The sequence below is a fragment of the Staurois parvus genome, unplaced genomic scaffold, assembly GCF_062004578.1.
Source record: "Staurois parvus isolate SC_StPar_1 unplaced genomic scaffold, SC_StPar_1.0 ptg000244l, whole genome shotgun sequence".
NCBI lineage: Eukaryota > Metazoa > Chordata > Amphibia > Anura > Ranidae > Staurois > Staurois parvus.
In genome coordinates, this window is record NW_028318040.1 from 10,264,417 (window position 1) to 10,408,595 (window position 144,179).

General features: G+C 40.8%; 2 protein-coding genes across 3 annotated transcripts; both read left to right on the top strand.

Annotated features, from left to right (window-relative positions):
* The first annotated feature begins 22,993 nt into the window (after positions 1-22,993).
* On the top strand, positions 22,994-52,454 carry LOC149459880 (NADP-dependent alcohol dehydrogenase). 2 transcript variants are annotated; one of them, XM_089680573.1, is made up of 10 exons: positions 23,015-23,098; positions 23,359-23,454; positions 29,056-29,157; positions 37,532-37,670; positions 40,033-40,120; positions 43,136-43,352; positions 46,532-46,792; positions 48,813-48,948; positions 50,049-50,184; positions 51,325-52,454. In XM_089680573.1, exons 2-10 carry the CDS (start codon positions 23,449-23,451, stop codon positions 51,347-51,349), a joined length of 1,110 nt encoding a protein of 369 aa, XP_089536699.1. In that variant the 5' UTR covers positions 23,015-23,098; positions 23,359-23,448; the 3' UTR covers positions 51,350-52,454. The 2 variants fall into 2 exon arrangements, with proteins under 2 accessions (XP_089536698.1, XP_089536699.1); XM_089680572.1 differs by lacking the exon at positions 23,359-23,454 and having other exon boundaries at positions 22,994-23,098.
* Positions 52,455-60,615: 8,161 nt separating this feature from the next.
* On the top strand, positions 60,616-106,005 carry LOC149459881 (NADP-dependent alcohol dehydrogenase-like). Its single transcript, XM_089680574.1, has 8 exons — positions 60,616-60,811; positions 63,504-63,605; positions 74,074-74,212; positions 81,065-81,152; positions 81,439-81,655; positions 84,936-85,196; positions 98,198-98,333; positions 103,532-106,005. Exons 1-8 carry the CDS (start codon positions 60,794-60,796, stop codon positions 103,669-103,671), a joined length of 1,101 nt encoding a protein of 366 aa, XP_089536700.1. The 5' UTR covers positions 60,616-60,793; the 3' UTR covers positions 103,672-106,005.
* Positions 106,006-144,179: the final 38,174 nt, after the last annotated feature.

The window sequence follows — 144,179 nt, forward strand, 5'->3', positions numbered from 1 at the left end:
TTGATAGGAGATTCAATACAATCTAATGCAGTTTCATTCATGCAAACTACACACAAAGAGTTCTTGATCCTGTAGTGTCCCAGGGGCACACATATAAATGTGAGTGGAAGATTTTAGAGTTTTATTAAAAGTTGATATTGGTTTGATATACTTTACCATCTGGAGCATTTTTTCCATTTCTGTGGTGCGTTTTGGAGTTTGGAGGTGCATGAGGAGTTGGAAATATTACACACCAGCGAACCCACCTGGGTTAAAGGGAAAGGCGTGCTTTTGACCTGAGGTTTCGGGTCAACTTCCAAGAAGTGTGTTTTGGAGTGTGGAGGTGCAGGAGGAGTTGGAGAGTGATACATCAGCATACCCGCCTGGGTTAAAGGGAAAGGCGCAGATTGACCTGATGTTTCAGGTCAATGCACAAGGTGAGCGCATAAGTGTGTCGGAGGATATAAAACTGGGGGTCACAAGAAATCACCGGATGTATATATATTGAGGAGAGCACATTATTACCTGGAGTCTTAAAGGGATGGTTGATTAAGAAGTATTCATTTATATTGGGACATTATTAATATATAAACACACAGTGAATATGTTTCAGAAAACGCATGGTTAATATGGACATTATTATGGGATGGAGCACGTTTAGATGTTTATTATAAGGTGATATGATTTAGCACCTATACAGTATTTAAATAATTGTCAGGGAGCAAGATTTATGTATATTTATTATTTGATTATTTAGTATTGCGCTGTATTTTTTTTATATTTATTTCTGTATGTGGGAACACTTTATATGTTAGCTGCAATATTTGTATATATTGATTTGGATAGGCATATTGTGCTGTATGTTTTTCACATAATATTAAATCAAATATCAAATGTCTTGATGGATGTTATAGGTATATTGCGTTTGCATGCTCACTGCCCTAGGTAAGCCATAGGAAAGGCAAACAAGTGATGCCAAGTCTTCATTATTGAAATCACTGAAAACAATGGATGAAAGTGGTGGGCTATGGATAGTGAGACTGGGGGAGCTGAAAGGGCTAGTTGATGCTGGACTGCCCCCAACCAGAAAATGACTTGCTGCGACTTCTATGTATACTGTAAGGATCATACAGTGTGCAGTGAACTATCCCATAAACTAAGCCTTTAAATTCATTCTCTAACTCATTATCTAATTAAAAGTCAACCCATATACAGTAAGTTAACCTCATGCTAACATGTAATATATTTTTACCATTTCAATATGAAGCCTTAACTGCTGAGCCTTAGTTTTACTAATAATGCACACTTGAGCTCAAAAACACTTGTTTTTTTTATAGGTGTTTGACTTTTTTTCTTACCTCTAAATGCCCCTCCATGTTAGCCCATGTGTACATGCACATATAGGTGTTTACAGGAGCTTAGAGGCAGAAAAAAAACATCGCTTGTGCGCTCAAGAGAGGAGTGTTTTGGATAAAAAAAAATGCAAAAACACGCCTAAATGTTTGTAAACGCACTTACGCACTAGTGCTTGAGCATTTTGTTTTCCATTTCATGGGCCAGAATAGATTAATATTCTGTCCAATTAAATAAATAAACACCCAAGTGTTTGACGTGCCTACACATGATTAATTTCATTTGCATAAATACAGCTTAGGCACGTTTCTGAAACTTCTTTTCTTCTGCCAGGAGAAAAGCGTTTACAAAAAGGCCCAGTGTGCTTAAAGTCCATAAAGTGGTTCTAAAAGCAGAAGGTTTTTTGTCTTAATCCATTCTCTGCATTAAGGTAAAAAAAACCCTTATGCTTACCCGAGCTTCTCTCAAACCAGTGTTGTGCCCAAGTGCAGCAGTTCTCTCCGCTCTCTCTCTCCTCACTGGACATAGAGGCAGCAATGGGAGGCATTGGCTCCTGCTGTTATCAATCATAGCCTGTGAGGAGAGAGCTGGGGTGGGGCCAAGTCATGTTGTATGTATCAATGGATGCACGCAACCTGTCTTGGGAACAAGCCCGCACATAGCAAGTGGTTTTCTGGGGGGCACTCAGAAGGGGAGAAGAGCAAGGAGCACCGGTGGGGGTCCCAAGAAGAGCTGCTCTGAAAAACCACTGCAGAGAGCAGGTAAGTATACTAATATACTAATGGTCACACTAGCTGTGCCCAAGCACTTGTGCCAACAGTTATTGGTCCTACTTTAAGGGATGACTTTGCACTTTTCTGTTGGAGAAAGCATCCTTACCATTATTATGTATTTCCTTTTTTTTTGTCATCAGTTCAGTTTCCAGTGTCAACATCACAATATGCTGATGCTGCTAGAAAAATAAGGTTGTATGTTTCACTGATGTCTCCTCTGTCCACTTGCTCTCCCCAAAAAAAGTATTTTTTCATTGTCAAAGCCCTTATTACTATCCTCTCTCAGCCAACTGAAGAAACAAATTGTCAGTAGTAGTTCCAATAATAATTCAGCAACCCCTACAGGAAATCCTTTCCATATATATATATATATATATATATATATATACACAATTTAATTCATTCTGCAGGACTTTTAAGATTGCAAAAAATTTGTTAACCTGAAATGTGGTTTCCCATAGGAATGCATTGAAAGCCAATTAATCTGTTCCGGAGGTCAGAAAAAAGTAAAAAAAAAGTATTTTATCTGTTCAAAACGCTTTATAAAGTGCATAAATATGGTACAGGGACATGATTAAAAATGAATTCGTAAATGCATTGAAAACCAATGAATCCTTTCCAGAGGTCAGAAAAAAGTCAAAACAAGTTTTATCTGTTCAGGACTCTTTATAAAGTGCACTTTAAAGGCATAAATGGACATGATTAGAAAAAAATTTGTAAATGCATTGAAAACCAATTAATTCATTCCGGAGGTCAGAAAAAAGTAAAAAAAAGTATTTTATCTGTTCAAAACTCTTTATAAAATGCACTTTAAAGGCATAAATACTGTACAGGGACATGACTAAAAATTAATTTGTAAATGCATTGAAAACCAATGAATCCGTACTGGAGGTCAGAAAAAAGTAAAAAAAAAGTTTTATCTGTTCAGAACTCTTTATATAGTGCACTTTAAAGGCATAAAGGGACATTATTAGAAAAAAAAATTGTAAATGCATTGAAAACCAATTAATCCGTTCCAGAGGTCAGAAAAAAGTAAAAAATGTTTTATCTGTTCAAAACTCTTCATAAAGTGCACTTTTAAGGCATAGTAGTGTACAGGGACATGATTAAAAAAAATTTGTAAAATGCATTGAAAACTAATTAATCCGTTCTTATTGCAAAAAAAAAATTGTAAATTGAGCCATTATTTTCAATGCATTTTCATTCGTAAACCGAAAATTATGTTAACCGAGGCGTTCGTAAACCGAGGTACGCCTGTATACATATATAAATATATATATATATTTTTTTTTCACTTACACCTTTCTAGATTATAGTTCTTTAGTTTTTTGTTAAAGAGGTGTGAGACATGTAACAGTTAGTGCCCGTTCACACTGTACCCACAGTAGAATCCCACAGGATTGCGCTGTGCGTTTCCATCTGCATGCAAACGCACTGCTTTTGCGATATGCCACGAGTGTCAATAAAATGTTAACGACATCCCAAATGCAGGTCACAAACGCAGTTCGTTTGCCTACACCTGCTCACACCGGATGGTGCTCCTGTACCATGCAATCCAGTTCTAAAAAGTAGTTCATGTACTACTTTTTGTGCTTTGCGATTTGAACCCATTCACCTCACAGAGCTGCATGTGAATCGCAAAGGAAAGCAGAGTAAGTTCCTGTGCGATTTAGCACCGGGCATGGTGTGAACTGGCCCGTAAACTGATTAAAACTCCATCTTGGTAGAATCCATGCTAGTGGGGTAGATTTTTGTACCCCCGCACTTCAATGAGTATTATGTTTTCTTACTTTTGATTTTATTCCTTTATCAACTTAAATAGAACTAAACAGTTTTAGAAACTGCACCTAGAAGTCTAAAAAAAATAGATATATAGCCAGAGTGTGGACTTGGGTACCCATTAAACCAACTAATCTCAGTCAAAAATTAACTGACTAGTCTAATCTATTTTGGCAAAATGTCAGATTCACACCCAAAGTCAAGACTAAAACAAGAAAGCTTTGTGGTTGGAATTTGTCGGTTTGTGTGTACTGAAACACCCTTAATAACCAACAATGCTAAGCTACCAGTGACTATTATTTGTGATAATTAATGTTTGGCTACTTAAATAACAATAAAGGAAAAAAATATTACCGTAATAATAAAAATACAAGTATACTGCCATAGCCATTTTTGCATTCTTTGCATAAATGTTTAAAAAATCTTTTACAGTGTTTCTAGACCCAGGACCCTACATTCACTATATCTGTTCTCCCACAGTACACAGAACATGGAAGTGTAATTATTGTAGAAAATATAAACTGCTAAATACCTTTTTTCATCAGCAGTTAGAGCAGTCTTGTGACTTCTATCAATGTCCAGCAGAGCATATGTTAAAGCTTGTAGAAGGAGTTTACATTTTGCTCTAGGAGGATGCAGAACCCCTGAGCTCTGTCTGGACAGTGCTGATTGGCCCTATGCTGATCACGTGCACTCTGCCAAGAAAAAAAAGAAACCTCTCTAGCAATACACTCCAAACTGAGCATGTGCAGAGTGACTCCACACTATATGTCCTATCAGGAGATAATAGGGGGGCACTGGAAAAGGGGGAGGATCAGAGAAGTCAGAGTCAAGGTGCATTTTTACACAATGCAGAGGATTAACCCCTTAGGTTCCACAGTGAGTATAACAAGCATGCTTTACTGCATATACAGACTGATTTTACTATTGTGGGTTTAGTAACACTTTAATGCCTAAAGATTATGTATAACCCTCAAATAGCTTATATTGTCTGAAATCAGACACCCTAGAGAATAAAATAGTGGTAGTTACAATTTTTTTTATGTCATACAATATTAGCCTAACGGTTTATAATATGCATTTCAGCAATAAATACTCCAAAGTTAACATAAACGCAATATATTACCCATATTTTTGGTAAAGTACTAAAAAAAAAGTTGTGCTTAGTAAATAGATAACCAGCATATGAAGGTTAAAATTTGCGTGCGCATGTGAAACAGTGAAAAACGTTGATAGATCATAAGTTTAGAGTTAGTCGTGAAAAAATGGGCCTAAAATTATTGCTTCAGTATATGCGGCAATAATTAACATGTGTAATGCAATCTACATTTTGATGTGTAGGTGCCCCCGACGTGTGCATTTACATTCGAACATTCATGTATGTGGGGGTGCTCAAAAAATATTTATAGAGGAAGGGGAATTTTAAGTCCTTGGATGTAACTTTACATTTTTACACTTTTTTACATTTTTTAATTTTACTATTTTTTTCATCACATAGGGGACAAAAACTCCTCTGTGATGCTTTGCTTGGTGACAGGTTTGCTTTAAATTAAACTCCCGATGTCTCACCTGGCCTCCAATTAAGCTAATGGAGCACAGATCGCACACCATCAGATTCTTCCCCAGCCATACTGGGTACGCAGAGTCTGGTATACATAGCAGGGGCATGCGTGCGGAGGGGGACAACACATACAGGGGTGTGTGGAAGCAATCCAGTGTCTGCACAGCTGCCTGATCACTTCCATATGACAGCCAACAGATTGCTTGTCAGATATATAGTACAAATTAATACATATGCTTGTACATTATATCATTTTTTTATTTTTTCATTTTAATTAATTGATTCAGTATTGTAATCATTATCAATTATCAACACAAGGTCCTCAGAGGTAGGGTTGACATGGCCTTAATGGGTATTTGTCAGTATCCCATTAATTCCCAAATGCCAAACCTCACCAGGCCAATGTGATAGGGATACGACACCTAATATTGTTTTTGGAAGCTCCTAAATTCTTAGAGTATACAAAGTAAATAACAACTCTATCAACTGTATAAACTGACTATATCTGTTTGTAATAATGAAACAACATCTTATCTTTTCAGGACATCCCAGAGAAGTTCCAAATATGGTATACAGTAACATCTTTATTAAATGACCGCAATAAAAGATATTGTCCTGTAGGAATACTATGATATCCATTTTGAAATGGGCTGTTATGCTGAACTAAACAACTGAAAAGATGGATATACACTAGTAAAATTTTATTCAAAATGTTTTCATTATAAGAATTGTGATTCAATTTTTGAATAATTAGTAGGGCAAATCTGGGTTTGTATTCAACTGCAGCAACAAGAAAATTCAAAGGAGCTGGATGTAAAATTTTTTCTTTAAAGAATGAATTTCTAAAAATATATGAGATTTTCATTTAGGAAAATACATTCATTCCATAACTGAATATTAAAAGCAAATGACATTTTACAGTACTTTCAAACGACATTTGTCCTGTCATTAAATGTGCAAAGAATTTTCATACAAACATTCATGCGGAAATCTGCTTGAGTATAGTTACTGTAGCTTAGGAGAGATTTAATTTATCAGGTACTTTTTTTGTACAACCAGCAGTAAACAAGAAATATATTTAATTTTACATCATACATCAAACAAATCAAACCTTGACGATACTACACAAAATAGAAAGGATGGCTACTTCAGAATGTTTGAGACGTCATCAGCCACATGCAAAATGTATGTACATGAACAGCAATAGTTCAGTTGTTGATTTCTGCATTCAGTTCTGTTTCCTCCCAAACGTATTGGGACAGAAAATTCCCCCTTTTCCAGCATCCTGCCTTTCCATATTTTTAAAGCAGTTCACCTTAGAATTGCTATATTAACTTTACAAAACCATATAACACATGTACCCTAATAAATGCATAGAACCATGCTTCAGCTGTCCAGTAGTTAGCACTGAAACTGCCAGCTATTTACCAGTAAAAACCATGCAGCTGTGGGAGAAGCACCAGACCAAATGATAAAAGGGTCCAGATTTGTGTTTGGTTTTTTTAGTGCCAACCAATAAATTTGGACTCTTTTATCATTTGGTCTGATGTTTCTTCCATTGGTGCATGTTAGGATTTTCCTTAGAAAGGTGCTATTCCTTGCTTTAAAAGCTATATCTTTGAAATGGATGAATCCAAATTGTACAATTTGAATAAATGATATACAAAAATCAAAAATGTCACACTAAATAAATAATGTAAAGATCAATCCAATAATACAAGTATTATTTTAGACACATTTTTAACTGAAAGGTTCTGGGTGCCTTTAACTGGGTCAAAGGTGTCTTCAGCTTATAGGGGTCTGTCTCTGTCTGAGGTATAACAGGATGATTTGGTTTATGTGTATATATTGATATAATATACACTGCTGAAAAAAATTATAGGAACAATTTTTAATGATGTTATAAGATTCTGTTCAAATATCTGCATATATATGAAGGACACTTTTTTCATAGGTTATGTCTTGAAATATAAATTAGAGTATGTTATCTGACAGTCAATAGCCATAAATATTTTATAGTGGCTGTACAGTAAGTAAACAGTTTGATTAAGCTGAAATATAAGAGAGAGAGAGAAGGCAGGTTTTCTATTTATCCACTTGTTTACTAGTGCCTGATGACATTCACAACCCACCAAAGATTCTGACCCCTGTACAAATGTCCCCATCATGTGTCCCTGGCTCCATTTCCCCACCTGCAGATCTAAGACTAGTACAGCCGGTGCCTGCAGGTGGAATGGAGGAAGACCAGTGAATACCCAATAGTTGATTTTCCCCTCCAGCAAATGAACATGGAACAGTGTGTACTACATAACTTCTAGATTGGGCTTTCACTTTTCATGGCTGCAGTGGCTAGGGAAGAAGCTAATGAAGAAAATTCTATGCTCCATTAGCTTTAATGAACGGCAGTTGAGACAAAAGGGATCTAATAGGGCCCCAGATGTCTTAGTAAAGCAGTAAGAGCTTGTCACAACAAACTGATATCACATAGGGGGCTATTGTAAAATAGATAAAAACAATTAATAAAGTTTTTAAAAAAGTAACATATAAAAAAAATCCCCTGCCGTCAGTTACACACACTCATAAAAACAAAAAAGCATGTGGTGAGTGCCACAGTGTTGAAACACAATGATTGTGCTACATATGTTATTATTACTGCAGAGATTGGAGTGAAAGTAATAATTATAGAGCCATCAGTCATAGTTTATTATAAACTGATAACCTCCATTCACCAGCCACTTTATTAGGTATACCTATTCAGTTGCTTGGTAACACAAATTGCTAATCAGCTAATCAAATGGCAGGAACTCAATGCATTTAGGCATGTAGATGTGGTGAAGATGACTTACTGAAGTTCAAACCGAGTATCAGAATAGGGAAGATAGGGGATTTAAGTGACTTTGAATGTGGAATGGTTGTTGGTGCTAGACAAGCTGGTCTGAGTATTTCAAAACTGCTGAGGATTTTCCTGCACAATCACCTCTATGGTTTACAGAGAATGGTCCAGAAAAGAGAAAATATCTAGTTAGTGGCAGTTGTGTGGATGGAAATGCCTTGTGGATATCAGAGAACAGAGGATAATGGTCAGACTGGTTCAAGATGATAGAAAGGCAACAGTAAGGTCAGAATTTGGCGTAAACAATATGAAAGCTTGGATCCACCCTGTCTTGTGACAATGGTTCAGGCTTGTGGTGTAATGCTGTGTGGGAACTTTTTCTGGCACTAACAAGGTGCACCTAATAAAATGGCCAGTGAGTGTATGAAGCCTTTTAAAATTAGGCCTATGGACAAATTTGAGTACAAAAGTTTGTAACAGTTTTACTGGCATGCTCAGTTTGAAGGCTTACAAAGTTGAATATCTATTTATTCATCACAACCTCATCTGTGTTTGATACACATGTGCACTAATATTACATGACATGAAAATTGAAGCTACTATCTTTTTATTCTCCAGGGTCTTTGCTTTCAGACAATATATACTAGGCAGTTTAACTCATTTTCAGGCCTAAAATGTGCATTTTAACATATGTGAAAAAATGGCTCTGGTAGACAATAGACAATTTTACATAGAAAATAGAGTGTATTGTCTGAGAGACAATAGCCACAAATATTGTATAGTGGCTGGATAGTCAAGCAGAGGAAGGAGGTGCACCAGCCTAGTGTATTGTCGTGAGCCTCTATTGGATATAAAATAAATGCCAATATACTCACAAATGGAGTTAAGGATAAGTGCATAAACCAGTCCTCATCAAAACCAGTCCTCATTAAAACCATGGGACACATGTCCACCAGCTAGGGTGCAGCTTACGCATTTCAAGGGCAATGCTCTGTTCCTTAGAGCTCAGTGGCTGGATAGTATGTAAACAGCTTGGTTAAGTCATAAATATGAGGGAAAGGTGAGGCAGATTTTAACTTGAAATACAACTTAAAGTGTATTACCTGAGATACAATAGCCACAAATATTGCACAGTGTCTATACAGTATTTAAGTAGCTTGGCTAGGCCATAATATAAGAGGCATAGACAAGGCAGATATTATCTTGAAATACAAATTAGAGTGTATTAGAGAGCATGAGGGATAGTTATATGGTTAACAGATATTTGGAATTTGTAAGAGACCTAAATATAATATACCATGTGGCCTACTCCATCGTGGCAGAAAAGGAAAGCTAGTTATGATTAAGCACGAGATCGTGTGAAACGCGTTAACAAGTCCTGTATTCATGTCCTGGTGTTTTGTGTGTCCTATGGATTAATAAATTCACACTATATTCATCTATCCTCCGGTGTGCGGCTGACCCTTCTTCCTATTGCATTAGATAGTATTTCTGCCATTCCTTTAGCGCCAATCCACCCTGGCCCCAGGGCTCCTGAATTACCTTTAGACCTATCCATGGAGGGGAGGGGGACCACAGGAATGAGCTAATGTAGCTATCTAGTTTCCTGAAATACGATTTAGGAACCCACGTGGAAGCCTGACATAGAAAATATAGGATAACAGGGAGTATTTTCATCTTGTTGAGGTTAATTTTGCCAATTAAAAACAAGGGAAGATTTTTCACCGCCTGTAGGGATGGTCCTGGATCTTGGAGGAAGAGGATCAAGTTATCTGCGTACAATGCAAGGCATTCTTCAATGGTGCCCAACCTTAGGGCCCTCACCTCTCAAATCTATAGCCAGTGGCTCCATCATTATCGCTAACAAAAAAGGCGAACGTGGACAGCCTTGCCTTGTGCCCCTACCTATGGGGAAGAAGAGGGAAACCGAAAGTTCAAGCCTGATCACCACCTGGGAAGCACAATATAACATTGATATCCACTGGCAGAAAAGTAGTCCAAAGCCCATAATTTCCAACAACATAGACATGAAGCCCCAGTCGACAGAGTTGAATGCTTTCTCTATGTCAATAGATAGTAAAACCCTAGTAGACTGACCTTCCTGGGGAAGTTGGAGGTGAGTGAAAACCCTTCAAAGATTGGTGTTGGTCGAATTACCAGGCATAAAAGCCAGTTTTGTTGACGTCTATTAAGGATTGAATAACTGTTGCCAATCTGGTAGCTAGGACTTGGGTCAACATTTTAAATCAGTATTTAACAGCTATAGGCCTATATGATGCACATTCTGTGAAATCCTTCCCTGGTTTGGGCAAGAGGACCATATGCACCTCTAGCATTGAAGGAGACAGAGTTTGGGGGCTAGTAAGTCAGGGTAAGTCTTGAATATATCTACTGGGAAGCTATTTGGGCCTGTCTGACTCTGAAAGTGCTGGGAGATTCAGAGCGGCAAGATAATGTCGTAGGGAAACAGCATCATATCATTGTATATAGGGCAGAGAAATAATGCACAAACTCTTCCATAATCTGCAATAAATCACTGGTCATGTTCTCCCCCAGCCATCTTCATAGTCGGTATGGAGGAGTTGACCCTCTGAGCAGTCACAAGCAAGGCCAGAAGCCTAGCTACAAATATTTTACAGTGGCTTGCAATTATGTAAACATGAACTAAAGAAAGTAAGATCCTGTGATAACCTCCATGAAGGCTCCTTCTCCCAACATTAATCAGGCATTATAGCCTCAAAGTGTGCTGCTTATTTTAAAAAAGTGATTTTTATTTAGTAATGACCTCAGCACCCTGCTGTTTGTTTTCTTCTGCATTGAGGTGATCTTACCCAGATCTTCTGTCGGTGCTGCAGAGGTTCCAGTCTCGGTCAGTTTTCCTACTCAGCCATCTATCCATCCATCCATTCATCAATTACTCACTCATCCATCCAGTTGCTTCAGCCTTTCCTCCACCCTGTTGATGGTTTACAGATACAGATGGAGGTTTTAATGGACTACGTGACTTGACTCTACACTTCCCCTAGGAGTGCCGTATGTACTGTGTACTTGTACACTTTTTGGATTTGCTTTACTGCTGTTTCGGGGACTTCCATTTAGCTGAACCTGGGCAGTACTTTAGTCTGTGTCTCACCTGATGCCTATTTTGATTTTTTGTTTAATTAATGATGATCTTCTGTGGAGCTGCAGAGGTTTCTTGCCTGTTCCAGTCTCAGTCCCCTCTCTTGCTCAGCTATCTATCCATCAATCCATTGAGTACTCTCTCATCCATCCATTCAGATGCCTCATCTTTTTTCACTACCCTGAGCGCCTTATGTACTTTGTACTTGTTTGGATTTGTAAGATATAATGCAGGGAATATAACAGGTAATCATCAAGATCACAAATGAACACAACCTGAGAACACACAGGTGTGTGGGTAGGCCAACACTAATTAGTAAAATCCTGATCTAATTGAGCATGGAATGCTGCCAGGCAAACTCCACCTAATACAAAAATGGAGAGAAAAGAGAGTGCAAAACCTGCACAGTGTAGTAAGTCAAATCCAGAAAATGCAATAAAAAAATTAGAAATGCACTCACAGGGATTGCAGTAACAGATGGATGGTGGATTAATGCAGGGTTATTGCAGTGAGGAAGCCAGCAATCTCTGACAGGGACGCCTGTGTCTCAGCTGAAAGCATACATGTTTCAGTAATAACAGAACACCAGTGCCACTGCAAGTTTGATAGGACTGCTAACAGGCCAGGAGATGTGGCCACAAGACCTGGATCCACCCCCCTTTGACATAATCCTTGGACATGTGCTGTAGGACACATTTAAAGGTATCTCACCTCTTCATCAGCCTCAGGCTGAGCAATGACCTAGCATTAACCATTCATTTGTTTACTGTAACCCCTGTGGGTCATTTCTTACATTGTTAAATACATTTTTGGGATTTGACTTTGCGCTATGTTTTTTTTTGACATATTGTGAAAACCTTTGTTGGGCCACAATATAAGAGAGAGAAAGATTATTCAGATTTTATCATTAAACACAACATAGTGTATTACTTTAGAGAAAATAGCCAGAAATATTGCTTAGTGGATGTACAGTATGTAATCAGCTTGGTTAGGCTGCACTAAAAAGGGAGAGATGAGGTAGGTTTTATCTTAAAATACATATTAGAGTATATTATCTGAAAGACAATAGCCACAAAAACTTTTATAGTGGCTGAACATTATGTAAGCAGCTTGATTATGTTTCAAATAAAAAGGGAGATATGAGATAGGTATTATCTTGAAATAAACATTACAGTGTATTAGGTGCGAGACAATAGCCACAAATATTGCACAGTGGCTGGACAATATGTAAGCAGCTCAGTTAAGCTACTATATAACCGGGAGAGTTGAGGCAAGTTTTATCTTAAAAGACAAATTAGAGTGTATTATATGAGGGACAATAACCATAAATAGTTTATAGTAGTTGGACAATAAGTAAGTTTGGTTAAGTCACAGTCAGGTGCGGACTGACCATTCGAGCACTCAGGCACTGCCCGAGGGCCCGGGGTCAGTAGGGGGCCCCATGAGATGCCTCTGGTACCTTTTTGATAGGCTTTTTTGAGTGTGGGCAAGGACACAGGGGCCCCATGATCCCCTATTGCCTGGGGGCCCCATGAGTTGTCAGTCCGCCCCTGGTCACAGTTTAAGAAGGAGAAGCAAGACGGGTTTTATCTTAAAATAAATATTACAGTATAAATTCTAAAATACCATAGCCACAAATATTTAACAGCAGCTGTGAAATATGTTAGCAGTTTGGTTAGGTCACAATTTAAAAAGGGTAGATGTGGTAGATTTTATCTTGAAGTAGAAATTAGAGTGTAATAAAGTGACAATAGTCAAAAATATTTTTGAGAAAAAGGACTAGAACCAGATCAACAGGCTGGAATAGGCACTTTGCTACACACTGCTGGAGTCAACCTGCACCAAACGTAGAAATTTGTAGCTGAAGTCAAGCTATGTAAATGTTGCGTGGCACCTTTACAGTGCCTGAGCACCAGAAGAGGCCTCACACTTTGACATGTAATGCAAGATTACATATCAAAAACATTAAAAATTGTGAAGCTGAGGGCAAGCTATGGAAACATTTTGTGGCACCTTTACAGTGCCTGAGCACTGGAAAAGGCCAAAGGAATGCCAGGAGCTGGTAATGGTGGCAGGTGAATTTTTTAAGCTAATACTAAGCAAAAATGCAGTCTGTAGCAGCAGCAGAAGTTTTGTAGTTAATGGTAGTCCATGACTAGCTCATTTAAATGAAAGTGAGTGGGTCCACACTGTCAGGGGACAGATGGATTTGCTTCACCATAACCAAACCTCCTGCTGCACTGCAGGATTTCTCAGACAACACATTGACTGCAGGGCAAGTCATACTATACTATACTATACTATACTATACTATACTATACCCAGCCTGGACACCCTGTAGTTTACGGGGACCTCCCTTCTCAAAATGTGTGCATCAGCCCTGGAACCAATGTAGTCAGAAATCATGTGGTTCAAGTGCTGCCTGTAATTACTTCCTGCACCTAGGCCTAGTTCCTATGATTTAAAAAAAAACTCAGAAAAGTGGCATTGAAGCAGCTCTAATTTCTGTTCCTCCTTTCAGGGGTCAGAAGAGCAGAGGCAAGTTGGTCATCAGAGGAGATCCTCCCACCATCACAAAATGCAGCAAATTGATTCTTATACAGCATCTCCTCAAAGTGTCGCATTTTGGGCTCCCTCTGGGATGGTGGTAGATTGGTCATTTTACCCTTGTGTCAGGGATTCTCTGATGATACCTCTTTTTGATGACTCAAACCTTGAGGTCTTTGCATTTGAGAAAAAAGACTCCATTCATCACAAACTATCTGCAGCAGAGTCCTTGGTGTTGTTGAGAACAACCCTAACCTCAACCTCAACAATCTCTGCCCACCCATGTACAACATCTGTTATTTGGGAAGGGTGAAACATTCCCCTTGAAGCCTGCCCCTCACATCTCGTATTCCTCCTAGGTCTCCTGCTGCATCTGCCTTACAGTGGAAGAGGTAGAAGACAAATATTTGTGTTGGCTCTGGGACAGTAGCAAGTCCTGCTGCTGTGTTATCAGTGCTTGGTCTATGACACCACACAGTGTGTGCTCCAGAAGAAACACAATAGGGATTGTGTTGCTAATCTCTGCTTTGTTGCAGCTCGCAATTTTTGTTGCCTACTCAAAAGGTGCCAATATGCTCCAAGCGGCCTGAATGATGACCCACTGAAGCAGTGAAAATACCTTCATGAACATTATGGTCAACACATACAAGTCAGTCACCTTTAGTGTTTCCTTTCCACGCAGAGACTGGCAACACTTGTCTAGTATCTTCTCTTACCAATTGGCCGCCAAAGCCTTCCAATACTTAGAAGTCCAAATACCAACAGACCTATATCACCTATACAATAAGTCGTCTCATGGTACATGCTGTACACTGGATTCAGTATTTCATTGGCGAGGACAACCATGGGACTCTGTAAGTATCCGTATCCCATTTTACTCACACCTCTCTCCTGTGTGTACTAGCTTCAGGATGGCCCCATGCCTACGCCAGGGCCAAATCTAGCCTGTTTGCTCTTGGGGTGCAGTTAAAAAAAAAACCTTTCTGAACTAAAAAAAAATAGAAATACAGAAATAAAAGAGTGATGGCAGAAAAAAGACCAAAAGGTCCATCATGTCTGCCTCATGTTTTTATTTATATACAGTATATAGTAAAGATTTGGTAGGCATGTTTGAAACAATTTATTTTTGAATGACTCCCTTCCTCTGCTGGAAATCTATTCCAAGCATCAACTGATTTTTTGGTAAAATAAAACTTTCTAAGACTAGATTTGAACTTTCCTCCTGCTAGTTTGAGGTAATTCCTCCATGTTCTTGATATTGACTTTATATTGAAAATATTGCCCTCCTGAACCTTATCAACCCTATCGGACACCATTGTCTCATCAGCAAAAAGACATACCTCACCCACCAAACCTTTAGTTATATCACTTAAATATAGTTTAAATAGAACACAACCTAGTACAGAGCTTTGGGGTACGCCACTAGTGACTGGTCTCTGCTCTAAATGAATCCCATTACAGCCATACTCTAGTACCTATCATTTAGCCAACTGCATATCCACTAAACCACACAAGGGTTAAGTCCTAGCTTGTTCAACTTCTTTATTAGATCATTATGTGGAACTGTATCAAATTATTTTGCTATTTTGCCACCCTGGTCCAAAACATTAGTGAAAAAATCCAGTCAGATTAGTCAGACTTGATCTGCCCTCAGTAAAACCATGCTGTTTTGGGTCCAGCAAATTGCGTGTTTTTATATGATCAATAATCCTTCTTTGTAAGAATGATTCTGCTTACTTGAGTACAACAGATGTTAAACTCACCGGCCTGTGATTGCCAGCTTCTACCTTGCCACCCTTCTTGTGGGTAGGTACAATGTTAGCTGTCCGCCAGTCAATGGGAACATCTGTTAGAAGAAATTGATTAAAAGATCAGTTACTGGTCCAACAACTATACTTTGAAGTTCTCTTAGAACTCTTGGATGAATACCATCAGGACCCGTTGCTTTATTTAGCTTTAACTGAGCCAGTCCCTCTTCTAACTCTGTCTCTAGAAGCTTAGCCTAAAAATTAACTGTCGTTACTAGAACCAATATGATCCCCCAACTTGTTATTGTTAATGCAGTATATGTATGAGAAGACTAAACAGAAGTAATTGTCTAAATGGTTTGTCACATTAAGGTCTCCCTCAACATAAGTGTTGTGTCGGGTTTACATTTTCGCAATTCCATTGTATTTTTTCCTTTCCTCACTGTTGTACATAGAAAAAAAAAAAAGTTTTGTCTCCTTTCTTAAGTGACTTAGCCAATTAACTGATAATGTAATTTGAAAAAGACAAAGAACTAGGTAACTTCAGCCAAATGAAGTACACAGGCACACTGGACCACACAGACGTTACCGCACGCCACACCACAGATAAAGCAGATAGAACTACTGAGGTCACCCCTCTTCCTAAGCTAACACTTTGTATAAAGCAACCCATAGATTATGCAATTTTCTTTATTTCCACCAGAGGTGGAAGGAAAAAATGTTTCTTGATTCCCCTATCAACACAGTGTTAATGGGGGAATCCCTCCCACTGTGCCATTTTGTTCTTCTGGCAGGGAGCCTACAAGGCTGACAGGTCACAATCACTGCTAGCGGCAGTAATTACATGTATAAAAGCCGACGTGCTGGTTGTACCCAAGTTGATCAATGGATAGACTTGAATACAACCAGGGGTGGACTGACAACTCATGGGGCCCCCGGGCAATAGGGGATCATGAGGCCCCTGTGTCCTTGCCCAAACTCAAAAAAGCCTATGAAAAAGGTACCAGGGGCATCTCATGGGGCCCCCTACTGACCTCGGGCCCTCGGGCAGTGCCCGAGTTTCCAAATGGTCAGTCTGCCCCTGGGTACCACTAGCCTGCCTATAGATGTATCAAATCTCAGCTGGTCCTTGCTAAACCAGCCGAGATTCGATCCTTCTATGGTTGACTTAAAGTAGTAGTAAACTCGCTATACCAACTTGTACCTACAGGTAAGCTTACTATCAGGCTTACATGTAGATACAGTAAATATCTCCTAAATGTGCACCGTTTAGGAGATATTCACAATTATGTCACCCACGCAGTGATGCTCTGCATTCAGGGCACACAGTAAGCTGCATGCATGTGCAGGAGTGACATCATTCAAACGGCCGGAGCCTGCAAACCCTGAGAGAAAACTGGCTGAAAACGAAAGCCCTGTCAGTGCTAACAGTACGCCACTCATTTTAAAGGTAAGTATGTCATAATGTGCTAGTGTGCAGTGCATGCTAGCATATCACGGGATAAACCTTCAGGGGCCCCAATTTTTTTTCCTTTTGCCTGTTTACTACCACTTTGAGCCTACCTTAAAGAAGAACTTCATTAAAACAGTCAGAGACTACTTAAAATCCAGCAGCTGTAGAGAAAATGAACGCTTTGGTCAGAAGTTTGTACAGTAATTACAAAGTAGCATATAGAGTGTAGAGTATAGGGGTCAGGGGTTTATAATGTACAGAGTGCAGTGTTCACAAGTACATCATTTACAGCTCAGCATGCAGAGTGCAGTGGTCAGGGGTATGTAAGGTACAATTTAGAGAACAGCCTGCAGCAGTCGTAAGTTTTTGAGATACAACAGTAAGGGTATGCATTACACAGCACAGCATGTAGTATGCACTGTACAATACATAATTTGTTGCAATCAGTATGCTGTTTTGTATGTTGCATTCTCCTTACCACTACCCCACTTACCCCTATTGAGCTACACATTATATGGAATTTACATTACATAATCATTATATAATCCTTAACTCTACTCTAGTTACACTAGGCCATGTGTTACATTCTCCTGACCATTACACTCTGTAAGTTGTGCTGTACATTGCCTGCTTCTGACTACAAGACTCTGTATATTGTAGTTTACTTTGCACACACCAGTTTGTTGCAGTTCAAACATATAGAGTGGCGAGGATTATATAATGTATAGCCATGTGCATAGAGCAAAGTGGTCAGAGTATATAATATCCATCCTAGCATGCAGAATGCAATGGCCAAGAGTATATAAAATGCAGCACAGCAAAGTATAGAGGTCAAGAATATGTAATGTACAACCAATTGTACTGAGCGTATCAGTCATGAGTACAGTCCAGGGGCCAATAATATTAAATACTTCCTTCCTTAAGCAATATCCACTGCTCACTTCTATGTCCCACTGCTCATCTCTGTACCCCCTCTACACAGCTCACCTCTGCACCCAAGTCTACAGCTCTCCTCTGCCCCCCCCACCTACATACAGTATCTCCTTTGTGTCCTTATCCACAGCTCACACCTGTGTCCCTATCCACAGCCCACCCCGAGATCCCCATCCAAAGCTCGCCTCTGCACTCCCTGATCACAGTTCACTTCTGCATTCCTGTTACCTTTGTGTCCCCATCTACACTCATTTTTGCATCCACAGCTCACCTTTGCTCCCCTTTCCACAGCTCACCTTTGCATCCCTGTCAACAACTCGCCTTTGTGTTCCTGTCTACAGCTCAACTTTGTGTCTCCATCAACAGCTCACCTTTGTGTCCCCATCCACAGTTCACCTTTGCATGCCCCATCAACAGCTCACCTCTGCACCCCTCACCTCTCTCCATCTCATTTCTGCAATCCCTGTCTACAGCTCTCCCCCATCCACAGCTCTCACTTTTGCACCCTGGCTCCATCCACGTCTCTCACCTTGGCATCCAGCCCCCACCTATTCATAGCTCTTACCTCTTCACCTAACACCTTCACCTTCAACTATAGCTCCCACCTCTGCACCTAGCACCACCCCCAATCCAAAGCTCTCACCTCTGTACTCAGCCCTCACCCATCTACAGCTGTCACCTCTGCACCCAGTCTCCAGCCATCTAAAGCTTTCAACTCGGCACCCAGCCATCCACAGCTCTCAGCTTGGCTTCCAACCCCCACCTATCCAGAGCTCTTACCTCTTCACCTAACACCCCCAACTTCATCCACAGCTCCCACCTCTTTGCCTAGCACCACCCCCAATCCACAGCTCTCATCTCTGCACTCAGCCCTCACCCATCTACAGTTCTTACCTCTTCACCCAGCCTCCACCCATCTAGAGTTCTCACCTCTTCACCCAGCAGTCCCCCCCCCACCTCCTATCCACAGCTTTCCCTCCTGCACCCATCACCCCTCTATCCACAGCTTTCACCTTCAGTGCTGCACACTCCAAACCCCTTCCCTGGTTTACCATTGGTCCTCCTTACAGCAATTGCCAGCACAGGCTTTTCTTGCATAGAAGAAGTGTGCAAGTAAACATGGCCAGGATGGTGATGTCAACACCCAGGGCATCTGTTGAAAGATAAAGGGCATGTGTCCTGAGTCACAGGGGAACTCTTCAGTGAGATGATCCAGCAGCACAGCCTCCAGCCTCCAGAGCAGCAATAACTGGGAGTACCTTGGCCCAATGAACCCCATTTTAAGGAGCCTAATATTCCCTGCAAGAACAGCTTGTCCTCACTTCCTGACCTGGACCTTTGTCATGAGATATGAATGCATTGCACAACGGTCATCTACATCCTTTTACTACTCTCACCTTTGATGTACCGTCCCTTCGGGAGAATTGGCTACAATACCTAGAGCTCCAAGGGTTTATTAACCCACTCCAAAAACACTCCATAGAGACCTAAACCCAATTTAAAGCCTTCAGACCTATTTTACTGTATCTCACTGCTTTGTTCAATTATTTTCATCCAAGCATTCCACCTGTACTCTCTATTATGTTTCCTCATGGAAAAAAGCCTCTTTGGAGATTTTACTTATTTATTTATTACAGGTACTTATATAGTGCTGTCAATTTACGCAGCACTTTACATATATACAGGTATATTGTACATTCACATCAGTCTCTAACCCTCAAGGTGCCTACACTTTAAGGCCCTAAGTCAAATTCATACATGCACATACTAGGGCCAATTTAAACAGGATCCAAGTAACATACCAGCATGTCTTTGGGGTTAAATGTGCAAAGCGTTCACCTTAACACACAAAACCAGTGTAGCATCTGCAGCCCAGGAGAAAAACTAAAAATTAAAACTCAATAGTACAGATGCCCTCATACATACATAGGATCTTCCCTTCTGCCCCATTATATAGGTGGGGAGTGGGGAGAACGTTTATAAATGGCCACCCGCTCCTGCAATGTTAAGTAACCCACAATTTAAAGCCATCTCATGAAACAGCCAGCTATTCAGCAAATATAGGAGAGAGCAGCACCTTCCTGAATCGGACACCCAACACTTTTTTTCTTTAAACCTCTCTCTTCCTTTGACTTCTGTAGCTTTTCCAATTTTTTTTCATTTTCTTATCTCTGTTATATTCTATCACTTTCTTTTGCATGACCACACACCTGGAGTAGGCATGTGCATGGCCAAAATTTTTGTTTTTGTATCTCTTCATTTTCGCCTTATTCGTTAATTGGAGAATTTAATTTATTTTTGTTTTGTTTCATTTCTTCTAATATTTGTTATGTTGAATAGATTCATTTTTAGGATTCCTTTGGTATCTTCAGCATTAATTTTATCTGATCCTAATTCATTGTGAAGAATAGCTAGCTGTTAAGGAGCCGATGGCCTGCCAGCTGCTGCTTCTTTAACAACCATGACTCATCTGTTTTTTGTGGGATTCCCCATGCCATTTTTTTTTTTAAATGGCATGGGGTCTTTGCCAAAATCCATACCAGACCCTTATTCGAGCATGCAGCCCAGCAGGCCAGGAAAGGTTGATGGGGACAAGGGCCTCTTCCCCATAACCCTGGGCATTGGTTGTGGGGGTCTACAGGCAGGGGGCTTATTGGAATCTGGAAGCACCCTTTAACAACATGGGCTCCAGATCCTGCCCCCCTTGTGAATGAGTAAGTGGTATACAGTATACCTACTCATTCATCTAAAAAGGTCAAAAGTAAAAATAAACACATGCGGTTTTTGATAAGTCATTTATTAAACCCCTCCCCCCCAAAAAAAAATGTCCCCCGAAGTAGATCCAACATCAATCAGAATGAACGCTGGTTGCTGGCCTGCAGAAAAAAATTCTCCCACTGTTCAATGAACACGTCTACTCCCATGTCAGTTCATATGCAGAATGACAGGTAAACATGAGGGTGGGGTCATCCAGTGGCATTACCAGATGACCATGCTCCCATGTTTACCTGTCATTTGGGCATGAGTCCCCCAAAATCCATACCAGACCCTTATCTGAGCATGAAAAGGAAGGGGGCGAGCAAGCACTCCCCCTGAACCATACCAGACCACATGCCCTCACCACCTTTGTGGGAGCACATTCATTTTTGGCATGGGGTTCCTCTCAAAATTCATACCAGGTCCAAAGGACCCACATGCTGTTTTTTTTTTCACCAGCACTTCTTTTGTTTACTTTCTACTGTCAATGGGAAATTCCGTTAACAGCAGATGAGTCATGGTTGTTAAGGACACGGCAGCCTGAAGGCCGCCCGCTCCGTAACAACCAGATATTTTGGATGCTTCAAACATGCAAATGAAACAAATGAAGTTCATTGTTTTGTTATAATTAATTTTAGACCAGTTGAAATTCGTTACTGTTGTTATTTGGAGATTTGAAAATTTAGTCTAAATTTAGAATGTCTAACCTGGAGTGAGGGTTTCCACTAACTTTCACAGAACTAGTATGTGCCCACTTGTTTTGCAAGCACATCAGAGTCAACTTCAACAAGCATCCTGATTTGAATACCTCTGGTGTGTTGGTTTATGGATTTCTTTTCTAGAAATATTTTTTAAAGTAAAGCAAATTTTAATCTGGAAAAAAAGTCTCCTGTGCAATGCTAAGTTGGTAACCTAAAACACTTTTAGTCTGATGTAGCACCCTCCTAGATAGGCTGCTAATTAGGTTAGGTGAAGTTTGTTCTTTTGGCTCTCCTGTAATCAGTGGAGCAGCCTGTGATTAGTTTGGGCTGTTCTGGGTTTCACTTGTTGTGGGTTTGACTGCTTCTCCCTGCCTTCTGGAGAATTCTGGAATGTATTGGGCTGGGTGAGTCAAATCTACACCCTGACTATTTGATGTATGGTGTATATGTGATCCCAGCTAATACCTAAGGGAGAATGCCTACATGGTGGCTGGGGAGTGTATAAACAGTTTAAGGCCTGGGGCAGAGGGGTTCTTGTTCAAGAGGTGAAGAGCATTGAGATCCCAGCCATGCTAAAGCTAGGAGGCCTGTTATAGTGTTCATTGAAGTCCCAGCTGTGTTAGAGCTAGGGGCTTATTCTACTGGAATTTTCTTGAATTGATAGAGAGATTTCACTGGGGATCTGGTCTGCAGAGTTCACGGAAGTAATGTCTGGCTGATATTAGAAGCAGGCATCCGGGGACATTTGTAAGTACAAACCTGTGTGTACTACCCTAGCAACTGTGTGATTCCACTACTGCTTGTGCATCAGTGCTAGTTCTTGCTCAAATTCAGACATTTTCTGTGGTGTCCTAGCTCAGCTCTGCCCCTTAGTTGCTACTACAAGGACTGTTCTAAGAAGCTTTGAGAAAGTGTGAAGTGTCCTAGGATTACTACATTGTGGTTTTGGAGTATGCCATAGTTTCCCTACATCCTATCCAAGTTTATTTCTTCAATATATGCATAAAAAGGATACCCCTAAACTGTTCAGAAGCGTGACTGATTGTGCCTGACTGCTGATACACTGGTTTGGGAAAGAACCTTGGGACTACTTAGCAGACCCTTTTGGGTTACCTTTACTTTACAGAGCTATCTGCGCAATGTGCCTGATTAAAATTTGCAATACTAGCAATTGCAAAGTTCTCAGCCTTGCAGGAAGTTAAAACTTAATTGTAATGAAGTATGTCTCACATTGAAGTTGGATCTATAGAAATCTTCACTGCAGTGATGCCCTGTCCTCTTCCTTTCTCTGAAACAGATTTGAAAGAAATATACACCAATCTGAAAGAAAAGCACACCAAGATACATGTCAGAATACACATGACTAGGATATTGAGGCAATATTTGCTTTATCCTGTAGTTCAGCTTTAAAAGGCTGGTCAAGACAGACTGAGACTATGTAAAAGGGAGTGGCACATCTCACAAGCTCCTCTGTCAGCAAAGGGAAGCTTAGAGGAAAGACAGTGCCTAAAGCAAGGAAGAAATACGTCTTTTTCCACCAACATGTGCACTGCAGGAAAAGTACTGTAATTTGTATATAATTCTTTTGTGCTTTTTCTTTGTTCTGAATAGTGTTGCAGACTTCATTTAGGTTTATTGCTGTATCAGTGTTAGATCTCCTTCTTATACCTTCTTAATAGATAATGTAGAGTATTTAGAGTATTGTCATGTTCTCATTTTAAAAATTATTTATATGTGTAGGTTCCTTAGTTTACTGAATATGTTTGCATTTAAAGTATAACTAAAGGTAAACTTTTTTTTTGTTTTTTGGATTTGGATAGAATGTTGAAACCACTGTCAGGTTTTTATTACTGTCTGTATCCCCTTTGATGACACTCTCTTCAATTGTCTGATTACGGATGTCAGTGTGAATGACAGTGAGTATGAATCAAAATTTTTATTCACCACAAGAACGGGAATAGAGAGGAAATCTTTCAATAGGGACACTTGATCCTGTGACAGCTGTCTAGAAGGGAATTTCTTTCACTTTGGAAAGATATCCTCTCAGTTCTTTTTAAGTCTACATAACAGAAAGTGAAGGGAAATCTCCATAGTGAGAAAAAGACAGTAAAAAAAACTGTCCCTACTCTGTCCAAAATTAAAAAAAAAAGTTTTGGATTTAGATATACCTTAAGTAATGCTTTCACTTATTTATAGGGTAAATGTTATTCTAGGAATTTAAAGGAATTATCAAAAACTATTAAATATAGAGAACAGTAAAGCTATTTCTTTATATACATGCCACAGGTTGCTTTAATATAGCGTTGTGCTCTTCCTATATGTTGTATTTTATATCTGTGTGATTTGCTTCAGTTGTTATAACAAAATTCAAAACTAAATATTACATTTATGCATAGATGTAATATATGTGTTCCTAAAATACACAACGTCTTCCATCTAAAGATTGAAACTCATAACTGACATGGAAGAAGAAGTAGTCATATATGGGACGTTGCCATTAATTGAAGCACAATAATTATTATCATTGTTTATTATTAGTAATAGTAGTAATAATAGTAGTAGTATTAGTAGTAGTATTGTTATTGTATTACATTACTGATGTACATAAAGGGGTAGACATACTAAACCTGGTGCACACAGAATATGGTGCAGCTGTGCATGGTAGTCAATCCGCTTCTAACTTCAGTTTGTTCATTTAAGCTTTGACAATAAAACCTGGAAGCTGATTGGATTCTATGCACAGCTGTACCAGATTTTGCACCATGCAGTTTTAGTAAATAACCCCAAAGTGTCTTTGAGACGCTTTTTTCCCTCTGTTTGTTACTATGCTAATATAAATTGAGCTGCTGATTAGTGTTATTTTGGTAGGCTGGTTTCCACAGAGTTTTTCAGTATTTGTATGAGCGTTCCTTTTATGCACATCTTGATTGTTATACAATTTTACCTATTTTTACAAACTCATTTACAGTTTTATAGCACATATCATTTTAGCCTTTGAATATATATATATATATATATATATATATATATATATATATATATATATATATACATACACAGTATATATAGAGAGAATATACAATATATATTAATGTAAGGAGATAATTGGATAATTGAAGTAAATTGTTTTGTCATTGGATGATGTTGTTTGTATAGTAGCAATTTTTGCAAACTAGAGAACTCCGGACACGGACTTGAGGAATACAAATGATTTATTAAAATCAGCACTGTTTTGACTCAACAGATGGCTTATGCTCTCATCTGCTAAGTGAGTTAAAGAAAACTTCTTACAAGCGTATATACCAGTGATTACAGCACAAGGCATACATTTCTTCTTTCACTTTCTACTACTATCAGAAGGCTTCCTAAACTCTCCAGAATAACCTTGGACAGCAGCTACAGATAAAAATACCACCTATGAACCAGAACACATTATTCACAGGAAATAAGGGAGGGGGAAAGATGATCCACAAAATTTGCAAGCAGATACTGTTAGAAATGTTACAGTTTAAAGGGGAACTTTGCCATATCTGGGTGCTACCACATTTGTTTTATAGATTGTGAAGTATAGTCATATGTAGGGATGAGCCAAGGGTTCCATAATTCTATCACTGTCATTGGTTCCTAAAGAAGCTATGGACTGCACAAGGAATCCTTTCCCCTTTTAAGCACACTCACTCCCCCCCCCCCCCACACCAATTCCTGCCAAAACAGGCTGCATGTTTAGATTAAGGGACTGGTATGGATTTTTAGGGGGATTTTGTGCCTTTTTTGTGTTAGGTGCACCCTTAAAATCCATACCAAACTCAAAGGGTCTGTTATGTATTTTGCAGGGTATTCTACATATTTTTTCCATTTTTGCTGTAGGATGTAAAATGGCATTTATAAGGAAAAAAATGATACAGTTTAAGGCCTCATGCACACTGCATGTTTTTACAGCTGCTTTTCCAGCCTCTAAACTCCCCTGCATGTTAGCCTATGTGTCCAGGCACACATAAACTTTTAGTGGCAGGAGAACTTAGAGGCAGAAAAAAAGCCCACTGCCAGTGTGTCCAGCAGCAGAGCGATGGTAGAAAAACACTTGATGCTTCTAAACACGTGTAAATGCACAATAACGCTAGGCGTGTTTAGCGCTTGAGTGTTAATTTATTTAAAAGTGCAGAATAAATTATTTATTCTGGCCAATGAAATAAATTAACACCCAAATGCTTGATGAGGCTAAACGCATCTAAACGTTTTACACAGTTTTACAAAAATCAGGGTTTTTTTTTTTTTTTTGCAAAAACGTTGCTGCTAGGAGGAAAGGCTTCTAGAAGAGTTACGAAAATGTTCTGTGTGCATGAGACCTAAATATTTACATTGTCAGCAAACGACACTCATTGCCGGGTTTTGAAAATAAAACCAAAAAAAAACCACATGGGCCCCTCCAAATGCCTGCCAAAATACATAGCAGACCCTTGCAGGGGTTTGTGTGCTTTCTTTTTTTAGAAAACAAGATGTTAATGGCATGTCATTTGCCAGCAATTTTAAAACATTTTTCCTTTTGAGAAAGAAATCACAAAGTTATATCTGAATAAAAAATATAAATTGTACCTTTGCTCATTATGTCTATGTAATGTCCAGAGTGTCTTGTCAGCTGAAACTGTAATTTTTAGAAAAATCAACACAGTATGTTTGTCATGTCAACTCGTGCTGAAATGTCAAGGTGCACAATTTGTTTTTGGAAATAACCTTATAGTTTATGTTAAATTAGAACTAAAGGCAAAACTTTGCTTTCATTGTGGATACAGTATGGAAGGGTTATAACCTCTGTTAGCTTTTGTTTCCATCTGTGTCCCATTGGGGAGATTTCCCTTCACTTCCTGTCCTATAGCCAAAACAGGAAGTGAGAGGAAATCCCTCCAAAGTAAGGGAATCCCTGGTTGTCACCAGGGTCACCAGAACTTGTGCCCTCATCAGGAGATTTCCACTCTATTACTGTTCTGGGGACAACCCAACATTTGGGATTTTCTTTGGCTTTTGCTTTTGATGATAATGGTAAACATGACAAGTAGAGAGGGAAAATCTCCTTAACAGAGTCATAGACTTCAACAAAACCTGGACAGGTGTTCTAATTCCTCTCCATTCTAACCAAAACTAAAAAAAAGTTATACTTTAATTGATTGTTTTTCCTAAATGTGTACCTATAATTCTTGTAGTATATATCAGGCATCATTAAATAGCAGACCATGGTTCGGACACGGACCGAATGACAGTCCTATCTGGACTGTGGCTCCACAGCAGCCTGGGTGTCCTCCCCCGTGTGATATCCTCCTTCCCCTGCTGCTGGCACAGAATTCATCCTTTCCAGCAAGTAGAAGGCAGAAGACACGGCATGTCCAGGCAGAGGACGGGAGCTGCCCAACTTTTCTAGTTAACAAGCCAGTAATCTGGTGCTAGGATTTGGGGCGGTCCTAGCAACCAATCACCTGCCTGTTAACATGAAAAGTTGGGCAGCTCCCACCTCAATCTGCAGCAGAAGGTTCTCACTTCTCCTCCTCTTCGTTTCTCACTTTCCACCTCTCCCCTCACTCCATAAGATTCTCCAACTGCATCTTCTGCAACATCTTTACATGGGTGGTATATAATCATTGAGCAACACTGAGGACTCTATAGTGAATTGGCTCATTCATGCTGAAAAGGCCATAATGGGGAGGGACTATTACTGAGTATCCATCTGTTTGGATCCCTGATACAAGGGAAATATGGCAGAAATCATGCCATCATACTAGAGGGAGCAAAAAAATGTAAAAGAAAAGTTTCTGTGGAAGAACTTCTTGGCCGTATTCCCACATAGTAGCAGATTCCTCTCATGTCCAGCATGTCCCCAATTCCCAGATCACAGAAAGGAGGAGAATATGTGGTGGTGGCTGCCTCAGCGATGCTTTTAAGTCATTTTTCCAACCAATGCTGACAGGCCTGGCTGCAGGCAGCAGTCACAGGCAGTGCCTAATTCATATGTTTGCAAACCACTTGGGGTCCAGGGCTTATCCAAGCCCTCTTCAAGGTGAGGTCCTAGGTACTATTGGGTGTCCATACTAGACCACAGGCCTGTACAGTGTGGGCTGGAGCTTCTGGATTGCCAAGGTGTGCTGTCTGAGAGGGGGGAGCAGAAAGTTTTGTGATAGTCTGAGTGACTAATATTAATGTCCCCAAAACTGTGGACCAACTCACCTTCATGAAAATGAACAAGTCCTGGATCAGCAAAAATTATCAAACCCTGCAGCTGATGTTACTGACAATTTTTTTCAAGTAATCCACCACCCTCTAACAAAAAAAAAAAGATACCTTACACTATTACCAATGTCTGCCACCTACTGTATAACAGCAGTGCCACTAGCTTGTTTAGACCGCAGGCAAAGCAGCCATACAGAGCCGTGGAAGGCTCCTCCTAAGAATCTTCTTGGCTTTGTCATATGGCACTTCTGAGGACTTCCTCCTCACTGTGTCCTGCCTCTGTATTTGAGGCCTGGGAAGTAGATTTTGAGGGGGGGGATGAGTAAGATCTGTACTGGGGAGGTATGTGCTCTGTCTCTACTGGCCGGGGAGGCGTGTACTGGGACAGAAAAGTCTACCGTTTGTTCAGGGGAGGAAACGTCCCTACTGGGCAAGAAGAAATCTGTACTGGGGGTTATTTGTACTGGCAGGAAGAGGTCATTTTTCAGTTCTACTGTGTACACTGGTCTGTACGTTACATATTCTTGACCCCTACACAATGTGCTTCACACTCCTAATCCCTGCAATCCATGCATTACAAACTTGTGTTTCCTGCACTCTGTTACATACTCCTGAGCCTTGTACATTGTGCATTACACACTCCTAACCCCTGCACTCTGTGCATTACACACCCCAGATCCTGGACTCTGTGTGTAACATTCTCCTAGTCCCCGCACTCTGCAGCATGCCCTCCTTTCCCTTGTGCTTTATGCCTTACACACTTCTGACCCCTACAGTATGTGCGTTACACACTCTTAGCCTATGGCAGAGTAAGAGATTTAACTTGCCATACTCTTTTAAGACACTGTACTTACCATAATTGGGCCACAACCACAGTTCTTTGTGGCACACTACGTCTGTATCGTATCTCTACACATAGTGCTTAAGGCATTTTGTCTTTCTACTTTCAATGTCAGCCTCATTTTCTAAAAGTCTATGACCAATTGTTTTAGAGCATGCTAAAAATGGGGGCATAAACATACAAATTTTCTGCTAATTCTGTTTTTATTATGACTGACATCCTTACTGAGGTAACCAAACAGATACTTGGTATTTGGAGCTCACAAGTCTTCTCAATTCGCTCATGCCTACATTATGTGCTGATCTAGTATTAATGATATCTGATAAGCTGTATATTTGCTCCCAATAGGAGAAATTGTTGTACTCCAAATAAAAAGGTTGAAATATAAAAATGGGAGCATACATTCATTATATTTTAATTGTATGAATGGCAGTCTAATATTATATGCTCTTCTTCTCAGGATATTACATGTAAGGCAGCTGTTGCCTGGGAGCTGCATAAACCTCTATCCATTGAAACTATTACTGTGGCTCCACCAAAAGCCCATGAAGTTAGAATTAAGGTAAGTCTTTGATGAAACAGTTGCTCAACATGTATCATTAAATATTAAACTTGAAATTATGAACTTTGCTATGCACATTCATAAACCCTAGACATGTTCGTGAAAAATAGACTATACCTTTAAAATATTTATGTCTTCATACTGCTCCAGTCAAATATCCACTGAGGCTGAAGCAAATGGTGCTGGGATAATTATTATTATTAGAAATGAGACAATTGTGTCCAAGTCATTTCTTGCAGATAGTTTACTTCTCATCAGGATATGTGAATAAGGAATGTTCCATTTGTAGGCGGGTAGTGTTTATTAACAAGGCACTTTCCAATAGTAATATAACATGCGCTTCTAGACCACAGAATGCATAAGGAATGCTTCCCGTGCAGAGACAATGGTATTACGGATTCACACTGCAATTCCCCAAATTCCTTGCAGATATCCGACCGCTGGTGTGTTTTGCTTTTTCTTTTAAGGTTCTTTGCGGTAAAAGCAAGGAAGCATAAAAACCTCTGTAGTGTATTAATGCTTTACTAAACAAAAAATGCTGCACATGCAATTGTAGGAAAATCAATTGAAGACATAGGAAGTATTACAAATGTAGCACTACCTCAATAGGAGTTACTTAAGATTTGGGTCCCCTTATAGTCCTGCACAGCCAGGCAACATACATTTCCCACAGACTTGCATTCAGAGTCAGTAAACAGTCCTTGAGCTTGGTTTTTTGTTTTATTAAGGGGTGTTAAACTTGGATGGGGTAAGGGGGTATAGGTTGCCCAATGGAACTGCAAACCAAGGACAAACTCCTTAGCAACTATGTACAAGTCTTTACACAACATAAACTCTCCAGCCTCTCCTGGTGTACCTCTCCAGACCCCAGATAATCATCTTCTTATCCTGCTGCATGAAGGCATCACTGCCTGCCACTTTAAATGAAACAGGGTAAGGAGCTAATCAGGTTTCCCACCAGAGTCCTCTTTTCCCTTAACTGGTCCAGAGGGTGTAGGACTACTCATAGAAGAATGATTGGTCATTCCAGAGAACACGTCTCCTTAGAGTCCAGTGGTGGCGTGCTTTACACCACTGCATCCTATGCTTTGCATTGCACTTGGTGATATAAGGCTTGGATGCAGCTGCTCAGCAATGGAAACCCATTCCATGAAGCTCTCTGCACACTGTTGTTGTGCTAATATGAAGGTCACATGACATTTGGAGGTCTTTAGCTATTGACTGTGCAGACAGTTTGCGACTTCTGCGCACTGTGCACTTCAGCATGCGCTGACCCCACTCTTTCATTTTTTTGTGGCCTACCACTTCCTTGCTGAGTTGCTGTTGTTCCCAGTTGCTTCCACTTTATCATAATACTACTAACAGTTGACCATGGAATATTTAGTAGCAAAGAAATTTCACGGATGGACATATTGCACAGGTGGCAACCTATCACAGTTCCATACTTGAACTCACTGAGCTCCCGAGAGCAACCCATTCTTTCACAAATGTTTGTAGAAGCAGTCTGCATGCCTAAGTGCTTGATTTTATACACCTGTGGCCATGGAGGTGATTAGAACACCTGAATCCAATCATTTGGATGGGTGTCCCAATACTTTTGGTAATATAGTGTACAGTATATGTTTATTAATATCTATACACACATTTTGCCTTTCATTTTAAACTGAATTGGATGTTTTATAAAGTGAGGGTTTACAATCACTTTAAGGACTTCTTTGTCAAGATGGCTGCCCAAATCCTGTGGGATTTCGGCATTCAAGAAAATATGCCTTCCTCCCCAAGAAGGTTGCCTGGAGACCATAGCAGGGGACCAATAAGTCATCCTCCGTGGTCTCCTGCCAGCCTGGAGAAGTGCCACCTTCATTCCAGCAGATATACTGCAGCCCAACATTGGCCTACACATGGTACCACAATTTGTGGCATTTTTATCGCATTAGGAGTATAAGATGAAGAGTTGGCAACTCATTCTCCAGATAAAAGTACTTTATTTATAAAGGGCATGGTGTGCAAGTTACAGCAGCTTACACCTGCTGTGATGGAAATCAATCCACAAACAAGAGTGTCAATGTGTCCTCCATCAAAAATATATGGCCTCTTACCAGATGAGATCAGTATGCGCTTGTGTGTGTGTGTACCCCAACACAATGGATAATAGTTCTCTTGCTGGCACGTTGAAATGTCCCTCCAAAAAGAACCAAGGGAGCCACAGTTTGATACCATTAAGATATTGCATATTAAAAATGGACATGTACTTACAGGATCAGAGAGAAACTTGAGCATAAAAACAGACAAGCCACAATGCTGTTCACAGCATATAATTAACATCACCGGAGGGGTCTAGCTGGTGATGTTAATTGTATGCCATGAACAACATTTCAGCTTGTCTGTTTTTTGCATTTTTTTCATATGCTGCTTTTAGCGCTACACCCCTTGAGATCCGCTGGCTTTATGTCCCCCTTATTTCCTGCACAGCTAGGCAACACGCATACATAAGAAACAGTCCATGGGCTTGGTTTTTAGGATTTAGTAGGGAATTCAACTTGGACAGAGTAAAGGGGGTTATGGGATGCCCAATTTGATTGAAGAATAAAAAAAATAAGAACAGTTTGCTTCTCTAGCACACTGCAAAATGTCAGATATTAGAAGGTGTTCCAGCCAGAACCACAATAGTCTTTAGGAAAGTAATCCCAATACGGTGTCCCCTGAGTGCATTTTCAGCAAAGCAACAACTTGTAGGAGCTCATGGTCCCCTTAGTAAACTAAATACCAGTAACGGATTACAGGACAATGGGTAAGCATTAGACTCTCTCCTGAAGACTTGCCAAGAAATTACATCTAGCAGATTTCTCCTGTACAGGCCCTGGGGGTGTAGAAGTACTCACACTCTCCTTGTCCTGCAGCTGTGGATAGAACTGCTTTCAGGCATTGCGTTGGGCTGGTTCTTTTCAAGACATTGCAGGGTGTACTTCCTGGGTGGACTGCAGGGCAGTGGAGCTCCCTCTTTCAGCTTTCCTCCTTCCAACCTCCAGCCTGGAGGCAGAACTCCCCTTCTCAGGGGCCCCCTCCAGGCTACACAGCAGCATCTCAGCCATCCATCTTCCACCCGACTCGCATGCTGACCAGGCTCTTTCATATTTATGGCCCAGTCTGTCACACTGCCAGGCCTCCTGCCTGGGAGTGGTCATACTCCCATAAATATACAGATCAGCTCCTCCTAGCTTCTGCCTACTGACTTCTAGAAGCTTCTCCAAGCTTCTAGAGCAGAGGGGAGAACCAGAGGACTGACCTGTAGAGCCCTCCAGGATGACCTGAAGTAAAATCTCTGACTCACAGTTTCTAGCAAGCCTCTAACTGCACTAAATAAACTATCTACACTAGAGGGTGCTACATCCACGCTAAGGCTAGGTTTATACACGAGGTTGCATTGTGAATCTCTTTTCAGAGGGTGCCAGAATGGTGGCTTCCTAGCATTCAGGAAGTGACACTGTTTTTTTTTTTTCTTTCATGGTTGGGGCACAGTGCCACCTGTCATGTTGACAAGCCTTGTTAAATTTGCCACAGCTTGTATACTATACCCTCAGGCTCCCTTGGTAGGCTTTTGGTTGGCAGTCATTGGTGTGGTAAAAAGACAACAGAACTGCTTGTTCTTACTGACTGTCTATATGTGGTCCGTTGTCAAGCCCAGTATTATAGTTGTGAGCAAGTCACCTGATGTAGCCTCATGGCTACTGCAGTTAGCAAGGCCAGACAACTCAAGTGCAGATATCTAGATGTCTTGAGTATGTAAGAAAAAAAAATAAATAAAAGTATGTAAGATTAAAAATGTATATTGACATACAAATATAACTTTGCCACACCTGTAACTACACATAGTGCCAAATGTCAGTGTGCCAAGCAAGATGCATGATCCTGTTATGCAGTTACCTGCAGAAACCTGCACATGATGGCATTCTGGCTGGTCAGTGTAATGTATGGGTGTGTCATTATGCTATTTTAAAGAATTCTTATTCTTTAGAGCTTTAGGTTATGACAAGGGTGTGTAGACATTCCATATTATTACTTCTTTTGTTCCCAATGTATTACATGTCCTCAGAATTGTTATGTATAGTAAAAGGACTGCCACTGACTGTTAGTTGGCAGATGTCTCACATAAACTGATTCAGTGGGATAGCTTGCTATCAAAGTAAAGGCTGTTTACTTAGCAAAGATTATGCCTCCTCTGCTAATAATTCCCTAAAGTTTGAGTAGTAAGGGTGGTAGATATTACGCTATATGAGCCCTTTAAAGCAAAAGTAAACCACATCCAAAAAGAAAAAAAAAACCTGCAAGGTAAAGGCATAATGTGCTAGTATGCATTATATACTAACACATTATGAAGGGCTTACCTTGAAACAAAGCCCTCCAGCCAGGGCTTCCATCTTCACCAGGTCTTCCTTCCAGGCTCACAAGCTCTGGCAGGCTGACTGGCCGAGCCATGATGATGTCACTCCTGAGCATGTGCGCGGGAGTCCTGGGCCATGGCACAGTGCTCTGAAGGAGCTTGCGCCAGCTATCAAAAAGGGCTAATATCTCCTAAATGGTTCACATTTAGGTGATAGATTTATTATAAGCTTACCTGTAGGTAAAATTATTAAAGAAGAGTTTAATACTACTACCACTTGAAAAAGCAACCTTGTGTCACGTACCTGATTAAAGACTGAAATGACGAGGTCAGCCTCACTTGTTTCACTAGCCCTGACCCCACTGGAAGTGGAACAGAGGGTGTCTAGGGACCAGGGGGACAAGAGCGCCAGCAGATGTTGTTTGCAGCTCTTGCAGTTGGAGACTTTGGAAGACTGATGAACCTCCGATTCAGGATCAGTAGTGATATGCAGAGCTGGTATGATAGGTCACCAGGTGTGCACCAGAGTAATACAGGAAGCTGGGATGGGAGATAGGGGCAATGTCATAGGAATAGCCGAGGTCATCAACAGGCAGAGAGCGAGGTACCAAATCAGAAGCAAGCCAAAGTCAGGAGCAGAGCCGAAGTCAGGAACCAGTATCAAGCAGGAGAGTAATCAGAGTCAGGTCAGGAACAAGCCGGGTCAGCAACAAGGAAATCACACAGGAACGAGCAGAAAATGGGGAACAGCTGAAGACCAGTCAGCACTCAGCACAGGCAGAGGCACCTTTTAAATAGTCCGTCTGGCGCCAATCTTCACCGTGCATGTGCGTGATCGTGCATTTCTGTGCACATGCGCACGTCTATTCAGCAGCCATCTCACGGGAATTCCCTTACACCTTGGCTTCAGCAATTAATAGCTTTGATGAGCAGCATGACACCACTCTTGGCAGCTTTGGCATCCTTGCCCATGGGCTACATAGCCTATGGAGAAAATCTGGCCCTGTCAGTGGTTCCTTCTGCCAGTGCCTATGCCACTTTTGTGTCCTGGAGTGGTGACATAGGGGTTCAGTGGTGGGAATTATTGAGTTCAATACAGGATACAGGAGATTGACACTCCTGGAAGTGTTGGTATTTGAAGGGACTTCAGCTAGCAATCCCTCTTTAGTACAGCACTGTTCTGTGCCACAGGCCTCTTTCCAGGTACATTGGTTATTCAGATTTAAATTTTTATGTGAGAGTTGTTTTAAACTGTGTCCATGCATTCACCAATTTGTCAAAACGACATACATCATAGCTACCAGCTTAATGTGACACTTTTTACTGGGCACAATGGATGCTTCAACAGCCTGAACAACACATAAACAACGTTTATTGTTTTGCTATCCTGCTAGTCCATATCAAATCTGTTCTGAATTCAGAAAAGGGTCATAATTTAAGGAAGGATAAATAAACCCGTGTAGTGACATATATCTTGTTCTTCAGAGTAAGTGGGAACATGTGATTCTCCATATCATATCACTTAAGCAAAAATCTAACCATTGGTGCTGTGCACTGCACAGCTAAACACATTTCTAAAAACTAATGTACCTCACCTCACTCTGTTGAAGGTTTTCCGTAACTGGCCTTTAAGCCCCATACACACAGGCCAAATATTGACCGAAATCAGCCAGTACAGTAAATACTATGCAACATCTGGCCCGTGTGTGCAGGTCCTTGTTTGACAGAAGCCGAACTCACGACACGCTTCTGTCGAACGAGCATGCTGGAAAACTAGCAGCCAATTGGCATCTGATTAGCACTCTCAGCCACTTTCTGTAGGCATGGACTCAATTTAGCATTGGCTGCACATCATTGCTCTAATCTAGTGTTTCTCAACCTTTTCTTCAGTCAAGGCACCCTTTAAAATTCTGCACAATCTCAAGGCATCCAATTATAAAATGTAAAAAATTAAGCTAATAGTTTTACATAATGCATCAACATCTACACACATAGAACACCCAACGTTAGAGGTGATTTATTCTACCAAAACAAACACCTTTGCACGCTTGTACTGACTAGTATTTCAGCATTTCTCTTTTTGACCCCAGTGCTGACAGAGAGGGCAGAGGAGGGGCAAACAGGGATGCTGTGCAAGCGCCTGACATCCTTTTTGTCAGCCAATGACATCTTTGGTTGTTAGAATGCCGGCGGCTAGAAGGTTGTAATGATGTGTAGCACCCTCCTAGCATAGGATGCTAGGCAAGTTTAGTTTCCGGCTGCTTCGGTAGTCAAGGGAACAGTGATTGTTTGTTCTGGTCTGTTCGGGGTTTGACAGGCTGGAATTTTGATTGTTTCCCCCTATCTCTGGAAGAAGCTTTCAGAGCATAGGGAGGGAGATGCAAATGACCAGCCTGAAAATTTTAAGGTTCCGTAGCCAATCCCTGGAGAGGAGTGTCCCGAAGGTGGCTGGGAAAGTGTAAAATAGTCTGAAGCCCTGGATAGATTGTACCTCCTCACCCTGAGGGCCTATCTTGATCTTCTGAGGAGGTGGCTGTAGGATTTCACCAAAAAGGATCTGGTCTGGAGAAGGTTTGTCTCTCTTACTAGTCCATATCCAGAGGAAGCTGAAAGGTAGCAGCTGTCTTGAGAACTTGTGAGTAAATTGATTCCTGGTGACTCTGCTTTTGAGAAATATACATCTCAGGAGTAGCTTTGGACTGAGACTGTTCTCATAGGGTCTCAGAGTACTGGCCATTCCCCTTTCCTCAACAGAATCCTGAAGTGGGAGCCTAGAGAAAAGTGTCCACCCCTTACTGTGCAGCATTCTGGAAATCACGTTAGGTACTAATAGTTGTGCACTGGTGCAAGAAAACCAGATGTCAAAGAGAATTGCCTTATGGTCTACAGCTGTGAGACCTTCATCAATGAGATCATCTCATTTCGATTGCTTATTGCTCTTTGAGGTATCCCATGCCCTAATCCCCCTCCTATTTAAAGTTCTTCAAGCAATAAATTTCAAGACACCCCTAGACTGAGTTAATGGAACCTGTGTGTATGGACTGGTGTTTGCAATGGTGGACAGCGTCTATACTATTGGTGAAGAACCAGAGAGAAACAAGGGAGAAGATTGGCACCTATTTTTATTGCTGATTGCTCCTTGGAGTATCCCATGCCCTAACCCCTCTCCTATTTAAAGTTCTTCAAGCAATAAATTTCAAAAAGACACCCCCTAGACCGAGTTAATGAAACTAGTGTGTGGACTGGTGTTTGCAATGGTGGACAGCATCTATACTATTGGAGAAGAACCAGCTATTATCAGCAGCTCCTACAGGTGTAGTGCTACAGGTGTAAAAATGAAAAACTGTGGCATTGCGTAACTAAAAGGTAGTCTTAATCAGTCTACTGACTTGTATACAATCTTTGAGCAATTTTTAGACATTTTGCCTAGGCATCCCTCAAGAAACCTGAAGGCACTCCAAAGTGCCTGGGCACCCTGGTTGAAAAGGGCCTCTAAACGATCTTTCTGATAAATGTGATAAATGTGGACAATGCGTGCTCAATGTGTTGGAACTGCTGCTTTTAGTAGTGCTTCAGGAGTGCTTATGACAGGGTGCCAATACAGGAGCACAATTAGGTGACAGCTGGTAGACATCAAGAAGTGGCTAAACAAAGGACCTTCATGGCTAGATCATTAGGTATTATTTAAAAACAACTTTTGAAATTATATTAACGTTATGTGAGATATTAGTGACTGAGTTTCTAGATTTATTTTTAGTACGCACAGAATTATTTCTGGAATCTTTAGCCATTGTGTGCATACAAACCACCTAAAGTAGCTGTATAATCAGACATCCAATTATTTTTTTTTTTTTTGCTGAGCTCTGAACAAGGCCAATTCTCGCTCCCCACCCCCCCAATACTTACAATATCCCCATACCGGGATCATTACAACCTTAAATGATGTCATGCCTATTATATGCTAACTTTGTTTCTATTTACCTATTTTTCCAGATTCTTGCTTCTGGTATTTGTGGATCAGACAGCAGTGTACTGAAAGGAATTATTCCTTCCAAATTTCCAGTAATTTTGGGCCATGAAGCAGTTGGAGTTGTTGAAAGTATAGGGTCGGGAGTGACTTGTGTAAAACCAGGTGAGCTTAAAAATACCCAGTCACTTTAAGAATTCTAAAAGATCCTAGAATATATGAAGTAAAGACACTCAGTGGCACTTGCCTATACCTGCAACAGAACTGAATGCTGGGAAGTCCTTGTTAGAGAAAGCTCCAATACTTTCACGTAGTCTCCAAAATAATAGTGCAGCGCTAATTTTGGAGATTGCAATTCTGGGACTGTTACCTATACCCTGAGTGCTAGCTGCTATACTTTTACTCATATAGATATATAGATATATATATATTTATTTTTTAATATTGTATAATTGCATTTAGTGCTCGATCTATTATCTTTTTGAATACTTTCATGTAGAAATACAATATCTACTGGTTGGGTAGGATCAAAGCAGTGAAGATGACACTATTGTCAAAAATGTTAGTTTTTGCTTCTTGGGTTTTACCTGTCCCTACCCCACCTCATCAACTTAATGCCAAGCAGAGAAGTATTTTCCACAATCGTTGGAAAGGTACTTTTACTCGAGTGGCTAAAACTATCTTGCATAGATCTAAGCTTCATGGTGGCCCAGACCTTTCTGTATTACAGCAGTATTACCAAGTGGCTCAACTTACACAGATGGCACCTTGTCAGTCCCCTAAATTAGTTGCCCTGTGGATCTTTCTGAGAGCCTATCTCTGTCATCTCAATAAATAATCTTCTTTGGCTGAACTGTAAGGAAAGGGGACTGATCTACTGCCCAATTATGAAGCATTCTTTGAGGGAGTGGAATAACTTTAAAATTTTTGCATAAAGTGGTCTCACCATATCCATACTGGGCAAACCCCTTGTAACACCAAGTTTTTCCTCCTCTTCTCTGTTTCATAAGTGGCTTTGGGGAAGATTATATTTAATCATCCATTTTTAAATGCTTCGTGTATCCTACCATTTAAGACTCTTAAGGAATAATCTAGCCTCAAAGCTAGAGACATGTTTCAGTACCTGCAAATTAAAAATTTTCTGCAAACCTGAACCCGAAAAATTGCTGATCTCCATCTCACACAGCTTTTGAGAATGAATTGTATGCAGGCCTGGTGGCCAAGGTGTAAACACTGCTTTCCTCTTCAGAAGTGTCTTTCTGCCCTTCCTGTGTGGCTAAGTGGAATGGTGAGACCATGCCCCAGAGGAGAGCTGTGGGTGAATGCGGCCAAAAGTTCCACTTATGTGTTAGCTCTAGAGGGGAATTATAAGGTTCTCCTCCAACGGCACCTTGTCCCTTTGCATATTTGACAGACAATCTCAACCCAATCCCATAAGTGCTTTCGAAGTTGCCGAGCAGATGGTTCTTTCAAATACATTTGGTGGTATTGCCCTAAAATATGACAATTTTGGATCAGAGTTTATGAGATGCTCTACAGGGTTATGGGTAAATCCTTCAATCCCTATGATGCTGTATTGGCCAAACAACCTGAGGAATGTTCTAATAATACTCAATTCAGATTTATCACTTATATTCTCATGACAGCAAAGAGGGTTATTGTGAAGACATGGGAACCCCAAATGTCCCATTGGCTGTAGTCAAGCACCAGGTTTCACAAATATTAGTCTTTGAGAAAATGACTGCCACACAGACAGATAAGATGACAAAATATGGGAACCATTGATTGAATTCTACATACTGCCCTCTTTTAATACCAAGTCATTGCTTTTGTCCAGAGGTGGTAAGCTCATGAGCCCTAAGAGAACACCCTCCTTCTTTTCCCTTCTTTCTCACTGGATCTGGAATTAAGGTTTATAATCTGAGCTCCCCTCTTCTGTAAAACTACAAAATATATTTTGCTCATTGCTTCCCTGTTTGGGGGGAACACCTGTATCTTAAATGTTATTTCTTGTCATGTTCGTTTTAATCTAAGCCCAGATCTACTTGTGTGTACACTGTGATATTATTATTATACAGTATTTAGAAAGCGCCAACAGATCGCTCAGCGCTGTACATTACAATGGGAGACAATACATGAGACAGTACAATAATAATACAATGCGATACATGAGGGGATCGAGGACCCTGCTCCTTGGAGCTTACAATCTAGGTGATATGTTTTACTGTACTGTTTCTTGCCACAAAAAGTGATCTTTTTGTACAAGTTATTTTTCCATTTCTGTAACTGTACTGTTTGCTCAAAATTTGAAAATCAATAAAAGCTTGCTGAATGACAAAAAGATAAATGTTGTTAATAAAAAATGCACGAGCAGGAATACCATATTCCCATGCTTTTTTAAACAACATTGACAAGAAAAGTATTTTACAGCATATTGCATAGTAAACCTGTTTGTTATTGTGTTTTTTGTACCTCATTTTCTTTATATAGATAAAATGTCTTCTAATTCCTCTTTTTCTGTTCACAGGTGACAAAGTAATCCCACTTTTTGTACCACAATGTGGATCTTGCAGAGCCTGTAAAAGTTCAAATAGCAACTTCTGTGATAAAAATGAGTAAGACTGTATTTTGCCTATCATACCTATTCTACCTGAAAGCTATATGAGAAAACAAAGCATATTTTATATCTTTACTTGTGGAAGTATAGTTTTATCTTGAATTGTTCTAATATTATCATGTCTGTCTCTATATAATAACAATGCTTGACTTCTACTTAGGGTGAACTAAACTCTAAAAGTGAACAGGCGCAAATTCATGGATGGTCCACAACTGATCAAAATGTATTAGAATATGCACAGAAATCTAAAGCTGGCTATGCCCTTTTAGTTTTTTTTCTTTCGGCCAGTGGGTAGCAGCTCACTGCCCTACAGAAAAATCTTGGCTGTTTAAATAAGGGTTTATTTATAGCAGTCTGTTGCATTTTGGCTAATAGGACTATGCATGGAACTGTGTATGTTTACACTTGAAATTCAGGTCCTTTTCAACTAGATCAAAGGACTTTTGGTATATATTAGTATTCAGAATAGAAAAAAATGTGCATTTATTTCAGAACTCATGAGAGTAAAAGTGTGGGTAAGTAAAACAACTTGTTTCTTGTTAAATTCAGTGAATATAGAATGGAAAGAATTAAAAATTGCCATGCGATAGGAACCACACTGGTGTTTGGGTAGCTTGACTTCCAGATTTAGCAAAACATGATCAAGACATATGGCACCCATGGCAGACCTTTTGATTGTAAAGGGAGGAGCTGAAATGGATGCTTGTTGGCCATCCTGGAGAATGTTCATGCTCCTGTTTCTAGCCTTCCAAACATTCCACACTTTAAATACTGTAAAGTAACTTTGTGAGGGTTATATATTCTGCAGACGGATGTCTCACCCAGGGTAAATACAGGGTAAAGCTTAGCTTAACCAGTTCCAACCCTAGATAGGGTTTTGTTCTCTAGACGTCCTAGACTAAAGAACACTGAAAACCTTTTGAAAACTTTTAACCCTTTACTAATAACTAATAATTGACAGAGGTGTGGTTTTTATTAATGGTCCAAAGAATCCTTTTATCTGTCAGAGCAGGGGAGAGCATGTTTCCTGCCTCACACGGACTAATTTGTCCATATTTTGGTAGAAAAGACTGTTTTAGCTGTCTGCTAGCATTCTCTTTTGTACACTGCCTCTGGCATTTGTGCAATGAAGTGTACACTCCTGGCACAATTCCAACATGTAAACACTGTAAAATGCCAAAAATGGATTCAGCTTTCAGGACAATGTAATTTTAGGAAGCGTGGACAGATGGCGCTGCATTTCAGGGGCCAAAGCATCCCCCTTCATCAGGGCTATAATACAAATATATATGAATAGTAAAAAGTGTATAAATCATATACAAAAACACAAAGAAGTAATTATTCAAATGGATAAGCATACTATTTCCTATCATTCAAATGTAGAATCAATACGTTCATCCTAAATCACATGCTCTGCATTCTAAAATCAATATGATTATAAAAATATACAAACAATCCATATATAAAAATTCCATTTAAAAAGACTATAATATAAATATAGAGAGAAAGGGATAAATAGCAAGATCAATCATAATACACATGATTAGATTTGAAAGCCGATCTCACTCTCAAACATAATGAAGAGTTTCCTGCCCTTCTTTGTGTATTTATATATGATTTATACAGTTTTTAATATATAGATAGATAGATAGATAGATAGATAGATAGATAGATAGATAGATAGATAGATTTGTATTATAGCCCTGATGATGGGGGATGCTTTGGCCCCCGAATGTGTTGGTTATTCCTTTTCTACTAGTTGGGACTTTGCTATAAAGAATAAAAGATAATATGGACCATTATTTGGCACTTGCTGCATTCTACTTACCTAGTAACATTAGGGTGTCTATAGTGTTTGCTCCTGGTTGCACCCACAGCCAATGCTGTTCATGATCCATACATTCAACAGACTCCCATATGTCATTCTATAAAACACTACTAAAGCAAACCCAAAAGATGTGATTTCCAAATGCCACAGCTGATTCATCTAGCTAAAATGAATGTACAAATATAAAGTTGTCAGCCATCTAAAATGCTGTAGCTGCCTAATTTGCTTGACAATTCATCATCAACAATTTACATTTGTCAACTACAAATGTGCTTATTCAAAAAATATATCCATTAGGTACAAAACAATATATTTATTTATCCAATTAACCTACCAGTATGTCTTTGGAGTGTGGAAGGAAACCGGAGTACTCGGAGGAAACCTCGGAGGCAGGTGGTGCCATCGTTCGGATTAGAACTAATGACCCTTGTACTGCCAGGAGAAAGTGCTAACCATTTGGCCACTGTGCTGCCCAATTTAGCTAGAAATCTGCCAATGATTTTTAACATACCATTTTTTCTTAGCCAGTTAATAATTATTCTAGTTCTGTTTACTGATTATACTTAAAATATTGACTGCATCCTAAGAGTTGGCTTCTATTATCTTTAAAGCCCCAATGTTTTAAAGCTCTTGTCATTTTAGGCCCCTTACACAGGGCGGACTGCGTTCCGATCAGCAGGGGATTCTCTTACAGATCCCTTGCTGATCAGAGCAGAGTGGGCAGATAGCAAGTCCATATCTGCTCAGTTTATACAGAGTGGACCTGAAAGTTTAGCTCTGCTCTATAGGCTGTCAGATGTAAACGAACTCTGCTGTCTGTTTACACCTGACTACCTCTGATCAGAGCAGCCTTACAAGAAGGAGAACAGATCCCCACCATTTTCTTTTCTACTAGACCGGGCAGGATTGGAGGTAGGCGGGTGTAAACAGCCCATAGGAATGAATAGACCATCTGATCAGGTCCACTTGAAAAATTGACAAGCAGACCTGCGCAGAACGGTTGTGTGAAAGGGGCCTTAATAGTTTAATTTTGTTTTAGACCTCCACCTATAACTATGATATGAGTTAATTGGAAAAAGCTTTAGCATCCATGTCTTTTTTAAGTTGAACAAAATCTGTAATTGCATTGCACTAATGTTTTAAATTGCTTACATCTTATTATTCTAATATTGTTTTATTGAACAGCATGGGTACAAAAACAGGGCTGATGCTGGACATGACCAGCCGATTTACATGCAAAGGCAAACCAATTTACAACTTAATGGGTACAAGCACTTTCACTGAATACACTGTTGTGGCTGACATAGCAGTTGCCAAAATAAATCCTCAAGCCCCTCTTGAAAGTTGCCTTATAGGATGTGGATTTGCCACTGGATATGGTGCAGCTGTAAACACTGCTAAGGTAATTATCTCTTTCATTTTATTATTGAAAGCATAGGCAATAATGTGAGCATGTATTATCTGATACTTTGTTTTGCATAAATGGGGTTCGGAATTGATATAGCTCATATTTGCAAGCCCATCCTAAAACCATCTGCATTCAGATTTTAAATCCTTTTTCTTTAGCCTGTATGCTTTATCTTGACTTCTCTATCTCTTGCCCTTTTGTGAATGGCTGTTATCTTAAAGCCACAATAGATTATGTATTAAAAGAAAGAAGATGTGGAGTACTAATAGAACAACATGGTAAAAGCTGTCAAGGATGGTTTGCTTCAACAGATATGTGAGCTGGGGCTACAGCAAGCACTATCTGGACAGGAAAACCCTGAGCACTAGATCTTTTAAAACAGACCTACTGCACATAGTGTCATATATATTTTATTGTGTTAGGTGCATACATTCTAAATAATACTTAGGGTAGCACCAGAATTTATCACCTCTAAAAGGGATCAAGGGACTCCTCCTGACATGGCCTTCATTTTTGGCCAATTTTTGATAAGGCATCATCCAAGGTCAGAATCTAAGATACTGTACCAAGGATAATGCAAACATATAGATCCTGTGATGTAGCATTTATATTCTTTGCTGTGTGTATGCAGATTCTCTGACACAGCTCAGCAACTGATGTTGCTTCTCTTTCTGTAATCTCCTAAAAAATTACCATGTACAGTCTGAGTATATGATCACTGGATTAGGGACACTGAGGAAATTAATTCCTCATATTTGCAGCAGATTGATGACATCTCAGGAGGCAATCTCAATGGTCCTTTAAGTGTAGCCTAAAAACAGTCACTTGAGTGGAGCTCATGGCCAGCTTTTGAATAAAAAAAAAAAAAGTTAAATATACTGTATAACACCCTATGCTGTACGTAGTTGGATATATTTTTAATCAGACTTGAAAAGATAATAATAGGTCTAAGTTAAGAAATATGTAAACCATAAAGGCAATGCAATTCACATAGCTTGAATCAATTGTTTTGAACCAATATCCCAAAGATGAGCAACTAATTCATCATTTGCTTTTTATCATTTTGTGAATAAAAAAAAAAGTTAAATATACTGTATGTTATTGGATATCAGATTTTTTTAATCAGACTTGAAAAGATAATAATAGGTCTAAGTTAAGAAATATGTAAACCATAAAGGCAATGCAATTCACATAGCTTGAATCAATTGTTTTGAACCAATATCCCAAAGATGAGCAACTAGTTTATCATTTGCTTTTTATCACTTTGTGATAAGGTCATGTATGAATGATGTTTTAAAACATAACATTGCTAGGAATGTAACTTTGTTGCTGGCTATAATGATACTAATACACAATAAAGCCTGATGTTTTAATGTAATGTATGCAAAATAGAACTGCCCATGCTCTCCCAAGCAAGAAAGCACTGATATTAATATTAAGTTGCTTTAGTAACTTTAAGGCTGGGTTCACATTGATGCGGTTTGGAATTTGCAGTTTTCTGTGTGAATTCCGCACCGCATCAGAATCACACCCTGTTCTTGTGAACCGATGTGGGTGTGCTTGTTAAATTAACAACACCCTTAAATCATTCCACAAACCACGGTGCGATGTGCAGAATTGGATTGCATAGGTGTGAATTCCCATGCGATCCAATTCTAGTGTGGACCCAAAAAATGGTCCTGCACCTTTTTGGTGCAGGTGCGGTGCGATTGGGGCCATACAAAATGTATGGCTCCAATCACACCGCACACAAATCGCATGTGATTTGCACAGGAATGCGGTGCGGTTCCTGTGCAAATCATATGCAATCTACCGTACTGCATTAATGTGAACCTAGCCTAAAGCTGAGTGTAGCTAAGATTTAAAAAAAAGCACAAGAGACATATCTTACAGCCAGTAGGATGTGTTCCTTGTGATGATTCCTCTTCTATTAGTAGAAATATTCCCCCATTCATGACTCCAACCCTCAAGTTAATACAACTAACAGGCTGTTGTATTAACTCTGGCCACACAGGAAGGTTATGAAGGCAGGGGATGGGGGTGGGGGACATGAAGCACAAAGATTTTAACTAATGGAAGAGGAATCAGCACAAGGGTAATCCTACTGACTGTAAGGCTACTTCCACACTGATCCACTGCCATGCTTTCGGTGCATTTTTAAAATGGCAACCCATATGGAAGAAAAATATATTTGAACTATATTTAAAAAATATTCTTCCCAAATATATTGACATATATTTGAAATACTAAAATTTTGGCCATATTCAATATATTTCAAAATATATTTCAATAAATATATATATATATATATATATATATATATATATATGTATATATATATATACACACACTGTATGTTGAAATGCGTTTTTATTACAAAATATATGAAAAATATTTTTAAAAATACATTTCAAATATACTGTATGTCTTTAAAAATACAAATCTACATTTTTGGAATGCATTTACAAATATATGTAAAAATATATGTTAAAATTACTTTTTTATGTTAAAAAAAATCTGAAGAATATATTTAAAAATATATATTTTTAAACATATTTTTCATATATGTTGTAATATATAAAAAACGCATTGAAACATGAAGTATATATATATATATATATATATATATATACTGCATGTTGAAATGCGGTTTTTATATATCATATATAAATATATCTATATTTATTGAAATATATTTTGAAATATATTGAATATGGCTAAAATTGTAGTATTTCAAATATATGTCAATATATTTAGGAAGAATATTTTAAAAATATATTTCAAATATATTTTTCTTCAGTGTGGGAAGTGACTTTAAAATTGCACCAAAAACTCTTCTCGGGTGCATTTTTGAGACGTTTTTGAAGAGTTTTCAATTGATTTCAATAGGAAGAGGTGTTTTTGGTGTGGTTTATTTAACTGAACAAACATGCACAAAAAATGCTGCCAGAAGGATTTTTTACACTGTAACGGAAGCGCAACACACCAGTGTGAAAACATACATAGACATACATAGGGAAGCATTTTTTATGAGCTTTTCTTGCACTTTATTTTTAACACAAAAGCGCTTCAAAAACTCCTCAGTGTGAAAGCAACTTTAGTTTTGTCCCCTGTGCTGACTTTCTGCTTTTTTTTAAGTTACATTTAGGCTTTAAGCATTTCTTTTCCTTCAGGTAACTCCAGGTTCTACCTGTGCTGTTTTTGGATTGGGAGGTGTTGGCTTCTCAGCCATAGCTGGATGCAAAGCTGCTGGAGCTTCACGTATTATTGGGGTTGGAACTCACAAAGAAAAATTTCCAAAAGCCATTGAATTGGGAGCCACAGAATGCCTAAACCCTAAAGATTTTGATAAACCAATTTATGAGGTTATTTGTGAGAAGACTAATGGAGGTGTGGATTTTGCCATTGAATGTGCTGGACGCATTGAAACTATGGTAAGTTAAAGCTTGCTGATGTTACCATTTATTATATATTTAAATCTACAAAGCAAAAAATCCAGAATGTGAATTGTCAGTTACATTTTTAAGCCAAAATTAATTACTCATCAAAAATGTATAGTTCTCTTCATATAGTCTTAAATCTGAAGTTTGGTTCTGGTTTTTGGTATATAACACCAGACACATTAGTTACGTGTAATGCTGTATATTCTATTACCTGCAGGTGGCTGCTTCTGGTAAAAATCTTTCCTGTAGCGCCTTCTTTATAGCCACCCGATAATGCCCTGATCCGTTGTCTTCCAGCACAATGAGAGATAACAGCAGTTGTTGCTACAGAGAAAAGTTGCACTGTTTGCCCACCTCCTTTTCCCCTCTTTATCATTCATATTGCTTGTATTACTATGCTTGCACAATGGACTGCGTTCTGGAAATGGGCAATGGAGACCTGTCATTCAATTGCTCCTCTTCCATTCACAGAATGTAATACATTGAGGCAGACTATCAATGCAATCAATGTGAATGGTCTACCAAAGGGTAAAAAATAAAATTTATATTTTAACCACTTGCCCACCAGAGGATTTACCCCCCTTCCTGACCAGGCCATTTTTCTCATTAAGGCGCTGCCTCAGTTTTTATGATGGCAATTTGCATATACTCCAGAATGTTATGAAGAGTGATCAGATGAACTGCAATGAATTGCAAAGTCCCTCTTTGTCATGAAAATGACTTTAACCACTTGCCCTCCAGAGGATTTACTCCCCTTCATGAGCAGGCCATTTTTTGCAATACGGCACTGCATTATTTTAACTGACAATTGCGTGGTCATGCAACACTGCACCTAAATTAAATTTACGTCCTTTTTTCCCCACAAATAGCGCTTTCTTTCGCTGGTATTTGATTGCCTCTGCGTTTTTTATTTTTTGCGCTATAAACAAAAAAATACTGACAATTTTGAGAAAAAAACAATATTTGTTACTTTTTGCTATTAAACATGTCCAATAAAAAATGTAAAATATAAGATTTCATCATAAATTTAGGGCAAAATGTATTCTGCTACATGCCTTTGCTAAAAAAAAAATCCCAATATGTGTAAATTAATTTGGTTACGTGAAAATTATAGCATTTACAAATGGCGGTATATATACTGGATTTTTTTTTCTAGTAATGGCAGCAATCTGCGACTTATAGTGGGACTGTGGGACTGCGGTGGGCATTCTGACACTGAGGGGAACTGACTTGGTGTCACTGACATCCCCAGTGACACCAATACAGTGATTAATGCTAATAAAAAGCACTGACACTGTACTAATGACACTGGGCAGGAAGGGGTTAACATCTGGGGCGATCAAAGGGTTAACTGTGTGCTGTGTGTGTTTTAATATGAGGCTGTGTCTGTGCTTTCCACTGTAAGCACACTGCTTTGCTATGCAGAGCCATACAAAGCAGTGTGCAGGAGCTGACAAGGGAAAGAGCTGTATTGTTTACATACAGTTCTTTTCAAGTCAGTAATACTCAGCGATCACTGGGTGCCAACTAGTAATCACCGGCAGGGGACCCGGTGATTGACAGCCGAGGCCACAAATAGCGGTGCGGGTAGTGCACGCCCCCTACCTTGACATGCAAAATCAGGTATATGTACTTGACTTTGCACACCCCTGCCACCCTGTAACAGTATTTCTGCTATAGGGCGGCAGGAAAGCGGTAAAGCACTGCACAAACTGTTGTAGCTATATAAATCTTATATAATAATAATACTAATAATAATAAGCACTGTAAATTGGCTTGCTAATAGAGAACACATTTAGTGCACTTTTACAGTTTGACCCCCATAAAAATACAATTTCATGATCAGTAAATAATGTTATATAATTCATATAATGTAATGTAAAACTTTTTACAAAGTAATCAGTTACTTTCCTGGGATTATAAATGAAAGTCTTTCACATAATCAAGGTAAATAACATATGCAGTTCTTGGTATGTACACTTCTACATATGTCATAAAAATCATTTTTCAGATGAATGCATTGCAATCCACTTATTGTGGTAGCGGAGTAACTGTAGTGCTTGGATTATCATCTCCAAATGAGCATCTTACCCTTAATCCACTCTTACTACTGACAGGGCGATCATTGAAAGGATCTATATTTGGAGGTATGGCTATATTTTACCTGTGAGTCACCTGTTGCTTTACGTGTACATATGTGTATGTCTATGTGTATTTGCATGTTTGTATGTATATATGTAATAGGGATGCACCGATATATTTGTGCTAAAAAATGCTCCCGATACCCTGTGACGGTGCTGACCAATCAGAAGCCGCCTAACCCGTACTGTCATCCTTGCAAGGAGAGGAGAAAAAGCATTGGGGATTTCAAATCCCTGCGGCTTTCTCTCTTCTTCTACAGCTGAGAATCCGGAGTCTCTGCCTCCATCATTTGATGGCTGACACCAAGATATACATTCCCACATGCCCTTCTCTACCACTCTCCGCTCAGCATGGGATCAGTGCTGGCAGGTTTTACGACAAGCCTGGGTTCACACAGGAGCAGTGGAGAAACCACGTGCGATTTGGGCAGGAATGGCATTCCTGTTCAAATCGCATGCTATTCTTTGTGGTGCAATTTTTCATCCATACATTTTGTATGGACGCAAATTGCATCACAAGGTGTCGATACTTTGGCCGATCAAAAAATGGCGCATCCTCACATTTACTGATCGGTAAGTTGCAATATATTATATTTTTGGATTTGGGTTTAATATCACTTTAAATCTTTCATCCCCTCCTTCTCTTAGTTATCGCTTTTTTCATGAAATTTGTGTTTTTTCTTTCATAAAAGAAACATAATTTTAGAACCTATATGAAAGGTTGAATTCTCAAAATAAAACATACACTTTTCTTTCCAAAAGTAAAGAACAATTTTTGTTTTTTATGTTAATTAAATCCTGGCTCTGTATCCCAATGCTCAAAATACCTAAGTCACATTAGTAACACTCCCACCCCATTCAGTTTATTTTTCAATTGACAAAAAGTTGACAACGTCAGGGCCAGCTGACAGCTGTAATTCATGAATATTGGGCCAGCCTAGCCACAAAAGGTACACATTTTGAAATTCTTGCCTTGCCTTTAACCAGGATAAGAATGGACTGAGACAAAGTGAAAAGTTCGATGTGATGCTGAGTTTGTAAATAGCAATCTGAATGGTGCAGAAGGAATATCTAAATATACTAATAATATTGATTTTATTTTGTAGGCTTTAAAGGAGATGAAGTCTCAAAGCTTGTAGATGATTACATGAAGAAAAAAATCAATGTTAACTTCTTGGTGAGCACGAAATTGACACTGGATCAGATCAATAAGGCATTTGAGCTACTCACCAGTGGACAAGGGTATGTGTATAAAACTTACAATTATTGAATACTTAATATTTCATATCGGCCGGCTCAACAGATACTGGCCGACATTTGGCCTGTGTGTACAGCAACCTGTCCAACAGAAGTCAGCCTCTCACCCGGCTTCTGTCGAATAGGTATGCTGGAAAAACAGCAACAATCAGCTCTTGCAGAACACAATAGCTTAGCAGGGAGATCACTGTACTAACATTGTATAGTTAGTACAGCAAACTGCTCAGTTTTTTATTGTTAAGCCCACTTGGTTGAACAAAAAAAAAAACTTACCATGTGCACCAGGCTTTAGCATAAAATTATATGATTTTTACATTAAAAGGGATTTTAAACTGTATCTATATATTTCTTAGGAGCAGGGCCCTGCTAACCCTCTTGTATTGAACTGTATTGTTGCTGTATTGTCTCCCTTTATATTGTAAAGCACTGAGCAAACTGTTGGCGCTATATAAATCCTGTATAATGATTATATATATATATATATACACACACACAGTGTATATATTTTACCGGCTGTCCTGTATTCCAGGCACTGGCATCTTCAGAGTGGGTACCCGGCCTTGACAGCTTGCGGCTTCACAGCCAGGTGCCCACTGTGCATGCACCAGTAGCGCTGTGCTTCCTGAATGTCCCTATCGTCTTCTGGGACCTGTTACGTGTCCCAGAAGACTACAGGAAGGGAGCGTAGGGGGACAACTTCCGCTTCCGATCGCCTAGGCTATCGCAGCGAAAGTGGGAGAGGGTACCCGTCAATTTCGGGTACCCGCTCCCCAAAGGTGCTAATCCTTAATGGGAGTGGGGGACCAATCTTTAAAGTGGAACTTCCCCTTTTGGGTGGAACTCCGCTTTAATTGCACTGTCAAGCCATCAAATGTTTGGTGTCATAACTGATCCCTTGTGCAGCGCCATGATATCTGAAGGTCAAACAGAGGCTAAGATGGCAACTTCCTTAGCTGGAAAGATAGGGGGTTTAGTTTCACTGTCAATAATAGATACAGCAATCAAAAACATGCAAAGTGAAATTAGGTAATGAAGACTTCTTTATAACATGCCTGTACTGAAAACATATAGTGCCTAAATCCAAAACAATGCAAATAAAAATATTTCCCCCCTTTCTGTCTTTAGGGTTCGGAGCATTATGGTATACTAAGCAGCAAATGGATCTGCCAGCAAATAATTTCTTCCCATAATCTTCAGTCTGTTTCACACTTTCATATTCAATAATGTTTTACATTGACATGCTTATTCTCTAATGAATGGTGTATGTGACATTTGATTCCGGGGTTTAAGTAGTAATTCTTTATTGACAAATGCATGGTAAATTATTTTGCAGATTGTTTGTAGAAATCGTAGTATATGGAAAATAGGACAGAGTATATATAATCTGGTTTGATGAGCTGCAAATTGTTAAACTACATAATAAGTTTATTAATGCTGAGCTGTAATTGAAGGTACTTCTACCCATCTTACTGTATGCTGTTTCCTTCAGAATTAATGTTTTTATTTGCTCAATAATATATTTTAAGTGCCATTTTGACTTTGCACAATATTTGTATGATGGCGTATACTTAGAAGCCTGTTCTTTTTTTTTTTCCACCTGTATGACTTAAAATTTCCAATACAAATACTACTATGGAAAATAGGGTAGATCTAATAACAAAGCAATAAACATGAGCTTATTCACTAAAGCAGTTCAAAGCACATTGACTATTTATAGAGTGCTGCAACCCATTGCAACCAATCATAATTCTTCTTTTAACTGACCTAGATGCAGGTAACTGGTATATGATTGGTAGCTTTGTGTTCTACATTTTTAAATGTGTTCATACCACTTGCACTTGATGAGAAGTTAGATTAGCTTTGTTTAATTACTTAGTGCTGGTCATAGGAGATCATGTTTATGCATCTTCTGTGCACCAGTGTCTGTGCCAAAGAGATCCATAGAGGTGAAGGGGATATGGCTATTCGTTCAGAAAAGCCCATCTCTGCTCAGGAATGTAGATCACTAAGCTCCAGCTACACCTTGGTACTCAACTAAATAAGCCCTTATGTATTGTAATTGCAATTTGAACCGTCTTCTTGAATACGCCTGAGGTGGCTAGTTACGAATCAGACTACAATTTTTTGTTGTATTTTATTACTATATGACGACCTACAAGAATCATAAAAATCATGTTAAATGGCAAGAAAGTCTGTTGATTTTCATTTACATACTGTCAAGTTAGTAATAATAAAATGAATCTGATTCTCTTTAACATGTTTGTGTTTTTTGATAATCTATAAGTTTACCCATGCAAGGGAAATCTGTATAAGGTGAATTTAAAAATAAATCAAACAATAAAGCAAAAGTCAAGGCATCAAGACATACAGGACTGTAGGTCAGAATAGAAACTCCAAAACAATCTTTCAAAATCTTCATGGATAAAAAATGAGCCTCAAAAATCTGATAAAATGAGGCCATCTGATGTTGGAGCACCAAATGTAAAAACAGGGCAACATCTGTACCAATATCTATAAGCACACATTACTCATAAAAAAAATATTTTTCTGAAAAGTCATACTTTATAGGTACATTCAGAAACAATTACACCAAAAACATATTTTTATTTTTATACATCAGTTAAAATCATATGGGTTATACTCAACCATAAAAACTGTGTAACCCTTACATAAGACACACTCTAATATATAAATAACAGTTAATTTGTCAAATCCTAATCATGTAGTATAAAAAACTACAATTTTTAAAGGTGCGCTGACATACAACACATCCTCTTTAATGTGTTAAATTATTCCAAAACAAATATAAAAATGATGCCGTGCTCCTCCTCTTTGTGAATAATGTGAAAAACTATTCTTTTAAATTACCAAAAATTAATTCATATTTCCATAAAAAGTTTTTTGACATAAACCAAATTAAATCAATATTAAAAAAAGAAAAACATGTGATCAACAAAAATTGTGACATCCAGTGCTTATCATATGCAAATCATAAGTCTCTGTGAATAAATGGTGACAATTCCCAGTGATTCAGATCAATATGTATTTCCAGGTGACTTCCTTAGTAAAATTAAGATGTGCGCTATCTTGGAGGAACTGCAAAAAAAAAAACAGGAAAAAACAATACAATATTTAAAATTCTTTGTAAACTGTAATGCACTGGACACTGCAATGCACTGTACTCTGTAACGCACTAGACACCACAATGCACTGTACACTGTAGCGCACTGGACACCACAATGCAGTACACTGTAACGCACTGAATCCCGCAATGCACTAGACTCTGTAATGCACTTGGGGCCGCAATGCACTGTACTCTGTAACGCACTGGACATCGCAATGCACTGTACACTGTAACGCACTGGACTCCGCAATGCACTGTACTCTGTAACACACTGGACACCACAACGCACTGTACACTGTAATGCACTGGACACCACAATGCAGTACACTGTAACGCACTGAACACCGCAATGCACTGTACTCTGTAACACACTAGACACCACAATGCACTGTACACTGTAATGCACTGGACACCACAATGCAGTACACTGTAACGCACTGAACACCGCAATGCACTGGACTCTGTAATGCACGTGGGGCCGCAATGCACTGTACTCTGTAACGCACTGGACACTGAAGTGCACTGTACTCTGTAATGCACTGGACACCACAATGCACTGTACACTGTAACACACTGGACACTGCAATTCACTGTACACTGTAACACACTGGACACCGCAATGCACTGTACTCTGTAATGCACTGGACACCGCAATGCACCGTACACTGTAAAGCACTGGGCACTGCAATCCACTGTACACTGTAATGCACTGGATTCCGTAATGCACTAGACACCGCAATGCACTGTACTCTGTAACGCACTGGACTCCTGAATGCATTGTAAACTGTAATGCACTGGGCACCGCAATGCACTGTACACTGACACACTAGTCCCCGCAATGCACTGCACTTAGTGCCTAGTGTGCTCTCCTCCTCTCCTGTTGCTCCTCTGGCTGCAGCAGGTGAAATCAGGAACTTCCAAGCTGCTGCTCACTGGGTACTCACAGCTGAGGACCCAGTGAACAGCCTAGCTATTTGCCGGTCCGTTTTCTTTTTTACTTTCTGGCTGGCTCGGCGGGCCAGATAAATGGCTTTGGCAGACCGTATCCAGCCCACGGGCCATAGTTTGAGGACCCCTGCCTTAAGCGATATGTGTAAAATATTCTGAGGCTTGGGCAAAGTGTCTTCTTGATATCAATGCATTTCAAAGAAAAAATCTGCTTCTTCAGGACAGAAGGGTGCTACAATAGTGCACTAGATATGCCAAAAAATATTCAGAAACTAGTGATGGGCTTGATGTTCGAGTCGAACACAACTTCGACTCGAACATCAACCGTTCGTGTATTCACTGAACACATAAACAATAAGGGCGTTTGGTGGGCTGTTCCCCCACCGTTACCCACAGTTTACTGTGCTCTGACAGTGCATTGTGATTGCTCAAAGCAATGCACCTGACTACTAGTGGCAACATAATGCAGACAAATACTGGAGGAACCAAAAGGCTATTCAAAAAGGAGGTATCTAGTTCTCTTCATATAGCAGCCTTCCCAGATGTATATGGTCTTTGGTCACATGTAACATACGTAATTGTTACACCTGCAGAAAAGAATCATCAAGATGCAATTCAAAAACGTAAAGGAGGGTATTAAGAATATTTAGTGAGCATACATATTAAAAGAAAAATTGTGTGACAAGCATTGGGATCGCTCTTCCATGCATGAAATGTGCATACAACACAATATGTCAAAGGAGCAGTTCCAATAGAACTATACACTGTGATATTGGAGCAAGTAAGGCAGGTATTTATCATTGCAGTTAGTAGAAGCCACATATGGAATAATGTAAGTGCACTTGCCATGATTAAAACCTGCACTTCTGTGCATGCATGCCATGTTTCACACATTTACACTGTGGTACACTCTGTGTAGTATTCACTATAGCTTTTTTACTCAGTAGTTTTTCGCCATCAACAGAAATGAGTAAGAAGATTTCTTGATACTAGGGGGGACTTTAAGGTCTACTGCATGACGTATCCCGAGGGGTGCATAACTTTTCATACTCTTACTTGAAAAAACTAAAAGCCAAACTACACTTGATTGAGTTAGTGGACATTTGGAAAATTACGGAACTTAATGAAAGAGACTACTCATTATTCTCCTTCGTTCATGGAATGTATTCTAGGATAGATGACTTTTTCATCTCACATGAAGATCAATATAGGGTCTGCTCCACGGTGATCTATCCAGTCCTCCTGTTGGATCACACTCCTGTACACTTCCTGCTGGACCTATCCACTAAGTCCCATAAAGTGCTTTTTTGGAGGTTAAATGAGGCACTTCTACACTATGGCCAAGGTATCTCAGTCCTTAACCTCTTTTTTCCAATTGAACAACTCCCACAACACTAGTTGTGTCTCATCATATGGCATGCTCACCATATGGGGCATTTTTTTGAAATGTTGTGCCAGATTGAAAAGGAAATGTAATTCCCAATGTAATGCTCTATATTTGCAGATAAAACAATTGGAAAACATTGAAAATAGTCTCTTGCCTTCTCAGCACCACAGGAACTTCAGGCACTCAGGGAAAGACACTGTTGTACCATGATACTAAATGCAAATTACGGAGGGACTCTCTTGGCAAGAGCCTTGTGAGACCCATAATTGAGGACTTACATGTCACACATGCCCACCTCTGATGGCACCAAGGTCATGGATTCTGCCCAGTCTTTTCAAACATTTTACCAAAACCTTATAAACTTGGGGGTCCCAATGCATCTCTCTCAACCTTCCACTCTGATCTAATTTCCTCATTTATCAACTCTTTGGGTATGCCAATGCTCCATATACAAGCCAGGGAAGAGCTTGAGAGCTCTCCTACAATGAAGGCCAAGATGGCCTACCTATAAGTTATTTTAAATCCTTCCTGGGAATCCTAACCCCATTTTTTCTTGGTGCATATATTTCAATCATCTCCAGAAATAATTCCCTTCCTGAATATGCTCCAAGCAAATATTACCATTATTCCACAATCAGAAAAAGATTTTACCCAATGTAGCAACTACAGGCCAACAGTACTTTTAAACGTTAATATAAAGCTCTTCTCCAAAATATTGGCTAATTGGATACTCCCCTAATCCCCCAGCTGATTCACTAGGACCAAGTGTGATTTGTGTGATGATCCAACAATGGGAAGCTAGGGAAAACATCATGAGGGTCATTGGTATTATTCATGTTGCCTGCTCTTACCTCTCATGCTCTTATCTACTGATGCACAAAAAGCCTTCAAATAGGTGAACTGGCTGCTGAAGTCATCTATACACTTTATAGGATTGGGGCAACATATGCTGGCTTAGATAGCAGCCCTGTATGCTTTTCCACAAGTGGCAGTAAGGAATAATGAGACCTGCTCTTCATACTTCCCCCCCTCCAAAAGAACATGAGAGGGTTGCCCCTTGATGTTTATCTTAACTTTAGAGACCTTCCTATGTCAAATAAGGTCCAACTCACTGATACAAGGGTTGAGACTGTCACAGACAGAGCACAAAATAGCAGTCTAGGCTGATGATCTCCTGTTATTTATCTCTAATCTGAACTCTGTGATTCCATCTCTTTTAGATCTCGTCCAACAATACATAGATCTGTTCAGCTTCTAGATAAACTATAACAAATCTGAGCCCCTCAGTGTTACCATCCCACCAGGTAGTGTGTGGCTACATTGAAACAAGTATATCCCTTACACTGGTCCTCTTCTTGCCTTAGGTATCTGGACACCTATATCACTCCTGACCCCTCCAAACTATATGAGGCTAATTTTAGCCTATTATTGGCCAAGATCCATGCTGACTGGACACTGCACAAAGGACAATTACTGTCCCTTACCTGATTTGGGCACAGTAACATCCTTAAAATGACAATGTTACCACAAATGATGTACCTTTTGCACTACCTATCAAAATGAACCAATCATTTCTGTACATATACTATCCATGCTATCCATTGATGTCTGGAAAAATAAGTCTGCCAGATTGTGTTTAGCCTTACTTACTCTTCCTAAACAATGTGGCGGCATAGGGCTTCTCAACCTAGTACTATACTACCAGATGTCTACAAGGTGGTAACTTGGTGTTCTAATGCCACAACTAAATTATGGGTACAATTTGAGAAAGATTCAATTGTACTGTCTGCTCTCCCCTGGACACAAATCCAATACTATAGATCCTTGAAATCGCACCTGATGATTGGTGCTGCTGTTGAGGTAATTTGCAAAATGTTTAATCTACCTATAGTATCCCCTCGCCCCTCTCCTTTACTTCCAGGGCTGCACAATCAAAAATTTCCCCTGTAACTGAGCATAAGCATCTACATCTGTCAATGATGGGTTACATTAGGAGCTTTGACTTTGTGAAAGACAATGGCTGGATGCAACAAGGAGACCTGTGTGCATTGCTCCAACCTCTGCTGGACCCATGGGTGACACTTCCTGACCTGGAACCCAGATTGCAGGCCCTTTATTATTATTATTATTTTTATTATTGATTGCCATCAACTTGAATCTGAGTGCTAGCGACTTGATGAATAAGAGCTCTAAAAAGAAGTCTGCTTTGTGCTAGTCTTGTGAGATCCTCCAGTGTCATCCCCATAGTTGTAGTAAATGTGTCCAACCATCTAGTTGTCAGTCTCTGTCTTCAATCTTCCCAAACATTATTTCCTTCTGCAATGATCTCTCCCTTCTGATAACGTGACAAAAATAGGACAGGCACACCTTCATCATTTGGGCTTCTAGTGACATAGCTGGTTTAATCTCTTTCAAAATCGATCCATTAGTTCTATGGGCTGTCCACTGCACACATAAAATCCTTCTCCATAACCAAAGCTCAAACGAGTCAAACTTCTTTCTATCCTGTTTCTGTAGTGTCCAGCTCTCACAACCATAATTGACAACTGAGAAATGTGAGCACTGACAAGTCTGATCTTTGTTTTCAGTGTAACTTGTTTGCATGTTAAAACTTTGTTGAGAGTCTTCATTGCGTAGCTACCAAGTGCAATTCTGCGGGAATATCTCATCACTGCTGGATGCTTCCTTGTTTATGAGAGATTTACAACGTCTATTCTGTCACCGTCCTATGTATTTTGCTCTCAGTTTGCCCTGCCTATACCATCTCCCATAAAAGAGTGACTGCCCAACCATCCAATCAGGTCTGAAGAAAAAGCGGAAGCTTTGAAACGTGTCACCTGACTCATCTCCTGACCTGTCCCCGTATCCCCATTGGTCGTCCTCCTGGTCTGGACTTCTGTGTATTCCACGCTGGTTACGACGCCAGTCATGGCGTTCCTCGCTGACAGCTTACATCCACATTCCACTCCTGGGACCTGGGCAATACCAGAGATTACCGGCCTTTGCACTGGCCCTTTTGAGGACACAATCCAACACCTGTATACCCTTTTTTATTGTGAGTAGCTATTTGGCTAAACAGTATTCCAAATAAACTTGTAATACACACTGCACTTATGTTGGCACCCCCTTGTGTTTTCTTATATTTTCACAGAGCCTGCTTCACTCTATGGGGAGCTGCTACCTTTAGTGCATAATCATGGCCTCTATGGACTTGTTTTTAAATGATTATATTTCATGTTTTTAACCTTTTTCATTTAATGCTTATTGCGGTGTTGTGGTGCTATTGTCTTCTCTCAGTGCCAATTACTGACATTGCTTTTAAATCATTGCCTTTGGAAGATATAAGGTACCGAAATTTGTTGTCATTTTGAAGGCACTCGCAGATTTAAAGCTTGGTGCACACCTCATTTACTTGGTGCAACCTCATCTTTTATACATTAACAAAAAATGGGCCATATATTGTAGAGTTTGTTTTGCCCAAAAATTAGCTTAAAGTGTTACTAAACCCAGAACAGTAAAATTAGTCTGTATATGCAGTAAAGCATGCTTGTTATACTCACTGTGGAACCTAAGGGGTTAATCCTCTGCATTGTGTAAAAAGGCCGTTTGATCCTGACTTCTCTACTCTTCCTCTTGTTCAAATGTCCATGTCTTATCTCCTGATAAGATAGACTGAAACGTAGCCATTCTGCACATGCTCAGTTTAGTGTGTATTGCTAGAGAGGTTTTTATTCTTTTCTTGGGAGAGTGCATGTGATCAGCACAAGACCAATCAGCACTGTCCAGACAGAGGTCAGGGGTTTTGCATCCTTCTAGAACAGAAAGAAAACTCCTCCTACAAGCTTTAACCAGTGCTCTGCTGAACTCTGGTAAATGTCACAAGACTGCTCTAACTGCTGATGAGAAAAGGTATTTAGCAGTTTATATTTACTCAATTAATTGCATTTCCATGTTCTGTGTACTGTGGGAGACCAGATAGTGTGAATGCAGGGTCCTGGGTTTAGTAACACTTTAAATGTATTTTGTACTGAAGTTTTGTGATCGATAAATGGTTGCACAAATATTGTGAGACATAAACAATTGGACCTGCCAATATTTTATTCTCGAGGGTCTCTGCTTCTGAAAATAAATTATGTTTCAAAATGGATACTCATTAATGCACATCAATACATCTCAACACATATCATGACACTTGTCAAAGCAGCACCAAGTGCATGAACATGCACCGATATGCATTAAGAAGCGTACTAAATTCAACACAAATTGCAGGTCACATTCCAAAAAATTATGTTAACATCCACCTGATTTTTTAATGCATTTCCATTGTTTTCAATGAAAAACCATAGGGGGGGGAGGTGCGAATATCCATGGAAGTCTGTGGGCTAATTCACACCAGCCACTGCATTACAACACAGTGGCTGGTTTGTGGTTTGGTTCAGGGGGATCACCGCGGTTCTGATGCACAGATTTTATGGTTCACTTTTTTTTTTTTAAACGGACTTTATTGAAATGTCATGCAGACATTTTAGTAAGTTCATTTGGTCACCATGGTATGTTGCTTTGCACTCTTTCAGTCTTTGCAGATGACACCAAGCTGTGCAGTGGAATAACGTCCTTACAGGATGTCTCCAACTTACAAGCCGACCTCAATGCACTGTTTAATTGGGCAACTATGTGGCAAATGAGGTTTAATGTTGATAAATGTAAGGTTCTGCACTTGGGGGCTAAGAATATGCATGCATCATACATACTAGGGGGAGTACAACTGGGGGAATCAATGGTGGAGAAGGATCTGGGAGTTCTGGTAGATCACAAGCTTAATAATGGCATGCAATGCCAAGCTGCAGTTTCTAAAGCCCAGTGCCCCCCTATTATCTCCTGATAGGACATATAGTGTGGAGTCACTCTGCACATGCTCAGTTTGGTGTGTATTGCTAGAGAGGTTTCTTTTTTTTCTTGGGAGAGTGCATGTGATCAGCATAGGGCCAATCAGCACTGTCCAGACAGAGCTCAGGGGTTCTGCATCCTCCTAGAGCAAAATGAAAACTCCTCCTTGTCGTTCAAGCAAAGGGAAATGCCAGAAGGAAGAAAAGCACTGAAAACCAGGGAGAAGACGTGTTCCTATTTCCATCAAGATGAGCACTGCAGGAAAAGTATTGTTTATATATAAATGAGCCTAAACATAGTTTGTTTGGAATTCTTTTCTGCTTAGCCATTTGCTCTAAATAGCATTGCATTTAGATTTATTTCTGTATCAGCATTTGCAATGATTTGTTTCCAGTCTTGTTGTGTCCTTTAAAGTTTTTTAAACATGCAGAATTCTCTGTTTCTTGTATACGCCGTATGTCTACATATTGGGGATTCTTTTCCTACTGTTTTATGGAATCTCTAGTCTATATGCAGACTAATAAATCTCAGCACAGATGTAGAAAATTGTACTTTTGTTATTTCTGTAGTATACTCTGCTGTGTGCATCATCGCGTATTGTTAAGAAAACTTGGTGAATCCCTTCTATTGCACGCAGCAATTAAAAAACACTAAAGCAGAAAACCTATTGCTTTATACATATATTGTTTCAATATAGTTTGGCTTGGTTTTCTGTTCTCATTCGTTTTATTGTAGATGTGTGCAATTTGCTGCAATCTTTATAACAAACCTAAAAGAACAATATAATACACATCTATAGCTGTAACTTTGCTTTCTAAAAAGGTGCAAATTATTATTTTTATTATTATAAAGAATAATTATTTAGTGTATAGTGGAAAACAAATATTGTTTTTTACTTCTAGTTGATTTTATTAGTAGCTTGTAGTTACATTCTAAATTGTAGTATTTATTATTACTACTACTAAAACTATTATTATCATACTTTAAAATATCTATTTCATGAATAAGAGGGGACATTTAGACCACTGAATTTCTGTAAATACAGAGGCGATGATTTACTAAAGACAGATAGACTGTTCACTTTGCAAGGGAACTTGCACGTTTCATGGAAATGTTCCCCAGAGCTTAGTGAATGAGGTGAAGCTCTGCTGTCTTCCTTCATCCAATCATGTGTAAGTAAACTGCTGTTCTCCTTGCATGTGATTTTGTATTCTTTGCAAAGTGAAACTTCACCTCATTCACTAAGCTTTGGGGCAAATTCCCATGTAAGGTGAACAGCCTATTTGCCTTTAGTAAATCAACGCCAGTGTCTCTGGACTGGGGAGGCAGTGGCTTCTATACCTTCTAAGTCACTAAACCAGAATATACATCCTGCCAGAGAGATTACAACTCCTTATATGCATGCTTTTTCTAAATCAGTGTTTCTGAAATTTCGAAAACCAGCTGATCATCATGCTTTCCAGGCAACTGGCATTATAGGGAAATAGGTCTGTATTTGTGGCCTTTGTTTTTTTGTCATATTACAGGTTTCCTGTAAGATGTAAAGCAGGTGTGCTCAACCTATTGAAAAGCTAGGTCCACTTAAGTGATTTTGTAACCGGTCACTGGCCACAATGAAACTAAATGATTCAGAATTTCAATTTTTTTTATTTTGAATAGCATAATGAACATTTTCCTTCTGCAGCCACTGAATGGCAGTGAGAGGGAAAGGAAGATAAGCTGGGTTTCAGCAGTTGTAGGAGAAAAATGACCAGGATAGGTTCCTATACATGCTACCCTCCTGTCCAACTATAAAACAGAATGTGACAGGGAGGCCTCACAGGACCCCTGGAGCATGGGGCAGGGTAAAAACACATCTCAACTATGGGGTTTTACTACCCCCCAAATTTCAAATGTAAATGAGACCTTACTGTCCTGAGTTTCCTATAAGTCTGCTTTCACAGTGATACGCTGCGGCTTACCCACACTGTGAGTGCAGTGCAGTGCACCTGAGGCTTTCCTGCAGGTTAACTGTGCTTTGCCATAGACTTCTATTGTATCTTAGAGGTGTGGTGCACTTTCTGAAAGCTCACCAAACCTCCTGAGTTTTGGTGCACTTTCAGAAAGTACACCAAACCCATAGGATATAATAGAAGTTTATGGCTCAGTGCAACTAACCTGCAGGAAAGCTGCAGGTGCACTGCGCTGCACTTGCAGATCAGTGTGAAATCAGAATTATAACCCTTTGTTAAAAGTGCTAATATGCCCATTGCAAAACTATGTGATGTTTCATAAACTGAACTTTTCCACTTCCAGCTTCTTCTGGCATCACTCTCCAGGCTGCTAGAAAGGTCCTAGGCGAAGTGCACTTGGTATCACTCTGCATGGAACAGGAGCAGGTGCTACAGGAAGCATCGGCTTATGTGGTTCCTGGTTTTTCTGCGGCCGCTTGCTTCCTCTGCTGCTGGCGCCAGCTCTATGTACTCTGATGCTTTGGGAACTCTATGCACTGATGGAGTGTCATCAACCCATTAATAGCGATCTGGGCTTGCTGACCCGCCATTCCAGAGGATGAGGTTATGGACCATATTAAAGAGTTCAGGCCCACGGGCCATGGGTTGAGCACCCCTGATGTAAAGATTCTCCCTAGCTGTTGAAGCCTGCTGCTGTCATGGAGCTAAGAAATCATCGCTGGCAACTAATTAAAGCTGAACTTCAGGTAGAGGTAAGGTGAAAATGGCAGCAAAAGCTGGTTGTGTTCAGTTATCTTTTAATGGGCTATTACACCCTACAGTGTATCTAGTTATTTTTAGCTGGAGTTCTGCTATAAAGATTTTAGAAAATCCTTTTTTGGAGTCTATATTGAAAATGGTTAGGAATTCAATACTTACATTAGGAATATTCACACTACACAAAATTATTTATTTCATTATATTTTCATATGAATAGCAATCTAATATTATATGGTCTTCTTCTCAGGATATTACATGTCGGGCAGCTGTTGCCTGGGAGCCTAATAAACCTCTGATCATTGAAACAATAACTGTAGCTCCACCTAAAGCTCATGAAGTTAGAATTAAGGTAAGTAAAAATAATTGCAGTTATGTCCTCAGTGAGGTCATTGAAACTATCACTTAACATTTATAACTCAAAAAAACAAAAAAACAAAAAAAACCCAAACATATAACTGTGAACGTTGTTACACAACAGTTATTTATTAGCTCCAGGCATTTGCATGGAGAATAAAATGTACCTTTCATTTATATGATATATTTCAGACTAGTCAAATATATAGCCCAGGCCAAAACTTTTGAGTAGTACACAAATATTAATTTTCACAAAGTCTGCTGCCTTGGTTTTTATTATGGCAATTTGCATATACTCCAGAATGTTATGAAGAGTGATCAGATAAATTGCAATGAATTGCAAAGTCCCTCTTTGCCTTGAAAATGAACTTAAAGGAAAAATATGGGTTAGTAGTTTGGAGTGGATGGTTACATCTAGAGTGAGCCACCTCCCTCATCCTCTCTTCTTTCAGTTCTCAGCTGTGACCGCTCTTTCCTCACAGAGACATAAGCTGTCTTTGATTTCAGTAGAAAGGGTGTACATTTCAGAAGGCAGAAAATCATTTTTCATAGTAGCAGCTCACCAGGATTCAGATTATGCAAAAAAATGTAACCCATACTTCTCTTTTAATCCAAAAAAATATATATATTTCCACTGCATTTCAGCCCTACCACAAAATGACCAGCTGACATCATGTCATCATTCTCTCGTTAGCACAAGTGTCAGTGTTGATAAGGACAAGGCTGGAGCTCATTCTGTCATGCTAATTGAGTTAGAATAACAGTCCGGAAGCTTTACAAGGAGGGTGGTGCTTGAAATTATTGGTCTTCCTCTGTTAACCATGGTTACCTGCAAGGAAACACATGCAGACATCATTGCTTTGCACAAATAACAGACAAGGCTATTGCTGCTACTAAGATTGCACCTACAGTTGTGGCCAAAATTATTCAACCCCCACTGAAATTGAGTGTTTTGGCCAGTTTGACATTGCTTTTGATCATTCAGTCATCTTGCTTACATTTACATTAAAGAGGCACTTGTAGGTCAGACAAATATAACATAACAGTTATAATGAAATAACCACAAATGTCTTTTCTGTGCTCACAGCATTATCAGTTTTATTCAACCCCCAAGTGACATTCAATCTTAGTACTTAGTACAGCATCCTTTTACAGTTATAACAGCTTTTAAACGTGAAGCATAGCTTGACACAAGTGTCTTGCAGCGATCTACGGGTATCTTCGCCCATTCTTCATGGGCAAAGGCCTCCAGTTCAGTCACATTCTTAGGCTTGCGCACTGCAACTGCTTTCTTTAAGTCCCACCAGAGGTTCTCAATCGGATTTAAGTCTGGTGACTGCGATGGCCACTCCAAAATGTTCCAGCCTTTCCTCTGCAACCATGCTCTAGTGGACTTGGAGGTATGCTTGGGATCATTGTCCTGTTGAAAGGTCCAACGTCTCCCAAGCCTCAGGTGTGTGACGGACTGCATCACGTTTCCATCCAATATCTCCTGGTACTGAAGAGAATTCATGGTACCTTGCACACGCTGAAGCTTCCCTGTACCTGCAGAAGCAAAACAGCCCCAAAGCATGATTGACCCTCCACCATGCTTCACAGTAGGCAAGGTGTTCTTTTCATCATAGGCCTTGTTCTTCCTCCTCCAAACATAGCGTTGATCCATGGGCCCAAACAGTTCTAATTTTGTTTCATCAGTCCACAGAACACTATCCCACAACTTTTGTGGTTTGTCCACATGGCTTTTGGCATACTGCAGTCGACTCTTCTTATTCTTTGGAGACAGCAAGGGGGTACGCCTGGGAGTTCTGGCACGGAGGCCTTCATTACGCAGTGTGCGTCTTATTGTCTGGGCTGAAACTTCTGTACCCACATCTGACAAATCTTTTCTCAGTTCCTCAGCAGTCACACGGGGACTTCTCTCCACTCTACGCTTCAGGTAGCGCACAGCAGTCGAAGTCAGCATCTTCTTTCTGCCACGACCAGGTAGCGTTTCAACAGTGCCCTTTGCCTTGAATTTGCGAATGATGCTTCCTAAGGTGTCTCTTGGTATGTTTAACATCTTTGCAATCTTCTTATAGCCATTGCCCTTCCTGTGAAGAGAAATCACCTCTTCTCTTGTCTTCCTGGACCATTCTCTTGCCTTCACCATGTTTGTAACCACACCAGTAAATGTCTAGAAGGAGCTGAGTATCACAGTCATTTTAAAGCTGCCTAATTGGTGCTTATTATGCTTGATTGCTGCTCGGTGACATCCACAGGTGTTTTCAATACCTGATGGAAAGCACCTGTATGAACCTCTGTTCTTCAGAGTGGTAGTCTTTAAGGGGTTGAATAATTGTGGCAATGAAGAAACCACATAAGAACCATTTACTACTGTATTACATAAACAATTGATGTCATTTTAGTTGCATTTGGGTAGTTACAACGTCCTTGTAGGATTTGATTCTGAATACAATTCCAAATGTACACTATAGTCCCTAAACCCCTTTACAGCATTGGGGGTTGAATAATTTTGGCCACAACTGTAAGTCAACCATTTATGGTATCATCAAGAACTTCAAGGACAAAGGTTCAAATGTTCTGAAGAAGGCTTCAAGTCGTCCAAAAAAGCCCAGCAAGCATCAGGGCCATCTCCTAAAGTTGATTCAGCTGCGGGATCGGGACACCACCAGTGCAGAGCTTGCTTAGAAATGGCAGGAGGCAGGTGTTAATGCATCTGCACGCACAGTGAGATGAAGACTTTTGGAGGATGACCTGGTTTCAACAAGGGCAGCAAAGAAGCCAGTTCTCTTCAGGAAAAACATCAGGGATAGACTGATATTCTGCAAAAGATACAGGGACTGGACTGCTGAGGACTGGGGTAAAGTCATTTTCTCTGATAAATCCCCTTTCCAATTGTTTGGGGGCATCCGTAAAAATCCTTGTTTGGAGAAGAAAATGTGAGCGTTACCATCAGTCCTGTGTCATGCCAACAGTAAAGCATCCTGAGACCATTCATGTGTGGAATTGCTCCTCAGCCAAGGGAGTGGGTACACTCAAAATTTTGCCTAAGAACACAGTCATGAATAAGAAATGGCACAAAACCATCCTCCGAGAGCAACTTCTCCTAACCATCCATTATGTGAATGTACAATATATGTAAAGCGCTGCATAAATTGACGGCGCTATATAAGTACCTGAAATAAAAAATAAAATAAAAAATTCCAAGAACAGTTTGGTGACGAACAATGCCTTTTCCAGCATGATGGAGCACCTTGCCATAAGGGAAAAATGATAACTAAGTGGCTTGGGGAACAAAACATCGACATTTCAGGTCCATGGCCAGTAAACTCCCCAGACTTTAATCCCCTTGAGAACTTGTGGTCAATCCTCAAGAGGCGGGTGAACAAACCCCCCCCGACCCCGCAGATTCTGACAAAACTGCAAGCATTGATTAGACAGCATGTGGCCCAGACGTTGATTGACAGCATGCCAGGGTGAATTGCAGAGGTCTTGAAAAAGAAGGGTCAACACTGTAAATATGGACTCTGCATAAACGTAATGTAATTGTCAATAAAACCTTTGACATTTATGAAATGATTGTAATTATACTTCAGTATATCATAGTAACATATGACAAATGATCTAAAAACACTGAATCAGCAGACTTTGTAAAAATTATTATTTGTGTCATTCTCAAAACTTTTGGCCACGGCTGTACACTGGAGCTGATGAAAATGGTGTGGGATAATTATCAGATAAACAAGCTCATTGCCCAAGTCCATTCTTGCAGACAGTTCATTTCACACCAAGGCTTGTAAACAATTAGTTATTTGTGGTACCTAAACTTGTGGGATTAAATGTGTGCATGTGTTATTGTATTGGCTATGGGCAGCAGAAGCCAGTTAAAATTCTCAGCACCAGTAGAATGCTGGAAATCAGAACTGCTGCTCAACACAGAGAAGAGTGGTTCAGATCTCCAGTGGTTCAAAATGCATCCTGCACTAGGAGTGTGAGCATTGCAGCACTGTACAGAGGGATGATATTTGTTGCCCTGTACAATGAGCCTATAGCGCATTAAAAATTCACATTCTTGTGTCTGCAGTTTCGGTTTGTATTTGTAATAAAGAGTTAGACTTTATTACTAGCTCCACTGTTTAGCCTTTCAGATATGTGGATAAAATGCAATATGTTCAGACAACTGAAAAGTATAATTAAATGAATTTACTTAGCTTGGTTTAAAGATGTATTACAGATGGTCAAAAAGATAAAAGACAGCATCAAACCAATCCAGGGGGAGCCATAATTTAATTTGAAATTCCTGAGAGCAATAATCCCTTTTTATCCAGGCACATTCTCCTTTAATGTCCTGTGTTGACTCTAATGGTCTTTTGTCTTCCAGCCATATATATAGTAGCCCAAAAACTAGTTAAAATCCGTTTAAACCACATTTTCAATTTCTCACAGAATGATGAGATTACATACATATATATCTATCTATCTATCCATTCAGTCGTATCTGACCCTTGGCAATTGCATGGACCATCACTCGTAAGTGACTTTTTCCATGAATTCTCTTAGCAATTATTTTACAGGGTAGGTTGCCAGGCCTTTCCCCAACCCCTACCATGCAGGAGAGCCCGCATGGCCAGAGATGAAACTAGGACAATTTAGACAGGAGCCAATTAACCTACCAGCATGTCTTTGGAGTGTGGGAGGAAACCGGAGTACCCGGAGGAAACCCACTGAACACAGGGAGAACATGCAAATTCTATGAAGGAGGCACCATGGTTGGGAATTGAACCCATGACCCAAATAGTGCAAGGCAGAAGTGCTAACCACGAAGCCACTGTGCTGCCTATATATATATATATATATATATATACAGTATATAGATATACAGTATACACAGAAGTGATTATATATACTCTAACATAGTTGATAACATACGCTTTTACTAAGTTTCTTATAAAGCAATAGTTAATAAAAACAGTATTCAACCATAAGGCATGCAGCACAGCACTGCACATGTTAATGCATGGCCTCTGTAATGTAAGACCTGACACTTTCTGTGAAAAAAAAAACCTTATACCACAATTCCTTGGTCTCACAGACTAGCATTGGTGCAGGTGAGAGCTAGACAGTAATTAAATCTGACACAGATACGAACAGGCAGAGGTACTAAGGGATCACTGAGAGATGCAGTTTTTCATTACATTAGCACTCCCACTTTTCTGACGGAACAGAGGAAATGATGAGTCATGGATTGTGACCTGGAACAAGACGTTGTCTGTCCCTTTAGTGTGTAGGGAAATGCTAGGTGAATGAATACATGAACATGGGGGAAATGATTAGCTGTGATGCTACAAACTGCAGCCATAACATGTGAGCCCATCAATACAAGGTAAGGCAAACAAATGACACAGGGATTATAACTACACTAATAACTAGGTAAAGCAAACAAAAACATTTGAAAGTGTACAATGCCTTTAATAAAAGCTGCAGTATGCTAATAGATTAAAAAATAATAAACACTGACACATCATTTACTGTATCTGCAGCCTGACAACATTAAGGTAATATAAAAAGGAAAGGTTCAGTTGGACTTTAAGGCATGATGTATAATTTTTGTTCCATGCAATTGGAAACCCCATTGGTAAAGTCAATAAGATTAGTATCTTAATTGGGCTGTATTATACAAGGGAACGTTTGTATAACAATTTCATTTAGTTGGCATACAAAATGTATGAGTTTAAAACAGTTTGGAAACTGTGAAGAAAGAATGAATGATGTGCTGTGTCCATACATGAACTTGTATTTGTTTTTGTGGCTTAGGTGCCAAAAAAAACTGAAAGATCGTTTGCTCCATTTATTTCTGAAAATTTACTTTTTTACAGACTGACAGTTGTGCAATTGCTTATGTCACCTTGTTACACAGGAAAATACTTAAAATTAACCATTTATGATTTTTAATAACATATTTTAAAGAAGACCAAGCTACTTCTTGCACTGGCATGCTAACTGCAGTTGTTAAAGGTTTTTACTATCGTTGAAAGAGATGAAGCACAACCATGTAACTCCTGGTACCTGCACAGCATCCTTAGGTCTCTTACACTTGGACACCTAAAAACGCCACCAGGGGCGGACTGACAACTCATGGGGCCCCCGGGCAATAGGGGATCATGGGGCCCCTGTGTCCTTGCCCAAACTCAAAAAAGCCTATGAAAAAGGTACCAGGGGCATCTCATGGGGCCCCCTACTGACCCCGGGCCCTCGGGTAGTGCCCAAGTTTCCAAATGGTCAGTCCGCCCCTGAATGCCACATAATAAGGCATTCAGGTGCTTTTTGTTTTCTTTTTCTTTACCGATCTAAATGCAGCCCATTGTTTTTATTGGGCCTGTACATAAAGGTGCGTAAACTTGTGCTGCGCAAAGATCAGTAAAAAAAAAAACACGATGTCTTTATTTAAACATAGCTAGAATAATATTTACACATGTTCATGCACAAATATGCACAAATACACTCATGAGCTATACAGCCTTGTGTTTTTTTTCTACCAGCAATATCTGATGTCTATACATTAGTACTGTGCGCAAGTCCCCGTAAATTGTTTGCTACGTTGTTTCACGCAGATCATCCCCCCATCCTCTATGCTGCCTATTACCTTGTGAGCTGCCAGAAAGCTACATTGTTACTACAGTGCCAGTGAATAATCACTGGGGGAATGGAGACCAAGAAACAGTGTGGTAGCCACTGTGCTGCCCCAATTTTTATTTTTTGATATATACATTTAAAAAACACCAAAAATTTTGAAAAAAAAATATTTTTCTTAGTTTCTGTTATACAATCTTGAATATAAGTAGTCATTCTTCATAAATTCAGGCCAAAATTTAACCTGTTACATTTCTTTGGTAAACATAACCCAAATCAGTGTATATTATATTGTCTATGTGAAGGTTACAGAGTCTACAAACTGCATTACATACAGTATATTTGAAAATCGATCAATCCTAATGTACAGACTGTCTATTTCATGTCATGAGTCCCTAAAATGCCAGGACAGTACAAATACACCCAAATGACCCCTTTTTGGAAAGTAGACTTCTCAAGATGTTTAGTAAGAGGCATGGTGAACTTTTTGAATTTGTAATATTTCTCCACAGTTCTTTGAAAATTATGAAATAAAATACAATTTTTATTTAAAAAAAAAATTGTCATTTTAAGTTATTTCTTACACACATAGGTATACTTGCAATTATGCCCCAAAACACATTCTGCTACCCCTCCCAAACAAGAGGATACCACATGTGTGAGATTTTTTCACAGCCTAGATGCATAGAGGGGTCCAAAATCAAAGAATTATCTTTGGAGTTTCAAGGAGCATAAATCAGGCATAAATTATGCATCTAATTTCCTGGCTATCTATCACATATTTGAAGGCCCTAGAGCACCAGGACAGAGGTAACGCCCATAAAATGACCACATTTAGGAAAGCAAACACCGCAATGTATTTCCTATGAGGCACAATGAGTCTTTTAAACCTGTTATTTTTTTCACAAGCTTTTGCAAAAAATGTGGAAATAAAATAATAATTTAATTTTTTTTACACACGGTTGCCAATTAATAAGATATTTCTAACACATAGCATGTACATACTAAGAATTACACCCCAAAACATATTCTGCTACTCCTTCTGAGCATGGCGATACCACGTGTGTGACTTTTTCACAGTCTAGCCACACAGAGGGGCCCAAAATCCAAGAAGCATCTTTGGGCTTTCAAGGAGCATACTAAATTAGGCATAAATTATGCATCTAATTTCCTGACTACCTATCACATTTTTGAAGGCTCTAGACAGTGGACACACCCACAAAATGACCACATTTTGAAAAGCAAACAACCCAGCATATTTTCTATGAGGGATAATGAGTCTTTTGACATGTCATTTTTTTGTCTCAAGTTTTTGAAAAATGTGGAAAGAAAAAAAAAATTTTTTTTACAGAAAGTTCTCAATCTATAAGATATTTGCAACACACATAATGGATATAGTTAGAATTACACCCCCCAAAATATATTCTGCTACTCCTCCTGAGGGTGGCATTCCACAGGTGCATACTCTGAATACGAATCAGACAGTGAGAACTCCCCGTTGCTCTCATATGTCATACTGAGGATTTGAAAAGCCTTCCAGCTTGTGTAAAATGTTTTTAGACATGGCTGGTTCTGGTAACACCATATTGCTGTGATGGAGACTCTGGGGAAGATGTAGCTGAATCAGAACACTTACCAATGCTGCACTGGTGTGCTTGATCAAGACACTGCTGAGGCTGCACTGGTGTGGCTGCACTGGAATGGCTGATTAGGACACTGAGGAGGCTGCATTGGCATGGCTGATCAAGACAATGATGAAGCTGCACTGGCGTGGCTGCACTGGTATGGCTGATCAGGACACTGAGGAGTCTGCACTGGCATGGCTGCACTTGCATAGCTGATAAGGACACTGATGAGGCTGCACTGGCATGGCTGATCAGGACAATTATGAAGCTGCACTGGCGTGGCTGCATTGGTGTGGCTGCACTGGCATGACTGATCAAGACCCTGAGGAGACAGCATTGGTGTGGCTGTATTGGCATGACTGATCAGGACACTGAGGAAGCTGCACTGGCATGGCTTCACTGGAGTTGCTGATCAGGTCACTAATAAGGCTGCGTTGGCATGGCTGCACTGGTTTGGCTGATCAGGACCCTGAGGAGGCTGCACTGGTGAGGCTGATCAGGGCACTGATGAGGCTGCACTGGAGTAGCTGCCTTCCCTCTTGTGTAAAATTTTCTTAGACATGGTTGGCTCTGTTGACACCATATTACCCATATTACCGTGATGGAGACTGGTGTGCTGCAGTCGTGTGCTTGATCAGAACACTGATGAGGTTGCACTGGTGTGGCTGACCAGGACACTGATGAGGCTGCACTGGCGTGGCTGATCAGGACACTGATGAGGCTGCACTGGTGTGGATGACTGGTGTGGCTGATCAAGGCTCTGATATGGCTGCCAAGGTATGGATGACTGGTGTGGCTGATCAGGGCTCTGATATGGCTGCCATGGTGTGGATGACTGGTGTGGCTGATCAGGGCTCTGATGTGGCTGAACTGGTGTGGATGACTGGCATGGTTGACCAGGACTCTGATGGAGCTGCACTGGTGTGGATGACTAGTGGCTGACCAGGGATCTGAATTGACTGCACTGTGTGTTTACATACTTTACTTTGTAAAACCATAGTATGTAAGCACACTTCTGTGATTCTATACATGTCACCTCTTCTTTCCTCACACTGTTGCTGTGTGAGGAAGGAGAGCCAATAACCAACAGTGTTTATTTACTTTATAACAGCTGTGATTGTACACAGCTGATCACATGGTATAGGGCTGCTGTGATTGGCCCTTTACCCCGATCTATGATCCTCTGTTTCCAAGGCCCACAATGGTTACAGAGAGCTCCCTGCGTGTGCCCCAGTGGGTGCGTTTTTGAAGCTACAAGGAGAAAAGCGTTTACAAAAGCCCCACTGTGTATGAAGCCTAAACAAATGTAATGATGTTGCTGCCTTGCTAGGCAATGTCACATCAATCCTAAATTCAGAAATTGAAAAAGTTATGTTTAGGGTGTTACTTATTTTGTGGATTATGAGGATTATTTGTTGTACAATGTTGTAAATGAAAGTGAACCCGTACTTCTTCCAACACAGCTGTTTGTTCATTCTTTCACTTCACTCCTCTACCACTCTGTTCACCTGAGAAAGTGAAGGAACATACTTGATACTTCTGGGTACAAGGGAACTCAGAACTCTCTACCATTTCCTTCTCCAATGTGACAGTGCTCTTGTTTGACGGCTAGCTACTTTTACATACACTGAGGGGGATTTACTAAAACTAGTGCACTCATAATCTTGTGAAGCTGTGCATGATAGCCAATCAGCTTCTAACTTCATATTTTGCACCATGAAGTTTTAGTAAATAGTTGACATTTGGGGGGGGGGGGCAGAGAGTCTCTTTGTATAGGCATCTGCTTTGTTGATTTACCAGAGCTTACATGAAGGACAATCCTTCCCTCTTCCCCCCACAACTGAAAGGTTCACTACATACAGCCTCAGTAGTTGTTGAGGTTTATTTACCAAAGTCAAACAGTCTGTTCACATTGCAAGGGAAATTTCATTTTTGCAAGAGAATTTTCCCCAGAGCTTAGTTAATGTGGTAAAAAAAAATAACTTTGCAAAGAATACCCAATTGCATGCAAGGAAATGAAAAAAAACAGCATTTTCACCTGTACACGATTGGATGATGAAAGTCAGTAGAACTTCACCTCATTCACTAAGCCCTGGGGAAAATTATTTTGCAAAATGCAACTTCCCTTACAAAGTGAATAGAGAATTTACCCATAGAAATTCAACCCCAATGTCTCTATTTTATTTGAAATATTTCTTTTTTTCCCAGATTCTTGCTTCTGGTGTTTGCGGATCAGACAGCAGTGTACTGAAACAAATATTCTGTTCCAAATTTCCAGTGATTTTGGGCCATGAAGCAGTTGGGATTGTTGAAAGTATTGGGCCAGAAGTGACATCTGTAAAACCAGGTGAGCTTAATGTAATGAAATTGTTCTTTGATGTAGTTAAGATACCTAAACCCAGGGAAATAATGTAATATAGTGCACCTTACCAGTCCTTAAAGGAGAAGTTCACCTTTTGGGAACATGTTACATGTACCACCCCTTTTTTAGGGTGGAACATGTAACATGTTCCCACTCCTGCATCCGACCCCCCGCGGCAGTGGGCACTATTTTAAAAGACCACAGGTATGCGAGGCTCTGCCCACACAGTGAATGAATGAACTACAACTACCGACAGCCTTTGTGCCTGATGGCTTGTAGTTCTCAATGAACTACTGGGGTGCTGTTGAGTATTCTGGTAGTTCATTGATTCTTCCTGTCTTTGTGTAATTGCCTGCCCATACGAGGTACGAGCAAGCAACTTACATTGACAGTGTGCAGGAGCCTTGCATTACACCCACGATCTGCTGAAAAGGCAAAAAATTTTCGCCTTTAGTTACACCTTAACCCCTTCCCGTTGCCTCCTGGCCCTTTAAGAGCTTTTAAAACCCGTGAGGTGGAGGTGGGCACTTGGGTCATGTGACCACTGTGATAGGCTATCACACAATCGGAAAGCTCCCTATCGCTAGTATGCATCGGGAGTTTTCAGGTCCCCTCAGGTGCCTGTGCAGGGAGTGCACGTGGTGCGCACTCTCAGCACAGAGAGTTGTTTACATAGGACTCCTTCTTGTATATGCGGCCTCCCGACGTTAAAGCCCACCCGCCGCAAGGCTATATATATATGCGCCATCTCTGCAGGAAGAGGGTAAATGTAATGGGCTAATACACTACATAACATTTCAATTCAGCACAGACAGAGTGCATGGAAAATTAAAAGCTCATTTGATTTCTGCCATGGTCAACAGGTACCTTTTGCACTTTTCAAACAGATCTAACAAGATGCATTCAATAGTATATTTACCAGAAGAAGCCAATTGTTAATTGTTAGAATTTACACTAATAAAAAAGGCAAAAAATTAATATTAATAATATAGTTATGCTGGCACGCCACTCCCCTGTTGGCAAACTGGAAAAAACTGTTGGAAGATGACCTAAAATGCAGCATCTTAGGTGCCGAGAAGGTGTTTCACTTGATTGAGCAGGTTTTTCTCTCACAGGTGATGTAGAGATTTAGGTTTGGGCCTAGGTTCCTGATGTGGCTGTACATGCTTTACCAGGCTTCTAGAGCCAGAGATCAATGACAGCATTTTGGATGCTTCCTCTCTGCAGAGGGGAATTTGTCAAGAGTGCCCTTTGTCACCTAGTTTTTTAGCTCTGGCCTTGGAACCCCTGGCCATGTTGGTATGACACTTGCAGCTCATTAAAGGCTTGTGAGTTGGTCCCCTGAGGAAAAACCTTTGCTTTATGCCAATTATGCTCTCCTGTATTCTGCCAGATGTGGGCCCATCCTTACAGGCTGCCCTTCAGATTTTCAGTAGATATGGGGACTTTTCAAGGATCCATATCAACTGGTCTAAGTAGGTCCTTTTTGCCTTAGATTCCCTGGAAGGGAGCTTGCAGTCACAAATTCCCTGAACGTGGTTGAAGAATTTAGTTATCTAGGTATCCAGGTGGGGTGGGACCCATGTACTTTCTATCATCTCTATTTTCATCCTTTTGCTTTTGCACCTTTGGGAGAAATGTACCTCTTGGGCTAATATTCCTCTGAACCTGATGAGTTGCATTAATGTTCCTAAAATTATGTTTTCCCCATAAGTTCCATTATGTTTGTCCTGCTGGGTCCTTCTTTAACCACTTGAGCTCCAGAGGATTTACCCCCCTTAATGACCAGGCCCTTTTTTGCTACTCGGCACTGCACTAATTCAACTGATAATTGCGCGGTCATGCAATGCTGCACCCAAACGAAATTTACGTCCTTTTTTTTCACACAAATAGAGCTTTCTTTCGGTGGTATTTGATCATCTGTGCGCTTTTTATTTTTCACGCTATAAACAAAAAAAGGGCAAACATTTTGAAGAAAAACAATATTTTTTACTTTCAGCTATAAAAAATATATAGTAAACTCAAAGTTGGTTATAAATTTAGGCCAAAATGTATTCTGCTACATGTTTTTGGTAAAAAAAATCCCAATAAGTGTATATTGATTGCTTTGTGTGGAAGTTATAGCGTCTACAAACTATGGTATAAATACTGCAACTTACGCCATTTTTCTGCTATACAGCGCTGCGCTAGTTTAACGGACAATTGCGCGGTCATGCAATACGGTACATAAATAAAATTTACATACTTTTTTTCCCCACAAATTGAACTTTCTTTCGGTGGTATTTGATCGCCTGTGCGGTTTTTATTTTTTGCGCTATAAAAAAAAAGGCTGACAATTTTGAGGAAAAAAAAACAATATTTTGGACTTTTTGCTATAAAACATGTCCAGTAAAAAAAAAATGCAAAAATCAAATTTAGTCATAAATTTCTGCCAAAATGCATTCTGCGACATGTCTTTGCTAAAAAAAAACCCAACCCGTGTAAATTAATTGGTTTACGTGAGTTATAGCGTTTACAAATGGCGGGAAAGATACTGGGATTTTTAGGGGTTTTTTTATACTAATAATGGCGGCGATCAGTGATTTATGGCGGCGATCAGTGACTTATGGCAGCGACCAGCGACTTATGGCGGGACTGCGGCGGACATTCTGACATTGGGGGGTACTGACTTGGGGTCACTGACATCCCCAAAAACACTAATACAGTGATCAGTGCAAAAAGAAAAACACTGACACTGTACTAATGGCACTGGGGAGGAAGGGGCTAACTTTATTTTGCAGGGAAGGGTTATCTGAGTGAGGGGGAGCGTTTTACTAGGGGGCGGGGGTGTGTGCTGCACAGGACACCATTGATCGAGATAGAGAAACTCTTCTGTCTCGATCAGCTCGTCCTTGAGCTGACAAGGAAGTGACAGACAGCACAGCTACTGCAGCTGTGCTCTCTGTCACTGTTTACCGCCGATCGCCGGGAAACAGCCGCTAAGGGCCGGCTGTGACCTGGCGACTGACATCTGTGGCGGTGATCGGCGGGACAGATAGGGCGGTGGCGCGCCTTGCGCGCGCCTCCTATCTGTTTACAAACCACACGTTTTAAAACGGGGTTTTGCCTGCCAGTGCCGCCCTGCCACCGTATTTCTACAGTGGCAGGGCGGCAAGTGGTTAAATACATTGACCAGTGTGAGAGTGCCCCTATTTGAAATGGTGTTCTCCCTAGTTTCCAGAAATCTACCCTGCACCTACTACTACAATGCGAGGGATTAGAGTTACCCCATTATCAGATTTCATATTGGTCAGCTGTCCTAGTTGTGGTTAGATGATGGTTCACAAGGTCCAGGTACTACTGCAGCTGTTAGCTTTGAGGCTGTCATTCTGGGTTCCCTTATGGAATTTATTAATCTAGTGTACAGGGGGTCCAGAGAGTATGCCAACCTTCTAAGATCCAGAACAACTATGCTGTAACTGAGTGTAAGTAAAGTGTCAAAATAGCTAATCTCCATATTTGTTCTGGATCAAGGTCTGCTTCACTCCTCTGTTGTCCACTGGGTGTGGATGAGTATGTCCAATGGAGGCCACAGTTGGAGAAGGCAGCTATAGAGGCAAAGTCAGATTTCTGATGCCAGGTTTCAGAAACAGCATGTTCTCTGCATTAAATTAAAAAACCTTCTGTGTGCAGTTCCGTCCCTGCCCCCCCCCCCCCTTATATGAGGTGTGACATTTTAATTCCAAGAATGGACTGTTAAACAAAAGGTTTGCTTATCTATACACTAGGGGCTGTGGTCACATTCAAAGTAGTCCCCTGTGAAACTACTCACTTTTCTAGACAACTGTGTTACTGCCGGAAACATTCCTGGAATTCACATTGCCAGGAACTTGTGAACACTTAACACATCATGTGCAGGAGCATTGTCGTGGTGGAGAATCCACTTGTCAGGCCAGAGTTCTTGTCTTGTCCTCCCAATAGATTCCCGTAACTTTTGTCCACATCCATCCTTTGCATTTTTGACAGCCCTTTTCTTGCATCATTGTGGACATCACCCCACCCCTCCTTAAACTACGTATGGCATTCAAAAATATTTGCTTTTTTTCATGGATTCTTCACCATAAGCCTATTGTAATAGAGCTGAAGTTTCAATTGCACTTGCCTAAGTATCACGCAAAATTTGATGTTAATCCACTGCTCATGATTCCTGTCACTTATTTTTCGCCAACAGCAGGCACACATGTGGTCATTCTTCTACTGCTACATAAAGACTTAGTCAACTGGTCTGTGACCCAGGTGAGTGCAAATTAGAACATGTCAGAACACGCTGGAGTGTAAATGGCTATGTGACTCACCACCACAGTGCTACGCCACGGGCATACCAGAAATTAAATTGTCACACCTTGTACTTACCTGCGCCTGATATTGGTACAGCTATGTCCTCGAGATCAGCATTGATTCTCTCTCTCTCTCTCTCTCTCTCTCTCTTTCTCTCTCTTCATTTGCTCAAAGGCAGCATTTGGAGCTATTGGCTCCTGCTGCTGTCAATCACAGGCATTGAAGAGGGAGGATAGATCTGAGCCACACTGTGCTTGCTATGGGGGCATTCAGCAGGGTAGAGGAACTAGGAGATCCAGCAGAGGAGTAGAGAAGGGAGGAATCAGGACTGCTCTGTGCAAAACTATTGCACAGAGCAGGAAAGTACGATATATTTGGCTTTTTTAAATTTTTTTTAACTTTACAATCACTTTAAGGAGATAAAAGTTGTAGACAGAGGTGAGCTTGTGACAGACAGAACAGGATTTCCCAAGAGTGTATATGTAGAAGGGGCTGGTTCTTGGAAACAGGAGATTGGAAATTAGAATGTGTGGATTGCAGCTGTGACCAGATGAAGGAAGGTGCTTTCACAATTTAGCATTGTGTTGAGGTGCATTAATTAATTTGTGTTAAAATGCATTGCATTAAGACATTTTGAATGGGTCACAAATACACCAAAATGTTGCCCAAAATTGACATGCACCGATTATTTTCCAACATAAAACTCAACAATGTACATCATAGTGTGTGTTGTGTTAAAATTTGTATTTTAATTTCCATTACCACAACACAAAAAGTAAAGTGAAAAAGTGTCTGGTTTAGCTAACATTTTAACTACTAGAAAAATATAGTGTGTGTGTGTTTTTTATAACATATGTACTAATCTGCTACAGAGCATAGTTTACTCATTAGACGTATCAGGAGTGTGGGTCTCACACCCCCATAATATGCAGATAGTGGCAGCTTGAGCTTTTGTTCCTGTTTTCGGTGTCCTGACAGGAGGATTTTGGGTTCTATCATTATTGACCAGCATGAAAGATGATAATTCCTTTGTTTGCATCTTCTCTCTGCTCTAAGTATGAAGGCAAACAGCTTCTGCTGTGCTGGGACAGAGGTGGACCGCCAGACCCAGAGGAATCATAAGCTACCAAACAAACAGAACAATATTTCAAAGCATATGTGTGGTTGGTTCTCTTGTATTTATCAGATCATGTTTAACGAGTGATGCACTTACTAAATGTATGCTATCGCAATCCTTGACTAAGGGCAACTAATTACAGTTTGGTATACATGCTCCTAGGTTACCCAGCTTGGCAACTTACTGTTACTATCCGGCTAGTTCTTCTGTTTTCTTTGTCAAGTATATTGACACCTTTCACTTGCTTTGGCAACATTCTATTAGCCTGCTATTAGTTGAACTGCCCTTCTGGCAGTGGCGTCCCGAGGCAGGTGCGGGGGTGCGTGCTGTACCAGGTGACACCGATCGTACGGGGTGACACCTGACCCGCTCCACGAAAAGGTAAGTTGTAAAGCAAGCCAATGATCCCCGCAGGATGGCTAATTGGCTAATTAGGTACTGCAGTTCAGACTTTAATATTGCTTGACAACGTTGCCAGTTTTAATGGTGGAAGGTGAAGGTGTTTATCTGTTTTTATTTTTTCATTTGTGATTTATTTGTGAGATTACTTTTTATAATTTTTCCCACATTAAAAAATAATAGATTTTTGTAAGTCATGCTGCATGGACCCTTAAAGTGTTACTAAACCCAGGACCCTGCATTCACTATATCTAGTCTCCCACAGTACACAGAACACGGAAATGCAGTTATTTTAGTAAATATAAACTGCTAAATACCTTTTCTCATCAGCAGTTAGAGCAGCCTTGTGACTTCTATCAGTGTCCAGCTGAGCACATGTTAAAGCTTGGCTTTACTATGGAGGAGTTTTAATTTTGTTCTAGGCTAGGAGGATGCAGGACCCCTGACCTCTGTTTGGACGGTGATGATTGGCCCTGTGCTGATCACATGCACTCTCCCAAGAAAAAAAAAAACCTCTCTAGTAATACCCACCAAACTGAGCATGTGCATAGTGACTCCACGCAATATGTCTTATCAGGAGATAATAGGTGGGGGGGCATTGGAAGAAGGGGAGGATCGGAGAAGTCAGGATCAAACAGTGTTTTTACACAATGCTGAGGATTAACCTCTTAGGTTCCACAGTGAGTATAACAAGCATGCTTTACTGCATATACAGACTGATTTTACTGTTGTGGATTTAGTAACACTTTAAGGCAACCTTCTTTACCAGTAGGTTCTTTACCGCTAGAATTTTTTATGTCTCTTTTATCCCTGTTGTTGATGTCAGACAGTTAAATATGCACAATAATGATGCATCAACAGAAAAGATGTATTCAGATTTTCAGATTGAAGATTAACAAGTATTTTATAGTATATTGCAACTTGTGTTATACAGTATAATTATGCTTTGGACCTCAATCACTCTGCAGAAAAAATTCCCTTAAAGTCCTTTTTTCTTTTAACAGGTGACAAAGTCATCCCACTTTCTATTCCTCAATGTGAATCATGCAGAGCCTGTAGAAGTTCAAACAGCAACTTCTGCGCTAAAAATGAGTAAGAATATTATGTTGCCTACACTAATTTTGTCTAGCCTCCCTGCAAGATATTGCTATATGAGAACGTGTGAAAGATATCTTATTTCCATGCCCATTCAATTATTGATAGTTGTGTCTTGCATTGTTCCAATGTAACCAATCACCTATAACTAAAATATAAGTTACGTGGAATAAGCATTTAGCATCCATGACTTTTTTCAAGTTGAACAAAATATTTAATAGAGTTGGAGTAATGTTCTAAAACTCTTGTCATCTAATTTTTCTAATATTGTTTTACTAAACAGTATGGGTGCCAGATCGGGACTGATGGCGGACATGACCAGCCGATTTACTTGTAAAGGCAAAACTGTTTACAACTTAATGGGTACAAGCACTTTCACTGAATACACTGTTGTGGCTGACATAGCAGTTGCCAAAATAGATCCTCAAGCCCCTCTTGAAACCTGCCTTATTGGCTGTGGATTTGCTACTGGATATGGTGGAGCTGTAAATACTGCAAAGGTAATTATCTATATTATTTTAATAACAAAGGGATTAGAACAACTGTCAGATGTTTATGGAGAGGTATTAGAACACCTGTCTTATGTTAATTGTTGCCTGTGCCCCCCCTGTTAGGGAGATTCACCTTCTCTATTTGTCCTGTTTACTGTTACCACCGAGAGTGAAAATTTAAGAAAATAAAACAATTTGGGTTGTCATCAGAATAGAATTAGAGAGGAAATCTTTTGATGGGGACACTACTTCTGGTAACCCTGGTGACATCCAGGGTTGCCCCCCCGTACTTTTTTTAACTACCTCCCATCTGGCCGATGTATATAAATGGCCAGACGGTGGCAGTGCAGGGTCGGGTGGTCGTTTATAAATGGCCTCCCTGCACCCTGCTTGTGCACGCTCCCTGGGAGCGCGCAGCACCATGAAGCGGTACCCACTGTGTCCTCCGGACACAGTGGAATACCGATTGTCAGACGGGACCTCTGTGCGAGGTCCCAATCATGTGATCCCTGATTGGCCAATCAGTGATTACATGCAGAGTAGTAAGCAAGATGTCCCTTCTGACATCATTGCTTACTACGTGTGAAATCTGTGAATGATCACAGAGGTCACATGGTACAAGACTATTCACAACAGCCTTGTACCATGTGACAAGCTGTGACCAATCACAGCTCACTCAGTAGTTCTCAATGGCTGCAAGAATGCAGCTAAAGAGAAGGAGAAATGATTGCTTTTACAGCCTTTATGGGTGTAAAAGCAATCAGTGTAAAAACAAAATGCTAAACAATTCATATGGGTATAGTGTTGCATGACTGCGCAATTGTCATTCATAGTGTGATAGCACTGAAAGATGAAAATTGGCCTGGACAGGAAGGTGGTAAAAGTGTCCAGACTGGAAGCGGTTAAGAGAAAAAAAGAATATTTACTGACGTAACACAGGTTTTACTGACATCCTGAAATATGACAGAAACTCCTATTATAAAGACAATTCATATTTAAACGTTAACAACATTCATAACAAGTAATCTACCTGACTTTACAATTAAAAACTCAAATCAGTGACAAAGCATGACAAAGATATTTAAAGGCCTGCAGCACCCTGAGACAAACCAGAAAAAAAGGTCTGCAGCATGCATAGTGCACCATGGTGATTGATGGGCATGGCCAGATTTTGTCCAGCAGTGGGAGGGGCTTCAAGGGAGCTCATTAAACAGAATCTGTGCCTACTTGCTATATACATTGCACACATATAACACAGTCCTTAGATCCACAAAATAGTCCTACTTACTCTATTAAACTGACAGCCTCACAGACACAAATAAACTCCAGGACAAAGGCTAATTTTTTATAAAAATTAAACGTTTCCATGTCATTTAATTTTATGCACAAAAAAAGGATATTACATTGTAAAATCCTACATTACCTTGCCTATCTTAAAGAAGATTTTCATTAAAACCAGCAACTGTTCAGACAATGAACACCTTGGTCAGGACTATGTAATGTGAAACATAATGTATAGATTCAGGAGTACAGTAAATATCATACAAAACAGCATATAGCATGCAGCAGTCAGGATGAACCCTCTGTATACATCAAAGTCACCCTTTACATCAAAGTCCCCACAGTCCCGTCTTACATCTAAGTCCCCAGAATTACCCTATACATTAGGGTTCCCAGATTCTCACCTTACATCAGTGTCCCCAGAGTTCTGCCTTACATCAGAGTCCAGAGTATTCCCCCTTACATCAGAATCCAGAACCCTTTACACCAGAGCCCCCTTTACATCAGTGTTCCCCCTTACATCAGAGTCCCCAGTGTTCCCTTTTACATCATTGTCCCTGGTGTTCTCTCCTCGATTTAGAATCTGTAGTATTCCCCCTTACATAAGAGCCCTAAGAGTTCCTCTTTACATCAGAATCCACAGAGTTCCCCTTTACACCAGAGTCCCCAATGTTTCCCCTTACTTAAAAGTCCCTAACATTACCCCCTTAAATCAGATTCCCTAGTGTTCCCCCTTAAATCAGAGGCCACAGAGTACCTCTTTAAAACATAGTCCCCAGTCTTCCCGCCTTACATCAGAATCAGCAGCATTCTCCCTTACATCCTATTTTTGGATGGGAGCAGTGGATCACTTGGCAGAAGATGGTATAGCAGTGGCTAGAAGGCATTCAAGAGACATTACTGTCATCTCCTGAGGCCTGTTTATTTATTTTTTTTACTTTTTTTTTAAATTGCCAAATGTCAATTGCAACTGCATATGGGACAATGCAACTGCAACTGTGAGCCACTTAGCTTGCAGATGCGGTGAAGCCCCATTGATCTCAATTGGCGAGTTTGACAAGCGGTGCAAAGCATCACAGCTGTGGCATGCGTGCAGCCCTTTCAGGCTGTAATGTTAGAATTCTTATGGGCAGTTGGGGGAGGTAAAACCATGGCTCAGCCAGGATTTTTTTTCAGCCTCCCAGTCACTAGTTTCAAATAACTGTTAATTGTCCAAGATATTGGATCATGGAAGACATGTAAATCCCGGTGTGTGATGTTTATATTCTTTGCTGTGTGTATACAGATTCATTTACACACATTATTGTACAATAAGCCCTTCTTCCATTCCATACACAGATTTTATTTCTTGTCTGCTCCCATGCAAAAATAAATTAGAAACTGTGACCTTTAATGGTGTTAGGATTGCAGACAAAACCTTTACCAGGCTGTTCACCTTTGGGTACTGTATTTGAACACAGTTGGCTCTTATTATTTGTTCACAAAATAGGGATGTTGGAAACCGCCCACATTCTCATTGCACAGTAAAACCTAATGTTTTAATACAATGCATGTAAAATAAATAGAAATGTGCACGTTTTCCCACACAAGGAAGCCCAGTTCCCCCATTCCACCCTTGTCCTCCCCAGAAACCTTCTTGGAAGTATTTTTTTAACACATGACTTTTTCCAGGTGTCAATAAATTATATGATGATGATGAGATCTTCCTCACCTCTTCACACACAATGATCCTCAATGATGTAGATTCATCATTGTACTATAAGTAAAGTCAACTATGGTGTGGCCACCAACTTTTCCCAGGGAAATGGGTTTAATGATCCTGGGCATCATTCAACTCAGAAGAGGACCAGTACTGGTGAGTCTGCCAGGGGCAGCATCAGAGAGGAGGTAAGTATTGCAGCCAGAGCTCACTTTTTGTTACATTGCTGGGGCATAATTAAAAATATCAAACAAACTAGCTGGGTTTTAAAATAAGAGTTTTTAATAACTTTCAGTGTTTTTCCCCTAGGTAACTCCAGGTTCTACCTGTGCTGTCTTCGGGTTAGGAGGTGTTGGCTTCTCAGCCATAGTTGGATGCAAACATGCTGGGGCTTCACGTATTATTGGGGTTGGAACTCATAAAGACAAATTTCCAAAAGCCATTGAATTGGGAGCCACAGAATGCCTAGACCCCAAAGATTATGATAAACCAATCTATGAGGTCATTTGTGAGAAGACTAATGGAGGTGTAGATTATGCCATTGAATGTGTTGGGCGCATTGAAACTATGGTATGTAAAAACATATAAATGCTATCATTCAAAATATATTTAAATGTATATAAACTACTCTATTACCAAACAATCCAGAACTTGACTTACCACCAGGGGCGGACTGACAACTCATGGGGCCCCCGGGCAATAGAGGATCATGGGGCCCCTGTGTCCTTGCCCAAACTCAAAAAAACCTATGAAAAAGGTACCAGGAGCATTTCATGGGGCCCCCTATTGACCCTGGGCCCTCGGGCAGTGCCCAAGTTTCCAAATGGTCAGTCCACCCCTGCTTACCACTTACATTCTTTAACCAGAATTACCTACCTTTTTAGCCAAATCTTTGATTTACACACCCATGATATACTTGAATTAACAAACATCAGTCGAAACAATTGTATCAATCATATTATTAATAAAATACAATCATAATTATGACTGTAACAATACCAGCCAGTCACATCATCAGGAAACTGCGGTACTGTAACAAATTACAATGCTGTGAAATGTTGATTATATTGTGTTATAAATGCATTTCATGTTTGTTCACCAATACCAATTGGTAAATATTGATAAAAAAATTAGGAAAGTGAAATATTGAATGAAAATTTTGAATATTGATTAAAACATTTACATTGAAAATAAATGTAATATTTTTTTTAATTTTTAAATATATTCACTGTATTTAATTATAAAATGATTTAGTACTCTTGTCAGGTGTATGCACTTTACAAAACAGATTGGTGGAATACAACTGCAAAATACAAATCTACAAATTAGCTGGTTCAGATACAATGATATTGTGGATTCAGATTAAACACGGGACATCAGTATTAAATTGAAAGTATCTGAAAAGTCATAACTAAGTATATGCATCTTTTAAAACCTTAAATATACCTAATATCACTAAGTATTCTTACGTGGCACACCTTATATATCTGGTTTCTTGGACAATGTATTGGTCTCGAAATCAATGGATGGAACTGAAAAAATTGTGGCTAGCTCCTGTACACCCTAATTCCTTAGAGTGTTACTTAACCCATGACCCTGCTCTCACTATATAGAGAAAAACAAATAGAGGGCGCTCCGGCCTAGTGCATTACCTTAAAAATATGTTTAATGATTGTAAATAATAAGTATTGTACTCACAAATGGTCAATAAATAAAAGGCACATCATGAAGGAACAGCTCTGTCCAATTCACACTGCATGTCTGTCTGTAGTGAGAACTCTGGACATCCAAAAGGCTGATGCGGTTCGAGGACTAGCCTCTTTCTCAGAGCCAAATGACTAGATGTCATCTAGTCATTTGATGTAATCTGTCATGCAGTGTGAATTGGACAGAGCTGTTCTTTTATGATGTGCCTTTTATTTACTGACCATTTGTGAGTAAAATATTTATTATTTACATTCATTAAACATATTTTTAAGGTAATGCACTAGGCCGGTGCGCCCTCTGTTTGTTTTTCTCTATTCAGTACTTTGGACTCCCCTGGTCCTTTGAGGGCAGCAAGGTGTGCATATTATTATTATTATACAGTATTTATATAGCGCCAAAAAGTTTGCTCAGCGCTGTACATTAGAGTGGGAGACAGTACGTGAGACAATACGGTAACAATACAATACACGAGGGGTTCGAGGGCCCTGCTCCTTGGAGCTTACAATCTAGGAGGGAGGGGATAGTGGTACAGGAGGAAATGGCTGTGGAGCATGGAGTGGTAGGAGTGGAGGAGATCAGTAGTTAGGTGAGGGCGGGGTAGGCTTCCCTGGAAGAGATGGGTTTTCAGGGTGCGCCTAAAGGTGATCAGGGTAGGTGACAGTCTGATAGTTTGGGATAGTGAGTTCCAGAGGATGGGGAAAGCCCTGGAGAAGTCCTGGAGTCGGGCATGGGAGGAGGAGACCAGGGAGCTAGAGAGTAGGAGGTCTTGTGAGGAGCGAAGAGTACGTGTTGGGAGGTATTTGGATATCAGGTCGGTGAGGTAGTTTGGGGCAGTATTATGAATAGCTTTGTACGTCAGTGTTAGTAATTTGAATTTTATGCGTTGGGCAATTGGAAGCCAGTGGAGGGAATGACAGAGGGGGGTGGCGGATATGGAGCGGTTGGTAAGGTAGATGAGTCTGGCCGCATAGTTCAGGATAGACTGGAGCGGGGATAGCCTGTGATGAGGTAAGCCGATAAGGAGGGAGTTACAGTAGTTGATTTGTGAGATAACAAGGGAGTGAATGAGTTGTTTAGTAGTTTCTGGGTTAGGAACCTGCGTATTTTGGAGATGTTGAGGAGGTGGAGTCTGCATGAATTTGCCAGCGATTAGACATGGGTCTGGAAGGACAGATTGGAGTCTAGAGTGACACCTAGAACTTTGGCTTGCGGGGTGGGACTGATGGTGGCGTCGTTGGTCATGATGGAGAGGGTGGGAGGGGGCGCGGGTTGGGGGGAAAACTAGGAGCTCAGTTTTGGAAAGGTTTAATTTGAGGAAATGGAGTGACATCCAATCTGATATGTCATTCAGTAGGCAGGTGATTTGGGCAGAGACTGAAGGGGTGAGGTGAGGGGTAGAGAGGTAGATTTGCGTGTCATCGGCGTAGAGGTGGTAGTTGAAGACGTGGGAGTGTATCAGCTGGCCAAGGGAGAAGAGGAGGGTCCCAAGGACAGAGCCTTGAGGGACCCCAACAGAGAGGGGGAGAGAGGGGGAGGTGGCAGCATTATAGGTAACACTGAAGGAGCGCTGGGATAGATAGGAGGAGAGCCAGGAGAGAGCGGAGTCTCTGAGGCCAAGAGAGTATAGTTTTTTAAGGTGGAGGGGGTGGTCAACTGTGTCGAAGGCCACAGAGAGGTCGAGGAGTAGGAGCACTGAGTAGTGGCCATTAGCTTTGGCGGTTAGCAGGTTGTTGGAGAGTTTGAGTAGGGCGGTTTCGGTGGAGTGTAGCGGACGGAAGCCAGACTTGAAGGGATCAAGGAGTTTGTTGTCATTGAGGTGGGAGCTTAGGCAATTATAGACTAAGCGCACGAGGAGTTTGGATGTAAATGGCAGCAGGGACATGGGTATAAGGTTGTTTAGGTCGGTGGGGTCCAGGGAGGGTTATTTAAGTATGGGAGTGATGTGCGCGTGCTTTAGAGGGGAGGGGAATGCACCAGTAGAGAGGGAGAGATTGAAGATGTGAGTGAGGGAGCATAGGATGGAGGAGAAGGGTGACCGTAGGAGTTGTGTGGGACAGGGTCAAGGGGGCAGGTGGTGAGGCGGGCTTCGGAGAAGACCTTAGTGACCTCTTCAGTGGTATATGGGCATATGGGCAGCACAGTGGCTAAATGGTTAGCACTTCTGCCTGGCAGTACTAGGGTCGCCGGTTCAAATCCCAACCACCGCACCACCTGCCTGGAGTTTGCATGTTCTCCCTGTGCCTGCGTGGGTTTCCTCTGGGTACTCCGGTTTCCTCCCACACTCCAAAGACATGCTGGTAGGTTAATTGCCTCCTGGCTAAATTGGCCCTAGTATGTGTATGTATGAATGTGAGTTAGGGACCTTAGATTGTACACTCCTTGAGGGTTAGGGACTGATGTGAATGTACAATATATATGTAAAGCGCTGCATAAATTGATGGCGCTATATAAGTACCTGAAATAAATAAATCAATAATCCCAAGAATTTCGATATGTGGTCCTAATGACATTGAGTCCATCCCCAAGCGCAGGAGTAACTGGGTTTTCCACTTCTACCCTGCTCTCACTATATCTGGTCTCCCTTAGTACACAGAAATGCAATTATTTTAATAAATATAAACTGCTTAATACCTTTTCTCATCAGCAGCATATAGCAGTCGTGTGACTTCTATCAGTGTCCAGTCAAGCACTGGCTAAAGCTTGTAGTAGGAGTTTTCTTTCTGCTCTGACTGTCCTATGAGGCTGCATAACCCCTGACCCTCTGTCTAGACAGTGCTGATTGGCCCTGATCACATGCACCCTCCCAAAGAATCACATGCACCCTCCCAAAGAAAGAAAACTTTCTAGCAATACACACAGAGCATGTGCAAAGTGCCTCCTAGGGCTCTGTACTATCAGCAGATGGATTGAGGACAGTAAAAGAAGGGGAGGATCAGAGAAGGCAGGATCAAATAGCCTTTTTACATAATGTGGAGGATTAACCCCTTAGGTTCCACAGTGAGTATAACAAGCAGACTAATTTTACTGTTGCAGTTTAGTAACACTTTAATTCCTTTTTTTGGAGCTCTCAGTTTGCGATTTAATGGTCCCTATGCAATTTACCAAAGTAACTTGGCAAAGCACAAAAGATACATTTCACCTGACTTCTATAAAATCCTTACTGACCTATTTCTTGTGTAGTCCAAATATTCCTGATAGTTTGCATACATTAGTGATACTGCTTTGGAGAACAAACTGTTTGCTTAAATTTGGAGAGCTAGTTAATCAACTCACACTTCGGCTGTTGTTGTTTTCTAATCTTCAGGATACATTTATTCTTACAGCCTCCTCTTTTTGATTTACTTTGTGATTCAACCTTTTTCTCAGTCCCTTATGAGAGATCTTGTATTTGTTCGCTTGACTCCTTTTCAAAGAGTATGTGTGGAAGGTCCTTCTAGAAAAGCCTTAATCTCCAACATATACAGTACAGTTGCAAGAAAAAGTATGTGAACCCCTTGGGATTACGTGGAGTTTTGCATGAATTGGGCATAAAATGTGCTCTGAACGTCATCTAAGTCACAACAATAGAAGAACACAGTCTGCTGAACATAATACTACACAAACATTAGATGTTGCCATGGTTTAATTGCACATGACATGTAAACATTCACAGTGCAGGGAGGAAAAAGTATGTGAACCTTTGGACTTAATAACTGGTTGACACTCCTGTGGCAGCAATAACCTCATCCAAACGTTTCCTGTAGTTGCAGATCAGACCTGCACAACGATCTGGAGTAATTTTGGACCACTCCTCTTCACAAAACTGTTTCAGTGTAGCAATATTCTTGGGATGTCTGGTGTGAATCGCTCTCTTTTTTTTTTTTTTTTTTTTTAATTTAAATATTTATTAAATTTTTCATATTAATCCAAAAATCCAAAAAGGGAAATAATTCTCATACAAGTAGACAATTATATAACATTTCTGCCTTTCCCTTACTAAAAACTCTTTTCCTTCCCGTCAACCGCCCCTCCTCCCCCCTCCTCCCCCTCTGCAGACTCTAGCCCTTTCTAATCTCTTGAGGCTTATTAATTTTTTTTTGCTAACATCCTAGTTCATATCTTCCTAAATTTCTCTTTCAATCCTGCTCTTTCCCACTTTTCCCATCTCCTAGGGTAAACTCCCATCCGATCTTCTTGCATATGGTATGATCTTTCCATTCTACCTATCTGGTTTACTCTATTAATCCAGTCTACCTCCTTTGGAACCTCAGCTTTCCGCCAAAACTTGGGTATCAACCCTTTCGCCGCATTCAAGAAGTACCAAATACCTGAATCTTTATATTTATTTACGGATGTCTCCACATTGTGTAGGAGGCACGTCGTTGGGTCTAACCCTATGTCAAATCCAGTTATTTCTTCAATTAATTTAACTATTATCTTCCAAAAAGCCTGGATTTTTGGACATTCCCACCATATGTGAAACACCGTGCCTATCTCTCCACATCCTCTCCAACACATATTTGAGTTTTCCCCATTCATCTTGTGCTCTACACTCGGTGTAATGTGCCATCGTGTCACACACTTATAATTAACCTCAACCTCTCTCACACTAACATTATCGTGTATCAATCTAAACATCTTTCTCTGTCTATCTTCATCAAACCCAACTCCCATATTCCTTTCCCATTTTGTCATAAAAATTAACTTTGTGTTTGTGTCTAATTCTGTGAGTATTCTATACACTTTTGAGATACCGTGCTTCCCATCCCTTCGTGTCTCTAACAACCTTTCAAACATATTCCACTCCTGTTTTATTCTCAGGGGTTTCGGTAGATTTCCAATAAAACTTTTCAATTGATGATATTTACACTCATCTATTCTAATAAAAATATCTCCCTTCTTCTCTATTAACTCTTTAAGTGATCTCAATTCTCCCTCCACCAAAACATCTCTCAATTGGGTATCCTCCTTTCTTAACCATCTTCCTGATATCTTATTCTTTCCCGGGGGAAATACTCAGAATTTGTGAGAGGTATTAAGATAAAATTAAATTCCCATTTCATATTTTTGTGTAAATTGTCCCATACCCTAAAGACATTTAAAGTGTAGATACTTGTGCTTTCTTTAAATCCCCTGAACTGTGGTGGGACCCATATCATCTTACTCAATCTATTGCCACTAAGATTATTTTCAATTGTTACCCAACTTTTCCCCTTATGGTTAAATGTCCAGTCATATATTCTTGCTAAAACCACTGCTTTATAGTATCTCTTGACATCTGGTAGGCCCAGTCCCCCTTTCTCTTTAGTCCTACTCAATGTTTCATATGCTTTTCTGGGTTTTTTATTCTTCCAAATATATCTTGTTAACATTTTTTTCATTATCTTAAAGAAGGCTTCTGGAATTTTAATTGGTACCATTTGAAATCTATACAGTATTTTAGGCATAATTACCATTTTGACTAGGTTTATACGTCCTATCCAGGATGGATTTCCTCCTTCTAGTCTTTTTAAATCTTCCCTGATCTCATTTATCAAAGAGATATAGTTTAATCTATACAAATGCTTAGATGAGGCAGTGAGTTTTATTCCTAGATATTTTATCTCTTTTTCTCTCCATATAAAGGGGAATTCTTTTTGTAGTTTTTCTTTTTCATTCTTTGGTATATTAATATTCAGGATCTCTGTTTTCGTTGGATTAATTTTTAAATTTGATTGTTCACCATACTCCTTCAGTATCTTCATTATATTTGGGAGAGTTATTCGGGGATTCCACACATAGAACAATAAGTCGTCCGCAAAGGCCGCTACTTTATGTTCTATGGATTCTATCTGAATTCCCTTTACCGATCCACTATTTCTTATTATTGACAACAGAGGTTCAAGTGACAATACATATAGCAGAGGGGACAGTGGGCAGCCCTGTCTTGTACCATTAGACATTCCGATGGGTTCTGATCTCTCCCCATTTACCGTGATGATTGCAGTAGGCTGCCTATATAATTTACTTATCCACTCTCGCATTCTATCACCTATCCCCAGCACTTTTAAGTTGTCCATCATAAAGCCCCAATCCACTCTATCAAATGCCTTTTCTGCATCAATTGACAAGAGCACCACCGGGGCTTTCCCTTTTCTACTTTTCTGAATAAGCATCAGGGTTCTCAAGCCGTTATCTCTACCTTCTCTCCCCGGTACAAAGCCCACCTGGTCTCCATGGATCCATTCAGGCATCAGATCCCTCAACCTGTTTGCTAACACCTTTGCATACAGTTTAGTGTCTGTGTTCAATAATGAGATAGGTCTGTAGCTGGAGCACTGAGATGGATCTTTTCCCTCCTTGTGTATAAGTACTACATGGGCCTGTAGGGATTCTCTCCTCACTTCTATCCCACCTCCCATAGCATTCATATATTTCTCCAACTTGGGTAGCAGTACTTCACTAAATTTCTTATAGTACTTAACTGTATATCCATCCGGGCCTGGGCTTTCCCCCCCCTGTGCTTCTTAATGCTGTTTTAATTTCTTCCTGGGAGATTTCTGCATCTAGGGAGTTCAACTGTGCTTCACTTAGTTTTGGTAATCCCGCATTTTTTAAGTATGTCATCTTTTTTTCATTAATTCCCTCTTGGGCTTCTTTTAGGGGGCCTTGGGGGCTAATATTATATAACTTTTTGTAATACTCCGTAAACACTTTAATAATCTCTTTATTTGAGTGGACCAACTCCCCCTTTGAACTTTTTATCTTTTCTATATAATTCCTATTTTTCTTTTTATTCAAAGCTCTCATTAGATATCTTCCTGGTCTGTCTCCCCATCTATATCTCTCGTTCAAAACCCTGTTGTATACTCTTCTCTTCTCCTCATCCATCAACCTCTCTAGCTCATCTTTTTTATCCGATAACCTCTGTCTCGTATCTTTTGTTATTTTCTTCTTATGTATCTGCTCCAAGTCCAATATTTCTTTTAAGAGCCCACTGACCCTCTCTCTTCTTTCCTTTTTCTTCCTTGCTCCTGCCGCAATCAAGATTCCTCTTATGAATACCTTATGGCTTTCCCAGACTGTAGCTATCGATACTTCCTCTGTTTCGTTCTCCTTAAAGTATACCTTAATCTCTTTCTCGATTTTCTGAACTACATCCTCATCCAGAAGAAGACCCTCATTTAATCTCCACCCTAATCCTCCCGTCCACCTTCTTCCCCATCCCATTTTCATTACAACCGGAGCATGGTCCGAGAACGTCCTTGTCTCTATGTCAATTTTAACCAGATGATCTATAAGTTGGTGGTCTATTAAGATGTAATCTAATCTCGAGTATATCTCATGTGCATTAGAGAAGAAGGTATAGTCTCTGTCTTTCATATGCTTTATTCTCCAAGTGTCCACTAGTTGATATTCATGCATCACTTTTTTCAGAGCTCTCAGAGACCTACTCCCCTCTCTTTGCACGGAAGAGGTATTATCCTTTTGTGGGTCCATACAGAAATTTAGGTCTCCAGCTACTATCAGGCGCCCTTTTTTAAATTCCATTAATTTTTTCAGCAGACCTTTCATATACATCTCCGGGTTTTTATTAGGGCAGTATATATTGGCTAAAGTACACTCAATCCCCTGGAGTCTACCTTTTAAGAATAAAAACCTCCCCTCCGGGTCGGTTCTTCTATCCTCCAGCTCAAATCTCATATTCTTTGCAAAACCTATTGCAACCCCTTTTGCTCTTTTAATTGGAGAATCTGCATAGTACCATGTTGGGTAGTGTTTGGATTTCAATTTCACGTTTGCCTCTATCTCAAAATGCGTCTCCTGTAAAAATACCACTGACGTAGCCCTATGATGTAACTCATTAAACAACCTAAATCTCTTCCCTGGACAACTCAACCCGTTCACATTATAGGTTATAAACTGTATTTCTTCCATAATTCCCAATTAACTCCATCTCTCTTCCAGATTGCCTCTTCCTCTTTATCCCTTCTGTCATGCAGAGTCTTGACCCAATACCTCCTCCCTTCCCTCCCTCCCACCCAACTCTCGTCCCCTCCCTCCCCCCTTTCCCCCCACCCCTTTTTAGGCTTGTAAAGTGCCTACTAATCATTTGTGGGATCATTCCCACCCTTGATTTAAGACTTTGGGGTTGACCTCCGCCCATGGGCGGCTCACCTCTCCTCCATCCTCCCCAGTTTACCTCTCTCTAAAAATTTGACTCAGAAAGAAAAAAAAAGATGAAATCAGTCCAGAACAAATACCCTATTTTCAGAAGGGGGTGGGTGGGAGATGCGGAGAGTGGAAGGGAGAGAAAAAAAAAAAAAATTTTGAGTCTCTATTTCTCCCCTCCCTCTCTCCCCCGCCCCAAACCGCCCCCTCTTCTTCCCCTAACCCGCAGCCAGTCCTCTTTTCTTATATCTTCTAATTCTCCTTTTTCTTCTTCCCATCCTTCTATTTCCATTCTTTGCAAGTCCAATCTCTCACAAAAGACTCTCAGTTCCTCTGGAAATCTCAGATAGGCTGTGACTCCGTTTCTCCATCCAATTAGGCATTCTGGGGTTCCCCATCTATACTGCACCTTCTGCTTTCTCATTTGTTCCAATAAAGGTCTCAAGGATCTTTGCGGACTTAACATCAGAGACCCTATGGAGAATAGGGTCTCTGATGTTAAGTCCGCATAGATTTGGATATTTAAATCTCTATATTTAATTATTGATCTTCCTTTAATCTTCCTCCAAATCTTATCTTTGTCCCCAGATTTTTGAAATTGAACAACTGTATCCCTCGGTCTCTCCTTCCCCATGATCTGTTTGAGCTTTCCTGTTCTGAACACTCCATCCAGATTAATCACTTCTGATTCCGCTCTATCCATTATGGAGTTTAGAATTTTACTAACTAGTTCATACAGTGATTCCCCTTTTACAGACTCTGGGATTCCTCGTACCCTAAGATTACTCCTTTTTTCTTTATTCTCTTGAACCTCCATCCTATAAAGAAGTTTTTTCTGAATAAAATCCATATTTATTATCTTCCTTTCTAGGTTAACAATGGTTTGGGCCTGATTTTTAACTTTCTCCTCTGTTTCCTCCACTCTCAGCAACAGGTGCCCCAAATCATTCCAAATAGATGTCATTTCTTGTTTTATCATTTTCTCCAGACTTTGCAACATTTCTGTCATCTTTTTTATTTGGTACCAGTAGTTCACCCTCAGGTTCGTTTTTCTCCAGCCTTTCCACCGTTTGTTGGCTACAGCTGCTAATCATGTCCAGTGATAATCTAGGGTTACTTCCCAAGCTGATTTCCATTTCACCCTTTTCACTAGTATCTTGGGGCCTTTCTGGGGTACTATTTCCTTGAGTAGTATATTTCTTGATCGTCCCGTTTGAGACCCTTTGAGCCCTGCTCCTTTAATTCCTTTATTCTTCATATCCTCTATGGGTCTTGTTTTTTTCTATGACCCCTTATACAAGTGTAAGTCATATGTCTATGGCTTGTTAACCCAGCCTTGCCTTGCTATTTTTCCTTTTATTTTACTTTTCTGTGTCTCCTTCTTCTTCTTCTCTTCTCCACCTCTTCTTGACCCTTGGGAATCCCCCCTCCTCTCTTTCACCTTTTTCCTCCCCTCTGCCACAGGAGATTATAGTACGCACACAATATTCCAGTATGTAAAAAGCCCCAGCCGCTCTCACTCACCCGTCTCTTTACTTGCTCATCGGGTAGAGGGCCTTTCTCAGTCCCAGGGGGATTCCTCCGGGTCTCCTTTGGCCTCTCGGTCACCTGGAGGTCATCACAAGGCTACAGGCTGCTTCTCCCTATTTTCCAGGGTCCAGGGCCAGTCTGCGCGCCGGGAAACAAGGCCAGGAGTGAGCCGGCACTTCCCTCTCTGCTCGGGATGCCGGCCGGTCTCACCTCCTCCCAGAGATCCTCCGCGGCTTGTCACATGGTCCCGCCGCGTCTCCTCGTCTCCCAGCTGACCCGGCTCCTGCCTCTCTTCACGGGCCACTCAGCTCCCCTGCTCTCCGGCCTCTCCTGCTCGACCCACCTAACTCCGGTGAGTCTGCCCCTTCATTTTTTTTTGTTTCCGAGGGTCCCTGGGAAGGATGGGAAGCAGAGCCTAGCAGAGTGCTAGTGCCTCACGCTCTCCTCGGCCGCCATGTTCGGGCTCCTCCCCCCTGCAGGTGGGAGGTCAGCTGTTCTAGTAGGTCTTTCCCCGTGTGAATCGCTCTCTTAAGGTCATGCCACAGCATTTCAATCGGGTTGAGGTCAGGACTCTGACTGGGCCACTCCAGAAGGCGTATTCTGTGCTGTTGCAGCCATTGTTTTGTTGAATTACTTGTATGCTTTGGGTCATTGTCCTGTTGCATCACCCATCCTCTGCGGAGCTTCATTTGGTGGACAGATGGTCGTACGTTTTCCTGCAAAATTTCTTGATAAACTCTGAAATTCAGAATCGTGTGAGAAATATAAATGAAAAGGAAATAAGCCTGAGCTGTGACCTGGAAAGAAAAGAGAATTCTTGGCCATGAAAATTATTTTCTGTAGCCACATGAGGTGAAATTGAAGGTTTGGTTGGTTGAATTTTGAAATCAATGGTGACAACATCGGATTACTAAATGCATGAAAATTCAGTTTTTCTAAAAAAAATTTGTTCAGAACTGGACCCATGTATGGCCTGCATACAGCATTGTATTAAAGAGGTGAGGTCCATGGAGCATCTCACAGCTAGACTACAAAACACTTTACCTAAGTTTAATTCTATTTGGACTTTCTGGGACACTTAGTGTTGAATACTTGATAAGTGTCTTGGATTGGAACGTGCTGAGTGGCCTTCCTTCCCCCCTTTTTTTCTTCTTTCTCCAGGTTTTGTACTCTGATTTTCTCTTTCTTTTTTTTATTGTTAAATTCCAACTCCCTGTCATTCCACATGCTACTGTATGCAGATGCTAAGTGTTATCATTTCTATTTTTCTGAATCAAATTACTCCTGAAAGGATTATGCTGCAATAGTGGTGATGAAATGCCTCCATGACTGTCTGCATTAGTTGTTATTAATGCTATGGGTATTACAGTCTTTTGACTGTTTATGATGTATCATATGCACATGCTTTGTGCCGTTGGAAAATGTGTACTATGACTGCCCTGATGTCCTTTTTATTTTGTACCTGTGGATTGTCTTTTTTATATGTTACCTATATAACCTTGAAAACACTTTTCAAATGAACGATTATGTAAAAACATAAGCATTCTCTATCCAATTCTTCTAGGTGCAAATAGGAAAAAATGCAGGTAATTACCTTATTTTGTGCCTTTTATTATCTGTCAGAAGGATGTTAGGTTCCCTCTTCTCCACTCTGCACTAAGGGCCTTGCATCTCCTCTACAGAAAGCATTACTACTGCCATGAATCACTGTGAAGGGCTGATATGTAGGGATGGCAGCAGTAATATTACACATAGCTGTTAGCAAATCAGCAAACTGGTCCCATTATGAATAATCTGCATCCATGCCTAGTTTGTTCAGTATGAAACAGGAACAGAGGTCTTCGCAGTTGACAGGACATGGTGGTAATTACTATGATCTTAGTTAGGCATAAAAGGAAAATAATCCTCAATAATTCAATTTATAGTTGGCATAGACTTTTCCTTGGCTAGGTATGTGCATGGACATTGCTTTTAGTATTGGTAAATAAGTATCTGTATCCTTGCCACATTATGGGAATCAAGGTCCTGACATGTAAACTTACAACCCTAGTTCATTGAATCAGCCTTTTCATATACTAAAAAAGATTTACAAACATAATAATTTTCAGTCCAGGAAAGGTCCTCAAATGACAATGGTAACATTGATAAGTAACATGCACAGTTCTTGGTTTGTGCACTCTTACACATATAATTACATTTTTCAGATGAACGCATTGCAATCTACTTATTGTGGAAGTGGAGTGACTGCAGTACTTGGCATATCATCCCCAAGTGAGAGAATTCCCCTTGATCCACTCCTGCTACTGACAGGTCGAACATTGAAAGGATCTGTATTTGGAGGTATTGTTACATTTTACCTGTGTGTCATCTGTAGCTTTATGTGTACATATGTGTAATTTTAATTCTTCCTTGAAATGATATTACTAAGATTCTAAAAGACCTGAGGCATCTTTTGCCACAGGAAAAAGAAAAATTAACAGTACATGTAATGCGCTGTATCAAACAATGTGTGTGTGTCTACATTCTGCTGAACAGAGGACATGGCTTAAAATGGTATGGATCAACAGAGTCCATGCCTCCTTGTTGTATACCCTACACACAAATGCTGTAGTCCTTGTACCTATATAATGAGCAGTAAATACTGTGCCATATGCAAGAGCCATTAAACATGGCTGTCTATTCTCAGAATATAGACATGAAGCTAATACTTTCTCTAAGGCTAATTTAAAGAAGAACTTATAATATAATTAGTAACCAGCATCTGAGACAACGAGCCCTTTGGTCAGCAGTATGCAATGTCCAGCTCAGCTTCAAAGTGCAGCAGTTATGTCTCTGTAATGTACAACACAGTGTACAAGGAGTGGTATTCAGGACTCCATATGCAGTGTAGTGGTCAAAAGTATGTAATGTGCAACATAGTGTATTGTATTTGGGCAGTGGCATCACTTGGGTTGGTGTCACGTGGGTGTGTTAAAACATGGTGTCACCCCTCCCTCCACCAAGTATAGTCCCCCCTCAATATAGATCCCCCTCTCCTCTAAGTACAGACCCCCCTCCCTCAGTGCAGACTCCTCCACTAAGTACAGATCCCCCTCTCTCAGTACAGACTCCCCTCCACTAAGTACAGATCCCCTTCTCTCAGTACAGACTCCCCTCCACTAAGTACAGACCCCCCTCCTTCAGTACAGACTCCCCTCCACTAAGTACAGACCCCCCTCCTTCAGTACAGACTCCCCTCCACTAAGTACAGACCCCCCTCCTTCAGTACAGACTCCCCTCCACTAAGTACAGATCGCCCTTTCTCGGTGCAGACTCCCGTCCACTAAGTACATACCCTCCTCCCTCAGTACAGACCCCCCTCTCATAGTACAGACCCCACTCCACTAAGTACAGACCCCCCTCCCTCAATAGAGACCCCCCTCCACAAAGTACAGACCCCCCCCACTAAGTACATACCTCCCTCCCTCAGTACATACCCCCCTCCCTCAGTACAGACCCTCCTCTCTCAGTATAGACTCCCCTCCGCTAAGTATAGATCCCCCTTCCTCAACAGAGATCCCCCTACACTAAGTACAGACCCCCCCTTCCTCAGTACACACTGCCCCCCCCCCCACTAAGTACAGACCCCCCCTCCCGCAGTATAAACCCCCCTCTCTCAGTACAGACACCCTCTCTCCACTTGAGCTAGTAGGGAGGTATGGGGATCGGATATGTGCTGGGGGGTGCTTTGGGAGGGGTGAGGGCTTGTAAAACAGGATAAAAAACATCTTCCTTGGCTGAAACGTGTTAGCACTGCTGTATCAGGTGGTTTTATCCTGTTTTCTAATAAAGTGCACAGCTCCAAGATGAGTTCCGGCTTTTATTTACAGTTGCATTGGATGGCATGCAGGAGCCTCAGCCGTAGCCTCATCACCCTCACACTGACATTGGATCCATGTGGGTTGAGTGCAGTGAGTTCTTTTAGAGGCTGCAAAAAATACATGCATTTCACAACATGAAAGTAGAAATTCAAAATTCCATTGATTTTTATATGGCCTAGTTGACTTCTTTTTATATTCTGCAGCTTACTATTTTTAAGATATGGACATTTCTGTCTGTCTATTTTTTGCTAAGCTGCCGTTTTGGAATGAACAGTATCAGTCATACTTGTTTAAATTACATGCACCATGGAAAATAACTATTTTAAAATTTCCTTACTTTGTATAACAAACAAAAATTTAATGTATAAAATGCATTAACCACTTCCCGTTGCCCTATAGTAGAACTACTGCTACAGGGCGGCAGGGCTGCGCAAAATCACGTATTATACAGTCAGGTCCATAAATATTGGGACATCAACACAATTCTAACATTTTTGGCTCTATACACCACCACAATGGATTTGAAATGAAACGAAAAAGATGTGCTTTAACTGCAGAATCTCAGCTTTAATTTGAGGGTATTTACATCCAAATCAGGTGAACGGTGTAGGAATTACAACAGTTTGCATATGTGCCTCCCACTTGTTAAGGGGCCAAAAGTAATGGGACAGAATAATAATCATAAATCAAACTTTCACTTTTTAATACTTGGTTGCAAATCCTTTGCAGTCAATTACAGCATGAAGTCTGGAACGCATAGACATCACCAGACGCTGGGTTTCATCCCTGGTGATGCTCTGCCAGGCCTCTACTGCAACTGTCTTCAGTTCCTGCTTGTTCTTGGGGCATTTTCCCTTCAGTTTTGTCTTCAGCAAGTGAAATGCATGCTCAGTCGGGTTCAGGTCAGGTGATGGACTTGGCCATTGCATAACATTCCACTTCTTTCCCTTAAAAAACTCTTTGGTTGCTTTTGCAGTCTGCTTTGGGTCATTGTCCATCTGCACTGTGAAGCGGCATCCAATGAGTTGTGAAGCATTTGGCTGAATATGAGCAGATAATATTCCCGAAACACTTCAGAATTCATCCGGCTGCTTTTGTCAGCAGTCACATCATCAATAAATACAAGAGAAGCAGTTCCATTGGCAGCCATACATGCCCACGCCATGACACTACCACCACCATGCTTCACTGATGAGGTGGTATGCTTAGGATCATGAGCAGTTCCTTTCCTTCTCCATACTCTTTTCTTCCCATCACTCTGGTACAAGTTGATGTCGGTCTCATCTGTCCATAGGATGTTGTTCCAGAACTGTGAAGGCTTTTTTAGATGTAGTTTGGCAAACTCTAATCTGGCCTTCCTGTTTTTAAGGCTCTCCAGTGGTTTACATCTTGTGGTGAACCCTCTGTATTCACTCTGGTGAAGTCTTCTCTTGATTGTTGACTTTGACACACATATACACCTACCTCCTGGAGAGTGTTCGTGATCTGGCCAACTGTTGTGAAGGGTGTTTTCTTCACCAGGGAAAGAATTCTTTGGTCATCCACTACAGTGGTTTTCCGTGGTCTTCCGGGTCTTTTGGTGTTGCTGAGCTCACCGGTGCGTTCCTTCTTTTTAAGAATGTTCCAAACAGTTGTTTTGGCCGCGCCTGATGTTTTTGCTATCTCTCTGATGGGTTTGTTTTGTTTTTTCAGCCTAATGATGGCTTGCTTCACTGATAATGACAGCTCTTTGGATCTCATCTTGAGAGTTGACAGCAACAGATTCCAAATGCAAATAGCACACTTGAAAATGAACTCTGGACCTTTTATCTGCTCATTGTAATTGGGATAATGAGGGAATAACACACACCTGGCCATGGAACAGCTGAAAAGCCAATTGTCCCTTACTTTTGGTCCCTTAACAAGTGGGAGGCACATATGCAAACTGTTGTAATTCCTACACCATTCACCTGATTTGGATGTAAATACCCTCAAATTAAAGCTGACAGTCTGCAGTTAAAGCACATCTTGATCGTTTCGTTTCAAATCCATTGTGGTGGTGTATAGAGCCAAAAATGTTAGAATTGTGTCGATGTCCCAATATTTATGGACCTGACTGTATATACGAGATTTGCATTTGTAGGTAGGGGGCACGTGCCGCCATTGGCGGCTACAGATGTCAATCACTGGGTCCCGACCAGAGATTCCCTGCCAGCACCCAACGATCGCCGTGTAGAACTGACAGGGCAGAGACCTATGTGTAAACAGCACAGGTCTTTCCTGCCAGCAAGTACATGCTGCTGTGTATTTCTCTGCACAGCAGAGCAATACAAAGCAGCATGTCTCCCTAGTAAAGCACACACCACATCATGTAAAACACTGTTAACCCTTTGATCACCCCAGATGTTAACCCCTTCCTGCCCAGTGTCATTAGTACAGTGTCAGTGCTTTTTATTTTTATTAGCACTGATCACTGTATTAGTATTATTGGGATGTCAGTGTCAGTCAGTTCTCACCCAGTGTCAGAATGCCCACCGTAGTCCTGCTACAAGTCACTGATCGCCTCCATTACTAGTAAAAAAAAACAAATTCCAGTATATATACCGCCATCTGTAGATGCTATAACTTTCACGTAAACCAATTAATTACATGTATTGGGATGATTTTTTTTTAACAAAGACATGTCGCAGAATACATTTTGGCCTAAATGTATGAAGAAATTTGATTTTTTTTTATTTTGTTTACCGATATGTTTTATAGTAAAAACTCAAAAATATTTTTTTTTTTCAAAATTGACGGCCTTTTTTTGTTTAATGAGCAAAACAATTAAAAACGCACAGGTGATCACATACCACTGAAAAAAGCTATATTTGTGGGGGAAAAAAGACATAAATTTAATTTATGTACAGTGTTGCATGAACGAGCAATTGACAGTTAAAGTAACGCACAAAATGGCCTGGTCAGGAAGGGGGGTAAATCCTCTGGAGAGCAAGTGGTTAAAGAAGGTGTAAACAGATGACATTACAAAATATAAAATAATAAAACTGTAAAAAGACCTAGAGGAGAGGTGGCAAAAATATTTTTCTGCATAGTCTTTAGTTGACGTTCTCTGCCACTGCTTTTTTAGAAGTGTAGACAAAAGTGTGTATACAAAACTTTTTGTTGTTTAGGGTAAAGTAGGGAAAGTTTTAAACCCCTATAATTTTAATTATTTTAGTTTTTTGTATGAGTTTTGCTGGGGAGATTTTCAACACATTTTTTTTAGATGTGACAGGAAGTGAGAAGTAATCCCATAAAATGAGTGAAATTCCCATTTTTTTGCTGGCCATACACATTCTGATGAATATGCAAAAATCTGCTCCATGGGTGGCCCTTACAGCACGCTCCCACCCAACACCATTAGACATGCCATCTCTTAAACAATTTCCCCTTACTTTTTGTCTCAGTGACATTGGTCACTAGGACAAAGATAGTGGGTGAATCTCCCCTGCAGGGACAAAGACAGTAAGACATACAAACATGGCAGCGGATGTAACCCTTCAGTACTCTATCCAAAAATAAGAAAAAATTTTTGTCAGTACCTATACGTGCAATTCAATACAGTCATTTAATTACACCTATTCATTGCCTTTAAATGGGAATCTGAATGTTGCAGAAGAAAAATCCAAATCCACACTAATGAAATATTTCATTTTTTAGGTTTCAAAGGTGATGAAGTCACCAAGCTTGTAGATGATTATATGAAGAACAAAATCAATCTTAGCTTTTTAGTGAGCAATGAATTGAAACTGGATCAAATCAATGAAGGATTTGAGCTGCTCAGCAGTGGAAAAGGATAAGTATATGGCACTGAAAATTAAATTATACTCAGTATAAAACTATGTGAAGTCTCAAGTATAATATTAAAACATGTTTTGCTTATAATCTTTTAGATATATAGTATACAGAACATAGTGTAGATGGGTGAATCTAGGGAGGACTAGACTGGAGTGAGCTGGGGCAGAGGGGCATTTGCCCCCTGAGCCAGTACATATAGTATATGTTGTACCGGTAGCCCTGAGTGGAGAGATTCTCCCATTAAAATTTAATCAGAGCAGGACCTGTAGTTAGTGACAGACAGGCACTTTTTAGTTACCTGCTCCCTGTTCTAACCTGTGATTTTGTTATTAAAGTGTTACTAAACCCACAACAGTAAAATCAGTCTGTATATGCAATAAAGCATTCTTGTTATACTTACTGTGTAACATAAGGAGTTAATCCTCTGCATTGCGTAAAAAGGATGTTTGATTCTGTCTTCCCCTTCTTCTACTGTCCCAAATCCATCTGCTGATAGAACAGAGCCTTGGGGGCAAGCTGCACATGCTCCGTTTGGTATGTATTGCCAGAGAGTTTATTTGTTCTTGGGAGAGTGCATGTGATCAGCACAGGGCCAATCATCGCTGTCCTGACAGAGGGTCAGGGGTCATGCAGCCTCATAGGACAATCAGCGGAGAAGGAAAAATCCTCTTACAAGCTTTAACGAGTGCTCTGCTGGACACTAATAGAGATCGCAAGACTGCTATATACTGCTGATAAGAAAAGGTATTTAGCAGTTTACATTTACTACAATAATTGCATTTCCATGGTCTGTGTACTGTGGGAGACCAGATATCTTGAATGCAGGGTCCTGGATTTAGTAACACTTTAAGTTTTGTTAAAATAAACCATTTTATAAGACCTACCTTCCACATTGGCTATTTCGTGTGGGGAACTTTCTTTAGTCAACAGGAAGTTGTCACCACCATGAAAGGGCTTGTTCATCATGTTTGCCTTCCAGATAAAAAGTTCCAAGTCCTCCCTCGGTGTGGATTAAAGTGGATCATGCACCTAAATAACAAAAACTACTTCTGTAGTATACCCCCCCCCCCCCACTTGCTAAAACTACACATAAAACACTTTTAGGGAAAAAATCTAAATAATATACTTACCTTCCTCCCATGGTACCTCAAGGAAGGAGAGACAATCCTTCTTCTAGGAAGGTCCAATGCTCACTGAAAAAACAGTCCTGCAATTTGCTGTAGCCTCGATTTTGAGAGTGCTCAGCATTTCCCAGGATTTGTGGGAGGGATGGTGACATAATCCCTGCACTAAAGAAGTCGGGGAAAATGAACTATAGTATCTAACCTTTTTCCCCTACAGATGTTTTTTCTTTTAATACATTTAATATGGCATTTCAGTAAGGGGAGGGGGGAGCAGACTGAAAAACAGACTTTAATACAAGGTCCAATATTTAAAGTTGTTCTAAAGGCAGAAGCATGCATTATTGAGTTCTATGCATTAAGGTAAAAAAACCTTCTGGGTGCAGTTTAGCAACCACTTATATTTACCAGAGCCCCATCTGGATCCAGTAATGTGCATGAGATCAGTGGATCTACCGAGTCTTCTTGGCTCACATAGCAGCAGCAGCCATTTGCTCCTGCTGCTGTGAATCACAGCCTATGAACCAATAAGAAGAAAGCGGGGGGTGGGGGCAGGGCTGCGTTCTGTGTGTGCATGGACAATGTTCAAGTGCCCCCTTAGCAAGAGGCTTGCTATTGGGGGCATTCAGCATGTGAGAGGAGCAAGGACCACCAGTGGGGTCCATTGCACAGAGCAGGTAAGTATAAAATGTTTTTTATTAAAGAAAAATTAAAAATACGACATTTAGAATCACTTTAACACAGGTTTTAAAATCTAGTAAAGTCTTTCTCAACCAGGGTGCCCAGGCACCCTGGGGTGCCTTGAGGTTTCTTTAGGGGTGCCATTTCTAAAAATTGCCCAAAACCTGTATACAAGCCAGTGAGTGGAACACGACTGCCTTTTAGTTGCACAAAGCCACAGGTTTTTATGGTGCACCATTATGACCTTCTAGTCACCGGCATCTTAACAACCAATGACATCATCCGTTGATAAGGAGGATGTCGGTTGCCTGCACAGCATCCTAGTTTGACTCTGCCCTGCCCCTCTCCATCAACGCTGGGGTCACATCAGCAGTTGATGGAGAAAAATTGAGGGAGAAGATAAACACCGGAATACTAGTCAGTACCAATGTGCAAAGGTGTATTTGATTTGGAAGAATAAATGCCCTCTAATGATGGGTGTCCTACATGTGTGGATGTTGCTGCATTATATAAAACTGTTAGAATAGGTTTTCACGGTTTTAAAATTATGGACAGTCTTGAGGCACCCCATGTTAGAATGGAGTGCCTCAAGACTGTTCCTAATTTTAAAGGGTGCCTCGAGACTGTCAATAATTTTAAAGGGTGCCATTTGCCTGAAAAAAGGTTGAGAAATACTGATCTAGTACAATCTTTCACATAAAGGGATTTACAGTTATAAACCATCTCATTGAAATCAAGGAATTAAAACAATGACATGAATAAATTCCCTAGTAAATTAATATCATATGCATAGTAAAACCAGGAAATGTAGACTTTTGTTTCTCTATAATAAGCCCTCACTGTACTGAAAATACTGTATATGATACTTAAATCCTAAACACTGCAAATAAAATTTCTCCCCCTCTTCTGACTTTAGGATACGGACCATTATAGTGTTCTAAGCAGCACATGGATTTATCAACAAATGATTTCTTCATGCATTCCTCAGTCTGTTTGGCACAATTTTACATTGTTATGCTTGTTTTCAACTGAAAGGAGTATGTTACATTAGTATTAAAGGTTTAATTGGCTATTCTTTCTTTTCTCTGTGTTGTATTTTAGTTGTGTAGATTTTTTTTGTTGGAATCTTAGCATATATGGAAAATATAGTAGATTTTTAACTAAGTAATTAAACTAAGTGAGGTTGTTCAGTAAAACAGTTCAAAGCACAGAGACAGTACAACTAAAGGTATACTGTAGCAGCCCACATGGGCTATGGGACCTGGGCAAATTAAACATTGCTGTACATGTAAAGATAATGCAGATCCAATACTGTATTTTTGAGGATTGTAGAAATTGACATTGATGCTGGCACTGACTGCTGCAAAGTCTCCAGTCTAGGACTGGTGCCGGATGCACAGGATTCTTTGCTAGTCACCAGGGGCGGACTGACAACTCATGGGGCCCCCCCAGGCAATAGGGGATCACAAGGCCCCCTACTGACCCCGGGACCTCGGGCAGTGCCCGAGTTTCCAAATGGTCAGTCCGCCCCTGCTAGTCACATACCCCTTGCTTTTTGTGCAGTATTTGTTTAGCTGTTTTACTAGTATAGCTTTGTTGTCTTCTGAACTTGGAGAGGTTATTGATATTGATACTGCAGTTTTCATCAAACTGATAAAAATCTTATGACATGGCTGCTCAGCTAAAATATGATAAGAAAGCATAGTCTTGCAAAAAAAAAAACAAATATGTTTGTTTTAGGGTAATAGAGTAATTTTGTGTAGAAGCATTAACAATTATGCCATGATAGAAATTATACTCATGGTTATTACTAGTCCTACTACTACTTTTTTTTCCCTGACTACTAGGCCACCTCTTAGCACTTGCTTACTGTGGTAATGGAAGTGGTAGAAGGGCTTAGAATTTACACTTAGGCTTTGAGATATGATTTTCTGAAATAAATTGGAGATCTACTGAAGACAAAGTAGTTAGTTGGAAAATTTAGGTAAACAGGTAATTCCCTGACAGCTCCAAACATTCACAATGGCAAATGAAATCTGACAAACTTGCAGAAAATTCAGTTTATTTGCTCAAAACATTAATTTGCATGTAAGAGACATAGCTTTTTGCTTGTCTGAATAAGCTATTATGTACTGTAATTGCAGTTTGTACTGACTTCCTGAATAAGCCTGATGGTGTGTTTTTCTGATTGGCTAGTCATTAATTTGGGACATTTAGCTGTAATTTTTTTTCTCTATGCTGGTCTCTAAGAGTCTTATATAATTACATTGATATTAATTTGCATACTGTCAAGCTAATAATAAAGTGAATAAAATGAATCTGCTTCTCTATCGTGTTTCTGCATTTTTTAAATTAATAATAATCTAATAATCTGTACATGTATACTGAAATTTTGTTTGAAGTGAACTAGAATATAAATCAACAATAAAGCAGAAGTCAAAGCACCAGGATAGAAACACAGTTCAGTAGAGAAAACCTTAAAACCAACAGTAAAACATTAAGTGATAAAAGTAGTACCATAACATCTTCTAAACTCAGTTTACTGATACTACTAATTTGTTTCCTATAACAAAAGATATAGGCTAGGAGGATGTTTCACTTTAGGAATTCTGGGTAAAATAGCAACATAAGATGAGGTATGGATGAGGTTCCTGTTTATTGATCAAATCTGGTAAAGACTCTATTTGGTCAATGACATCAGTTTCTGGACCATTTGCCTACATTCAGCTTTCAGTTGTGACATGGCATCCATTGTGGTCAGATCGCCATGAGCGTTTGCTGTTTTTTCCTTTCTCTGGTCATTGTGATTATCATTCATAGTGATTGATGAGGATCTGCATCACTGGATGACAAGATTGACAAGAAATTTATATTGTCGGACATGTTTTTTTTTTTTCTTTAACCACTTGCCTACTGGGCACTTTTACCCCCTTCATCCCCAGGCCACTTTTCAACTTTCAGCACTGGCGCACTTTGAATGACAATTGCACGGTCATGCAACACTGTACCCATATGAAATTGTTATAATTTTTTTCACACAAATAGAGCTTTCTTTTGATGGTATTAAATCACTACTAGGTGTTTTATTTTTTGCCCTATAAACAAAAAAAGACTGAACATTTTGAAAAAAAATGTTTTTCTTTGTTTCTATTATAACATTTTGCATACAGGTAATTTTTCTCCTTCACTGACGTGCGTTGATGAGGCTGCCCTGATAGGCAGCACTGCTGGGCACTGATAAGCAGCACTGATGGGCACTGATGAGGTGGCACGGATAGGCAGCACTGATGGGCACTGATAGGCTGCACTGATGAGGCGGCACTGGCAGGCATAGATGAAGAGGCACTGATGATGCTCCACTGATATGCATCACTGATGGACACTGATAGGCGGCACTGATGGGCGGCTCTGACTGATGGCACTGACTGATAGCACTGACTGCCGGCACTGATTGACGGTACTGCTGGGCAGCACTGATGGGTGGCAACTATATTTACATTTTTAAATGATTCCTAATACAAATCATTAACATCTCTTGTAATGCATACTAGCAAAAGTGTACCTGTTCCTAGAACAGCTAATTTGGAATGGTACATTTTTATATAAATTTGTCATTAGTTACAGTATACACATTCCATACTCATAGAGTTCTGCAAATGAACCTCACAAGTATGTAGGATGTTTGCTCCTGCACAGATAATGGTTTGGCATGGAACACAACATCTAAGCCCCATAGTATGACAATATTAGCACATGGCTCATCAAAGTTGATTTTATGAGTATGGCAGTCACAGTGTTACATTCTCTCTCTCCATATTTTTGAAGCCCCAAATGCACAACCCCATTGAGCAAATGCAGTTTACTTTTCTGGTACATTCCACTTGCATTTGACAGAGACATTTCAGAGATCATTCACTGCATTAGAAAGCTTTGAGCTATTTTGCATACCCACTGATTTCTATGGGAAGAGAAGCAGTTGACACAGGCCCTAACAGTTCTGAATGCTAAAAAATATTATGATATACAGTATATTATATATAATCATTACCATATATATAAAATCATCATCCTAATTTAAAGCTAAGATTACCATCAGTGAAAATCACATTTCTAGACAAAGAATCTTGGCAAATGCAAAAGACACCTATATTGAGAACAATATGTAAGCCAAATTTTGGTCTTCAGACCTGGAAAATTGTGCAGAAAAAGGGAAATAGGAACTGATCAGCATACTTGTTCCAGAAGAGTTACATAATTGGATTAGCATGTTATGTAGGCAGATAGCATTTTCAAAAGGGGAAGTCAGCAAAGGCAGCCTGTATTTTTAAGTCTTCCCAATGAAGAAGTTCAGGATCAATAGTAAATCAGAAGGTACTGGATTTATACTGATACAGAGAAAAATATTAAAGTGATATTAAAGTTTTTTTTTTTAAATAACAAACTGGTCATACTTACCTGCCCTTTGGTGGTTTTGTACAGAATAGCCCCGATCCTCCTCTTCTCAGGTCCTCTGCCAGCGCTCCTGGGTCCTCTTCCCCTGCCAAGTACCCCCAGAGCAAGATGCTTGCTCTGGGGGCACTCATGCATGCTTGCTCGTGAGCCGACACTGTGTGTCCATAAAACTCACAGAGCATGACTTGGCACCACCCCCCACAGCTGTAGGAGCCATTGTGTCAAAGCCAATAATATGTGAGAGAGCCGAGAGAGCCTCGACTCATGTGCACACTGCTGGATCGGGATTGGGCTCAGGTGAATGTAAGAAGGGGGCTGCGGGGGAAGCTTCACTCAGAAGGTTTTTTACCTTCATACATAGAATGCAAAAAGGGAAAAAACCTTCTACCTTCCAGGGAGATCTTGTTTGTAAATTGTGAGATCTTGTGAAATTGCAAATCTCCCAAGAGGATCTTGGATGGAAAAAGCAACAAAGCAAAAGTGAGAACACAGCAAGAATCTGCCAGTGACATCAGTGATGAGCTGGCACAGAAAACACAGAATAAGAAGCTGGCCACTGATGATTTCAACTGGTAAAATGGTGAAGCGATGTACATGGGGGGGGGGGGAATGGGGCATTAGCATATGGGACACAGTAAGAAATGAGGCAACCAATATTAATTAGATCAGGGGCGGACTGACCATTTGGAAACTCGGGTGCTGCCCGAGGGCCCGGGGTCAGTAGGGGGCCCCATGAGATGCCCCTGGTACCTTTTTCATAGGCTTTTTGAGTTTGGACAAGGACACAGAGGCCCCATGATCCCCTATTGCCCAAGGGCCCCATGAGTTGTCAGTCCACCCCTGAATTAGATATATTTATTTGGCAATACTTATTTCATTAATGCTGGTGATTTCAGATAAAGAAGAGACAGGAAGGTCTGTTTGAATACTGAATGATGTTTTGTTTCTTTAGTCTGTTTGAAAAGTGCAGAGAGCTATGGTGATGTAAACTGTATATTTAAACTGAATGTGTACAAAACAAAAAACAAAGAATAAGACATAAAAATCAGTCTAATTTTTTTCTTAAATGAATATTTAATGAGCTACAGATATACAGCAGCACAGTGGCTAAATGGTTAGCACTTCCGCCTGGCAGCACTAGGGTCGCTGGTTCAAATTCCAGCCACGGCACCACCTGCATGGAGTTTGCTTATTTTCCCTGTACCTGCGTGGGTTTACTCCGGGTACTCCTGTTTCTTCCCACACTCCAAAGACATGCTGGTAGGTTAACTGGCTCCTGTATAAATTGGCTCTAATATGTGAATTAGGGACTTTAGATTGGACTAGGACAAAAAATAGGCATGGGCATTTTAGACTGAACTGCCCCAGCTCAGGGGCCCCTCCCTTGGAGCCCAGTGGAGGAACGCCAGGGCCTGAGCACAAGTGTCAGTAGTTTTTTATTTTATTTTTTTATTCTTTTTTACCATTTTATTTTATTTATTTTTACAATTTTATTTTTTACAATTTTTTTAGGAGCCCTGTTGCAGGGCTTTGATTAAATCCCTTGACAGACCCCTGACATCTCACCTTTGAGACAGAGAAAGGAAATTGAGCACACAACCTTCAATTTCTATATCTGCAGCCTCAGAAGCACAATATGAATGGACAGGAATACCTCTGTACAGAGATTCCTGTTCAATCATAATCTGAAGTAAAAATAGACTAAAATGAATAAAAGTGTTGTGCTGCTAGCATAAAACTATACATGTAGATATACGAACAAAAACGTGACTGATAGTCCCAAAAGATGATAAAACAAAATATAAATGCAATTCTTCAAACAAATCCAAATAAGTGAAAAATCTTCCTTTTGGTGACTGCATCCAAAATCCCAGTGCTGTAAATCTTCAATACATGTGAATCACCACAGTGAACATAGACTTCCAGGTGGACTGTCACCTTCTCACATGGACCTGTATGTGGACACAGGTCAAACAAAGCATCTCCCCTATTAGTGGGGGTAACACATAACTTGCTCCTCTGTGCACTCTTCCCCTTATGGATCACCTTTGAACCTTCACAAATGGCAGCTGGTTCAGTACAGCCAACTCTGTGGATAAAGCTCCCCAACCACAAAGTAGACCATAATGAAGTTGGCTTCTTTAAAAGGCATATATTTATTAAAGCATATGAACTTACATGATAATAAAATGCATGAAACAGTGGTCAGAATCAAACAATGGAGAGCAAGACCATGTCTGTCAGAACGATGTAGGAACGCTGACAACACCTGACATCTCCAGAGTAAAAATAGTTTCCTGTGCCTCAGTTATGAATGGACAAAGTCAGTGACTGGTACCGATCACTGATTGTCCACTCAGACATGGAAGGGGCAGGTAAATTAATTATTTACCAACCTCTTCCCCATCCTGACAGATGCGCCGCAGCAGCCACAGGAGAGGGAAGGGGGGAACTCTACAATGTTGCATGGGAGGAGGGGGTCAGGAGAGAGCACACAGGGGCCCAGAGAAAGCACAGGGGGACCAGGAAAGAGGACAGGGGCCAGGGGGCAGCAGAAAGAAGATGGATAGGTGGGGTGGCATTTAGAGGAACTGATCCATCCATTTCTCTCCTGCAGCCACCGAATACCTGCAGGAGGGAGAGGAGGAGAAGCAGGCATTCTGCAGTGGCAGGAGGGAAGTGGACAGATTGGTTCCTCTATATGCTGTTCTGCCACCCCTCTTATCCAGATGGCTGCAGCCCACCAGACAAATGCCTGGTGTGCCCTAAGGCCAGTCTGGGCCTGGATTGTACGCTCTTTGAGGGTTAGTCACTTATGTGAATGTTCAATATGTATGTAAAGCCCTGCATAAATTGACAACTCTATATAAGTAACTGTAATAAATAAATATTTAAAAAATGAATACACTGAAGCTTTCCTGAGTTGGGAATGTAGTGGTTTTAGAAATAGTGACATCTTATATTATATAAGCCTGCCATCTTGTGGTTGTTATACTGGTTACATTGGAATCACTGGAATGCTACATTTTTTACATTATAAAGGTTCTTTGATTTTACTTTTTAGTATTTTGACAGGTTTGCTGTTAAATTGTATCTAAAGAGAAAATGTTTGTTTTTTTAGATTTGGATAGCGTGAGGAAAGGTTAGAATCTGTGACCCTTCTGGGGCATTTCACCTTCTCTGTTTCTCTCACAGACCACTGTCGCTGGGATAGAAGATGATCAGAAACCCTGAATTTTACAAGGGGAAAGGGAAAATCTTCCTGGTCTAAGAGGGCATTTCTTCTCATTTTGGAGAGATTTCCTCTTACTTTCTGAGATGTATTAAGGATAGCAAGTAAAGGGAAAATAGTAAATTCCCTATCAAATACATACTGTAATTTTCTTTCCTGACTCCATGGCTACATGCGATTGAGTGTCTCTGCCCTCACTCCTACTGCATAGCACCCAATTCCCATAAATGTGTGGCTGATCCAGGAAATATGCTCAGTAATGATTCTACACGTCAAACTGGTAGGAATTTTATGCTGCCAAGGAGTTAAGTCAGGAAAGGAAAACTACTATAAGTATTTCAAAGGGAATTCTGTCTAACACCATGGCAGCATAACATTGGGAAACAACTCACTACAAACACGAGTGGCATACTGAAAGTTTTAATTACAACTCTTTGTTGACAGAAGTCTAAAATCAACAGGAGAAAAAGATGCTCACTCCTTGATGTAATGAGCCATAAACACATTCATGGAGGACCACATTGCCGACTTGCAAATGACTTCTGGCACCATGTGATAGGAAATTGCTGGCACACTATTGGTTGAGTGTGCTGTCACTGCCTCCGGAGGAGCCAACCCTTTTGCCTTGTGTTCTGAGCCTTTTGCTTATAGGACAGTTGAATAGCCAGCGCAATCCATTCAGCAGTGGTTCTGGACGATGCTGGTTTTCCTTTGTTCTTACCAGAGCAAGCGATAAAGAGACCATCAGAATCTCTAAATGAAGCCACAACTTCATAGCCACTCTATATGACAGATTCCTGACCCCTGCACTCTGCACACTGGGCTGTATGTGGCATGCTCCTTACCAATGTGCTCTGCACACTGGGCTGTATGTGGCATGCTCCTTACCGATGCGCTCTGCACACTGGGCTGTATGTGGCAGGTTCCTTACCGATGCGCTCTGCACACTGGGCTGTATGTGGCATGCTACTTACCGATGCGTTCTGCACACTGGGCTGTATGTGGCATGCTCCTTACCGATGCGCTCTGCACACTGGGCTGTATGTGGCAGGTTCCTTACCGATGCGCTCAGCACACTGGGCTGTATGTGGCACGCTCCTTACCGATGAGCTCTGCACACTGGGCTGTATGTGGCATGCTCCTTACCGATGCGCTCTGCACACTGGGCTGTATGTGGCACGCTCCTTACCGATGCGCTCTGCACACTGGGCTGTATGTGGCATGCTCCTTACCGATGCGCTCTGCACACTGGGCTGTATGTGGCATGCTACTTACCGATGCGCTCTGCACACTGGGCTGTATGTGGCATGCTCCTTACCGATGCGCTCTGCACACTGGGCTGTATGTGGCAGGTTCCTTACCGATGCGCTCAGCACACTGGGCTGTATGTGGCACGCTCCTTACCGATGCGCTCTGCACACTGGGCTGTATGTGGCATGCTCCTTACCGATGCGCTCTGCACACTGGGCTGTATGTGGCATGCTCCTTACCGATGCGCTCTGCACACTGGGCTGTATGTGGCATGCTCCTTACCGATGCGCTCTGCACACTGGGCTGTATGTGGCATGCTCCTTACCGATGCACTCTGCACACTGGGCTGTATGTGGCATGCTCCTTACCGATGCACTCTGCACACTGGGCTGTATGTGGCATGCTCTTTACCGATGCACTCTGCACACTGGGCTGTATGTGGCATGTTCCTTACCAATGCACGCTGTACACTGAGCTGTATATGACATGTTGCTGACCACTGCACTTTGTACACTGGGCTGTATACTGTATGATGTGTTCCTGATCACAGCACTCAGAATACTGTAGGTTTGTGTAAGATTGTAAGCTGTTGTGCTGCACCGCAGGCTAGCCCATACCATACACCCATACACTGATTCCGGCTCTCTTAGGGTAATAACAGGTAAGGTGTGGCAGCTTAGTTGTGCCCGCCAGTAGGTAAATTACTTCACTTTCTACCTTCGTCCATCAGAAGGCGCCATGCTGTGCAGCACAAGGGTCTCAGCTTTTGGACTGGGTGTATGTAAATTTATTGTATGTTTCCAGCATTTGTGGTTGTGTTTATTTGCCACATCTAAGTAAAATTCTGTTGTGGCAAAAGCTGGTGTTGGGGCTGCTTTCCTCGTTCATGCCTTTACTGTATCCTGGGGAGCCCACCCCTGTACACGGCTTACATACACATATTGCTGCGGGGAATGCCCTAGCCGCAGATGATTTCTACAGGTGGCAGCTTCCTGGCAGCCTCGCACAAGTTGGGTCAGATCCAGGTCTAAACACATCCAAGCTCATCAATACTCCTGCTCCGCCCATTCTTTATTCAATACTATACGTCACTGACTGTAATAAAGGTCTTCTTGTAAATACAATGTAGGCTGTGGGAGGGGGCCCAGTGGGAAGCGGCCTACCTACAGGCTGGGACTTTGACAGGAGGATTGCTCAGCCTCACTGGCCTCCAGAGTGAGGACCACCTGTGCAGCCAGGAAAGGGGCCAGCCCAGCAGAAGGTCTGAGGGCAGCCACCTACCTACACCAGCTCACAGGAAAGAGACTGAGTGAGTAATCCTACACCCCCTGGCTGAGTTAAGAGGAAAATACCACTCTGGTGGGAAACCTAAGTAACTCCTTATCTAGAACTGTATCATATTAAAGTGGCAGGCACTGGTCCCTTTGCCCCGGGATTCCTCCAGAAAGCTGGATAGAGGAGAACTATCTGGAGTTTGGGGTGGTACACCAGGAGAGGCTGGAGAGCTCGCCAAGAAGAAGAAACTCTTCTATGGATTTGTACATAGTTGCTAAGGAGTTTGAACTCAGTTTGCTATCCCTTGGGCATCCCATACACCCCTACCCCATCCAAGTTCAATACCCTTAATAAAATTAAAAAAACAAAACAGCTCAAGGACTGTGTACTGTATACGGAATACTAGTCTGAGAAAATGCGTGTTGCCTGGTTGTGCAGGACTATAGGGGGACCCAACACTTCAGCAACTCCTAAGGGGGTAGTGCTACATTACAAATGAATCTGTTGGGGTTTGTACGTGGCTATGAAAATCTCACTTGTGACACTTGGCCTCTCAACTTTGCCACATTCACAATGTGCCCAGAGTGCAATGCCTATTTATACTCCTGGGTTCTCAAAATGGGACCTCTCGGGGGGAAAAAGTGTATCTATGATTCACAGATAGCTGTGGTAATAGCGCATTAAACAGGATAAGTCAGAGGCAGACACAAACTGGACATATCTTGTCCTAAACTTTATTAGTGCTCAGTCTTCTGGAACTCATCAGTATAGAGAATCACTTTGGAGAAATAGCCAAGGCAAGCTAGCTAAGCAGAGCACTTAAAGCTTGTAGGAGGAGATCTCCCCTGATTGAGGCTGCATAACCCCTGACACTCTGTCTGGACAGTGCTGATTGGCCCTGTGCTGATTGGCCCTGTGCTGATCACATGCACTCTCCCAAGAAAAAAAAAACCTCTCTAGCAATACACACCAAACTGAGTATGTGCAGAGTTTCTCCACACGATATGCCTTATCAGGAGATAAGAGGGGGACGCTGGAAGAAGGGGGGGGATCAGAGAAGACAGGATCAAACAGCCTTTTTACACAATGTGGAGGATTAACCCCTTAGGTTCCACAGTGAGTCTAACAAGCATGCTTTACTGCATATACAGACTGATTTTACTGTTGTGGGTTTAGTAACATTTTAAGTGGCCAACTTGCAAGCATGTAAATTGCAGATGGTCTTGAAACATGGAGTAATACAAATACTTTTGAATAGGAAATGCTATGGGAAAGTGGAAGTAAGTGTCTTTTAAGGCACCATGCACAGAGTTTAACCCCTTGGCACCGGCGCCTCCCAGCCCTTTAAGGGTTTCAGAAGCCGGGAGGCGGGGCGGGGTTTAGGGTCATGTGACCGCCATGACACACCGTCACAGTGGTCACATGATAGGGAAAGGTCCAGATCGAAAGAGGAGATTGGAAACTTTCTCCTTGTTCCTGTGTGGGTTTCCTTCCACACTCCAAAGACATGCTGGTAAGTTAGATGGCTCCTGTCTAAATTGGCCCTAGTATGTATGAATGTAAGTTAGGGACTTTAGATTGTACACTCCTTGAGGGTTAGGGACTGATGTGAATGTACAATATATGTATGTAAAGCACTGTGGAAATTGACAGCACTATAGAAGTACCTGAAATAAATAAAATGAACGGTGCTTGCGGGCTACTATGGTGAATTAAAACAAAATAAAGTTTATTAAACTTCAAATTTGTGAGACAATGTGTTTATGTGTATTATGGTTCGCTGACACTATTACACATACTCATATACATGTGTGTATAAGCTAGTTATGAGCCAAAAAAGGTAATGAAAAAATCAAAATGTGAATAAATAGATGAATATATTAAATAAATGTATATATATATATATATATATATATATATATATATATATATATAGTGTTCAGTATATCACAATGTCCAAAATTATTGTCCAATCCAAAAATATGTCCACTCCGTGATTGTGATCAAAAACTGGATACACCTTTCTTTTATATGAGCTCACCTTATTTTTGGCCCAACCATGCAGTAAGGCTAAAACAGCTGTGTGTCTTTATGTGGACAGGTAGGGTATTTTTCAAACTGTAACTTTATTCCAGAAATGATGGGTAGCAGGGTGTAATAATTAAATTTTCCCACAGGGGGTCTCTTAGGCTTGCTGATCCCTGTTCGTGATCTGCATAGATGGATTTCTCCCTCTGTCCTCCAGGGGTCTTTTTACTTCCTCCACCTCCTCTCTTTATTCCTCCATATAGTTGGTAACATGAAAGAAGAGAAAATATAGTGTATTTATCCTTTTAAAAGGTTTTATTTATAAAGCAGTAGTATTATTCTCACATGGTTTACAAATTTTGTGCGCGTTTTAATTATTCAAATCGTCCTCGGTGTGTGCTCTGCACACTCTCTATACTCGCCGTGTAGTATCCTGAATGCGTCGTGACGTCAGAGCCCCTCTCCTACGCGTTACGCCACCAGGTCACGTGGCTTCTTCAGAGGGATTCGTGAAATAAATAAATACATTTAAAAATAAGTATACAGTTCACAGGCTAAAAATTGGACTAATAATGATAACAGGTGCTCTCTTGTACAGAACAAGAAGACACTCAGAGGACCTCAGATGCTGAACCCATGCTGTACATAGTTAGTAGTTAGTAGGGTTGAAAAAAGACACGTGTCTATCTAGCAGGTAGAAATACAAGGGTACATAAGTACACAGGCTAAAAGGGGAATAAACAGCGATAGCTGCTACTCTCCTGCACAGGAACAAAAAGGCATCTGGAGGTACAGATTGCTGTCTGAACAGATAGCTAATGAAATCATATGAAGTTCTTTTTCCTTTGAGGATACTTCAAGGAGCTTGAATATTCTGCTTGGTGGGTGAAGTCACTGAATTGGCGAGCGCTGAGGCCCTGGATTGACTGTGCAGGCACAGCAGAGGAAATGTCCTGCCAGGGCCATAACAATGGCCATGAAGGACAATTATGCATGCATGGGCAGGGGCAGACTGACAACTCATGGGGCCCCCGGGCAATAGGGGATCATGGGGCCCCTGTGTCCTTGCCCAAAAAAGCCTATGAAAAAGGTACCAGGGGCATCTCATAGAGCCCCTTACTGACCCCGGGCCCTCGGGCAGTGCCTGAGTTTCCAAATGGTAAGTCTGCCCCTGGGCTGGTGACACCATCACTTACAGTACATGCATGGGCAGGGAAGACACAGCACAGTCCTCCCCAAGCCACTGTGTAGCGCAGGAAGCATTCCAGCTGCCATGAGGGGTAACACTGAACACCAGATATTGGCAAAAAAAAATAAACACTAGTCAGAACCTGTGTGACTAAGAAAAAAAACATGTCCCACAGGGCAGAGAGGTACAGGAAATCATTAGTAAGGGAAGAACAAAATAAGAAGAACCTGCAGGCTAATGGTGAAGGAGGTGCTAATACTGGCAAGACCCATATGCCCAAAGAGTAGGGAGGTGCATACAAAAATTTGAGTGTAAGATTGAAAGCACAGGAAGCAAAAGCAAAATGAGTTGTCAGGGTATCACCTCCTGGATGTAGTCCCACTACTTAGGAACAAAGCCAATACAAGCTGCAGTCATCCTTCCACAGAGCCATCCCAGCATAGGGTCATCACCTGGTAGAACAGCCACAACCTTTTTACAGCAAGTTAAGAGTAGCTGTTTGCACAGAGATCATATTTGGGCCAATGAGAAAAACAAAAAAGGGACAAGGTCTGGATTAACCTCAAATTTATGGGGATGGGGTTTCTATGAGATAGGAGCAAGGGTAGAGACACCCAATTATATGACCTCATGGTGTTAGTCAAAATTAAAAAAAACCTGAAGGTGAGGCAACTAGCATTTTGAGAAGTAGAGGTCAGCAAAGTCATCCTTTCTATATCTGGGAAACAGTACTCTGTCTATACCAATGAACTAAACATTAGAGGCCATGCTACTATTTTTAATACATACATTCTATCAAAAGGAAAACAAATCTTTGTCATACTGACATTTACACAAGTTTGACCTATTGCCAACCACATCACGCATTTGTTCAGCAGCAAGAAGGCTGCGTCTTGACGCTTACATTCCACACATAGGCACCCAAAGCAGCTGAGTTTTCTGCGCTCACTGTGCGCTCCCAGCATAGTGACTGAGCTGTCACCCACAGCTACCAGTCTCTAGTTATGATTGGGACAGTCAATCAGTGATCACAAGATCAGGAAGCTGCTAGCACCTAACAATCTGCAAAGAGGCTATACTGACAATCTCTCACATTCACGCTGTAAAAGTGATATTGCCTTTGCAAACTATTGCTAGCTGTAATGGCAAAATTACAAAGGCACGTTATTTACAGTTGTAATAACATAAAACACAACTAGGGAGCAGTAGACAATCAAAACAATCTAAATGCAAAACTACAACTGCAAACTACAGACTTAACACTATAGCAAAAATAAAAAAAATAAAAACTAACAAAATACACCTTATAGTTCAGAATCACAGTCCTTTCTATAAAGGACAATGTCCAGCCCTGACATATCTGCAGTAGAGAGCAGAATTTCTGAAATACTTTTTGCTGGAATCTTTGTTGGATATCTACCACTTTCTGAAGATGCTCCACATCCAGATCCTCCTGCAACATTGATTAATTGTGTGGAGCATTACACAATACCTTTACAATGCACCAGCTCATGCAAACAGATCTATTCTTTATGATCTACAGTTATAAGCCTGAGCCTTATTTTAATGGCACTGAGAACTCTGTGCTATTAGTAATCAGAATGCAGGAGTCCCCCACATGGCCTGACCCCTAACTTTAATCATCCACTCCACTAAAACCTAAAACAGAAAGCCCTATTGAATATTCAGCTTAATTCAGCTAAATACATTCCAGGTGCAACAAAACAAAACATAAGCCAAATCTTACAGTTCATTTTCTTTAGAAAGCAGAAGTTCTTCCATTAACATGGGGCATACGCTTTGATGATTGTGGAGCTTTAGGTCTGAATTAGCAGGGGACATGTTGGACCCCTGCAGAGAGACCACTGCTTCCACAAAGGCAGCAAGAGATCATTTCTAAAGCATGCTGGCAGGGAAAAGGTGTTTATACACCTAAGTAAGTGACAACCTTACAAAGAGAACGTCGTAAGACTAGGAACTTCTTTAGTTTTGATACTTCTGGAATATATTTAGTTGATTAAAAAAAAAGTTAAGCTGGGCTTTACATTATCCCTAAGGTGAGCCCTTAACCTCCACTAATACTTCACATTTCTCTTGGTCTTGACCCATTGATTTGTACCTCATCCCAACTTGAACCCTGAACCATTAACACTTAAAGTGGTATTAAACCCAAAAGCAAACATTTATTAAACTGCAGCTTAGCAATTCTTAGATGTGGTGGATGCATTAGTTTTCTTTTTATAGCTTCTTTCCTTTTTTTCACCTGGTGATCCAGCTAGTAAGTCTGTAGTTTTTCAACAGAGCAAACTGTCCTACAGATTTAGCAGGTAGAGGGTTAAGGCAAACCATTTACCACTAACAGGGTTGCTTATGATGATCAGCTTTAATTCATTTATGTAAAACCTTTATCCCAAAACGAACAAAACTGTTGCTGTAACTTCTGAAAGTGGTTCTAAAGTCATACGGTTTTCTACCTTAATGCATTTTATGCATTAAAGTGATTGTAAACCCTCACAACATATTCAGTTTAGAATATAAATGAAAGGTAAAACATTTGTGTAGAAATATTAAAAAAAATGTAATAAATACATTCTTTTCCCCTTTTTAAAAAGACAGCAGCACACTGAACTTCCCAGTAAAAGGCTGTGCGGATTATTAGAGGAGTGCAGGCTGAATACCCAGCAAAGCTAGATAACTGACCATGCTGTGCTCTCATGCCTAGTGTGGTCAGTTTTTAATAGGAAAGCAGAGGGGCTGGCAGGAACCCCGGGGATTTCACACAAAGTAAGCAATACAAGGAGAACAGGATACTTTTTCATACAAGTACATGGTACAGCAGGCACAGATCAGGAATATGAAATGTTGGGTTTACATATTCTTTAAGTTAAACTTTTAAATGCCAGTTTCTCCTTTATTAATCTAGTGCTGTGCTCATCTGCAGGACTTCTCTCCATTGGCTCCTGCCACCATCCATCAAATCCAGTGAGGAGGAAGCAAAGGGTAGGTCTGAGCCACATTGTGTGCGTCAATGGACACACAAAGCCTGGCTCAGGAGTGAGGCCACACATGTAGCACCATAGGAAACAGCTTACTTTGGTACATTTCTGGTACATGCAGAAAAGGAGGAGTCTAGAGCACTAGTGGGGGACTTTAGAGAAGGTTTGGGGCTGCTTTGTACAATACTATTGCACATAGCTGGTATGTATAACATCTTTTTGATATTAGGGAAAAAAAAAACTTTACAACCTCTTTAAAGAGTGTGAGCTGGAGTTTGGCTTCAGTTTGTTAGTGTAGCTAAATTTGCTAATACAGCTCACACTCCCATCCCCCAGACTGACAATGCTGCTGTCCAAAGGCATAGCTGTGCTCCTTCATCCAGAGTGTAGGCCCCCTTATACAAGAGGTGTGCTACTAGTTGGATCACCATGTGAAGACAGAGGGCAAAAACCTAAAAGAAGAACACTGATGCAGCCAGCACATCTAGTGATTGGTAAGCTGCAATATGTTACATACCTGCTGCATAAAAAAATTACTACTACTCTTGATGTTTATGACATATCTAGATTCCTATCTAAAATACTCCCAGCCTGCTGTGGATATGACAGCTCACCCCAGCTCTCCCCTTGTCCATTCACAGAAAAAAAAATTAAAAACAGTTTAAATATGTGCTACACAACTATCTACAAGGTACAAGGAAAAAAAAAAGGGTTTGCAACCTGTACCCATTCTAATGTGCACATCCATACAATTCACATAACATAAAGTCCATTTAAAACTCCAGTGTTGAAGTCCGTCAGTCCATGTTAATTAGGAGTGATCAGTTCTGTGGCTATGACAGATACAGCACACAACGCAGAGAGCTGGAGCTGCATGCTCTGATCTCTCTGCTTTTCCCTGCCCCCTGCTCAGCTCAGAGCAAGTGGGAGGAAAAGGGTTGTTAATCCTGAAGACTCTGCTTGTGTACTGTAATCACTGCTCGGGCAGAGAAAGGAATGAGAGCTGTCTGATGACACCACTTTTGACAGTTTCCTGCACCATTATAATGCTTAGATAATTCCCAGGAATGTGTCTCTGTTAATCCCTCCTTTCTGTATTATAGTGAAAAGGTCGCTGCAATCAAATCAGTAAAAACCTTTCAATCATAAAACACACACAAATAATGAATAAGGTGTTAACAATGTATAAATGTGTTCACAAAATCCTACATGAATATAATTAAACTCCATATTATTAACCAAAAGTGAACTAAAAAGTACACCATAATATCTCAATAGTGTGAAATCAAAACGTCTGTGCAATAGTTGTGAAGTCCAAAATATCCAAACTTTGTACAATGGTGTATTCCAGGTAAATAGCCTCTACCATCCTCCTGTCGGTAAACACCCACCTTAAATCTTGACTCTCATTAATCAAGGGTTAAATGCATATTGTGCATCTTTTATTATGCCAGAATCCAGTAAGGTAGCAATCGTGCACACAGAGACGGATACGAACCTCCATTTTGGCAAAGGACCGTCCATCTTGTACAATCATATCTCTCTCTCCCTCTTTCCTCATCCCCCTCCCTCTCTGTTGAGTGACATGTGGTCTGTTTGATGCAGAGTTCAAAAAGGCATCGAAACCCAGTGGGAGGGCGTCCTGGCTATAAAACCTCACCAGCTAGGTACCTAGATGTCTGTTCGTTGTGCAACCTGGGATATCGTAAAAGTGTAAACCAAGTCCCTCACTGAACTTCAAAAGACCTTCCAAGGGGTTGTAAAAACAGACTTACTTTTAAAAACTCACTTTTTCATATAAGTTGATATCTTCACGTAGGACATAATTACCTAAACATGGAGCCCATATTCGGACGGCACAATTTAAGACCATTCTCCTGGTTTGTCTGACACATGTAAGAGAGCAGAAAATTATATCTCCTGAACCATTCAAGTAGATATGACATGTTTCATCTCTAACCATTCTGCAGATGCGGCTGAGTATTAATATACTAGTGGCCAGGCTGCTAAATGCCCCAATAAAAAGTTATGGGCCATAATAGAAGCTACGAGAGTCTTTAGTCATAACTTAGGGCTCCACCTACACTTCCCTCCACAAAGGAGACGATTGGTTTCACTGCTCCAGAGAGACACCCTGCTGAGATCCTAAAGGCTGTTATGCTTGGTGTGTGTGAGAGAGAAAAGAAGAGTCTCCTGTTTAACCACTTGCCTACCAGGCAGTTATACCCCCTTCCTTACCAGGTCAATTTTCAGCTTTCAGCGCTGCCGCACTTTGATTGACAATTGCGCGGTCATGCAACATTGTACCCATATGAAATTTTGATCATTTTTTTCTCTGTTGTGGGCTTTTGAATCATGTCTCAAGAATATGACTTTTCTCAAGACATAATGTTATATAGCAAACAGCTCAGCAGAACCGGATGTTAAGAGTTAATTTTGTCTTGGTTGAACCTTCAAGAATTCTAGTTAAAGAACTGAAGAGAACAGGGAATTAAGACTTTTCCAAGACAATGGGATTGTTTAAACTGTCAACAAGGACTATTTGTATATGGAAGTGAAAAGAATGCACCTACAGAAAGTCAAACAAATAGGACTCTGACTTGTAAACATTTCAACAATAATGAGACGGGAACTCAACTGTTTGAAAGCTTAACCAAAACCTGTAGAGTGTGATGAACCAACAAACCTCTGAAACTATTACCATCTACTATTGTTCACCAAGGGTGAAAGCATTAACAATTGTTTACCATGAGTCCAATACAAGGGCTAGGCAAACAGAGATTTTTTTTCCCTACACAGAGGAAATGTTGATGCTGAAACCAAGAGGTGAAATTCAGGACATTTAAGTCTAAAAGTTCACTGTATATCATTACAAAAATGTACTACAAAAACAGATTATAAATAAAATGTCATAGACTTTAAAACACCATTAAATACTCAGCAATGGGAACTATATATATCACTAACTTGAGTATTGAGATGATGGGAAGTAAGATGTATTATAAACTAGCATTAGTTACATGTCTTATCAGGAAACAAACAGGATGGTACTTCAAGGAGGAATAACCGAATATACACCTATATTCCATGGTCCCTATTTAGAATAATATAGGTATCACTGCTATATCTGGATAGAGCCGTATATTTTATTCCTGAAATTACCTGAAGATTCCACCCAAGGTATGAGTCATCTCAAATACTCACATTGTTCTGTGATACATGACCGCCACCTGGCGGGCAGGTGAGAAATAGCTTATGTACACACATTTCTCAACTAGCCAATCAGGAAGCCTGGTGGGAAGGTATCTTAGAACAATGGACTAGTGGATATAAAAAGCCCATGTGCTGTAACAAAAAAAACCTCATGAAAAGAAGAAAAACCCTCATAAAGACCTCATGGAAAGACCTGACATCTGAAGAAGATCTCTGCTGAAATAACTACTCTTCCATCTTTTCAAACTTCCTAAAACTTTAAACCTCTAAACTTATAACTTCCTACATTCTCCCCTATTGAATCTATCACTTGCCTATATATCAGTCTAAAGGCGTTCCACTGCCAGCTAAATCCACGGGAGAGCTGCCTAGTCTGACGTCCGGGTGTGGTGAGATGTTTATTTGATTTGTATTCATTACTTTCTCTGTTGTGTAGAATCATAAAAATTACCGTAGTGTATTACAACAATATTGGATAGTTAGATATATGTAGTCAGATACTGTGTTACTGTTAAAAAAAAATTGTTGATTGCCATATTATAAATTTTTCCATATTTCATAATTTATTGAATATTAATAACCAGAGTATCATATATCAAGGGCTTACTTCTTGCAAGCCTATGGCCACGGCATGTAAGAATATAACCTTTGAGATATTCGAGATTATTAATTATTAATAAATTTAATAAATATCATATCATTTAAATTTGTGATTGATGTAATTAGTTAGAGACATTATTAGTGTGTCTTACATTGGTAGGATATATTTTTGATTGTGTGTACCAATATTCATTTATCACCAGTCTTTTGTGTTTTGTGTTAATATATATATAATTTTTGTACATAAATAAATTTTTATATTTATCTATTATAAGGCAAATTTTGTGTGTATGGTACGAAATCATATTGGCTAGAAGAATTCAAGGTATAATAATAAGTGGTGATCAAATTATCAAGGTGTCCAAATTATTGGTTTACTAAATATTTGCCGTATTTTAACGGCTGGAGGCACTGTAATATTTCATCTAAGGGAAAGGGACACGCCCTTTATAAATAATATATATCCTTACATAAACCACCACAACATAAATTTGGAGGCACTGCTGAGATCCATAGAAATCGTACCATAACACAAAACGCACTGGTGATTGTATATTTGTACACGTTATCAAACATATATTTTGTATCAAAATGGCATCCAGTAATCACGGATCCACCTCTTCCAAGCATAACGAGGAAAATATGGCGGCTCAAGGCATTGAGCAGGAAGTTATGAAGCCAGCTCGGAAAGCTGCCGGTGCTTGGCAGAAGTATGTTGAAAATGAAGTAATAAATTATCTCCGCAAGAGATTGAATTTGGGGGATAGTAATAATGAATTTGTGGATGAAGAAAAAGAGCAGGCCATGAGCACCTTTGAGGACCTGTTTAACCAAAAGGGCCAGGTTGTTGGGTTTTTAATGGCATTTGCTGGAACAGAAAGTGATAGAGGCCGTGACAGACTTCTCCTAGAAGCTTGGCCCATGTTATGGTTCATGACCGCTGGAGCTGCCCAGCGGACCATGACTATAAGGGAAGAGTTGTCAGAGGCCCGCCTCTTGTTAGAAAGCAAAAATCAGGACATTGAGTCTTTGAAAGGGAAGCTTGGTCATGCCGGTATTCGTTTAGACGAATCCGAGAAACATTATGATAGATTGGTCGGAGACTTTCGAAGTGCTCAGGACCTGTATGAAAGAAACTTTCAGGAGTTAAAACAACTTCAAGAGAAGTATCAGGACTTAAAAGATGAGGTGGAATACTTCAGATCAGAGAGGTTATCTCCTGTCAAAATTAAAGTTCACCCAGGGGATAAGCATGACCAGTCAGAACTTACCTTGATAAAATCTGAGCAGAAAACTCTGGAGGAGCAGATTATAAGGTTGACGGCCCAAATAAATTCTGGGGTCCGAAACCGGACCAACCCAGGCAAGCAGGAGGCTGATGAGCGGAGATACCCGCATCACAGCGAAGTATCTGATAGTGAGGCAGGGTCAGAATATAGGTCACCTCCTAAGCTATCAAGATACACTCCAGAGCGCTCTGAAGAAAAATATGAGGTTTCATATAGGCAGGAAGGGAAATCCCAGGGGTCATTCAGGAGATATGACACCCCAAAGGTCATTAAGTTCCTGAAGGACACTGTTCCTATGTTTTCTAAGAAAGGGTCCCTTGAAATCACCGAACACATGAAAACATATGAACAGACGTTAGAGATTCTGGGCATTAGAGATGACCACACCAAAATAGAATTGCTGCCATGGGTGTTTGAGGAGAAATACCGGCAATTCTTTGAGACCTTGAGGGCCTATTCCAATCAGTCCTGGAGAGAGGTTAAACATAAGTGCCACATGGAATTTGGGCCTTATAAAACTGTAACCTCTGCCAAGGCTGCGGCCTACAATTTAAAGTGTGGTCCTCACCAAAGCCCTGCAGAATTTCTGGCTGTCCTCAGAAATGCCTATTTCCTGGCTGAAAAGGATCCCAATCCTAACCAGCCAGAATTCAAGACACTATTCTATGAAGCATTACCTGCTTACATAAAATTGGGACTTGCAAAGGATTACAGAAAGGGATGCTCTCTTGATTGGTTGGTGAGAGAGAGTGACTATTTATTCTCGATCCAACAGTCCAGTGAGGGCGGGATAAAAAGAGAACCTAAAAATAGCCCCAAGATAGTAGCAGCCACTACCGTCTCCCCTCCAAATCCAAATTTGCAGGCAGAGAAGAAATCATATGCGGAAGTAGTCCGTGGGGGTAAAACCAATGGTTCCCCTAGATTTGTACCTCAAACCCAGCAAGTGAAGGAGGTCCATAACTTTGCACCCCAAAACCAGTGGGTAAGAAAGGATAGACAAAAGCCAGGGAACTACGGTAGTGGAAGTGAGAAGAATAAAAAGTATGGTAAGGGTCAGTACAGTGAGGAGAATCAAAGGAGTCAATGGTATCCTCAGAGGTTCTATTATCCTCGCCAAAACCAACATGGGAATTTTTATGGGAACCCCAATTTCAACAGACCCCATAATTACAATAAGAATCCCAATTTTAATAAAAACTCCGACTTCCAAAGATTTCCTCCACGCCAAGAACACCCTCAAGCTCAAAGGGGGGATACAGTACCCCAGGCTCCCTTTAATAACAGGGAGACCCCAAAACCTCAGAGAGAACAATGGCGTCGGGACCAGAGCAGTAGTTCTGACTCTGAGTCTCATTACCAGTCTCGTCCAAAATACAAGCGCAAGTATAGAAAAAGGGAGAATCAACAGAATGACTCCTCTGAGCGTATTGGACAAATAGAGGCACAGGTCAGCAAAATGGCTGAACAAATGGACAGGCTTGTCACTCAATTTCCATCCAATCCTTTTTTAGGAGCAGCTCCTGTGACCAACCAAGGGTCACAGAATTAACAGGCAACCAAGCCTTAAACCAACAGGGGAGAACACTGAGTCAAATGACAGGAGATGTGTGCCCCGTCCCTGACACGCCTACTAATAGAGAATCTAGTTCTCAGGCAAAGGGGGACCAGTTGTTGGTTATTAATGATTCTCCTGTTTTTCAGTGTCCATCTATTGCCCCTAATATAGTCGCGGCATCGGAAGTCGTCGGGATTGACAAGCCAGACGGAGCACCAACTTCTAGTTGTGCTTCTGTCTTGAGACAGTCCAAGAATCCCACCAGGGAGGATAAGGGTAATGTGTCCACCACATGCGGTGAGATAAGAGCTAGTCGCATGTTATTGAAGGGCCCACAGATCTTCAACCACACTAATTTCATGTGTGAGCTGACTGAATCTGATGGGAGATATTATGCCACAGTACAGGTGCAGGATGCCAGTGATCTTTCGATTGTCGGTTTAATAGACACTGGATCCCAAGCAACCATCATGTCACAGGAACATTTTGACAAAGTGGCGAATGTCATGCCCACCAAGCCGAGACTTAAAAGTTTTGACAGCTCATTGATTGGTGTAGGTGGAGACCCGTTACAAGTCATGGGTACCGCCTGGCTTAAACTGAAACTGGGTAATAAGGAACTGAGACACCCCATCATCATTGCTAGCATATCCCAGCACCACATGATAATTGGGATGGACTTCCTAAAAAGGCTGAACACGATAGTTGACTGTGTGAACCAAGTCCTGTGGTCACAGGTAAATACCCCAATTAAATATGGGAAACTTAAAACTCCCCATTCCCGACAACACTGCCACCTGGTGGAAGAAAGGCCTGGATCATTAGAAATCCATTTCAGGAACAGCCAACTTCCTGATGTAACGGTTATCAAACCTGATGACCATAACCCTATCAGAAGAGATGAGGAACACATTTTTAGAATTCCCCAAGATAAAATAAAAGATATCTCCCTCCAAGATGACATCCTTACGATATCTTTTCATCAGGAGGATAAACCAAGAAAAGGGGGAGATCACACCCAATTCTTGACAGGTATTGAAAGGGTTAACAGCGACTTGTTTATCCCCATCCGGATAAATGGTCTTAATAGGTCAAAATATGCCAAACTAGATTTGAGACAGGAACACAGCTTTGTAAGCCATGGGCTGATAAAACACCTGACCGAAATGGAAATGATCCGTTTCTCCACACCTCAGCGTCATTGGATTTCAGACTCCCTTGATGACTCTGATGATCACAATTCAATGGCTAGGTGTCTCTTAAACGTCACTGTAGGAAACAAAACAGCCACCCATGTGTTCCTAGTCTTGGATAATCCCCAAACTAAAATTTATTTTGGCAACGATATATTACATCGCTTTGCAATGCAAGTCGACCTAATTAATGACTGTTTATGGAGTCGACTAAAGGGGGACCCCGAAAAATACCAAAATCTGGACTTAGCTTTAAAATCCCAGCAACAGATGCCTTATGCTGTTGAAGTCCAGGTAGCCCAAAAGATTACAATTCCTAAGGGCATAAATAATTTCATACTCCCCATCCAAGTTAAAAGGGGACATAGACTGAAGGGGTCAGATGCATTAGTATGCCTCTCCCATAAAATGCAGGGGGAGGGACTGAACATTACACACACGCCCCTAGTCAACACACATCAATCCCCGATGTACATTTACGTACATAATCTGTCCAATCAGGACATCGTCTTACCCAAAGAGACCCTTATTGGTCTAGCGGTAGAGACTGAATATTACACCTTTGGGGTCACTAACCAGGTGATTGGACTCATCCCCGATGAATATTTGTCGGAGGAACAATTAATTGAACAAACATTCCATTCATTACCAGAGGGTATTTTCACCATAGAGTCCATTTATCCATTCGATTCTAAAGATGGCACCTGTCGAATCGAAGAGACATCAATTGTCTTTGATCACCCAATCAAAGAACAAGAGTACCCCAAAGAACCTGGATGGCAGGAGAACACACACACACATCACATACCCAATGACCTCACCACGAAACTTGAAGAGGCATATGAGATAGGTCAGCCGGAAAGCTTTCCTGGATTCAAGGAGTTAGTGGAAGAGATGGTGGCCCTCGCCGACGCGTGTGCCAGTGATCTCGACCGACAATTGCTCCGAGAGCTTCTCCTTGAATTCCAAGAGATCTTTGCCAAGGATTCTTACGATTGTGGGACTACTGACCTACACATCGCTAGGATCCAAACAGATCCAGATGCCCCACCAGTATTCGTAAGACAGTATAGGTTACCATTAGCTTCCTATGAATCTCTAGCTGAGATTATCAGGAAGTTACATGAAAGGGGTATAATTAGGCCCATCCACAGCTCCTACAACCACCCGATCCTGGGTATTTTAAAACCCAATGGACAATGGCGTTTGTGCGCTGACCTCCGTCAGCTGAACAAACGTGTGTACATGTCAGGATGGCCTGTCCCATACATAGACCAATGTCTAGCCCAGCTCCAAGGATCCCAAGTTTTCACAGCCTTGGATTGTGCACAGGGGTATTGGACCATAAAGGTGAGCGAGGAAGACCAATACAAACTGGCCTTCAGTTTTGGGAATCGACAATATTGTTGGGTGAGAATGCCTTTCGGATTCATAAATTCCGGACATGAATTTGCTGTGTTCATGCACAAGGCCATGCCAGACGCCTTCGAAAGGGGGACGTTGGCATATGTGGACGATATCCTGATCAAAAGTACTGATATGGCCAAACACATTACAGAACTTCGGCATGTCCTGGGCCAATTAAAAGCAGCAGGAGTAAAACTGTCCTTACAAAAAGCCCAGTGGTGTCGCACGAAGGTAAACTTCCTAGGCCATGAAGTTACTGCTGAAGGTTTGAACCCACAAAAGAAGAAAGTTGAGGCGGTTCTGAATTGTAAAGTCCCTACTAACCTTAAAGAATTGAGATCATTCCTAGGTATGGTAAACTACTCGCGTAAGTTTATTGATAATTACGCCGAGATAAGCAAGCCACTGCTTCACCTACTGAAGAAGGATGTCGAATGGTCGTGGGGTAAGAAACAGGAGGACGCCATGAAGGAATTAAAGGAACGTCTCACACAAGCGCCGTGTCTCGGATATCCCGAAGGGGGTAAAAATTTCTATCTAGAGACAGGGTTTACGCAGGTAAGTATGAGTTCTGTTCTTTACCAGAAACGTGATGATGTCAGTAAGGTGATTGCCTATGCCAGTAAAACTTTGTCCCCGGTTGAAGTAAAGTTCAGTGACTGTGAAAAAGCTCTATTGTCCACCGTGTGGGCATTACAGAATTTCCGCAGTTACATTCAGGGAGAGAGAATCATTGTTGAAACGGCACACCAGCCTTTACAGTATTTAAAGAGTGAACGTATCAAGGGAGGAAATGTGTCTAATAGCCGCATCACTGCTTGGACTTTGTCTTTGCAAGGGTGGCCTCTTGAAATTCGGTACAAACAGAACAAGGAAAGTCCAGTAGCCCAGGGCCTAGCCGAGCTCCATGATTGTTCCGCAACTACGCCTACTATGGAGGGCCCGGACACTGACTTTCTGGAAGAACAACTGTTCTCTCCCTACAAGGTTTACGATGAAGAATACTGTAAACAGCTGCCGTGTGTATATGTGGATGGTTGTGCTTTTCATCACAAGGATGGGGAACAGCTCCAACTAGTGGCAGGTATTGGAATCGTTTGGACCCAAGGTGTCACCCCAATTTCTGTGGGATACAAACTTGGACCAAAAAGCAGTCAGGTTGCTGAACTTACTGCAATCCTTAGAGCAGTTGAGATGGCTATAGAGTTCAACATCAGAGAGTGTGCCATCATAACCGATTCCAATTATGTCAGGAATAGTTTTGTGGAGTATTTTCCTAGGTGGAAGCGAAACAACATGAACAAGAGTAATCACAAACCCGTGAAACATGGTAAGCTCTTTTGTCACATCGATGAACTGGTAAGGTTCAATGATCTCACCCTGCACTTCAAGAAGACCAAAGGCCACTCCAAGGTTCTAGGTGCCGAGAAAGAAGGGAACGATCTGGCCGATTCTCTAGCCAAGGAAGGGGCAATCACCGGTGAACTGTTAGACATTGATCAATTTTTAGGTACCGTACAGGTTGAAGCTGTCACCAGGCAACAGGCCAGAACAGCTGGTGATCCAAATGCATTACAGTGGAGTCACGAGTCTCCTAGTGAGGATTTAATTACTGCCCAAAAAGAAGACCCAATAATTGGCTTGTTTTATAGTCATATAGAAGATCCCAACCAAAATCCCATAAATAAGGAAGTATGTAGTGGGAAGGAGGATTTACGTATCTTAATGAAATCCAAATCCCAATTCTCTTTATATCAGGGATTGTTGATACGAACCTCAAAGGGTGGCGTACAACAATGGGTCGTCCCACTTAAATTTAGAGGTTTGATGCTACAGCATGCCCATGATGCTCCCACTTCCGGTCATCGTGGGGAAAAGATCACGTATGAGATCCTGCGGGATTATGCCTACTGGCCTCATATGTTACGTGATGTGAAGGAATACTGCCAAGGTTGCCTAATATGTCCCCAATTTCAACCTACCAAGCCAACTCACAGAGCACCTCTCCAGAAGAGGGGGATATGTATGCCTTGGTCAGACCTTCAGATGGATTTTATTGGGCCAGTAACAAAATCTTCACGAGGAAATCGGTATATGTTAACAGTTACATGTTTATTCACCAAGTATGTCGAATGTATACCAGCACCAAATAACAGCTCCGAGACATGTGCTGCATTGCTAATAAATCATGTATTTTCTCGTTTTGGTTTACCTCAGAGGATAGAGTCTGATAGAGGATCGCACTTCACTAGCGAAGTGATGGCCAAATTGTGGAAAATTTTGGGGGTTAAAAGGAAATTGCATATCGCCTATCGGCCAGCCTCTAGTGGTGGTGTAGAACGATACAATCAGACCATCGTTAATGTCCTTAAGAAATTTGTTAAGGAAACAGGCAAAGATTGGGATGTCAAGCTCCCGCTGGTCCTGATGGCGTTGAGGGCTACTCCGAATACAGTTACAAAAATGTCATCTTTTGAACTGATGACAGGTAGACGGATGGTACTGCCCCAGCACTTATTGTATCGCACTACAGATCAAAATTTGATCAATGCTACCACCACACACCAGTACATAGAGGATTTACGTAAACATCTGCAATATGCTTTTGCCTTTGCCCAGCGAAATTTGGAAAGAGCTGCAACTAGTGCTAAGACATACTATGATCTCAAAACCTCCAAGAAGGAATATGAGATTGGTGACAAGGTCTATCTATACAACTTCGCAAGAGACCAGATCAAAGAACGGAAATTCCTTCCATCTTGGAAAGGTCCGTTCTCTATCATTGATAAAATCTCTCCGGTCGCATATAAATTGCAGGTTACCCGGTATGGTGAAATCAGTGATAGATGGGTGCACATCAATCAATTACGTGCTTGCCATCCGAAGTCTCAATTGCAGTTGTTGGAAGACTAAACCCACCAATTCCTATCTGGAGATATTGAGATCATTCTTAAACTTCCTTTAAACATATAATTCATCTTTTGCCTTACAGGATCCAGTAACATAATTTGATGTATATCCCATACTTAAACTGTTCATTTTAATAATTTAGAAAGGAAGGCCCAGACTATGACCAGACCGGCGATCGGAGGTGTCAATGACCGGACCCTAGAAGGAAGCTATAATGTCCTGTGGGAAAGACCAGATGCCAGAGATCGATCCGGAGACGATAACCTGATGTCCCAGGCCACCAAGGGCCAGTCCAGAGGAAAAGACCCGCCTAGGAGACCGTCTAAGAGACCTGTCGTGCGGAGGACCCATGGACCCCAAGGTGGATGTGTCAGGCCAGGCCGGCCTCATCACAAGACCAGGATCGTCATCGGAAGTGTCCATCTAAAGACGCCGAGTCAAGTTGAGGAACAACCAGCATTACCGCTGCCATTTTGTTATCGGAAATTTTTTTTTTATTATTTCATTCCCTTCACCGGAGAAGACGAACAATCACTCTAACCAAAAGCCTCACTCATGTTTTTCGATACAGACACCCCTCTACGCGTGCCTATACCCCAAAAACAAAGGGGGATTTTTGTTGTGGGCTTTTGAATCATGTCTCAAGAATATGACTTTTCTCAAGACATAATGTTATATAGCAAACAGCTCAGCAGAACCGGATGTTAAGAGTTAATTTTGTCTTGGTTGAACCTTCAAGAATTCTAGTTAAAGAACTGAAGAGAACAGGGAATTAAGACTTTTCCAAGACAATGGGATTGTTTAAACTGTCAACAAGGACTATTTGTATATGGAAGTGAAAAGAATGCACCTACAGAAAGTCAAACAAATAGGACTCTGACTTGTAAACATTTCAACAATAATGAGACGGGAACTCAACTGTTTGAAAGCTTAACCAAAACCTGTAGAGTGTGATGAACCAACAAACCTCTGAAACTATTACCATCTACTATTGTTCACCAAGGGTGAAAGCATTAACAATTGTTTACCATGAGTCCAATACAAGGGCTAGGCAAACAGAGATTTTTTTTCCCTACACAGAGGAAATGTTGATGCTGAAACCAAGAGGTGAAATTCAGGACATTTAAGTCTAAAAGTTCACTGTATATCATTACAAAAATGTACTACAAAAACAGATTATAAATAAAATGTCATAGACTTTAAAACACCATTAAATACTCAGCAATGGGAACTATATATATCACTAACTTGAGTATTGAGATGATGGGAAGTAAGATGTATTATAAACTAGCATTAGTTACATGTCTTATCAGGAAACAAACAGGATGGTACTTCAAGGAGGAATAACCGAATATACACCTATATTCCATGGTCCCTATTTAGAATAATATAGGTATCACTGCTATATCTGGATAGAGCCGTATATTTTATTCCTGAAATTACCTGAAGATTCCACCCAAGGTATGAGTCATCTCAAATACTCACATTGTTCTGTGATACATGACCGCCACCTGGCGGGCAGGTGAGAAATAGCTTATGTACACACATTTCTCAACTAGCCAATCAGGAAGCCTGGTGGGAAGGTATCTTAGAACAATGGACTAGTGGATATAAAAAGCCCATGTGCTGTAACAAAAAAAACCTCATGAAAAGAAGAAAAACCCTCATAAAGACCTCATGGAAAGACCTGACATCTGAAGAAGATCTCTGCTGAAATAACTACTCTTCCATCTTTTCAAACTTCCTAAAACTTTAAACCTCTAAACTTATAACTTCCTACATTCTCCCCTATTGAATCTATCACTTGCCTATATATCAGTCTAAAGGCGTTCCACTGCCAGCTAAATCCACGGGAGAGCTGCCTAGTCTGACGTCCGGGTGTGGTGAGATGTTTATTTGATTTGTATTCATTACTTTCTCTGTTGTGTAGAATCATAAAAATTACCGTAGTGTATTACAACAATATTGGATAGTTAGATATATGTAGTCAGATACTGTGTTACTGTTAAAAAAAAATTGTTGATTGCCATATTATAAATTTTTCCATATTTCATAATTTATTGAATATTAATAACCAGAGTATCATATATCAAGGGCTTACTTCTTGCAAGCCTATGGCCACGGCATGTAAGAATATAACCTTTGAGATATTCGAGATTATTAATTATTAATAAATTTAATAAATATCATATCATTTAAATTTGTGATTGATGTAATTAGTTAGAGACATTATTAGTGTGTCTTACATTGGTAGGATATATTTTTGATTGTGTGTACCAATATTCATTTATCACCAGTCTTTTGTGTTTTGTGTTAATATATATATAATTTTTGTACATAAATAAATTTTTATATTTATCTATTATAAGGCAAATTTTGTGTGTATGGTACGAAATCATATTGGCTAGAAGAATTCAAGGTATAATAATAAGTGGTGATCAAATTATCAAGGTGTCCAAATTATTGGTTTACTAAATATTTGCCGTATTTTAACGGCTGGAGGCACTGTAATATTTCATCTAAGGGAAAGGGACACGCCCTTTATAAATAATATATATCCTTACATAAACCACCACAACATCTCACAAATAGAGCTTTCTTTTGGTGGTATTTAATCGCCACTGGGCGCTTTACTTTTTGTGCTATAAATTAAAAAAGTGCAAAAAATTTGAAAAAAAAAAAAAAGTTTCTTTGTTTCTATTATAAAATTTTTCAAACAGGTATTTTTTCTCCTTCACTGATGTGCGTTGATGAGGCAGCACTGATGGGCACTGATCGGCAGCACTGATGGGCACTGATAGGCAGCATTAAAGGGCACTGTTAGGCAGTACTAATGAGGTGGCACGGATAGGCGGCACTGATAGGCAGCACTAATGAGGTGTCACGGATAGGCGGCACTAATATGCAGCACTGATAGGCGGCACTGATAGGTGACACTGATGATGGGTACTGATAGATGGCACTGACTGGCATCACTGCTGGGCACTGACTGGCGGCACTGACTGGCACAACCGCTGGGCACTGACTGGTGGCACTGACTGGCAGCACTGCTGGGCTGCACTGGTGGGTGGCACTGGTGGGCAGCACTGGTGGGTGGGCACAGGTGGGTGGCACTGGTGGGCACAGGTGGGTGGGCACAGGTGGATGGCACTGCTGGGCACAGGTAGGTGGCACTTCTGGGCACAGGTGTGTGACACTGCAGATTGGCACAGGTGGGTGCACTGCTGGGCACAGGTGGGTGCACTGCTGGGCACAGGTGGGCGGAGCTAGTGGGCGCACTGCTGGGCACAGGTGGGCGGAACTTGTGGGTGGCACTGCTGGGCACCGATCATCAGGGCACTGATCATCAGTGGCCCTGATGATCGGTGCCAATCCTCGCTCTGACAACTGCCGGTTCTCGGCAGTACTTTCCTCACGATCTGACAGCGTGAAGAAAGTGCAGCCGAGAACCGGCACTTGCATTTCCCTGTGATCAGCGTGTCATTGGACACCGCTGATCACGTGGTACAAGGCCAGTATGATCGGCCTTTTACCACATCTCGTGATCAGCTGTGTCCGTAGGACACAGCGATCACGGAGATCGCCGGGTGCGCGCCCCCTGGGGCGCGCAGGAGAGCGCGTTCTGGGGGGACGTCATATGACGTCCACCCAGAACTGGCCGGCCGCAGTGAAGCCGTCATTCGGCTATCTGCAGTCGGCAAATAGTTAACATCGAAACTGACAGTAGAGACAAGAAATCCTTTTGACTTATGAAACTTGAAGCTACTTACACCATGGCTGACTGGCAAGTACTTTAACCCTCTAAATCCCTTTCTGTTATTTCTTTGCTGTGCTATTGTTCTCTGTATATATATATTGGCTACATCTTTTTCTGTAAATATTTTTTATTGCACCCTTTTGACCTTTTAGTAATAAATCTTACTTTCTGAAAGTGTTGAACTGTTTCTAACGCCTTTAATGAAAACTACGAATTCCTGTCGCTGAACAGCGCTACTGTGTGTGTTTAACCCTCTGTATAACCTGCCTTCAGTGACAGTGGTATACAGACGATTATTTCAACCATCATAGTGTTATTGCTGATATTGCCGAGTTTCCTCTTTCTCTGTACAAAAAGGAGGTGGTGGCAGTGTGAAGGGTTAGTTGCGTAATTAACCTGACCCAGTAACAATCGCGCTCAGGCTTCCGGTACATCGATTGTGGTCCATTAGCTGGAAAATTGTTGTGCAGGGTACAGCTGGGCATGGCATTGTTACGCATGTGACATCGCGGTTTTAGATTGGCTAGTCCTTCGGTCACGAGTTTGGTGTGAAGGGCTGGGATCTGACGTCGCGATCGTCACAATTATTATTATTATACAGGATTTATATAGCGCCAACAATTTTCTCAACACTTTACAATATAAAGGGAGACATGACCAGGGGACTAAAGATGGCTTGATCCAGTCCCACTAAACCAATACCTACCCCCCATCCTTAACCTAAGTAACCACACTGACAACAAAATGGAGTTAATGGCCCAAAAACGGCCTTTTATTACAACCATCAATAAATAACATTTAAATAACAGAAACACAGTATAAACATAAGTTTTTTAAAGGTCCCAATAGGCATCAAGAAAACGAATACCTGCGTCCTGCTTAACCAGGCCTCCAGCCGCAACATCACCGACGCAGGGACACCACCGCAGATACCCCCACCAGAACCACTGGAAGCTGTACCTCAGACGGGTTCCTACAAAGTGCCTTTACTTGTGCCCACATTAACCAACGAGGACCTTGCACCCTGCCAGACGTCCCCCAGCACCAACATGGCACAACCACCACCAATACAAACCATAAAACAACGGGCGTGCGGAAGTGAAGTTTGCCTTGTGAAAACTCTCTTCAGACTGAAGACCCCCTGCCATACCCTGTCAGACCACCCCTTGTAACTCCCCCCACTCCTTCCTTAAAACCATTTAGACTCCCCGTTATGCTAATGAGACTCTCCTCTCCCAACCCCCTTTGTTCAGGTCTTCTTTCTTCTTACTCCGGGCCTTCCTATACAGCAATGATACAGTTCAATACAAGAGGGTAGGAGGGCCCTGCTCCTTGGAGCTTACAATCTAAGAGGATGGTAGCATTCAAATTTTTTATAATGCATATAAATCATCAGCATGACTCCATTAGACTCAAAAGAAACAGCTTCACTGATTATCTAGTAGGGTAAACCATCTAGGGAGATGGTTGTAATGCTCAATTGTAATAAATGTCCAGATTGCTTCACGGTCCCAACACTTTCCTTTCTGCTGTACTTCCATCCTCCTCCAGATATGAATGCTGCTGGTCTCAGACTGGGATGCTAGTGTTGTTATTCCATCCCTCTCTCCTTTTGGTCATTCACAAGCCAAGGTGTATCTTCAGTCCATACACAGAGGCACCACAAATCCCAGCTAGCAGTATAGCTTTCTCACATGTATGGCCAAACTCATACAGGTGCAGCAATCCCATCACTCTCTCTACCTCCTTTTTTACCTCCAATTTTTCCTCTGTGCCTGCCTTCCCAGTGACTATTCAATTCCCTCCAGTGGCATTCTTTCAGGCATTTGGCCATACTTCTCCCATGGGTCACAGGAGTGCACTTAGTTCTGCACTCCTGTGATCCAGATTCACCCAACAGCAGGCTAAAGTCTGCTATAGGCTGACATCACAGAGCTGGTTCTGGCTCTGCAGGGATCCCGACAATAGTACTGGGATCCACCTGCCTGACCGGCAGCTGGCTCAACCTATCAGCGTGCTGCTGACATGCTTAGCCTGCTGCTTCCACCCCCTCCACAGTTCAGCATTCCACTGAGCACTGAAGGGGTAGAGCAGTCAGCACTCTGTGCTCAGAGCAGATTCAGTGCAGAGCTAGCTGGGGGACAGCTGCAGCATCAAATCGATGCATCTACATACATAGTTGAGTATAAATGTTTGTTTTAAAAAAACAATATTTCTCTTTTAATAGCATCATTCAAAGAAACATGTTTAAAGAATACTAATTACATTAATTTGTATGAAATATTCTAATGCTTTAGTTAACATTTTGAGAGCTCTCATTAGTAACTGCAAAGGGCATACATTATCCAAACAAATTGTGTTGTTCAGCTGGGCAGAGTATATTGCAGAAGCTGTTATTCTGAACTAGTAAATCAAATACACACAGACAGCCCAGCTGATCATACAGCAGATGTGTTTTAATATCCTTTCCTTATCACAGAAGTAAAGATAACTACTGACCAATGATAGACTGGAAGGCTCTAAGGTACATGCAGTATAGGTGTCATTTCTGGTCTGGATATTTACTAAACCATTGGTGTTACATGGTAACATATTAACATACATTGCTTCTCTAGGATCTCAGTTTATCTTATCATTTAGGTATTTATTAATTCTGTAGTATTTCCAACTTAATGAACATGCTGTCTGAGATGCACTATACATTAAGGCTCCATGCACACTGGGCATTTTACTAATGCTGGTAATGTTAGCTGTGTAAAGTCACGTCAAAAAGTGAGTTTTTCAGCGTTTTTTTAGCGTTTTGGCGTGTTTTTTGCACTTGTATTTTTAGTGGGTTTTTTTGCTCAAAAAAAGTCCCAAAATGCCAGTTTGCACGTTTTTCACCGCTAGAGCGCTTTTAGACTCCATCCACGCTGGGTGTTTTGATAACACTGGTAACGCTGGCTGTTTTGCCGTATTTAGCGGCGTTTTGCCGCATTTGTGGATTTTAGCATTTTCTAGTGTTTTTTTTACCCAAAAAATTAAGACAAAAAAGTCCAAAAACGCTGATTTGCATTGTTTTATCGCGATTTACTGCAATACTACTACTTTTGTCAGTGTTAGAGTGTTTTTACAGCTAACAAAACTCCTCTAGAAACCCACTAGTCCTGGGTTTTTTTTTTCAGCCAAAAAACATTCTATGTGTGCATGGACACATAGGATAACATGCTGGGGGGTTTACTAGCTGTAGAAAAAACGTCAAATTCCAAAAACAGCAGCTGTAAAAACGTCCAGTGTGCATGAGGACTTACAGCTAAAAAACTCCTCTAAAAACTCACTAGTTCTGGGGTTTTTTCCAGCCAAAAAACGCCACAGCCAAAAATCGTTGATTACAGTCTATGTGTGCATGGACACATTGGATAACATGCTGGGGGGTTTCACGAGTTATAGAAAAAAAACACCAAAACTCAAAAACAGTGGCTGTAAAAATGTCCTGTGTGCATGAGGACTAATACTATTCTAATGTGCTCTGCATAATTCTATATACTTTATACTATATATTCTGCCGATAATGCGCATATGTAATTGGAGGCATTAAAAAAGTCACATACCAGACCTCTCTTATAATTCAGAAAACCAGAAAGTGAAGGTGTTTGGACCAAGTAGGGTTTACACAATTGTCTAGTGGTTGTTAACTAATTCGGTTTAGCCATTTGTAAAGCCTGAAAGCTTTTATGTGACCTTTAGAAATCTGAAACTTGTTCAAAACCATTACAACTTATCTGGATCCACATGCAGCCTTAGGATCTGGAGGGGGAAGTTCAGGCTCCAAAGGTTCATTTTCTTCATTAAAATAATAAACACATCATGCTCACCTGCTCTGTGCAATGGCTTTACACAGAACAGCCCCAATCCTCCTCTTCTCAGGTCCCCGCCGACACTTATAACCTCTCCCTCTTGCCGAGAGCCAATGGCCCCTGCTGCTGTCTCAGCCAATAAGGAGAGAGAGAGATGTAGGACAGCAGCCACTCTCATGCACATCATTGGATCAAGATTGGACTCAGGTAAGTATTGGGGGGGGGGGTGCGCACTGAAGGGTTTTTACCTTCATTGATAGAATGTATGAAGATAAAAAACCTTAAGCCTTTACAAGCACTATAAATGTGTCACCACTCTATACATAGCAGGTGTAACATACCCAGATGTGCCTGAAAAAAAACAGCCTTATCCACAGAAAGCAAAGAACCAACTGACAGAATAAAATGAAGCTGTGCTTAGCATCAATATTAAAGCGGAGTTTCACTCAAAAACGGAAGCTCCGCTTATTTGCTTCCTCCCCCCATCCACTGCCATATTTGGCACCTTTTGGAGTGGAGGGGGGAGCAGATACCTGTTTTTGACAGGTACCCGCTCCTACTTCCAGCTCAGTTCGCCGCAACAAAGTGAGCCAAAAGTTAAGCCCCGCCTCTCTCCCACAGTCTCCTGGGAGCTTTCACAGGTCCCAGGAGACTGCCGGACCAATTATAAGGCGCAGCATGATGCGCATGTACAGTGAGCACCCAGATGTGAAGCCTCAAGCTGTCACAGCCTGGTGCCCACAGTCGAGATGCCAGCACCGTGGAGGAGAGAAGGGGAGAAGAGACGCCGCGGGTAAGAACATCACTGGACTCTGGGAAAGTGTGTGTTTATTAAAAGTCAGCAGCTACAGTTTTTGTAGCTGCTGACTTTTAATAAACACTAAAACGGCTGGAACTCCACTTTAAAGTGGTTGTAAAGGCTGAAGGTTTTTTTGCCTTCATACATTCTATGCATGAAGGTAAAAAAACATTCTGTGTGCCGCTCCCCCTAAAGCCTCCCTAAATATTTACCTGAGCCTGATCTCAATCTAGTGCTGTTCACGGGAGCCTCAGCTCTCCCAGGTCTCTCTCTCCTCATTGGCTGAGACTCAACAGTGGGAGCGATTGCCACCTTGCAGCCAGTGAGGAGGAAACAGGGGGAGGGGTTGAGCCATGCTCTATGGGTATTATGAACACACAGAGCAGAGCTTGGGAGCAAGCAAGCAAAAGTGCCCCCAGAGTAAGTGGCTTGCTAAGGGGCACTCAGTATGGGGGAGGGGCTGGGGACCCAAGAAGAGGAGAATCAGGGAAGTGCTGTGCAAAACTATTGCACAGAGCAGGTAAGTATGACATGTTTTTTATTTTAAAATAAATCTGAGCTTTTAATAATCATTTTAATTGGAATTAAATTGTACCTTCTTCAAGATCAAGTCTGGTAGAGGTGAAGGAAGTACCAGTCATTAATGTAATCAGGGCTGGATCTAGCCTGTCTGATCTGGGGGTGCAATAACAAAATCAGAGGGGTGCTAACCTTCATCTCATTCTCTCCAGCTACCTAGCTATCCCTATTTTCTCTCTCCCCACCTTTGCCTGATGGCACTGGCTGTGTGTGTGAGTCACCGAAAACACTTGGCCAAGGGAACAAAGGATTGGCTGAAGAAGAAGCACATTAAGGTCCTGGAGTGGCCTAGCCAGTCTCCAGACCTTAATCTGATTGCAAATATGTGGAGGGAGCTGAAAGTTCGAGTTGTCAAACGTCAGCCACCAAACTTTAATGACTTGGAGAGGATCTGCCAAGAGCAGTGGGCCAAAATCCCTCCTGAGATGTGTGCAAACCTGGTGGCCAACTACAGGAAATGTCTGACCTCTGTGATTCCCAACAAGGGATTTGCCACCAAGTACTAAGTCATGTTTTGTGAAGGGGATCAAATACTTATTTCCCTCATGAACATGCAAATCAGTGCATCATTTGTTAGACATGCATTTCTTTTGAATTTTTTGTTGCTACTCTGTCTCTGTGTTACAATACACTACACCTACCATTCGATTTTTAGACTGTTCATTTCTTTGTGAGTGGGCAAATATTCAAAATTAGCAGGGGATCAAATTCTTATTTCCTTCACTGTATAGGCAAGACAAAAAACAGTCATCAAGAAGCACATGATGCTCCCCGATCAGAACGTCATTCGAGGTCAGAAACATAAATGTGAAGACAGAGCTAGCATAATTAAACAAGCACTTCTTTTTCAGACCACACCGCATGGTACTACAGTACCATGCATTTTGGTAGCCACAAACCAGCTGCATTTGCAAGATGCATTTGAGGTGCCAGAAACAATTAATTGACACTTATGCAAATCTCACAAGGGCATCGCGTTCACCTGCCGTGCAGAAAACGTGCATGGAACAATAATTTCCCACATCATGTTTTGGTGTGAATGTGCCCTGAGAACAGAATCTTGGCAGGCTGCCAGCCCTCTAGTCTAGACAAACAGCAGATATTCATAAACTGTTAGAAATTAACTGAAACCCAACTTTAGGTT

What these genes read in the sequence shown, in the direction of transcription:
- LOC149459881 (XM_089680574.1), top strand. An exon ending in AGTGACATCTGTAAAACCAG is followed by an intron (nt 74,213 to 81,064) that starts GTGAGCTTAATG and finishes TTCTTTTAACAG; the next exon opens with GTGACAAAGTCATCCCACTT. An exon ending in GAGCTGTAAATACTGCAAAG is followed by an intron (nt 81,656 to 84,935) that starts GTAATTATCTAT and finishes TTTTTCCCCTAG; the next exon opens with GTAACTCCAGGTTCTACCTG.
- LOC149459880 (XM_089680572.1), top strand. An exon ending in CCCATGAAGTTAGAATTAAG is followed by an intron (nt 29,158 to 37,531) that starts GTAAGTCTTTGA and finishes CTATTTTTCCAG; the next exon opens with ATTCTTGCTTCTGGTATTTG. An exon ending in CTGGACGCATTGAAACTATG is followed by an intron (nt 46,793 to 48,812) that starts GTAAGTTAAAGC and finishes ATCATTTTTCAG; the next exon opens with ATGAATGCATTGCAATCCAC.